The 119,450-nt window shown below is 41.4% G+C and overlaps 8 protein-coding genes across 12 annotated transcripts; 5 read left to right on the top strand and 3 right to left on the bottom strand.

Moving 5' to 3' along the window:
- Positions 1 to 7,657: 7,657 nt before the first annotated feature.
- On the top strand, positions 7,658 to 21,473 carry atat1 (alpha tubulin acetyltransferase 1). 2 transcript variants are annotated; one of them, XM_080441393.1, is made up of 12 exons: positions 7,658 to 8,009; positions 8,579 to 8,639; positions 8,944 to 9,035; positions 9,609 to 9,666; positions 9,984 to 10,097; positions 12,227 to 12,328; positions 13,355 to 13,400; positions 15,538 to 15,612; positions 17,244 to 17,475; positions 19,111 to 19,214; positions 19,373 to 19,433; positions 19,638 to 21,473. In XM_080441393.1, exons 1-12 carry the CDS (start codon positions 7,918 to 7,920, stop codon positions 19,945 to 19,947), a joined length of 1,347 nt encoding a protein of 448 aa, XP_080297519.1. In that variant the 5' UTR covers positions 7,658 to 7,917; the 3' UTR covers positions 19,948 to 21,473. The 2 variants fall into 2 exon arrangements, with proteins under 2 accessions (XP_080297519.1, XP_080297520.1); XM_080441394.1 differs by lacking the exon at positions 19,373 to 19,433 and adding an exon at positions 13,996 to 14,041.
- Positions 21,474 to 24,903: 3,430 nt separating this feature from the next.
- Positions 24,904 to 25,824, bottom strand: LOC308095563 (regulator of G-protein signaling 1; the record flags this gene model as incomplete). Its single annotated transcript, XM_080442618.1, has 2 exons — positions 24,904 to 25,074; positions 25,624 to 25,824. The coding sequence occupies 2 exons, from the start codon at positions 25,822 to 25,824 to the stop codon at positions 24,904 to 24,906; spliced, it is 372 nt and encodes a 123-aa protein (XP_080298744.1).
- A 1,586-nt stretch (positions 25,825 to 27,410) lies between these two features.
- Positions 27,411 to 52,841, top strand: bag6l (BCL2 associated athanogene 6, like). 4 transcript variants are annotated; one of them, XM_080442902.1, is made up of 26 exons: positions 27,411 to 27,554; positions 32,531 to 32,615; positions 33,356 to 33,473; positions 33,886 to 34,112; positions 34,621 to 34,692; positions 34,806 to 34,928; positions 35,021 to 35,223; positions 35,649 to 35,781; positions 35,892 to 36,095; positions 36,552 to 36,765; positions 39,533 to 39,595; positions 39,927 to 40,237; positions 41,230 to 41,352; positions 42,275 to 42,353; positions 42,600 to 42,931; positions 43,641 to 43,887; positions 44,262 to 44,431; positions 44,961 to 45,014; positions 45,129 to 45,231; positions 47,747 to 47,871; positions 48,735 to 48,869; positions 49,115 to 49,171; positions 49,988 to 50,140; positions 50,807 to 50,914; positions 51,273 to 51,419; positions 51,988 to 52,841. In XM_080442902.1, the coding sequence occupies exons 1-26, from the start codon at positions 27,478 to 27,480 to the stop codon at positions 52,084 to 52,086; spliced, it is 3,762 nt and encodes a 1,253-aa protein (XP_080299028.1). In that variant the 5' UTR covers positions 27,411 to 27,477; the 3' UTR covers positions 52,087 to 52,841. The 4 variants fall into 4 exon arrangements, with proteins under 4 accessions (XP_080299028.1, XP_080299027.1, XP_080299029.1 ...); XM_080442901.1 differs by having other exon boundaries at positions 49,988 to 50,194; XM_080442903.1 differs by lacking the exon at positions 27,411 to 27,554 and adding an exon at positions 31,928 to 32,061 and having other exon boundaries at positions 49,988 to 50,194.
- Positions 52,842 to 52,995: 154 nt separating this feature from the next.
- Positions 52,996 to 57,935, bottom strand: cUnh6orf136 (chromosome Un C6orf136 homolog). Its single transcript, XM_080442292.1, has 7 exons — positions 57,774 to 57,935; positions 56,763 to 56,993; positions 55,855 to 56,547; positions 55,641 to 55,729; positions 55,271 to 55,471; positions 55,048 to 55,117; positions 52,996 to 54,907 (listed from the first exon to the last, which is right to left on the bottom strand). Exons 2-7 carry the CDS (start codon positions 56,859 to 56,861, stop codon positions 54,764 to 54,766), a joined length of 1,296 nt encoding a protein of 431 aa, XP_080298418.1. The 5' UTR covers positions 56,862 to 56,993; positions 57,774 to 57,935; the 3' UTR covers positions 52,996 to 54,763.
- A 7,366-nt stretch (positions 57,936 to 65,301) lies between these two features.
- Positions 65,302 to 82,975, top strand: abcf1 (ATP-binding cassette, sub-family F (GCN20), member 1). Its single transcript, XM_080442978.1, has 26 exons — positions 65,302 to 65,513; positions 66,209 to 66,249; positions 66,346 to 66,423; positions 66,924 to 67,053; positions 67,643 to 67,677; positions 67,763 to 67,840; positions 68,371 to 68,430; positions 69,316 to 69,450; positions 70,155 to 70,238; positions 70,344 to 70,439; positions 72,111 to 72,233; positions 72,675 to 72,775; positions 73,970 to 74,055; positions 74,144 to 74,283; positions 74,902 to 75,050; positions 75,311 to 75,394; positions 76,318 to 76,442; positions 77,069 to 77,181; positions 79,508 to 79,682; positions 79,830 to 79,904; positions 80,170 to 80,240; positions 80,836 to 80,868; positions 81,588 to 81,756; positions 81,843 to 81,907; positions 82,235 to 82,307; positions 82,430 to 82,975. Exons 1-26 carry the CDS (start codon positions 65,450 to 65,452, stop codon positions 82,600 to 82,602), a joined length of 2,556 nt encoding a protein of 851 aa, XP_080299104.1. The 5' UTR covers positions 65,302 to 65,449; the 3' UTR covers positions 82,603 to 82,975.
- Positions 82,970 to 85,249, bottom strand: mrps18b (mitochondrial ribosomal protein S18B). Its single transcript, XM_080442979.1, has 7 exons — positions 85,138 to 85,249; positions 84,624 to 84,792; positions 84,118 to 84,215; positions 83,959 to 84,027; positions 83,631 to 83,697; positions 83,459 to 83,518; positions 82,970 to 83,304 (listed from the first exon to the last, which is right to left on the bottom strand). The coding sequence occupies exons 1-7, from the start codon at positions 85,216 to 85,218 to the stop codon at positions 83,108 to 83,110; spliced, it is 741 nt and encodes a 246-aa protein (XP_080299105.1). The 5' UTR covers positions 85,219 to 85,249; the 3' UTR covers positions 82,970 to 83,107.
- Positions 85,250 to 86,088: 839 nt separating this feature from the next.
- ppp1r10 (protein phosphatase 1, regulatory subunit 10) lies at positions 86,089 to 98,334 on the top strand. The gene is made up of 18 exons (XM_080441333.1): positions 86,089 to 86,783; positions 90,496 to 90,604; positions 90,740 to 90,826; positions 91,332 to 91,467; positions 91,583 to 91,634; positions 91,883 to 91,975; positions 92,195 to 92,317; positions 92,445 to 92,550; positions 92,797 to 92,900; positions 93,020 to 93,144; positions 93,355 to 93,532; positions 93,637 to 93,780; positions 94,069 to 94,315; positions 94,431 to 94,506; positions 94,898 to 95,152; positions 95,523 to 95,640; positions 96,103 to 96,501; positions 97,802 to 98,334. Exons 2-18 carry the CDS (start codon positions 90,498 to 90,500, stop codon positions 97,969 to 97,971), a joined length of 2,520 nt encoding a protein of 839 aa, XP_080297459.1. The 5' UTR covers positions 86,089 to 86,783; positions 90,496 to 90,497; the 3' UTR covers positions 97,972 to 98,334.
- Positions 98,335 to 104,557: 6,223 nt separating this feature from the next.
- On the top strand, positions 104,558 to 108,274 carry agr2 (anterior gradient 2). Its single transcript, XM_080443143.1, has 8 exons — positions 104,558 to 104,687; positions 105,132 to 105,265; positions 105,380 to 105,443; positions 105,978 to 106,030; positions 106,684 to 106,760; positions 107,544 to 107,607; positions 107,833 to 107,916; positions 108,022 to 108,274. Exons 2-8 carry the CDS (start codon positions 105,145 to 105,147, stop codon positions 108,069 to 108,071), a joined length of 513 nt encoding a protein of 170 aa, XP_080299269.1. The 5' UTR covers positions 104,558 to 104,687; positions 105,132 to 105,144; the 3' UTR covers positions 108,072 to 108,274.
- The last annotated feature ends 11,176 nt before the right edge of the window (positions 108,275 to 119,450 follow it).

Here is a 119,450-nt window from a genome sequence, read left to right as displayed (position 1 = left end):
ATAGTATGAGTGAGTGGAGAGTTGTTGACAAAGGAGATGACCTTGTGAGGGCTGTCGCTCGTGAGAAAAAACACTGTTTTCATAGTTCAGGTCATTCAGGTCAGTTCATTCAGTACAATCTCTCTTTCTCTCTCTCTCTTATGTACCTACAGTAACGTATTATCCTTTCATCTTTGTAGGTATTCTAATGGTCTGTCCACACCGAGCATGATTACTATATGGTTTTAAAAATCATTACTCTCTCAAGTGTGTCCATACCACAACTACAGTATAACAACAATCTCAGTGTGGGTGCTCATATAATTATCATTATACAGCTATAGGCATTGTGCACATAATAAGCAGTGACCCATCCCAAAAACATGCACTAATAATTACAGGAGAAGTAAACAATACAAATATAATGCCTGATTTCACTGACTATAGTCGATCTACAAGCTCGAAATCAGGCTTAATGTGGTGCACCGGTGGGTGCCATATGTTGACTATGTGGTCTAATCAATGGTATTAGCCATATGTTGACTATGTTGACTATGCCATATGTTGACTATGTGGTCTAATCAATGGTATTAGGTGCTATTGATTCATCATCAGTTCACAATTCATAATGATTACTGTATTGTTATAATTACAAATTATCTCATTTTATTATGTGTTGGAAATGTAGAATGTTAAAGGACTGAAATAGATGCAAGCAAAGTGAAATGATTATTATCTCATTTCCTTCCGGTTGTAAACATTTTTTGAGTGCAAGAGACATTGGGCTGTACAGTGTGAATATTATTTGACAATTAAGACTAATTTATTCATCATGCACAGTAAGACACCTATAGATGGCATAAAAATAATACATTAAATTAATTATGTAGATGACTGCAGTGAAGATGAGTTGCAGTGAATCACTCTGTATTGATGGAAAAGTACAGTATCTATGCACTTAGTTAGTTACTAGTGTTTGTTAACAGACACTTTACATGAGTCAGCATCTTGAAGGAGGTGTAGGCTAATTAGGCCAATATTAGGATTCAGAATTATTACTCAGCATGTCACTGTGCATGACAGACAAATAGATTTGGTTAGAATTAGGGGTTAAGACAATGGCAAAAGATGATCATTTAAAACATTATCCCACTCCCATGAGCTGTAATGTGACTTCTAATGTCATCATGAGTTGCAAAGTGACTTCTTGTGTCACCCACGGTGGAAAGAGGAACATCTTCCTACATTTTGTCCCTACTTACACCTAGTAATTTGCTATTCTTTTCATCAAATATTTACCCTAATATGGAGTTCCACACAGCTCCAGACTGGCTTCCAAGTACTGACCTTGCACAGTGAAGCCACGCCATTATTACAATGTTACTTGTTTTTATTGTTAATTATCTTGGTTTGGTTTTGTACTCTTACTCATCTTACCTCCGGTGTTTAATTCTCACTGCTGTTGTTGCTATGCTATAGTGCTTTCTTAGGTTTATCATTTTAGCATCCTTTTGTATGTGGTTTTAAACACCCCACTTTCATAGTACACTGACTCCAATCTATGCTCATTCTCTGACATTTTAACCGTCCACATCACTCTCTGTCTCAAAAATAAATAAATAAAAGTAAATAAAAGCATACAGTATGTATAATCACCCAAGAATCTAACCCACTTCTTGAGTTGCTATAGTCGCTGCCATATTTAACTATCTTTCTGCTAGTGCTGATTCAGAGTGTTAGTTGCGTTGTCGGGCACTTTGGTTGTTGCCCATTTTCCCAATTGTTAGGTTATCTATAGGGAGTCAGGGACAATTTTGATAAGCTTATAAAAATCCCATTATTTTGTGTTGACCTTTAGAAACTTCTCACTGAAATTGATAGAAGATAAGAGACCGAGACGGTTAATCAGAGCAGAAGAGCAAAAACTAAATAATCCTTATACAAGATAGATGAGCTGAATAATATGGCAGAACAGAAGGCTTATTTGAACCCTTCCACAGTCTAGTAGGGGTTAAACGCTACTAAGTCAGTTTTATTGTTTTAATCTTACACCATTTTATAGAAGGTAACCTCAATGTGCTTCAAATTAAAAGTCAACAACAACCAACAAAAATATAGTCTCAAAGCAACAATTTTGGACCAGTATTAAAAATAACTAATACGTTTTATGACTATCTGACAGACACTTCATTGTCTTCGCCAGGCCCAGGCTGTGTGTGTGTGTGTGTGTGTGTGTGTGTGTGTGTGTGTGTGTGTGTGTGTGTGTGTGTGTGTGTGTGTGTGTGTGTGTGTGTGTGTGTGTGTGTGTGTGTGTGTGTGTGTGTGTGTGTGTGTGTGTGCTAATCTCCGGCACCGTTGGACCGATCGGCACGAAAGTGTGCACGCACACTCCCTGGAGGCCAGAGCTGAACCCCTGCCCAAATTCTCCACATCAACCTTATCATTTTCCATCCTGATTGGCTAAGATTGGCGTCCAAAGTTTGCAGGACTGGCTTGTTTTGTACAAAATGCCTCAAATCATGAACTTTTCACATTGGCACATTTTCCACACTTTTTCAATATTTTTTGAAAATAGCAGATCTACAAACTCACAACGCGTTGCATCACAACTATGAGCTTGTACATCAGCTATTTTCAAATAGCCTGTAAATGAGGTGAAAGTGATTAAACTGATTTTGATGCCATATTGGCTATTTTTTCTGGGGACGCCTGGAACCCCCTCAAGGATCCCTGGTGGCCCACTTTGAGAACCACTGCATTAAGGATGACAAAAATGCCAAGAGGTTATGTACTTTAAAATTACCTTGCTTATAGTGTATTGTGAGAACCACAGGAAAGCCCTGCCTGAATAAACTCAGACTGCTGCATAAAACATAAACATGCACGTACTCATTATAAAAATACAAATATAGTAGAGAAAAAAGAAAAGGTAACTACTTCAAATGGAATTGCATAATTGGGTCATGTCAGTTATGGTTAAAATGTCTTGCAACAACGTCCTTATGTTATTTGGGAGTGTACATTTTACGTGTGTTGGTTAGTGGTGTGGGGGCACAGATGCTCTCTTTGGACCATCCCTGGTAAAAATCAACAAATTCCCCACTGGTTTTGCGGTTCAAACAGTAATATCGAAATATGCCATCTACTCTTCCAATGAAGGCTGGAGCCCCCACTTGCCCTTTAATGGAATGTAGCAGTTCATCATTCACAGGGTTTGATTCAGATCTATTCCAATCACATTCGAGAGGTGACAGAGGAAATGGAACTGATAGTGATGAGATGTGTGGGGAGGTGGGCATCATCTGAAGGAGAGAATGAAAGAGAGGGGTTTTTATTCTGTGTGACTGATTCAGTAATGATGTGAGAGGTCGTTAAAGAGCAATCCATGGGGAGGTCCCATCTTTTCCCCTATATGGGTTTGACTTAATTTTCACTTCTTCTACCTGAAGAGAAAACCCTTCTCTCCACATCGCCGGTCAGCTAACTGTAGTCAACAATGTACATGTGTACAATGTGTGTGTGTGTGTGTGTGTGTGTGTGTGTGTGTGTGTGTGTGTGTGTGTGTGTGTGTGTGTGTGTGTGTGTGTGTGTGTGCGTGTGCGTGCGTGCGTGCGTGCGTGCGTGCGTGCGTGCGTGCGTGCGTGCGTGCGTGCGTGCGTGCGTGCGTGCGTGCGTGCGTGCGTGCGTATAATATATATATATGTATATGTGTATACATATAGTACATATACATGTACATATACATATACATATACATATACATATACATATACATATACATATACATATACATATACATATACATATACATATCATATACATATACATATACACATATACATATACATATACATATACATATACATATACATATACAGAGAGAGAGGGGGGGCTGTTGAATGTAAATAAGGAAGAACAAGTGAAACAGACCGACTGAACCCACCACTCTCTGTCTAATGAGGAAATGAAATAAAATGAAAACGATTACGTACATGGCAGAGAGGCATGTGGGCTGCTTTTTACAAAATATTTTAATATCACATGCTCTCGAGAAGAAGTGAAAGTATCTGTGTGCAGCACTGTGTTGAGAATATGGCAGTACCAATATCTGTCTAAATCTATCAGTATTGGAGGGAGTTCATAGTTTTTCAGCAAAGACTGATGGAGAAAGGAGGAATAGAGAAGAGGGGGCCTGCATGGAGAGAAAAAGAAATACCTAGAGGAAACTCAGGGCCCCATGTGACTAATATGAAACCAACTTGAGGTTTCCTGCCTACGCGTGTGACATCTTCTGAAGTAAACCATTTTCATATTTGTTTGCACTTGTGGTTATCCTTGCAACACACAAATGAGTGGGCTTGCTGTTATCATACTATGATTCAGATAGTATCATCAAAGTTGTGTGGTACTGTAGGTAGGAATGGTGCTAGTGTTACCTGAGTCTTTGATGTATAGACCAGAGGCAGTGGGGGGCTAAAAGGGGGGTTTCATTCAAGAGAAAATGAAAACAACCCCAATAGTGTGTGTGGAAATAAACATCTTGCCGTTTGAGAACATGGATGGTCATGGGTGACAACTCTGCTTGCAGTGCCACCATGTGGTCCAGCTGGTAACTGGTGGACATTCCAGCTACCAACCCAAGCTTGCAATGACTAGGCTAGGCCTATCTAGTAGCGTTCCCATTCATGTCATCAAGTTCCAGCTTGTTCCTATGGTGTAATGAAGGTCTTCAGCTGGTAGGTGCAGGATGTAGTTTGATTGCTAAAGATGAACATTTTAAACTGATACTGTCAACAAGATGATAATCAGCAGCGTGGCGTGTTGACAGATGGATGACAGTTTTTCTATGAGTATTGGGATAGATGGGTCAAGTGGTTCTTTGTCCTTTTATGAAATGGTACACATACTTTAAGACACTGGTTTTCAACGTGGGGTCAGGGGAACTGTATGGGTCAATTTGGTTCAATTTGTGTAGGTGTGTAAATCAGTGTTAAATTAACTCAGAAGATGTACAGCGTAGAAGAGTGGGGGTCTGTAGCCTAATGCTTATCAAACTTGGGGTCCTGAAATCAAAAAGGTTGAGAATCATTGCCAGACAGACATTACACATGACATCTAACAGATGACATGACAGTGTCCCAACGCCAATGGCAACAAGGCAGGTGTTGCAAAATCGTGAAATATTCCACTTTGGCGACATACAGCTTTTGTATTAGAGAATGGAAAACTGATAACGCTTGTCAAGAATGAGAAAGCAGGCCTTGCAGGTTGTTCTATCTATACATTCAAGCTGCCCCTCCCCCCAGCTGGCCATGGCCATTTTGTAAGGCTACTTCTTGGCCTCAATCACAAAACCCATCTAACCCCTGCTCATTTTGCTAGGATTGGATGGCTTAGGGTTGAGGACAGAGTACAGCAACTTGCTATAGGCCTGGTCTTCAAGATACACCACAACATTGGGATCCCCCTGTATTTGTCAAAATACTTCCAAAATGTTAATGAAGTCCATGATCATAACACCACACCTAACCCTAACCCTAACACCAGAGGCAGCTCCACAAATCATGTTCAACCCAGATTTGGCTCAACAAAGGGAATGAACTCGTTCTCATGCTATTTATCAAAAATGTGGAATGCCCTACCAAAAGGAGTAAAGGAGTGTAAAACCCTACTCACTTTCAAATCTGCCCTAAAGATACACCTTCAGGAGGCTGCAATTCAAAAATGGCCCCTGTCCAAGTCCTAACCTACCCCATGTCCTAACCTAACCTACCCCGCCCCCCCCTCTCTCTTTCTTCTTTTGTACATATTTTTCACTCTTCATACCAGTAACCTGTAAACTGATTGTATGACATTCTGTATAGTAGTGTGTATATCTGTCTGTCTCTTATATGTCATCATGATTTGTGTGCATGGGGTTCTCATCTTAAACAAGCTCAGTGCTTAATGAGATTTCCAGTTTAGTAGACCTTGTATTGTGAATTTGTACTTCCATGTACTGTTATGTACTGTCATGTACTGTTCTCATGTCTTACTAAATAAAGTACATCAATCAATCAATCAATCAATCAATCAATCAATCAATCAATCAATCAATCAATCAATCAATCAATCAATCAATCAATCAATCAATCAATCAATCAATCAATCAATCAATCAATCAATCAATCAATCAATCAATGGTTCTTCCAGTTGGATCAAGGTGGTCATCAGCTAACCGCTGGCTTGGACCATCTCCAAACCAGCTTTACCAGCTGGAGTGAACCAGTGGTGGACAATAACGTTGTATAATTACTTGAGTAGTGGTAAATGGCTTGCTGTTTGATTAGATCAGTGGTTCTCTCTCAACCTTTTCAGGATGCGCCCCCCCAAAATAATCATATTTGAACTGGGGACCCCGCACCCTGATAACTGATAAGCACTTGGAATGTAGGAGTTGAGGCATTCCATTTTCGGTTCCACAGATAAATATCGTGAAAATAGCAGATCTACAAGCTCACAATGCCTCGCAACGCTATTGATCGGCTATTTAAAAAAATATTTGACAATTTGGCCAATGTTTGACCAGTTTTTATAGTGGTTTGTTGATTACTTTTGATGCAATAATGGTATTTTTCTTTTCTTTTTTTAGATATTCAAAAGGTCTTAAAAGTCCTTAAATTGTCTCTTCACTGTCACCTGGGAACCCCCCCCCCCAAAAAAAAATCATGTGGGGACAGGTTGAGAACCACTGGATTAGATGGTCATGGGTGACAAGTGACAAGTGTGCACGCAGCGCCACCATGTGGACAAGCTTGTAGTTGGTGCTTCTTTAATTTAAAAGTAGAATTTTTTGGCCCAATAATAAGATTGACCAAAATGCCCCAACGAAATGTTTACACCCGTCATGTGATCTTCTACGAGTATTCAATTAGTAAACCTTTAGAACGTGTCTCTTTATCTTGGGGTTTGTTGCTAAGGGCGGACTGTTTACCTAGCAACGCTGTAAATCACAGCTTCGATGCGCTTTACCGTAAAACACGATCGAAGTGTACACAATAAAAAATAAAAGCTAAATAAACTGTACATTAGAGTCTAGGCCAACACAACCATTTATATCTATGTGTTAGAATTTAGTTATTTGGGTGTTAAAACCAGGTTAAAACCAATTCAACCAGGGCTATATGAGACGCATTAATTTGGCGTCGCGTGTATTGGACGTATTTCGGTTGAGGTTGTCGGGGTAGTGGCAGTGTTGCCATGACCGCTTATTATAAGCGACTTTGGGCTTCTTTTTCTGTAAAGCTTGTAAATATTGGTACTAGTTGCGGGTTGCGTTTTTTTTTGGCTTGTTTCTAATGTTTAGTTGCTTGTTTCATGTGGTTCAAACCAGTTGTTCTCAAACATTTCATGGCAAGGACCCCAAATATGTATTTGGCCACGGCCGCCCCCCCCCCCCATCTGTGCCAGGGAACCCCATACAAGATTTGTGTTGTTAAAATGTTTCTAAAAATATTCCCACTTTTTTTTTGGGGGGGGGGGGGGGTAGATCGGCTGTTTTGAAATAGCTGATGCATATACGTTTAAACTTAAGTGCTCGTCGTGTGGCCTGTAGTCGATCATTTTGGGCTTGTTTTCCTAGACCTGGTTGCTTAATCCTCTCGCAAAATCTGGCAACCGTGAGTAGTGGCTGTGTGAACAGACACAATGGAGCTGCAGTGAGTGACACAATGGAATCAGCCGGTGCCTGGCTCTCTGCATCCCGAACTGAAGCGTTCATTTAAGTGCCAGTAATATAATTATACCAATGCAAAGTTTCAATAGTATTTTCCCAGGTTGCTCGGAGGCTGTTTTTGCAAAGAAATCGAGCCTCGGCTGCTAAACGATCAGCCACGATAAGCACCTGCAGGAGGATCTCTACTATTCTGCTGAGGTTGGCTGCTCTATTCATTCAACACTATGGAATTCCCTTTTGACATAAACCATCTTTTCTCCGAGAGGATCTCCGTTTTGGACCAGGAGTTAGTTTCAGGTCGAAGATGCATAGGAAGGTAGGTTCCAGTGTAACCATTGTTGCCTTCACTGTTGCCAGATTGTGTGAGAGTAATAAGCACCCAGGTCTATGAAAACAAGCCCAAAAGAATCGACAGCTTTGGCCACATGAGCACTTTAACTTTGCATCAGCTATTGAAAATAGCCGATCTCGGCTATTTTCAAAAGCTCTTGAAATACAATGTGGAATATTTTGGAAACATTCTAACAACACAAATGCTAGGCTTAGGCACAAAACATTTATGAAAATATTTGAGAACCACTGGTTTAAAAAATAATTAAAGCATTTGGATGCAAGCCTAAATAAGCAAGTACACGTTAGAAACCAGCCCCCCAAAAAAACGCAACCTGCAACTACACATTTTTACAAGCAACTTTACAGAAAAAGAAGCCCAAAGCCGCTTATAATAAGCGGACATGGCAACACTGATTGTTGCCTTGTGTAACGGGACAGCCTTTCAACGACACACACCCTTGTACGGTACCTGACGTCATGTATTAAAGCCCAGTCATCAATCATCATCATAATAATCCTTACTGTATTAAAGTGACATCTCTCCTTTTTTAGGCCTGATCTGCAAGTCCAAATCGCCACTGTTATTGATGAACTTGGGAAAGCCTCAGCTAAGGTGCAACTATTTCTCTCTTCTGTGTGTGTGTGTGCGTGTGTGTGTGTGTGTGTGTGTGTGTGTGTGTGTGTGGGGGGGGGGGGGGGGTTATACTTGCACGTTTTCAAATTGATGAATAATCAATTTAAACTTAGGATGCACTTTAATAGAATAAACATATGATATAGATGAGGCTAGTTACCATTTGCCCTAGGCCTCTGTGCCTGCATGCTTTTGCCTAGGAGGCGAACTGCTGTATTACGGCTGTGCAGCTGTTATTTACACTGAAATAACGCCTTTAATTGTGGCTAATTGCCTTCCACAGGCCCAGCAGTTGCCAGCACCAATAACAACTGCCTCCAAGCTGCAGTCCAACAGGCACCATCTCTATCTATTCAAGGATGGAGAGCGCCATGGGTATGTCATACACATACTGTAAAGGGCCATTGGCACTGAGCTCTATAACTATAAAAAAATATAGTTTAAAAAAGCGTTCTATGTCAAGTGGATGGCAGAGTTCACACCAACTATAAAAGAAATACAATGGTGAACGATATAATTATAGTTATCGTTATAGTTATAGTGCTCAGTGTGAACGGCCCTTTACTGTACACCCAGCCACCCAGCCATACTTGTTTCTGTAAGGTTATTTCCAGCTTGTTTTGAGATCAACAGTACTGTATTACAACAAGTTGCATATAGGCAACATGATTAGGTGTAAATATGCCTGATTTAGCATAGAGCTCATTTCCATCCATGGTCCCTAAATTATAACGGATGGAGGCGGAGCCCATGTTCACAGATTATGTCGTAAGGATGTAGTTCAAATTAAATAAAACACAAAACTAGGTTAATGAGTCACTTGTGACCCTTTGTGTCACTGGCTTCGCCCACATTTCCATTGACTACGAAAGCTATTCAAAGCTTAGTATTACTAATTCTTCTGTCCTGCACCCACTCAACACCTCACCCCTTCTCTCCCACATACAGAGGACGTGGGGCTGCGGTGGGATTTCTCAAGGTTGGCTACAAGAAACTATTTCTGCTCGTAAGTTTCCACGCATTTCCTTCCATATGTTGAGTATGTCTGTCTTTGTGGTTAGACGATTGGCAATCCTGGCAATCCTAGCATTTCCTAACAACTACTTACCTAATTTATACTTGACTTGCGTGACTAAAATAAACTGATTTCAGATATTAAATAACTGATTTTAAGTATGAATTAGCCCTTCCAAGACCATGTGTCATGGCATATGGTCGTATACACCATACTGTATCTATGCTGGTTATTCGTCTGTCAGTAATGACTTACTGCACTTGACCCCTGTAGTAAACGCAATCCTTTTTGTTGCAATTGCTCCTCAGGACCAGCGGGGGGCACACATAGAGGCTGAGCCGCTGTGTATTTTGGATTTCTACATCTCTGAGAACTTGCAGCGACATGGCTACGGGCTTGAACTCTTTGAATTCATGTTGCAGGTGAGACACACCTAGCCCATGGGTAAACCGTAGGAACCACATTGCATGTCATGGAATGTGCCTGAAGGGATCTTTTTGTTGATCTTGGCAGTGATGCTTACTGAAGACAAAACAATGTGGTAAAATAACAGATCCTTGTAATGAACCATGTTTACAAATGCAAGTCAGCCCCCCTGATGATGTCACAGTACTCCTGTGAGCTACAGTATTCCACCTGGCAACCGTGAGCCATTCCACCTGGCAACCATTTATGTTACGTCTTTATAAAGCTTAGAGACTAGATTGTTAAGAAATGTTTTTATTGATACATAAAGCGGACATTGTACCAGCAGCCTTTTAGATAATAATACAAATGATAACCTTTATTTGTGTAGCCCCTTTCAAGAAAAGTGTCACAAAGTGCTTGACAGAAGAATACACAACACAAAGATAAGAAAAACTATGCATAACAATAACGGAAGCAAGAAATAAAGAAATACATTAAAACTAAGAGGGCTGGGGGTTGAAAGCAGCTTTATAAAGGTGAGTTTTCAGAAGGGATTTAAAACAGGGCACAGACTCAACAAGCCTTATCTCCTCGGGTAGGGCATTCCAAAGTGTTGGAGCTCTGATTGCAAAAGCACGGTCACCTTTTGTTTTCAAGCGGCACTTTGGAATGACAAACACAAACAGTGCAGATGGTACCTGCACAGAATTCTCATTGGCGTGAACCGATCAATTAAATAATCGATTAGTCGATCTACAGAAAATTCAAATTGTACTTTATTAATACTCTACCATACAGAATGTTTATAATGTTTTATACATTAAAATAATTTCCAGATTGACGCTTTTAATTTAATACAATACGAATCCGGTTGTAATGTTGGCTGTAGACCATATGTGTGTGTCAGGCGATGCTTACCCATAAAATGCATCATGGGAAATGTACAGTAGGAGCATAAAGAAAAGCTGAAACAGAACAGAACAGTGTCAATATGTAATGTATTGTTAATATTGTTTCTATAGACTATGATAATCAACAACAATTAACTGAAATTCACATCAACAGCATGACAGTGTCACTTTAAGTAATCATTTGAATCCTATATACTTCATTGACCAGGGTCCCCCAGTGGTCTTATCATTGGCCCCCTCCTTTTTCCCCCTCTACACCAAATCTGTCAAAAATAGCCGATCTACAATCTCACAATGCATTGCAGTGTGCTTTAGAAATGGTACATTTATATAGCTCCTTTATCCAAAAGCAGTTTACGGGGGCACGGAGGGTAGTTAATACCCTCACAAAAACATGTAGTTATCCTGGTCGCTATACCGCCTCCCCGATGACAGCCGGGGTGCCTGATGGAGGGTAAGGGAACTGGTTGGAATAACATGTTCCTTCCACGCGCTACGTCCTACCGGGGAAACTCCCCCCTGTCAGGTGACAAGAAGGACAGTTGGCTCTCATGCATTGAAGGAGACATGAGCTCGGCCCTGGGCTCCCTAGGCTGGTGGGGGGAGTGTAGCACCCAGGATCACTTAGAAAATTGGCACTGGGGGAAAAAAAGGGTTACAAAATTGTGGGATAAAAAATTAAGTTAAAAAAAAAAAAACACTTTACATTATGTGCATTACATTCACCCATTCACACACATATTCACACACCGATGGTGGAGGAAACCATGCAAGGCACCAACCTGCTCTTGGGGAGCACTTAAGGGTCTTGCTCAATAATACTTCGACACTAACTCAGGGAGCCAGGGATTGAACCTGAGCAAACAAAAACAACAGATTCATGTTGGTAATAGCCATAGTATTTTTTTTCATACATCCAAAGGTACTGGTCAAATAGTTGAATACTAATAGTTGAAACCTTTTAATCGTCACTAATGTTACTGAGAAGCTTGTTAGCACGTGCAATGCTTGGTTTGCTCCTTTTTTCCCTCTACACCAAATATCTTAGCATTGGGAGCTTGTAGATCTGCTATGTTCACCGTATGTTTGCCCCAGGAATGGGGACACTAGTAGGTACCTTATCTTTTTATGGGAGCAATTATAAACTTTATATCAATATACTAAAGTAGTATATTATGTACACACTACTGTATGTGCTATATATTTATATGTGATATTTCTTCCTTATCTAGCACAAGCATTTGCAACCTGTGTTGATGGCTTACGACAGGCCCTCCCCGAAATTCCTGTTTTTCCTGGCAAAGCATTATTGCCTGACAGAAAGTGTCCCTCAGGTACGATATGCTGCCTCATTATTTCCCTCTGAGCTTACAGCCTATGAAGTCGAAGCTTCACAACTACAGATTTTGTGACTACTGTATGTCTGAACCATCTACCTAGCCTCGGGAGACAAATGAAAATGACATTGTATTGTTCATTTATCTGATGCGGTCATCTCCCTTTTTTGTCTCTGTTACTCATGTTGAGACTGCTGGATATATTTAGATTCTTCTGTCTTTAACTTTGTTCTCAGTCTTGGCAGGTTTCTTATTATGTTAAAGTCATTATTTTAAGTATACAGTAGTTGTGAAGTACTTGTGATTGGAAATGGGTCTATGATTTTAAAATCTTTTTTTAATGATTTGTACTTTATTGTCTTTTGTAGACAAACATACAGAGAATTTACTTCAGCATTGATGCAAGCATATTTTTAGACAAGACATACAATAAACATCACAAAAACATTCTTATTCAAATAGCGACATTACTGACCATTATAACGAGACAAGACATAACATACACATAATACAAATAAACAAACCGTGAAAACATAAGGACATCAACAAAAGGAAAAATACAGTGCACAGAAGCCTACCGCCCGCAGTCTACCTCAGCCCTACCCCAGACAAATCTAACCCAAGTCACTATATGGTTATTGAAGCTCACAGTGAGCCGGAGTATGATTTTAAAATCTATAGTTCTGAATATATGTTACAGTATATTGAGTGTCAGGATAATGTAAGCCCCATTTAAAAAATAGTAAAAGTAGCCAATCTGCAAGCCTGATGCAGGATGTCTCTGGCCGTCCTTAAAGTTCCCTCTCTAAGTGAAATAACCTCTAAAGCCTGAGTCATCCTTCTGGGTTCTGGAGGTTAATGGCTTTGTTCAACCTGAATACATTTTTCTCATGCTACTTTCCCATGCGGACGTGATCATTTATCAAAGCTGTCATGATGCCAAGTGATGGAACCGATTATTCCTTTCTTTCTTTCTTTTTTTGTCCTTTCTTAAATGTCATATCTCGTCTCTTTTCTCTCCAGGTCAACAACTTTGTAGTGTTTGATGGCTTCTTCCTTAACAGATCAGGTAACTTCTCGGCAGTGTCTCGTCTGGTGCTTTGCTTTGTTTTGTTTTGAGGTCTGTGGTGGTAACATGAGTGTGTAAAAGCCAGGACGTGGGTGTGCATTCCCTCTTAATGCCTTCTTCACGTCATTCCCAATGTGGAGTGGGTGGCCTGCGGCCCTTAGAAACGTGAAAACATTACTTCCTCATTGCCTGCTGAGATTCTCCCAATCCATTCACTGTGGTTAGCTGCTATTCCCATTCTTATCTCACGGAGGAGGCGTTTAGCATGCCAAGCCCAAATCCTACTGCTTTACCTTTGATCTGACTGTAAAATTCACTCACTGCCAAAAAGAAGCTCACATTTTTTGCACTTATGAAAACCATGTTGTGCATGATTATGCAGTTTTAGATAAAGATGTACAGGATTCTTGTCTTTCAGTACCACAACGAACCAATTTTGTCAACTAATTGTGTCATGTGTCTAATCTGGAAATAAATTCTGATCCTTCTTTTTAACCATAAAGATCCACACATTGTAGAGAAACTTTAAGTGTGGAAAGAGCTCTGTGCTGTTATTCCAGTTCCAAACGCCTTGTGTTTCACTAAACTCTCTCAGGCTCGCCTCCCTCTCCTCTGACGGATCAGGGAATGTACGGATTTTTGTAAGGACTTTTAAATCTCTTTCTTTTCTGATACCCCTCTTCCCCTGCCACCCCCTGCTCCCAAGCATCCAACTTCCTGTATTGTTTCTCTTGTCTCTCTCTGTTTAGATATCAGGGCCACCTGTTTTATCTCATGCTGTTTCACTCCCTATTCTTCCTGTCATTATTTGGCGATAATCTCCTCAGCCCCTGCCTCCCCATCACTGCTTGTTCCTCTCCCAGCTGGGTCCAGTATGTGTCACTATATATCATGTATCTATAGTGACACACACAGTACTGGACCCATTGCACCCCGGGGACCCAGGTGTCAGGTTGCCATGGCTACTTCAGATAGCCCCAGCCCCTAACAACCTCTCACCAGTAGGAATAAAGCTGCTTGATGCTTGTCCCTCTGAAGTTTTGCAGTGTTTGTCGCTTTGTTGTAATGGAGCCAACATCACTTTTAAAGCAGAATTCACACATGGTGTTCCTATAACCATAGACTGCCAAGTAATAATTAAACATGAGCAACTGTTTCCCCAAATCTAGAAACCAGGGGCTGCTTAACGGTGCATCTGAGAGACCATCCAGTATCTTATGCTCCTGTAATCCAGGGAGTAACGTAGGGGACTCGTACAATGTTTGTTTGAGCCTTTACTCCCAAATGAGCTTTATTTCCTGAAAAGCAAAAGGACAACAGCAGAATAAACACCCTTTCTCCCCGTAAAAACATGATTATTATTTATTTATCTTTATTATTATTATTAGTTGTAGTAGTAGTAGTAGTAGTAGTATTTATTTCCCTTCTGTGTAGTGTAACAATGAGAATGTACACTTAAATTACATCTTACTTAAATCATCATTGTATGCTTATTTTAAGGGAATTGAAAAGTTTTAAGATGGCAGTCAAAGTATATTACACTGATTAGCTAAAAATATAATAGACACATGAGCTTAACTCTATCATGTCAGAAAATGGGTCCCTAACCAGGGCACTATTCAGCAGTACAGCTTTAGTAAGTGTCTCTTGTTACCATTGAAAGTCTTGGGTCTATGGATTAAAGTTTGGGGCTAAAGCCTGATTTATACTTAATATATACTTAGTTGCGTGCCAGTGTTGCGCATCACAAATAACAGATCTACAAGCTCACAACGTGTCATGGTGCGACTCGAGCTTGCCGATCGGCTATTTTCCATGCACGACACGATACACAACCAATTATGAATCAGCCTTAACTGTCCAAGATGTTAGGAATAACAAATGAATCCTCTTTTACGATACAGTTTCCCTTAACCGCTACCTACCATATATTGCTACCTGTTAACCTTGATTATTTTACAAGGGCGGTTGGGGACATAATATTTATGTGACTTGCTTTTATGATCATATTATGTCAATATTATCGTATTGACAGAAGCTGGAGCTTAAGGGGAGGGGTGAGATCCTCCAACCTTCCGCTAGATCCCATCGTTCATGTTTGGTTTTATCTCCATGGTGACTGTCCTCTCTTCCACAGTGGCACAGTTGAGAAAGGCTCCCCCAAAAAAGTGGGACGGAGAGATCAAACCGTACTCGCTAATGGAGAGAGAGGGTGAGACATGCACACATATTGAAACCGAATAGATTTTGGTTCTTGCGTAATAAAAATGTTTTCTTGGGTTACACAATCCAGACTTTGTTGAAAGGTCCTTGCTGTGTTTTTTTTTTTTTGGCCTGATGCAATATCATTAGTTTGACAAGATGTCCCACTTCTTCATCACTGCTATTTTCAGCCCGGTGCTGCAGGGCTTTTTGGTACAAAGGGACCAATACTTGCACATTGGCACGCCTAAATCTAAAACACCCATTATTACTTTTATTAGCTGCAGCTGCATTGCTTACATCATAGTCTACTACAGTATAAGATCAGCCTGGCATGTTTCTACCCTTATGTAGTTTTTAACCTGTGCAGGAAAACAAATTTCAAGATTGGCCTAGGGTACCTTTTTGGTGTAGCTTTGAAAATACAATGTTTTGACAACTGCTGAATGTATCAGTCCTGTTTCTTTCTGTGCAGGATTCATATTGAGAGTTTCTCAGCAAGGTTCTAGTTTTGTGTGAAATGATGGCTGCAGGCATAACTACAATGGTTTGCTCAGTAGAACGCAAATCTCCACCAGGAGGCATTCCCTAATAACTCTCCATCATCCTCCACTTATGACAGCTTGGACTGAGTTGAATGTGCGCAGACATTCTCGTAATTTGGGGGTTTTGGGGTACGCTTTGCTTTCACTTATATACAGTATATCTCAGCTAACTCCAAAATGTTCATTTTTCAGGAAATGAAAAAAGTTAGGAGAGTTAGGAGGTTTTGTTCATCATTGATAAGAACAGCTGAATGGACCTCCAAGCTCACAATGAGGTTGGAGGTCAAAAGGGGGTGGAGCCTGGATTCAGCAAAACCAACTAATTCCAGTTTAGCAGAAAGTTCGAGGATCCAATGGAGTTTAGCTGGTTTTGTCAGAAGCACTTTTTAATGCTTTTCATTGGTTCAATATTTTTTTTACCAACACACAGACGTAAAGGGTGTTCAATGGCCCTGATGTAAAGAAAAAAATGCTAAAGCGTCAAAATGGAGTTAGCTGGTTTCTGCCGGACAGCAACGATATGTTGCTGTTAATCTAACGTCAGCTTGCACAGGTGAACTTCCGTGTCTGCTGTGCAATTGGCTAGTTCCACTAGCCAATTATCATAATCCAGAGTGACGGGAGCATTGTAATTTGCTAGTTGGTAGTGGGATGCTTATCCCATAGCCTGGAGGGATGATTGCGCTATTAGATAAAGAAAAGACATACTAGCTGTCGTTAACTGATTTGAAAAATATTTGGCCTGCTGTCAGTGTGCACAAGAAACTGATGATGCTTATCAGCCTAGTACAGTATGTAAATACATGCACACACACACACACACACACACACACACACACACACACACACACACACACACACACACACACACACACACACACACACACACACACACACACACGCGCACACACACACAGGTAAAAAAAAGAAATCTCCTGGTTAATGACAGTTTTGTGTCTCTGCAATAGGTCTTTGAATAAAATAACATAATATGTTTTTTTAGATCGTTAAACTCTTAAGAATGCAGTCGCACAGCTTGACCCTGGAATTGAACTTTCACTAACCCTCGACTGTGTTCTTTTGTTCTCCTCCCCAGTTGTGCGCGAGGAGCAGAGGGTTCGTCCCTGGCCGTTTGTTCGCCCCGCGCCTCCCCCCCTCTCTCCCCAACGGGCGGCATCCTCCCAGTGCTCGCGCTCCCTCAGCGTGGGGTCGTCCCCCAGCAGGGAGCCCCAGCGCCCCGCCATGCCCTCAGCTCCTGCCCCTGGGGGCTACACGGGCCAGACCCCCCATCACCCACTCATCGACAACTGCAGGGCAAGACGCACCAGGTGAGGAAGAACAGGTTGGACCTTTTACAGGGAGTGAGTATAGGGACGTTTTGTGCATGGCAGCGTCTCTAAAGTGTTTATGGCGCTGTTCCACAGCATGGTAACGGCTCGAATCTACTCAAATGTTTTCGATTTCAAGTTGGCAAAAATTACACAGTGCTTTTTTGGTATCTGTATCAGCTAAGGCAATACCAAAAGGTGATGTGAGAACACTGCAGGCTACTGATTAGTCGGAGAGAATCGTCACTAAACGTAATTGTGTCATAACTGACCTATACTGCTTGGAAGCTCCCAAATACTGTTAACAAACTTTGAAAATGTAAAATTAATCAATATTGAACAATTGCATGCTATTTATCGCCTAAGGTGTCAGAAACAGTTTTTGTTGGAATGGGTACAGGTGAAACAGAGATGTTTCCAGAAATCTATATCTTTAACTTTGGCATTGTTTAGCACTGTCCCATGCTAAGGTTTGGATGTCGCTATGACAACCAGCTACACTGAGGCGTTCCTATTTGCAGTGGAAAAAGGAAGTAAAGCGACTAAAGAGTGCAGTAGAAAAGTGACTGTAGTCTCTGTATGAGTGCCAGTTCCGCAGGGCTTGGCAGTGGGTCGCCACATTCCTCCTGTTAGTTAGTTATTGTTCACTGTGTACAAAGAGCTGGCCCTCAGCTGCTCTCTCTGATCTCAGCTTCCCTCACCGTCTTGCTGCTACCTGATTGTTGTGAATGACTGCCTGCCTTTCTCTGTGGACTTTCTAAACACTTTTCTTTCTTTCTCTTGTCTCTATCCCTGCCCTCCGCTGTGTCTGATCCCATTGGAAACATCTGTCATGCTTTTGCCTATTTTATTATTATTTTGTCCACTTTCATACATTCAACTTGCTCATTCTCTCACATTTTAATCCCTCTTCTCGATGTTCAATAGTTCCCTTAATCGATCTCAGCATAGCTTCCAATGACCAGACTCTGACCTCCAGTGTTGCCTCTTCCTTTAAAGGAATTACTATGTTTCTTAGCTTGATAGATCACCAGATCTCTGTCAGAGAGTCTGGTGTGCCACTGTGGACTAAATGGACACATTGGACAGACAGAAAGAGAGAAGGAAAGACCATATCAGTCTCCTTTTTAGATGTTTTTAAAACCTCGTTATATCTGCCAAACAGAGGGAATATGCAATGGCTGGATCTTATCTGCTTGCCTTTTTTCAGAATGCATTAAACAGTCTCCCACAAAACTGCATATACGAAGTTGCCTTTTTATTGATGTCATATTGTTGACATACTGAGAAGTTTGTATTATATCAATTCAATAAACCTGTGCAAACATATAGTGGTAATTCAAGGCCGATGGAAGATAAGGTTTCTATGTCAGGTTCCTTGTTAATATCCTTTTATTTTTTTTACCATTTTAAAATACTTATAATAATTTTATAATACTTTATTTTCTTCTGTTTGCTAATTATGATTTATTTGTTTGTTTTTCATTTTGAATTCTCTTCCTGTTCTACACTCCACTTCCTTTGTCCTGTCCTCTACATTCTACACTCCCATCCTCTGTATTTGGTTCCTCTATCTATGCCCTGTGTTCTTGGGTCTCCCTTGTCTCTTGCTTGCCTCTTCGACTCTTCTGGTAGCCAACAGGGCCTGGTTGCTGGAGGCAACCTTTACAGTCGTCACTTCAACTGCAGAGATTTTGGGCTCCTTCTGGGACGACAGGAGAGCACCTTCACACTCCCGGGTGAGTGGCTGCCTACCATAGAGCCCAATGCTAACGCTGTTAAATGCACCGTAGTCACCGTCACCACAGAACGACGAAGGTCATACAGCACGCCCAGACACCACGGGTTGCAGCATTCCCACCTTTCCTTATCTGTTAGCACTGTGTGCCTTTCTCAGGTTTGAGACCAGTGTTGACTGACACAGGGAGACAGACACACGCACTGGGACAAACAGACAGGTTTGCCATTTTTCACGCACAAAGAGGTTATTTACCCTCCTGCAGACAGTGATTGTTTATTGTCAGGTAGGATTGTGTGTGTGTGTGTGTGTGTGTGTGTGTGTGTGTGCGTGTGCGTGCATGCATGCACTGGTTTTCTTTTGCCACTTGACCTTCATATCATCTACCTCTTAATTCATCTTCCCACTATTCTTGTCTGTCCAGGTCCCTGCCCCTCTCTCTCCCACCGCTGTGCACGTCCAAGAAAGATGCACTCTGCAGCCAGACCCCCATAGCAGCCAGAGAAACCGCCCTTTGTGATGCAGACGCTGAAGGCTGCAGTGCTGAGAGGTTCACGCAAGAGCAGGGCAGGCAGCCATGCTCCGCGGTAGACATGCAGGTCGATCGCAAAGCCGCGTTCGAGACAGGGAGTGACGGAAACACGAGAGGGTGGTCGTGGACCTTGGGAGAGAGTCGTTACACAGCACACTGGGTCAAACAGAAGCAGGAATACAGGAGCACCCGGCCCTGGTGATAGTTATTGAAGTCCCCCAGGGCTGAGTCCTGAGCCCCCTTTACTCCCTGTACACCCACGACTGCGTAGCCATGCACAGCTCCAACTCTGTGATTAAGTTGGCTGACAACGTGACAATGATGGGCCTGATCACCGCCAACGACGACACAGCCTACAGGAGAGAGGTCAACAACCTGACACAATGGAGAACAAACTCTCAGTGTCGACAAGACCAAGGATCCCATCTCCGTCAACGGATCTGCTTTATTGAGAAGTCAGCCGCTTCAAATTCCTCTGCGTCCACATCACAGAGGACCACACATGTGGTTGACTTCAGGCGGCTGAAGAAGTTTGGCATAAGGCCCAAAATCCTACGGGCCTTCTACAGAGGCACCACTGAGACCGTTCTGACCGGACGCATCTGAGCCTAGCATGGTAACTGCACTGCTCTCATTTGCAAAGCGCTGCAGAGGGAGGTATGGACAGCCCTGAGCATTAAGGGATGTGAGCTCCCCTCCATTCAGGATATATACACTGGACAATGTGTCAGTAAAGCATGTAGGATTATTGAAGACCCTAGTCACCCCAGTCATGGACTGTTTCAGCTGCTTATATTCACACACATTCAAAGGAGGCTGTGTATACACAATTACACTCAAAATACAAATAATCAAATTATCACATACGCACATTTATTATGGCAGGACCGACACACACAGCACCTTACACACGGCACATATTATCATATTATTTAACACATCCCACACACACAGGCACCTGACATTTTATATTTATAACTGCACACATACTGTATTAATAATAATAATCGTGTAACAATACGCAGCAGGAAGAGGTTGGTGGAAGGAGTAGCATGGATGCACAAACATTAATCCCAGACAGGCAAAAACTGCAGCACCACACTGGACAATGGCCAGGGGCTTTTATTCAAAACAAACTGAAACAAACTTGTTGTCACAAAACAATATTGGAGCTACTGACAGGCTATTTCCTAACTAGGCCGGGCTGCTATCCAGCTTACTGGACTGAACAAATCACTGTTGGCAAACCTAATATTTTGACTCCTGTATGGGATGTAATAAATACAATCTAGGAGGGATTGGAATAAAAAGGAGGGCTGCAGTGGTTACATAAAAGTAGAACAAGCCATACAGACATTCTGTCCAACTCAGTCCCCTTCTGCAGAGTGTCATTAGCTGTCCTTGCTTGTAGACGAGTCGAGTCAGCAAACTGGCGACAGTGCAGTGGGGGTGTAATTGTGGGCTAGAGGAGAATGATGGGAATGTAGAAGTGAATGGCCATTAGGCTGTTAATGACACTGGCTTGAAAAGGCCTTTATCTGCCATATACATGTACTGTACTGTACTGTAAGGAACTATTTACGCAAGGGAAGGAAAGGCCAGGGCTTTGCAAGAATTTCCTGTAGACATGAGTTTACATTGCAAGCCATTCTTTTGTTATTACTACTGCATTTTTGTGTTAATTTTGCATTTACATATTTTATATACCTATTAAAGCATTGTGCTGTACTTTTGAATCTTGTGTGTTGTTAGTATCCATCATGTCTGTCTCTGTTACTCAATAGGCAATATAAATAATAGCTTTTCACTGATTGCTTCCGAAACATAGTTATGCAGATAACCATCAACCCCACAAAACATTGGCCAACTGGAACATTCCCCAGTGTTGAAGTGCACTTCCTGGAGATCTTTGGTTTTGTTTACCAGAGAATTATCTGATTCCTCTGCTTGGAGCTGCATAGATCAGCTGGACTCATTTTCTCCTTCTACAATATTGAGCATAGTGCAAAATGACAAAGCTTTGGGGTTGGTAATTTAACTTTATACTTAGTTGACCAGACTAGTCCCCCAGGGCTTTATATTAGATCCTCTCCTGTTTTGCGATCCATTGAATATCTTCGCCGAAAATAGCTTATTTACAAACCCACAACGCGTTGTAGATCTGCTATTTTTGCCAAATGCTTACCCCAGAATGGGAACGCTAGAGTTCATGTGGTTAAGAAAAGTAGTACGTCTGTGTGCTACTGGCAATGTGCACAAGAAATTTGGCGTGATCAGTCCAGCTGTTTGCAATATTAGTTCCGACACTGACACAGACAGACCCTCTGCTAGACTGCTGCAGAGCCACGCGATAAGAATGAACCACACCATCTTTATAAATACTTCACCTATAAGAACAAACATACTTCACAAGAACAATGTTGGTGTACCGAAGAGATTGACTTAAAACATGTTTATATACTGTATATAGATTTTCAATGTTTAATCATTTATGCCCTATAAAAAAAATTACATTCTTTCAGAAATGGCAGATCTACAAGCTCATCGTGTCACATTGGAAAATCTCCGGCCTACAATGACATGCCCAAAATAGGGAGGCCAGGTTGAAAGTGGTTTAAGGACACATACATACTGTTCGGACAACCCTCATTCTCGTATATTAAAAGGTCAGTTTGCTTAAGAGACTGTAATATTAATAAAAGTACATAAGGACTGTGATTCACAATGTACCAATATCAGCCTCTGTCACATTGCCTGATGAAAGCGGTCGAATACAACAGTGAGCTATTGAGGCACCATGATGACTGACTGCAGAGCTGTAGTAGTGTTAGTCCTCCAGCGGTGGTCCATGATTCAAACCACACATAGTCCATCTGGCTCCATTCCCCCCAAGACACACTTTACTGTCGTATCCCAGCAACCCCATCTATATATAGGAGATCAATACCGCCTTGAGCTGAATGGTCGCCATTTAAGCTGTGGATCCATTGTCTATACATGTTAGTGGCCTATAAGGCTCTGAGCCTTTATTGCTGAAAATGAATTCCCACAATGTCCTGCCAAATTCACTACTACAACGCTGTTGGTCAACCAATGGTCCACATGGCATTATTACAGGTGGTCCTAGGGAAAATGTATAGATAAATAAAATAGAATATATACAAGTAAGGCAGTGGTGTGTTCTTCCGTGTTGCACTATATACGTAGTGTGACCTGCAGAAAACTTTCGTAGCCAAGCGTAGCCATCCAAACCGTCCGAGAAAGCGTATCTGATACGCAGGAGGAGCAAGAATATAAACTTCAGTTCAAATAGCCTTTTTCATGTGATAATGTGGCATCTGAGGTGAAGGCTTGTGTGTGACTATTGTCTTGAGGTGATAATGACCACTCGCCGTTGGAGTATTGAAGTAATTCAGACATTAACTACTTAACAATAGAGCGTTATTTCCTTCGGCGACCACGCGGCACGCGCACGCTTACAAACATGCAGATGTGCACATGCCGTGCGTGTGGGAGGGAATAATTATAGTATGCCCTCCAAAAACGTGACATGGTTGTAGGTGCCAAACAGGTTGGTCTGAGTACTGCTGATCTACTGGGATTTTCACGCATAACCATCTCTAGTATACGGTTTACAAAGAATGGTGTGAAAAGGAGAAAATATCTAGTGATTAGCAGTTCTGTGGTAAAAAATGATGTCATGCCAGAGGTCAGAGGAAAATGGCCAGAGTGTTTTGAGCTGACGGAAAGGCAACAGTAACTCAAATAACCACTGGTTACAATAGAGGTATGCAGAAGGGCATCTCTGAACACACAACCGGTCCAACCTTAAGGCAGAAGGGCTACAGTAGCAACCTGCCCGTTTTGGCAGCAATAACCATGCCACATTCAATTGAGTTGCTGCCATTTGATTGGCGTATTAGAAATGTGCATTAACTTGCAGTTGGAGGTGTGTGTGTGTGTGTGTAAAGAATCTAAATTGTTTAGATCATTTTGAACTACTAGGCTTATTGTGGGAAAGAAAGCTCGAATTGAAATATTGTCTTGATATATTAGGCCTACTTTGTTGTGTGCATTGTCACACACTGAGAATAGCTGATCTACAAGAACACAAGATTCATTGTGAGCTTGTAGAACTGCTATTTTCGGTGCATGACACTGGCACGCAACTAAATATAAATCTGGCTTCAAAATTTTAAATATGAATAAATTACTCAAATAGAAATGACTGTTATGCGTTCATATAAACGTGAGGTGGTCCTTGAGCAAAATATGCTAGTGGTCCAGAGCTTAAGAACCAGAACCACTGCACCACAGCAACCACAGACTCGGATAGAAAATAAACATATTTTATTTTCATGTCTTCATATAACATAACATTTTCAAACCAACAAACAACTAAACAAACACAAAAACTGAGGAACCACTTTTATATTAGTCTCCGTTTCTATTCGACGCCACGCCCCATGAGGGTGTTTATGTATTATAAAATCGACATTCAGCATTTCTGTTACTCAGCATACTCATAAGAATGTCAGAATAAATCACTGAAACTACTGGCTTAGTTTTGTCCTCCCAGCACAAAGTAATTTGGTGTCCACACTTTTGTTTCAGGCAGATTAGAAATGCAACTTCCCCAGACCCATTCGTTTCTACCTATCAAAGTGAATTTCCTTGAATTTCTCACCTTTGCTGTATAAGTAACCAGCTTAAGTACTTTGACCTTTTCATTACAGTGCTCCTTCTTGCTTAACTTGTTTTTCCTTTCCGTCAGTTTCCGTTGAGTTTCCTTTCCGAAACTCCACACGTGCTCGCTGGACCGTGGGGAATTTAACTGCGTACAGGGAGGCCACAACGATGACGATGTTTAATGATTAAAACAAGACATCTGCATAGTTTCATGGGTCACTTAAGCTGAGGGAAAGTAAAAAAGAAAAAATGCTTCCACTGACTTTTCACTGCAGCTTAAACCTCAACTAGAAGCCGCTAGTTTGTCTAAATTGTCTAAATCAGTGCCTTCCTTCAAAGTGTTATCTAGGAGCAACAGATCTGCTCCAAATATTTTGCTATATAAAACACTGATCTCTGCCAACCTATTGACAACACTTTAGCCTGTAGTCAACGTCCATGTTACGTTTAAATAATTTATATACGAGTTCTACTCTGCCTCTTGAAGCAAAGAGAGGTAGATGTTGGACTGAAGGAATCTGGGATAACAGTCTGTGTCCAGGAGGGAGTAGATGCGTTTCTGTGCATGAGACAGGGAGGTGTGAGACGGGGCCTTCAACAGTTGTAATGTCAGGTCTCTGTTCTTGCTGTCCAGGTTCACCTAGATGATAACGCAAAACAAGAAAAGGTTCAGTAAGAAAAGTGATCTCTCAATGCAAAGAATAATTATTTAATAAATGCAAGCCGTTGGGAATGAAGACGAAATGGCACTACTCAAACCTTTCACGAAAGGAAATGCGTTTATAAAGAACGAAGTAGGGGTGCAACAGTTAATCGAACTAAACGATTTAATGGATTATAAAGAATGAAATAAAAAAAATTCCCCCAATTTGTTTTCCAAAAATACCGAAAATAGCCCAGCTCACAAATCATCACACTGTGTGACACATTGTGAGCTTGTAAAGATATTTTTGGTATTTGTGTGTGACACCGTTGTACGACAAAGAACAAAATAGGGCTTGTGTGGTTAATCAGACTAATATTGATTTAGTCGATTATAAAAAAATCTATCCGAATTTGTTCATGTAATTTCGTTATATATTTCGTCAAAAAGTAATCGATAGAATAATCGCAACAAAAATAATTGATAGTTGCAGCACTACAAGAAAGCATGGCGGTGACGGTTGAAAAAGTAATAATGGGCTCGCACCTCCCGTGAGGAGCCTGGCTGGATGTAGGTATTGATGATGTCCTTGGCCCTTCTCTGCAGACTGAAGTTGTTGGATGAGTTCCTGTACTGCTCACAGGCCAGATAGAACTGCAGGTTCTCCTCGCTGAACTCAGAGCGCAGGAATGCTCCGAACACTGACACACCCGCTGAGACAGGGTGGGGGTGGAGAGGGGAGAGCATAAGTGGGGTGTTCCCAAGCGAATGATGTGTGAGTAATTAGGCTGTGAGAAGGGAGGACACGGAGCCCCACAGGGCTAATAAGTACAGACAAATAACACTGTGTACACCAGTGTTTCACAACGGCTTTTGTAGCGGGACTTCATTGGATATTGATTATACATATCATAGTATATATCCAGTATATATGTAAACCAACATATTTCTCTATAAAAGTTGTTCTTTGTCCGCAATCCTGTAAGAATATTTTATGAGCCACGTTTGGGTTCTGACCCTCTCGTTGAGAAACTGCGGCTGTATGATGGCTATTCTGTCTAGATACAAACTAGTCTACTTCCTTCTGTTTTACAACTGCACCCTAAATATCTGTCACTTCTTGTTTTTGCAAGTGGGGGATTGGGACATATTTACTTTGTTGGGACATATTTACTTTGTGTAAACAGGGGGGGGGGGTAATGTGGAAGGCCCAACATTGCATGCAGACACCATGGTTACAACATCTAGTTCACATTTGATTACTGTACACTAGATGGATGGGGACTCTGGGGAAACTTGCACTGCACATACACATGTTACAAAGTAATTCATAGATATCTTGTTTTTGTTAAATCACAAATTAATACAGTGAGTCATACAAACAATCAATTCCTGAGCCTTAATAAATATACATTCTCTAAGCCCAACTGAGCTGGTTAAGTTAAGCAGAAGAACCATACAACATACAGTTAACATGTAGTCAAAAATAAAGATTTAAGTCTCTGACTATTTATGTGCTGGTAATGAAGAAGCATTTGTACCAAAAATGCACTGTCCATTTCTTCCACCACTTATTCTCAACTAAAACATTACTGAACAACGGGTTACATTCCAAATGACCCAGGGAGTTCCATGCTCAGTAAAACTACTACACAGCTTCAGCTTTGAAAGTCACTAATTCCCAAGTACAGGTTAACACAAAACATAATTTATAAAAGAGTAGACTCTCCTCCAAAGATAATATGCATATAAATAATATATAAAAATAAAAATTATATAAAAGAAAAACTGCCTTTCTGATTTAAAAAGTAACAAATCAAATCAATGAAATTTGAACTGCAGTATGACGTCATTTCATGCAACAGATGAATGTGGTACAATGTTGACGAATTCAAAGAAAAACAAAGTCTTTCTGCCCTCTTTGTCTGATCAGTACACTTGCTTGGGAACCCAAATCCTACAACACTTAACACTTGTCAAACTATAGGACAGCATCAGGAGATAGGGAATGTATGTTTCCCATACATGGAGCACTCTGTTTTTAGAGTCAAGCTTTTATATCTTTTTGTAAACACTGTGTCTTTTAAAAGTGTTCTAATTTTAGAGGCAGTGAGACAGGAATAGTCACACTATCCTCTACAATAGTTGCGTTCCATAAAGGAGTCAGTGTTTACGGTATGTTCTATTTATAGAATTGGCTGAGGTCAGAACTGTCAAGCTTTTAGCTTTTACTGCATAGCACACAGAAACCAATGACGTCTGATGAATTAGTCCGTCATGCTGACATCACAGCAGAAACATGTGAGACTGAAAAGAGCTAAACTCACTACGACTTGCCAGGAGGGAGTTGAGTGATTCGGCCCAGGTCTCCAGCTCTTCCCGGCTGAACTTGCCTTTACCATGTCCAACCTGACTCCATTGGCGCATAAACTGCAGACGAGATCTCCTCTCTTTTGCACTGTGGAGGAACATGAGAGGTGAGGAGGAAGAGGTGACATAAATGTAGAGAAAGAGAGAAGAAAGTGATAGTGAGATAAGATAAAAGTTATGTAATCTATTTTTTGTCCACACATCAATGCAACAGGTTATCCACATTTACATCTTTTCTAAAAAGCAGTTTGTACCCTAATTGCGGTGTAATAGGACCTCTGGTATTGCAATCAATAATGACCTGCTAAGATTAAAGAGTTATTTCTTTGGTCAATTCAGCATAGTGTAGTAGGGGTTGCTCATGATAATTACCTGTCTTTCTGTTCTGCATTGAATAAATTTGAGTTTGACGAATGTGGGCTCTGAAACAAAAAGAAAAAAGAAAATACATTATGGAACACCACTCCCCTCCTGTTGGCTCTCAAAAACCCAGTAAAGCCATAATTTCCATAACGCCATGATGGCAGAATTTGAGTAAGCACAATACTTCCCATTACAAAGCACACTTAGGCAGGTTTAACGGGTACACACCAAAGAAATTATAAACTTCACAATGAGCATTTACAGTACCTGCCCAAACAGGCTCTTGAGGTGCAGTTTGGCCGATGACAGCTTGGCTTTAGCGTTGTGACGGTGATACGAACTGAAGGAAAAGGGGCTGGCAGGGGAGGATGGTGAGGAGGGTGGAGGGTGGTCTTCCCTCTCCAAACTCTCGGTGCTGCTTTTGGACGCGGGGGCCAACTGGCCGTCACTGTAGGCTCGGCACCCTTCACTGATGGCACCCACGCCCAGGTGGTTGTCATCCCGGTTGCTGAGCTCCGTGAAGTTCTCCACACTGGCGCTGAGCTCCCGGGTCAGCTCTGTCTTGCACGGGCTCGGCCCCGTTTCCAGGATGGCAGGACTCTGAGGAAGGGTGGGCGACCTGGCATAGGCTGCCTCGTCCCCCTCTAGGTGGGGGGTATAGGTGCCCGACTCCCTATTCCTATTACATGCTGGGTCCTTCAGCGCCACCTTCTTCCATGGGAGAAAGTCCAGATCCAGTAAGGACCCTTCAGAGCTGAATCTTCGCATGGTAGCTACCTCCACAGAGTGCCAAGTGAGGGGGTGCTTGAGGGGACCCGAGGGGTGAAATTTGCAGACTGAAAGGGAAAGAGGCAAGAGAATGATGGAGAGCTGCATGCAATGCAACACAACCTATGAGTCAGATCATAGGGGGTGGGATGGGGAGGTGAAGTTTGGCAATTAGAAGGGAAAAAAGAATGTAGGCTACTCCTTCCAATTATTGGATTTGACACAATTCCTGTTTATGTAAATTATGTGTTTATTCTGTGCCGATTACAATTGCCTATATCAACCATGCTCTATATAGCCTACACGAGAACAGGGACGAAAACCAATCAAACAAATAGTAAGAACACAATATATAAGTCTAATATGTCTTATATTATAAGACATGGAGAAAGGCCGCCATCTCTAGCATTATATGATCGGATTCGGAGAAAACGTTCATTATATTATCTAAAATAAAATAAAACTAAATTATTACCTCCAGTCCTCCACCCCTCTGATCACTTGGCCAAGTTCACGTTCATTATTTCGAGTCCAACAACAGGTCCATGAAGTACTTCAAGTCCATGGACGTCTTCTAGGTTTAGTTTAGAACCGAGAAACGGTGTTTTCGCGTGATTACAATCCCAAGTCCAACTTTAAGGGCGCTCCACAGTCCACACTCCAGCTATTTATAAGTTTGTTCCTAGAAGAAGCTCACACTGAGACGCAATAATCTATGATCCCACATAAACACATATTAATAAGCTCTCGGATTTTTGCGTTGCATCAGGACAGTTTCACACACAGTTTTGCGTTTTGAATGAGGCACAAATTACACACACACACATACATACATACACACACACACACACACACATCAACACACACACTCCTCCTCTGGCTGTTCTGTTGCCACACCTACTACGACTCCGTCTCAACTTGCCTATGATGTCAAGGAAAGGGAAGGCACGGCACAGGCAGAGTGTCTGACTGACGCCTGGCATGAACCACACACACCAGTGGTGCAAAGTAACTAAGTACATTTACTCAAGTACTGTACTTGAGTACAGTTTTGAGGTGTTTTTTTTACTTTGCTGGAGTATTTCCAAATGTCAGTAATTTTACTACTCCGCTACATCAGAGGCAAATATTGTACTTTTTTTACTCCACTACAAATATTTGACATCTTTAGTTACTAGTTTTGCAGATTTCGATTATCATCACAAAACATAGGGGAGATTGGGGTCAAAAGTAACACATACATTTTCCTTCATGATTGACAGAATACACTTGAAATATACTAGTCATCTTTTGTTATAAAAAATATATAAATATGTGCCCTAATTAATAAGCTTTCACTAGTATATACTAAAATAATATTACTTTTAATGCACAAAGTCAGAGTGTTACAATTGCCCCCGTGACGGGGGAATCTCCCCCCGTGACAGAGTATTTCTACATTGCGGTATTGATACTTTTACATAAGTAAAACATTTGTACTTTTTCCACCACTGCACTGTATGTAGGCTACTGCATGTATGGTGGTTATTCATTCGCTTCATTTTAGGTGTGTCCTCCTGGAAAAGGCGCTCCAACCTATTTTAAGAACTCTGTTGGGAAATATATGGAGCCTAACCCGTTTTATATGAAGGAAGAGAGAACTTCCAAAAGCTCTCTGCTTCAAATTCATACTACGTCTAAAATAATATAATATAATATAATATAATATAATATAATATAATATAATATAATATAATATAATATAATATAATAAATATTATTATGATTATTATAATTATAATTATTATAATACATTGAATATCAAATGTATTATATTATTGTAATACAATGTTGTATGCATTGTGTATATTCATTTTATATACAGCTTTGCGGTTTTATTATTTCCACTTTAGTTTAAAACAATTCTAGTTTTCATATTAGGCTATGCATGATTGTGTTTGAAAATTCATATTATATAGAATATATCAACAGGTATAATTTTTCAACGTTTTGAACACCAAAACACATTACATTTCAGAAGTGACAATCAGAGATATTGACAACCATACAAGCGCTCAGGCACTTGATATGGACGTGCCGAGACCAGTGTTGCCAGATTCTGTGAGAGAAATAAGCAACAAGGTCTAGGAAAAAAAACCAAAATAAGCAACTAGGGCACTGGGCCATTATGAGCACTTTAAACCTTTTTTTTTATTGAATACTTTATTAACAGCTTGCAAAAAAATCACAAAAAGTGCAATTTAATACAAATACAATGCTAAAAGGATTGAACCCAAGAAAGCACTATGGCTTGTTTCCATTGGGGTCCCAATTTCTGGTGATAGGTTTTGATTGATTGATTGATTGAATATTTTATTAGGCAAAAAAAAAGTAAAACAGCACAGTTACATTTAAAATACTTTGTCTAACAGGTCCGTTCATAAGTTTGAATTTTTTTATTGCAGTCAGTCACCCGTAAGTGCAGTTTTGAAGGAGAGTAAGGATTCACACTTTTTTATGACATATATATGACACATCATTTTATGACACATTTTGGTAGCATAGCAGTAGAATGAATTTAGCCCCTTGTTTGAGCCAAATCTGGGTTGAACGTGATTTGTGGAGCTCCCTCTGGTGTTGTGTTTAATGTTTTTGAAGTAGTTTGACAGGTACATGGGTGTCTTTGTGGTGAGGTGGCCTGATCTTGTAGACCAGGCCCATTGCAAGTTGCTCTACTCTGTCCTCTACCCTGAGCCATCCTAGCAAAATGAGCAGGGGTTTGTTTTAAGGCCTTTGTGGTACATTGAGGTGCATGCATTGCCATACTGACATTGGATGAGTGCTCCTGCTAGAGTCCTCAATGTATTCCTACTGACCAGTGAGGAGATCCTGTACAAAAAGTTTTTGGGGGCTTTTTATGCCTTTATTTATGAGAGGGATAGGGAAAGTAGGCTGACAGGAAATGGGGAGAGAGATGGGGGGTGACACGCAGAAAAGGTCATCGGCATTGCAGCCTAGGGTGCCTGGGCCGTGGCGTGCCGAGTTCAGAGCTAAGGGTTTTTTCAACCTGCAATTTGTCCTTGCCCGAGACCAGGAGAGTCATCAGGAACAAATTGCAGTCACAAGCTGTTTATAGGGACACATTTGGGGGTCCATGACATGAAAATATTTGAGAACCACTAGTTAAAATAATTTAAAAGATGTTAAGCAAGCCCAAATAAGCAATTAGACTTTAGAAACAAGCCCAAAAAACACAACCAATATTTACAAGCAACTTCACAGAAATATAAGCCCAAAGTCGCTTACAGTAAGCGGACATGGCAACACTGGCCGAGCCTTGTACGTCAGACGGGTCTTTTTAGAAACGACCAGCGGGGTCGCACTTTTACGGGAAAATTATTTAGCTTGCTAAGCTAACGTGTGAAGAACTACACATCGTTAGACAGTCGACAAACGACGAATTTATTACAACAAATCAAACTGCTTTGATGATAGATATACTAGGTAACAAGAAACACCACAGTCTGAGTGTTCTTTTTTACATTGGACCTTAAACAGACAGCCGTCTCCTTCGGGAGATTAACCTTAGCTGGTTAGCCTAGCCTAGCCAGCCTCCTAGCTAATTAGGATTAGCCAACGTTAGCCGGCCGGCTAACAACAATAACAACCAAACCGTCGCAGTAAAACCTCTGCTCAAGTGAGATCAACCGTTACCTGGATTATTACTACATTTAATTGTGGTAGATTGAATGATATTTGTGACAAATATCAAGTATCAAGTCAAAACCACAAAGGAAATGGTGACAAATATTGTGTCACCCTTTCCTCTGTGGTTTTGATTTGATACTTGATACTTTTTGGTTGTGAGTGAGTGGAACAGATTGCCTGGCTTTTCCTGCGGTAACGTTGACAGCTATAGTTCATTGAAGTAAAACACGTAATAAATTGCACTTTTTTTTTTTTTTTACTGCAGAAACATGGCGGAGCCTGGTACCATGATTGAGGTCACTGTCAAGACACTGGATTCTCAAAGTAGGACCTACAAAGTCAGAGGCGAGGTAATGGTCTTTCATACTTTACACACCAGTTCATCCTCAGCCCTTTCATTTCATGGACCCCCAATTTGATATGCATTATTAGGCCAGGGACCTAGATTATTATTATTTTTTATATCTGTGGAACACCTATCTTTATCTAAGTGTTAGCAGATACGATTTGGTGGTCTGTCGTTTGTTTAAAAAATATTTTTGCTATATCTATTTACTATAGGAGATAAGTCAATTCTCCAGTTGTTTTTGGGGAATTTTTCACAGTACATTTGCACATAATATATGTGAAATTTGTTCTCAAACGTTACCAATTCTACCCATGTATAATGATACTGTTGTGACTTGTTTTAAACTGCCAGTAAAGTATTCTATCTATCTACCCATTCTACCCATTAGGAGCAGTTGTGTTTATTAGCTTATCAGTCAACTCATTTAGCTGGGGACCGCTTATAAACCCCTCAAAGACCCCTGGGGGTCCCTGCCCCACGTTGAGAACCACTGCTTTACACAGTAAAATCCTCAGTGTCAATTATAACTGGAAATGGAACCAAAAGTACCTGTATGTTTCGGTCCATTTGTACACTCTACAAATGGATAAATTAACAGTGAGGGTTTAACTGGGTACTTATGAGGCATTGCAGAGAGAACCTCATAATCATTGCACGTCTCCTTTCCTCATTCATGTATTTGACAATTTGTGATGTTGCTGTCTGAAGGTATTTGAGTGTGTCTATGCGTTTCGCCCTCAGCTAACTGTGAAAGAGTTCAAGGAACACATTGCCACATCTGTTGAGATCCCAGTGGAGAAGCAGAGGCTCATCTACCAGGGCAGAGTATTGCAAGATGAGAAGACATTGACCGAGTACAGTGAGTAAAATAAGTGTATTTTCTACCCAGTTAAACAATAGCTATGTAGTATGCATCATACTATGTGATATACAGTCTGTTTATTCTATAATGTAATGTAATGACTAATGCTAGAACAAAACAAACCCAGTGGTTATGGTCACTAATGCCTTCCAAACTCAGGCAACATCTTAAGCAATTTTAAAGGCCAAATAGGATTTTTAAAATAAAACAGGATCTGTTGGAGATGGATGGAATATGAATATTAGCCAGAGAAGCAAGTTATTTTAAGATTGGTTTATCATCTGAAAGTTTTAATTAGAATTGTGTTTATGCTTTGGAAATGGTCGGCAGTAATCAAGTATTCCTGATTTGTAGTCAGTAGGCTAAAAGATGCACAAAAAAATGGTGGTCCTTTTAATTTGTCTGTCAGATGTGGATGGGAAAGTAATTCACCTGGTGGAGCGAGCACCGCCCCAGACCAACCTGACTGGCTCTGGAAGTGGAGGGGTGTCTTCAGGGGGGGCGGAGGGTGGACCTAGCACCAGCCACGCATCCACAGCCCCCCCAGGAGGACCACATGACCGCAATGGGAACAGCTATGTAATGCTTGGTACCTTCAACCTCCCTGTCAACATTATGGATCCTTCGGAGATACAGGTAACAAACTCACAATGTCACTATTTTTACTGTGTATTTGATTGAGAACCTCTTATTCTACCCGGATAATAGTGGTTATGTTGGAAAACCACCACATTTTACTAATCATACATCTACTTTCTTATTGCCGCTGGAAAAAATAACATGGAAAATAGGTGAAACCATCATGACCATTGTGCATTGTTTGTAGTTGTTAGTGTTTGTAAACTTGACAGGAAGTTTTATGACGTTCTTTAATCATATTCTAATGTCTATAGCCCTGTTGGGACAGGATTAATGTACCTCTGTGGAAATTACACAGCAGATTACCTACTGTTTTTTTGGCCAGCTCAGGGGTCTGGTAAATATTTTATGCTGCCCTCTCAGACATTATTCGGTTAACTAATCTCATCCAAATAGGGCTATTGAGAGATGTTAATGTTAGTACCAATAATGTAGCATTGCCTGCCAAAACATTTAGCTAGTCCCAGAAAATTTAAGAGCTTATCATTGTGATTCTTCTCTACAGATGCAAGTTCAGCAGATGATGGCAGGGGTTGGCAACTCGGGAAGGAATGCCAGAGTCAGCACCAGTACTGGGGTAATGAAAGACTCTTTGCCAAGTAGATCCATCTGTCACATTATTTGCTGCCCATTTCTGCATTTTCAGTCCTTAATCCTTTTGTCAACCTTTTGAAAATGGTTTGTTTGCAGAGCAATGGCTCACTGGATGTGCACATCAACATGGACCAATCACTGCAGAGTGAGCCAAGGATGAGACTGCAGCTGGCGGAGAACTTGCTGAGAGATGCTAGATCTTTGATCGACAGACTGGAGGTGAGCCGTCTGCCAAAAATGAAGTTACCCAGAGACTCAACAGTGATTGTGTGCGTTGTATGAAGAGCGATGCTTTTGACCCTGTGTTTCAGGGTCAGTCCAGTGATGCCACTGCTCAACCGGAGCCGGAGACGTCTCAGCCTTCCTCCTCCTCCTCTTCCTCCACTGCAGGAGCAACAGGAGCTGCAGCTTCACAGCCCATGGACACCACCCCTCCAGCACCAGCACCGCCTCCCGCTCCTTCTTCCTCTACCTCCTCCACCCAAACGGAGGGACCGCCTCACTCTGGTCCCAAGTAATATATACCATATACCGGTATACCACCATATCGTTGCTATCGGGCAGAAACCTTGTATTTCCGTATTTCACGTTTGTTCATACATGAATATCCTACTTAACTTCGTCCTACAAGATATTCACTCTTTTTTAAAAGCTTTGAAAGTGTTTAAGTCTGTCTGCTCGTTTTAGAAATGTTTAACCAATGAAAAGTATTCAAAATATCTTGTGACTAAACGACTACATTTGATCCATTGGAACACAGGCTCTTTTTTTTCTGTTTCCTGAAAATGGAACGGTTTTGGACATGCATGGTTTCTGCCTGACAGCGACAATATCATATACCATTCCATCATATACCATACCATCCCCTGGAGGGAAACAAACCAAGCGGGTCTCCTTGTTTTAAAAGTTTTCTCCCGTTTACTTTGTTTGCCTTTTCAGTCATCATCCAAGCCCGGCGGAGTTTGTGGAGGTTCTGTCTGAAGTGAGGCGGGTGGAGGAGAAACTGCGTCCCTTCATTGAGAGAACACATTCAATCCTGGGCGCAGCCACTTCAGCAGACTACAACAACAATGTGGGTACATAAAATGTGTAAAATATATTTCTATATCTATAATACACATACAACTAACACCAGTGACTGAGGAGAGAATGTCTAACAATCCTGTTTGTTTGTATTTCCAGAACCAGGAAAGAGAAGAGGACCAGCGTGTTCTGAACATGGTTGGGGATGCCCTGCGTCTACTGGGCAACACCTTGGTGGCCCTGGGCGACCTGCGTTGTAACCTCGCTGCTACTCCTCCCCGACACCTCCATGTGGTGCGACCAATGTCCCACTACACTTCCCCTGTCCTGCTGCAGGCTGGGCTGCCACACATGCCCATTCCAGTACGTTGACTTTGCCATGATGATGGTCATTTCATTTTTCCTGCCCATATGAAATATTGTTTTTACATCATAGGAAATAAACATGCCGGTTGCTGTAAAGCAGTGGATTTTTAATTTGGGCAAGTCAAAATCTCAAGGCATAGCGAAATAGCCCATCATGCGTGAGCTTGTAGATCTGCTATTTGTGGAAAATAAATAGTTATGAACTAAAAATATGGACGCCAGGTTGAAAGTGGTTGTAATATGTTTTAGGGTATAGAATTTGTATTGAGAAATGTGTGCATAAAATACTGATATAGTAAATGTAACTCTTTGTATAGTTGTATACTGTATATTCTATTGCAATAATAATGTGTGGTTGTTTGAAAATCCCACAGCACACCTGAACTTGTGGCTCACCACACTGTTTGGGAACCATTACTGTAAAGCATTGATTGATGTGAGTTTTTCCGACAGATAAACCTAGGGACCACAGTTACCATGACGTCCAATGGGAGACAGGCGGCTGAAGGCCAAGCCCAACCCTCTGCGACTACTGGCCAAACAGACCAGCCGGCGCCCTCTCAGCCCAACGGTGCCAATCACCAGCCCGGACAAGGAGGTCCACGAGTCATCAGAATCACCCATCAAACCATGGAGCCTGTGGTTATGATGCAAATGAACATTGACGGTTGGTGTCCTCAAACCTTTTCATGTCAAGGACCCCCAAATGTATATGTCTTTGGCTACGGAACCCCATCCCATCTGAAAATATTTTGTGCTGGGGACCCCCTTACAAGATTTGTGTTGTTAACACATCGGGTGCCAAACACGGTCTGAACCGTGTTTGCGCAGAGTAGCGGTCCGGTGCCGAACACGGTCCAGACCGTGAAATATGTCTTTTTGTTTTTTTCGTTTTTCTCCACACGGGCGGGGCTAGAGCAGCTCTGGGAGTACCCATTGTGATCTTGAGAAGGATAGGCCAGATAGATCACCGGAAAAACAAAAACATGGCTGCCATCCACTTCCTGTCTATTTCCTTCTTTAAAACACCTATATCTCCGAATCTGTTTCCGGTGGGGAAAACCGGTCATGCGCGATGCGCGATCCCCCCCCATTGTAACTCGCGAGTGAAATGTTATCGTTCCAGGCTGTAGCCAGGGTCATCGCGCAACATGAATGGATGTTTTTTTTTTACATGGATTTGCTCCTCGTGGAGTCTAGAGCTTTAAACAGCAAAGCGCAGTCAATGGGGAGACTGCTGGCACCCAACGTAAGTTGTTATGAAAAAATGCTGGCACCCAATGTGTTAAAATGTTTTAAAAAATGATGTTTTGAAAAATCGACAAGCTCACAGAAAAAAAGAATACCCGCAATCCCTCCCACCCTTACTGTTCAGTGACATAACATAACAAAGTGAAATATTGCAATGGAAAACAAAAGGACACTTGTAAAGAGTAAAGAATTAAAAGAAGACGATAGTAGACAGTCGACCACACTAATGGTGTTGTGTCCATCAAGCATTACTATTCAAGTAACGAACGAGGGGCAGCCAAACCGTGTCAAATTGTCTCTTTATTTTTTAAGGAGTACCTTATTCTTTCGAGGTGAAGTGTACTAGTTAGGGTTGTGTAAAAGTGACCAAAATGAAATTCTATTACTATAATTCTATTAATAACGATTATTCGAATATTTGACCTATTTTTATTTAAATGTTTTGGGGGGGATTTGTTTGTGTGAAATTGTTCTGGGGATTGTTCTGGGGATTTGTTTAGTTTTTTTCATTTGTGAAGGAGGCCGATGCGCACCTCAAGGGTTGGCGACAGGTGCGTAAGTCAAAAATGCGCAATTTGGGAGGAGATCTCTGATGGTTAAACCAAAAAATAGGACCTGCACACCGTCTGAATCTTGCAAAAAAAAAAATAGCTCTTTATTCGACGTTTCGGTCGTTAGACCTTCATCAGGACAGACAATTTAGTTTTTTCATCAAATGACCATCCTAGGTTACAATAACAGCATAGAGCCAGTAGAGGGTGCTTTTCCGCAGGTTCGTGGCTTTACTTTTTGTGTTGATATCCTCATTGGAGAATCTTAGATCGCCTCATATAAGAACTGTGTTCCAAAAATAAACACACCACCCTGGTGATTTTACTCGTATGGATATGAAGCATCGACTGAATGTTTACCTTATTTCACAGGTAAACATTTACTCAAAGAGTAACACAATATAAACACTAGAAACGAGTCAAACAACCCCAAGACTACATTTCCCATGAACGCGGCTGCTGTAGGGACAGTGATTTCAGACCCAGTTAAACAAGTAGTAGTTCTAAAGACTTTTAAGGCAGAATTAATTCCATTTTCGCTAGAAACAGGCTGTATCAAATATGAATGAATATCATAAACGATGCAGAGCCACCCCCCTGACAAAAACGCCAGGGTGGTGTGTTTATGGGGATTTCAACACAAAAAATAAAGCCACGAACCTGTGAAACAGCCCTCTAGTGGCAGTGACGTCAGACTTCGGTGCTCTGGCCTATAAACTGGTTTTCAGAAATAAACAGACGGTAGCATGTGCATCTTTTACATTATTGTAACTAAACCATTAAAGATGTGGTGAAATGAAAAATATGTTTTTCACACTTTTAGGTCATAATGAGGACAAAAATAAATAAATGTTTGTGTATTTTTATAAAGTCCCTAAAATTCGATTTTTAATTACATCCTGTAAACGCAAAATAGAGAATAAATTAATATTACACCCATACTAGGTATCCTCTAAAATGTAGTTACTGTGGGCAGGGTTTGGATGACAATATAGTCTTTGCAACAGAATTAAAAAATAATAACAAATAAGTAAATAAAATATTTATTTAATATTCGATTTTTTATCATAAAAACTATTATTCGATTATTCTGACCCATCCCTAGTACTAGTCATTTCATTGAGCCACTGTTTAAATGTAGGAGCCTCCTTCTTTTTCAAATTTGTCAAAATATATATTTTTTAGCTGTGATCAGACCATATGAGAGAAGTTGCTCCCTTCAACATAGAAATGGAGTCTGACATTCCCAGTATAATTAGAACAGGATCGAGATCAATATATATGAGTACTCACAATATCGAAGAATGTCTCAAATATCTTATTCCAATATATCTCTATCCGAGGACAAAGAGCGAAACCGTAGAGAAGATTTGCCTCTATTGCATTACATTTGTCACAATGCGAAGTGATATCTGTCTGGTCTTATATTTTGGAGAAAGAATGGTTAAACTGATTAAGATGCTAACTAATTTGGCTGGGGGCCCCCTGGAACCCCCTCAAGGACTTCACTTTGAGAACCATTGTCGTAAACATATTAGCAGTCCCAGCTAAGAGTTAATCATTCTGGAGTCAGTTTTGTTTATCCATGATCCAGATAACTTTCTGACCACCTGCTGATGTTGTGTTCCACAGGCGAGTCGGCCGGTGGGTCACAGATTCCAGGTCAGCCAAATGCTGGCAGTTCTGGGCCACCTGGTGAGTGCTACCATATAAGATTACATTTTCCCGAAAGATATTCTACATTAACAGATCTCACCATCGTAACTTTCAGCCTCGGTCCGTTTCTAACAGTCCACATGTTGTGAGATTTAGTGTTTTGAATCATCTCCTACTTAAGGGATCCTTTTGACATAAATGATGTATTTTTGATTGAGAAAGGTGTTGTGACATTTGAGTTGAAAATACTTCACTCATGTTAATAAAATAAAAAGCTGTGGAGCTTTACTTGAAAGTACATTTGAAATGTACATTTGTCAAGGGTACGAAGTATGACAAGGTGTAAGATTCAACGTGTCTCGTGTTTTAGGTGCCACGCCCATCCAGATCCCCGGACTCCCTCCTGAGTTCATGCAGGCCATTGTGCACCAGATCTCCCACCAGGCCGCTGCCATGGCTGCTGCCGCCTCTGTCGGGGGGCATCCAGGCCAAATGCCACCCGGCCCTGCCAACAATGCAGACGGGACTGCTCCCTCACACCCTCCTCACCCTCCCCAGGCCAGGGTTGTCATCACCAGACCTTCCTTCTCCCCACATATCCCCCAGCCCGTTGGCACCAGAGGACCCACCATCAACCTCAGGGCAGCGGTACCTCCCACTGCTGGGCAGCAGCCAGGACAGGTACAGCATGCAGGGGGTTTATATGTCCTGAAAGAGTGCTGTTTGTGGTTTTGTAATTCCATGCCTTTTTAAAAGGGTGGTTAAAATTCAGTCTCATAGGTCTTGGGTGCACTGAATCCCTAGTGAGGAATCCATCACATAACACTTTCCCTTTCATATTCCACTCGCTTATTTCACTTAAAAAATCTTATATTTGATACAAGATTATTATATTGTAACTGTAACTTTTTTTGGGGGGGGGGGTACTCAAAGGGAAGGAGTGATGCATGCCTACTAGGGAGTGTTGAACAGTTAAACACGGTTAATAGCATGACATTATGTTTACACAAATTTAATTTGCAGCAATTGTATCACATTCTACTGTATGTAGCGCAGCTGAATTGACGTCAACAGTAGGAGTGAATGAAACAGTCTCATTCCAGACAGACAAGACGAGGTTAATACAGCGTCCAAATAAATTAAACGGTCATCTGTCTTTCTGGAAATGTTTTCCACAGCCGTGTGGTTTGCTAGATGTCCTCTTTATCAGCTACGGGTTCAGATCAAAACGGTTTGTTAGTTTATTTTAAAAGACAAGTCATTAAGTCAAGTCAATTTTTTTTCTAGGTTGCAGGACTTGCACGTTGAGCTGTGGAACACGTTGAGCTGTCACTACAGTGGCGTAATGAGAGCATGTCGGGGCACATCAAAGCAGTGCGCATCCCACATTGGAATGAACCGCATCTAGAACCAATTAATGTGGCAATGGTCACTTTGAAAAACAACTAGCGTGTAACACTTCTAGAGTCTTGTTTGAGTTACAATTATATACAGTATTTTAATAATTTATATTATTTATGAGTTCATAATTTGTCCTAAACGGGTAATAATTTTTTTTTTCTTTAAACGGTTAACCGTTTAAACGTCCCGTCCCTAATGCCTGCTCAAAGTGAAAGAGTGATGCAATGATGCATGCTCCCTCGCACCCAGCTCACCCTCCTCACCCTCCCCAGGCCAGGGTTGTCATCACCAGACCTTCCTTCTCCCCACACATGCCCCCACCTGTTGGCATCAGAGGACCCACCATCAACCTCAGGGCAGCGGTACCTCCCACTGCTGGGCAGCAGCCAGGACAGGTACAGCATGCAGGGGGTCCGGTCTACAGGTCCTGAAAGAGTGGTGTTGGTGGTTTTGTAATTCCATGGTGGCTTCTAAAAAGGTGGTAAAATTCCGTCTCTGAGGTCTTTTTGTGCACTGAATCCCTAGTGAGGAATCCATCACATACCACTTTCCCTTACATATTCCACTCATTTATTTCACTTCTAAATTCTTCTAAGATTTGGGGTGTCCTCTCTTGGTAGAAGGTTGGCTACACTGTGTCATTATAACATCATAGACTTTCTTCCATAGACTTCTTCAAAGCAAAAGATTGATGCAAGTAAATCATCTGTCAATGAAAGCTGGTCTTATGGTTTACTTTAAGAATTAAGGATTTGGGGCGCCCGCTGGCCTAGCGGGCCAGGTGCGTATCACATAGGCTCTGATGCCTGATGGCGTGTTGCAGGTTTGCGTCCCGTTTCCGACGACCTTTGCTGCGCGTCACTCCCTGTCTCTCTCTCCCTGTTTCCTGTCATTCTCTTCTATACTATCAATAAAGGCAGAAAAGACAAAAGAAAAAGAAAAAAAATGAATGAATGATTTCACCAATTCAGCCTTAAAACACAGTGTAGCCAGTAGCCTTTTACCCAGATAGGACAGACCCCCAGACCCCTCTAGTGGGTCTGTAGTTTACCTGGTCATGTGTCATTCTCACCTTTTTCACCCCTTTTGCACCCCCGTTTGCATGCCTGCGTAAAAGGTCGTAACCACTTTCTTCCACCTGGCGTCCCTATTTTGGGCATTTTCAAAAATAAATATTGTGAAAATAGCACATCTACATGTTCATAACATGTCATGAGCTTGTAGATTGGATATTGGCTTGTGGATTGTACGCTATTCGTCGTACAACGTAGTACAAGGCTATGCCCTTCATGTAGTATTATTTCTTGTCTTCCCCAGGGCACACCTCTGGCCCCCTCCCCTCTCACCCAGATGATCAGCGGTCTGGTTGGACAGCTCCTGATGCCTGGGCAGCCAGGTGACTCATCTTTAAAATTTAACATAGACCAGTGACTTTTTTAATTTCAAAGACACACAATTTGATATGCATTTGGCCACGGACCCCAATTCGCACTGGGACCCTGTCCTCGCGAATCTTGAACCTGTCTCTTGATTCACTCTCATTCAACGCTAGGACCCCTAATGGTGGGGTCCCCTAACCCCACATTGAGAACCTGCCATAGATGATGGAAACCTGACTTTTTCTCGTTTTAAACATCTACAGGTGATCCAACATCCACATCTTCTTCATCCCAATCCTTCTCCTTCTCTACTTCCTCTTCATCTGACTCCTCCTTCCCCTCCACCACCAACCCATCGCCAACCCCCGCCTCCTCAACCAACACCTCCGGACAGACATCCACCCACACCACCAGCACCACCTCTGTGGGACAGCCAGCAGAGGGGGGCCCTGAAGGGAACTTAGCCCAGCTACTGGGCTCCCTGCTGGGGGGAGTGTCGGGGTCAGGGGGTGGTAGCTCTGGAGCAGCACCTTCCATCACCGTGACTGTGCCTGGGGTTCCTGGCTTCTTCCAAGGCATGCACGACTTCATGCAGGTGAGCACTAATGTCCACTGGAGGTGCACACACTCTAAATGTGTGCAAATACACAGAATTCCTTCTAGAAATGTCCTTTTACCAGGTCATGGAATTGTATGCAAAGCAAATCTGTTTGTATAGCACATGTTATGGATGTATTGTGCATTATTGAACAAAACAAAATAGAAACAAATCTTTCACTCAAGGTTTATATTTAAATATGCCTCAATGCAATCAATGGCCATTTACATTAAAACATCGGAACTCATCACGATTTCATTCATAAAGGCAGTCGAAAGTGCTATACATAAACGAAGAAAGACATATAGGATACAAATAATTATGGAAACTAAATCAAGATCAAAGTGCAAATTATTGTTGTCCTGGAATTCTGGAGTAATCAATAATTGATGAGGCAAATGGAGTCGGAGACACTTATTTCAAGGTGGCGGTTGTGCTTTAATACATGATATCGTGGGAACACCAGGATCATACCATAATTATACTCAAGATAAGGGAGAAGCTGCTTGTGTCATAAGATCCATGGTGTAGTACCCAAAACAATAGATGCCAGGGTTGAGCTAGTCTGCTTGACTTTTATAATATACAGAGAGAGTCAATATAATCTCAAGAGAAAAGGTGAACATCATAACAATGAAAGATTAATTCTACCACAATTCTTCCTCAGTAGTCGTAACATTTGTTTGATTGCAATCCTGATCAACAGCCTCCGCCGGCCGCTGGCACGCAGGTCCCACCTCAGAGCACTGGCCCCTCTCCTGCCCCCCAGGCCCCCGCCGGAGGGGGAGACACCCTGAGTCCAGAGCTGTTCACAGGCATCGTTCAGGGTGTGCTGTCCACCATGATGGGCTCTCTGGGCGCTCAGCAGGGGAACAGCGAGAGCATCGCCCAGTTCATCCAGAGGCTGTCCCAGACCAGCAACCTGTTCACTCCAGGGTCCGGAGACGCTGTTGGTGAGTCAAGCTGGTTCATACGTTGTTGTATGATGGTGTTTTGCACAGAAAATGGCAGATCTAAAAGCTCACAACGTATCACTCGCAAGGTGCCACGTTGTGAGCTTGTAGATTGAACATTTTCGGTCTGCTGTAGCTCAGGCTTTATTGTAATATAAATGATAATAATCTAGAGCAGCAAACTGAGGCAGGAGACTGTGATGCTATCCTGGATTACACTGCAGTCCTGATTTAGTTTCAGACGGTTTTCATCTTGAAGGTGTACAGTTTATAGATATGGGTTCAGACTTGTAGATTAAAATGATCAGAAGAGAAGGATAATACAAACAGGGTTGTCAGCAGTTTAATGGCAGGATCATGTGTCTCCCTATCAGGGTTCTTTGGGGATCTGCTGTCTCTGGTGTGTCAGAGCTTCTCCATGGTGGACATGGTTCTGTTGCTCCATGGGAACGCACAGCCACTGAGCCGCATCCAGCCCCAGCTCACCGAGTTCTTCACAGAGCATTACCTCCAGGGCCGCGAGCCCACCGATGCCAACATTGCTGTGAGTTAGTGCTCTACTGCCACCTGCTGGTGATGACCAACTCTGAACTGCAGCCAATTTAACCACTAAAACCCTTTTGAGTGCCCCAGGGGTCTTTACTAGGCCCCCTCCTTTTCTAACACCAAACACTTTCTCTACTCCAAATCCTTTAGCCAAAAATTGCTGATATGCAAGCCCACAAAGCGTCGCAAATCAATGTGTGTTGTGAGCATGTAGATAAGCTATTTACACCGAATGTTTGCCTATTATGACATGCTCAGAATAGGGACGCTAGGGTTTAAGTGGTTAGTTCCTTGGGGCGCCAAATAGCTGAGTGGTTGGTGCGCGTAACCACATAGGCTCTAATGCCTGACAGTGAGTCAATGGTTCAATTCCTGGGCCGGGCTTACCATTTGCTGCATGTCACTTCCCTGCTCTCTTATGTCTCCTGTCTATCTCCACTTTCGCTATCATTAAAGGCTCATAAAAAGGCTAATACAAAATAAATGGTTCTTTGACTGTTATACTAAATGAACTGTTATCTTCACAGACGGCAGCCGAAGACCTCATCAACGGTCTGGAGGAGTACATAGCCGAGAGCTTCGTAAGAGCTAGCTCATTCATTAATTTATTCACACACCCACACTGCCAAGAAATATGTTAATTATGCACTATGAATTGATAATATATTAATACCCATGTGCGTTGTTGTTTTTAGGCCACAGTTACAGTGCGAGAAGGAGTGGACATTATTCAGACCAACATGTCCTTCCTCAGACAGCAGTTCACTCGAATGGCTACACACATCCTGCGCTGTAATGGTAAATATTCACCTACTGTATTCACTTCTATAATCTGTGTTATGGTGAAGGGCTTTAAAAATCAAGAGAATCGCACATTTAACAGCATCTTTTCCCTCCTAGTAGAGCACTGTGACTTGGCACAGACAGGTGATCACAGGGAATCACATATTGTGGGACCCTTTCAGCAGTTCTCAATCGTTGGTTGGTGCCTTGTATGGTTTCCTCTGCCATCGGTGTGAATGTGTGTGTGAATGGGTGAATGTAATGCACAATCTATGTAAAGTGCTTTGGATAAAAGCGCTATATAAATGCACCATTTACCATGTGCATGCATAGTGCCTCCTCCCAACAGTAAAACACAGACTGTTGAACCTGAGGCGGCTTCCCACACAGAGACTGTTCAGAATTCATGGGGATCGGGCTTAGGTTCATATATTGTTCCAGGTCATGTAAATTATGCTGCGGATCTGTGTGTATATAATATTACGTCGATTATTATTGGGTGCACGGTACCGAACGTGCATTGATGTGCTGGCTGGAGTTTGCAATAGCTTTAAAATGGGCCTTTGTAGAGGCTTGTTTTGCCACTGCAACAGGCTGTTTATACATACACATACTAGATGTGAAGGCCGCTAATCAGAACACTATGTCACGCAAAGCTTGGCCAATCAAATCTGGATCTTACATTTGTGACGCACCTCAAGGCAATTTTAATATTGCAACACATACCACCTTTGCCATTTTCTGCCCATGGTGTGACCAGGAGGGTACTGGGCGTCCTTAAACTAGTGAAAAGGGAGGGTACCTGGTATTGTTACTTCCACAAACGCATTCACATCGTGGACATAGTGGTGTGTGCTGCATAGAGCACCAAAGTCTGATGTCACTGCCATTAGAGGGCGCTGTTTCACGGGTTCGTGGCTTTATTTTTTGTGTTGAAATCCCCATTTGGGAATCTTAGATCCCGTCATATAAGAACTGTGTTCCAAACATAAACACACCACCCTGGCGTTTTTGTCAGGGGGGTGGCTCTGCATCGTTTATGATATTCATTCATATTTGATACAGCCTGTTTCTGGCGAAAATGGAATTAATTCTGCCTTAAGTCTTCTACTTCCGGGTCTGAAATCACTGTCCCTACAGCAGCCGCGTTCATGGGAAATGTAGTCTTTGGGTTGTTTGACTCGTTTCTAGTGTTTATATTGTGTTACTCTTTGGGTAAATGTGTACATTTACACCTTCGGTCGATGCTTCATATCCATATGAGTAAAATCGCCAGGGTGGTGTGTTTATTTTTGGAACACAGTTCTTATATGAAGCCATCTAAGATTCCCCAATGAGGATATCAACACAAAAAGTAAAGCCACGAACCTGCGGAAAAGCACCCTCTACTGGCAGTGACGTCAGGACTTCAGTGCTCTATTATCGTTGTGTTGTACAAACTACAGGAGTAAAGATTAAAAACTTAAGATAAAATCAAACCAATCCAATATTCTCCCATTATAGTTTAATACTGGATCACAAAAGTCTCTGACTATCTCACATTAAATGGCTGTTGTGATGGGAAAGCGCTCGTAAAAATAAATGAATGAATAAATAATTATAGATCGAAAAATCAAAAATTTTATAATGAAGGGCTTGGATCGGTTGAATCCTTGCCCAAATTTGAAGATGACTGATGTTGAATAAATTAAAGCTGAGTGCGTGCGCTATAGATGCGCGGGTGGGCTTTTTTGTCACTAGCACTCGTCATCGGTAGTTTTAACAACTTAACTAAATCACTCCCACGCTATACTTTTATTCCTCCCTCTGTTTCTCTCTCACTTTAGCTGCCTTTTCCACTGTGTTGTTATTTAGGTTATTTAGAAGTGTGTGTGTGTGTGTGTGTGTATGTGTAGTAGGCGGCTAATTTGTGCCTGATAGAAAATTACGTAATATTAAAATACTACAAACACGCGCACGCCGAGATTTCATGCTTTTTATAAGCTATAATAGGCCTGTAGATGGATGTCATTAATTTATTACCCGCATTATTTCATCCGAGGTTTATCCAATATGAATTAATAATTATATTTGATTGACCCAAATCCACCCAAACTGCGGTTATCTGTGGCAACTGTGGCTAAAACCGTGATCTGCGCATCTCTAGCGTGCACCTTGATTGTCATTTTGACCACATCAATGCCTCACTACAAAGTGTAGAAAATTAGATGCAGTATGGGAAACAAATCATCAATGATGATGTCAGAGATCCACATGGGATTCGCGTTATTACACCCTGTCTTGTTACTTTGTAGTCATAGGTAAGGTAACCTCCAAGTGGGTCATGAGAGCTGCTATTTCCAAGACGAGTGCTCATAGGAGATGTGCAGACAGTGGGTATCAGTCTCTGTAGGTTCCAAAGCTCAAACGCACGCAGCTCTCAGTCTCCACTCAACGTTATGTCCCACCTCCCTGTTCCGTTTCACTTGTGTATATACTTCATGATACAGCAGTTAGATACTCGCTCTGTGTGTTTGGTCCTTTGCTGTAGATCACACTTTTGGCCCCCGTCTACTCCTGCTGTGCACCCAGGGCCTGTTTGAGTGTCTGGCCCTCAATCTCTACTGCCTGGGAGGAGAGCAGAGAGCCCTGACCGCTGTCATCAACCACCGCATTGTTAGTATGAACAATGTAGATATGCAGTACTGTACTGTATATCGTCGCTGTCGGGTGGGAAACAAAAAAACTTTAATTTTCAGGAAATGGAAAAAAAACCTGCTCCAATCGATCCAGTGTAGTTATTATTGAGTCACAAGCTCTTGCTAGTACCCACAGACACACTTCACTACTTTTATTTTCATTTTAAAAAGAGTTCAAAGATAGCAAAAAGAACAGATGTTTACAAGATGCTTTACAAGATGTACAAGCTCAGAGCTTTTCGCTACTTTTTCGTGACACTACAACGAAGGAGGGCATTAAGTTGCCCAAAAAATCATAAAAAGTTGAAATATGGAGATTCTTTGTGCACAAGGTTTGTGCATGTTTAGTCTGAAGTGCAGTCCCCCTTGTACAAGAGAGATTCTCCCCTGTATGAGTAGTAGATGTTACATTTAAATTGGGGGTTCATCTGGGATCCGGTTTGTCAGAGTAGCCCAGCTTATATCTCCTTTGCACAATCATATTTGAGTTACTATCGTTACCTTTGCTTTAATCATTTAACATTAACGTCGCAATCGTTTTTGCAGAGGAGAATTAGTAAGAACCCACCATTGCCATCTTGATAAAGATGATATAACATTGCAACCCCAGACACAGCAAGATAGAGGGATTTTCCTTCAAACTGTGGCATTTTCACCTGACGGAAGCCAGCTATCTATGTGGAAGTGTTGCCACACTCTTTAAACCATATCATTGGTCTTATATTTGTCCTCTAGCCACTAGCTTTAAGACTAATTTATACTTTATGGCATGACTATTTTGAACAATGTTGCTTGATTTGCACTTTGTATGAAATCTTCCTGTTATTATAATGTTTACAGAGGAGGATGTCTGCAGAAGTCAACCCTAGCCTTGTGAACTGGCTGACCAGCATGATGTCCATGAGGCTCCATGTCATACTGGAGCACAATCCTGTAACTGAAGACCAGATCCAGCACTACGTCATCCATACACAAGTAATAACACACATCAAGCTTTACCTCCATTGTAAAGTTTGTTCCCAACCCCAGTTGGTACCTGTTGCGTCAGCCCGTCTAGACCTCTAATCAGGTCCCAGATGGAGGTCTAGATTGTCAGTTGAATGCAGATATAAAACTAGCAGTGGCTAGTGGCCAGGGGTCTTGTAAAGGCCAACTGGTCTACAACTGTTCAGATTGTTACTTGTTATAGTAATCGGATCCTTTTTGTTTTCATGTGTCAGAGTGACTCCGCTGAGGCTCAGACTGACCAACAGCAGTCAGAGAGTCAGAATGTGGAGGTGAGTGTCTACATCATTGCTCACCTGTCCCTAAACGCCATGGTTTTATCATTAATCAAAGTCCCTGTTGAATGACGCACACAAATATCTTATCTTATATCTTAGCTTATATTGTGTTTATTTATAACAGTTTATTTTGAGAAAATCAGCCCAGGCCTCTTGTTAGCCTTAGGAAATGCAAGTCGACATGGTCTGAAATGACACGCATGCACACAAACACTTTCCTTTTAACATCAGTGCCTGAGCACTGTGTTTAGGTCCTATCCTTAGTATGCGCACATCTTTATCATAACTGAAGTGATAAGCACGCCGTTGCCGCATGATTGGACTCTGGGACAACAACAGTCGATTATTCTATGAATTCCTAGATAGAAAGAAGCAAAGTTCATACATTTCAAAAGAAAACATGAATTTAACAGCTTCTTTATCTCACTTCCCATGCTTTGTCATTACATAGCTGCTGAACTTCCTCTGAAATGGCGTTGGTCTATTTGGTTAGCAATGCTGCAATTTTGTAGGTCATAACAATGTACACTTTTGAAACACAAGATAAATACTGATGTTATTGTTGACACTAAAGCCTGAAGTATAATGAATTTTCTACTGTATATTGCGAAATGTTTTAATTGTTGGCATGCTTACATGTAGGCTTTAGAAAGAAATTAGCCATCAATCTGAAGCACATAAACAAAACATAAACCTACCTCGACAACTTTATGTAATGATTCATCGCTGTCGCTCTCCGTCTCTCTGTACACCTGGACACCCCCCCCCCCCCCCTCCCTCCCTCCCTCCCTCCCTCCACATGCATCTAAGATGGAGGAGAGTTTGTCCCCTGCCCCAGCCACCACAGCAGAGGAGGTCATGGCCTCGTCTGGGGACAGCTGCGAGGTTGGAGCGTCACCTGGAGAGACCACGCCCTCCCGTAGAGCGTCGTCAGGGGAGACACGAGGCCCCGTGCCGTCAACAGTAAGGGAAGAGTCAGGAGCTGAAGTGGAACCTTGGGCGGCCGCTGTGCCACCTGTAAGATTTAGTGGTCTTTGTTGTCTTAAATTAAGCTAATGCCTAATTTATATTCCGGCACACAACGGTGTTGCTTGCCGTCAAGAACTGATCTTCAAGCTAACGACGCGTCGCATGCCCCCATTCCCTTTAGGTAACTCAAATATTCCCACTTTTTCTGGGAATAATTCACCTTTTATTGTGCAACACGGAAACCATAACACAGTTTAACGGCACTGTCAGGCATAAACCTTGTATATCCATATATCATCTTTTTATGTTTTTTCATAATATTAATGTCCTATTTTTTACTTTGTCGTATGACGGTGTCAGGCAAAAGTAGTTAAGTCAGCTGGCTACTTTTTAAACTTTTTGTAAATGTTTGAGTATTTTTACTCAAAATAGGGAAGCCAGGTTGAAAGTGGTTAAATCGGTCTGTGGGTTTTATAAAGATATATATATATATAACCAATAAAAAGTATTAATAAGGCCTTGTGACTAAATAATAACTACATTGGATCCTTTGAAACACAGGTTATTTTTTCCCCATTTCCTGAAGTAACTGTTTTGGACATTCCGTTCCGCCCGACAGCGACAATATAATATAACCATGACTCATTTGGTCTCTGGTAGGAATGGGTTCCCATCATCAGACATGACATGCTGTCTCAGAGAAAGATCAAGGCGCAGCCACCTCTCTCCGATGCCTACCTGCATGGCATGCCAGCCAAGAGGAGGAAGGTAAGTTTTTTGGTGCATAAAGGCCCTAAAGCTCAGTTTTAGCTCTAGAGAGGTTCTGCTTAATGCATTCAGAGAATTCTACTACCACAGAATATACTAAGCGTGGGGTGGCTCAGCCAGTTAGTGCACTAGCCGTATGGCGTACGCTCCTTGTAAATCACGAGAACCCGAGTTCGAATCCAACTCAGTTATTGCATGTCTTTCCTCAGTCATTCTACGCTTCTAAAGGAATATAGAATAAAATGCTGGAAAAATGTCTGACAATGAGCCAAATTTGAAATGATTCCTTCAGTATCGCTAAATTTAAAGACATAATGATTATTGACAGAGCGTATGATTGTGTTTTCCTCTCTGCTAGACTGCCCAGGGGGACGGGCCACACCTGTCTCTGTCAGACGCTGTAAGTAGGGCTGCTCGGACTGCGGGTGTCAGGCCAGTCACAGAGCCAGACAGCCTACAGGTGGAACTAGAGACGCCAGAACTGCAGGAAGCCTACACAGAACAAGTAAGAAATCATTTGTCTCCGGCATGCCGCAAGGTGTGTGTGTGTGTATGTGTGTGTGTGGGGATAATCTCACAAACAGCTGCAGCAGCACCAAAATCTCTTGTAGACGCTGCCACTAGGCCAAATTAGTTTTGTTTTCACGTTTTATATTTTTTTAAATAATTTAACACATCACCCGTCAAGGTATTAAACATCGTTTGTTATCCCCTTTCCAGCGTAATTACCTTAATCCGATGATATTTGAAACGCTGTAGAAGCGACATTGTGTACAAAAAAAATAAAATAATGTGGACTATTTAATAGAACGACTTTATGCGTGTATGGCAGGAAATGAGTTCATATTGCATTTTTTATGGAAATCAAGGTAGTCAAATTGGGCTGAAACCTTGCCTAAATATAGAGCTAGGCATAGAGTAGATGACTGACATCATGGCCTGGCAGAGAGATGTGCTCCACTACGCGCTCACAAGGGTCCATCTTGTTTTCCAACTGTTCAGTCACTATTGCAATAGTAGAGCGCCTCTGTTGGGTCTTTAACCTGTTTCCTTCGTTTCCTCCCTGCCATTAGGTGAAGAGTGACATAAAAGAGAAAGTGAGGGACGACCCCAACTATAGCTCGCAACGTTTCCCCAACACACATCGCGCTTTCTCCATAGAGGACTCCTAATCCCCCCCAGCTCATCAGACACGTCCGCTATCCACTCACCTCATTCTGTAACATTCCCTTTCAGTCTCTGAGAGACCTCCGAGAAATGGATGGCAGAACTGACGAGTTAGTCGTTGAAATATTAATCACTGAATTTGAGAAAGTGTCAAACCTGTCACCAGCGGGAAACATCTATACTTTTGTTGTGCTACGGTGTCGACAGAAATAGCTTATCTACAAGCTTGACTGTATGTCGGCTATTTTCAGTGCGCAACACCATTGTACGATGGAGCATAAATTAAGCATTAGTATGAAGGCTTTAGCGATTCTAATGTCACAAACTGTATTATATATATGTACGTGTACGCTCAACTGTAAATTAGCACAACTTGTACAATGTAATGTGATGTAATCGTCACAGCTCTTTGTTAGACTGAATAAACGGATGTTGCTGATCATGGCTAGGATTTTTTTATTTTTTTATTTTTTAGCCGTTTCATGCTTAGAAGTCATGATGCACAGATCATCATTTGTTCCATGTCAATTTTAGGATGTTGTCTTTGTCAGATTTTTCCCATGTCTACTTACAGGATACCTCAGTGATGTGGTGTTTTTACCATAAAAGTTGAAATACAATAACATGGTATAATCAAGAGCATGATAGTGTGACAGTGTGCTGTTTATGCCATTGTCCGCAAGCACAGCTGCAGTTTCTAGAATTACTTGCAAAAATGTGAATGCTTAATCTGTGCTCTGGAATAAACATTACTTCTACAAAAATGTTCCCTTTGGATTGCCATCTTTATTTAATTGCATACCTTTTGTTTTGTACCTTGTATCAATAAAAACAATTGAGGGATAGAAATGAAGGTATTCTTAAACATTTGAGTGAAGAAAATAAACTAAATCAAACATGACGAGCGCACTTGATCAGTGTTACCCACTAGTTAATTTTATTCACACAAGTTTGAGTTACTGCAGACATCTGAAACTAGCAACAGTACCAAACAAGGCCTCCTATAGAGATATTAACCAATAACTATATACCATGGCATATTTAGAATGTGCTACAGCAATGTGGCATGCTTTATTGCCTAGTTTGGAAAAAAAAAAAGCACAAAGTATTCACACGCAGACCGATGGTACTGTTGTGAAACAATGATAATGGCACAGTGAAAGCATGAGTTTTATAGTGACAAGCACTGTAAATTTTAACAGTACTCATTTAGGACTTAACAACCCAAATGTACAATTAACTCTTCTAATTTTGCATCAAATTACAAATGTCATCCCAACCAATTGTATTCCCATATTTCTGTAGCCTGAACCCTGAGTCTTTCAAATCTTGTCAATGCCTTTACTTGTGGATGACAGGGGCTGTGACCCCTCCTGCGTCCCCCCTCCCCCCTCCCTGCCGAGGTCAAGCCTGGGCTGCAGCTGTCTTCTGCCTGCAGTCTGCGGTCAAATACAGAGAATGTAACACACCAGCATATGATAGATATTTTTCCAGAATATACATTTCAAAATAAATGCTTGCGTATAGACGGAGCCACACAGCATGCACTCACATTTAACACCCAGTAGCTTTCGAGACAGAAATGTTGGTTTGCGTTTAACCCCTACATGCTGCACAGGGGAAAGACTATTTCAGACAAGGCCTACATTCACGCAGTTATACAGTAGTGTTTTCACATGAATCCTGACCTGTCCTAGATGTGGACACTATGGTTCACTGTCAGTGGTTGTATCGTTGCATTGCACGATGCAAAGCTACCCTACAGGATTTCCAGAAACCGCAGCATTCATTTAGCAGCTTTTTCTCCCATGGTGACTGCGCACAATAATTTGCCACGGATGAGTTAACCCAAAAACAAAACATTGTTTTTTGAATGTTGTGAAACAAATATTTCTTGTTATCTACCGCAATAACTGAAATACGTAATTTTCTCATAAGCTTCAGTCTATATGGTATGAACACAGTTCTCAGATAAGCTTCGGTCTACATAGTAGGAATGAACACAGTTCTAGTTATTAATGTGCGCAGAATGTAGGTCCAGAGAGCAGTCCAGCATCACCTGTACATTTGTCAAATTGCAGGCAGTAGGCCCATTTACTATGGTCATAAATTGCATAACATAGCTGCTGCTTTTTTCGTCTGCGAAGGAACTCAAGTTGGACAGGTGTGGAATTGAATGTACATTTTGCTGCTGTCACAAAAGCATTGCAATTCCAAAAAAAAAATATTTCTCATACATTGAATTGAAAGTGTCCATGGACATTTATGTCTCATGGCCACTGAGCCCATGAAACATGTTAAAATCCACATTAAATTTCCACAATAAACAATAAATTACACTCCTTCCTTACTTTCTCCTTAAGAACAAAAAAAAAAAACCTTTTGAAGATACTGTAAGTGCTTTTCATCTGGCAACAGATATTTCCTTTGTATATTTATTTGCAAAGCAGACATACAGGTGGGTGTGGGGATAATTATTCAAGTTTTCAGAAGCTAAACATTTACTGCAGTTCTCCCATTCTAAACGTTGACACCTTTATCCAACACAGCAACTTGAGTGAATTTCACGTTCCAACTTTCTGTGATCTCTCTTTATTTCTCTTGTGTTCATCTTATTTTATGTTCCGCTGTTCTTTGGACATAGACCAGCCAAACTTTGTCTTGGCTCCACCCTCTCTCTGGTCAGTTTCTGCCCTGTCGGAGTGAAGACAAGAGGAGAGGCAACAAGTTGAGGGCAGGCCGGTGTTCATGCACCCCGAGGGCCACCAAGACCCCTGTTAGCAGTGTGGTCACCCTGGGCAAAACCGGAGGCTGAACCTGCATCACCTATAAGAAATGACAAATTGCGAGACTGTGAAACCAATTAAAATGAAACAGGTTATAGTGACACAGAACACAATCCAATATATCAACCATTCAATTGTCACTGGATATTTGACAGTACCACCCAAGAGTTAGCACCTTACCTTTTCAACTTTATGACAATGTATGAGTCCGTCATGCCCGATGTAAAAGGTAGAGAGTGCATCGTATGTCCTGTGATAGAAAATGTTGTGGTTTGATTATGAACTCTTGTGCTGCAAAATCATGTTGCATCCAAAACGTTATCGCAATGTATAGATTAGAAAGCTACTCTATGTAATAGCATAACACCGTCTTATTACTGGTGTGTTACAGCTGCAGTTTTACCTATAGAGGTGAGATTTGTCCTTTCTGTAGAAACGCAACAGAAGGGTGTGGCACGGCAGGCCTTTGATCCTCCAGCGAGCTTTCACCGTCCCATCCTCCATGTGTTTAGTCAGCTTCAGAACCTCCAACCGAGCCTCTGCATAGTAACAGAGACACAACAACCGCCAGACGGACAGCATCAGCTGGTACATCACACGGCCTCTAGAACCAGCCAAAGGACAGACGTGTTAATTTAGAATCACATTCAGAATTCGTATCAATCATCAACGAGAAATAAGTATGACTATGCTACAAGTGATTGATGACAGATAATGATGACAGCTTCTAAAGCCTAATTTAAATAGGAGTTAAGAAAGAAACGTGTATATACCTGGTCTTGGTATTGATAAGCCCGTTAACGAATTCCACATCATTGGAGTACATGGAGTAATCGTGGCTCTTCAAAAAGAAATTAGGAAGCTGCAACACAGATGGTCAAAATTAATGCCACAATGATAAAGTGACAGCCTGAGGATATAGGCCGTCGTCAAAACATGCCTCTTATGTCTTACTGTAGATTCTAAAGAAATTAGAATTACGCTTACCTCCATCCTTAGCCTTTCATATATCAAGTCCAGTTTCTCCTCTTCTTCACTCTCCATTTTGTTATGGTCACCCTCGGCTCTCTCTGCATGGCTACACAGCGAGGTAGACAGCAACAGAGACAGGTCCATGGGTTTGTTTTCAAGTCCAATAATATGTTGAGATATGATCCCACAACCAGGCGGAGGTTCTGTCCCCGGGCAGTGAAAGCAATAGAAACTGGAGCCGTACATGAAAGGTGCCGGGCACCCTTCTGCTTCGAAAAGGCTTCTGAAAGACCCATGTTCTCTCGCCACAATGTCACTATCATTTCCTCCCAGACGGTCCACTTTTATCCCGACGCTGATGTCGTCCTCTCTGCAGCCGTCCACAGTAGTCAGTGGGAAGAGGAATTCCATGGGTTTATTGGCCCCCGGAGCGAGGAGCTCTCCTAGTTTGGTTTGGCCAAACAGCGGGATCTCCACCAGAGTGTGCTGGCCGTCAGACTCCCCGGGTCGCACCAGCACACACACACTGAGTGACTCCTCCCAATCCTCCTCACAGAAACTCGCTTTCTGCGGCTGACTTGCATGGTGAAAGGGGTGTGAAAGGGCAGGCTGCTTTACACTTTGATACCTCAAGCTGTTAGGGGGGACCAGGGCCCACGTCGCGTTGCTCAGAGGTCGGGTCTGTCCAAGCCACTGGCAATCAACTGCCTAAGTTTAATCAAAAAGAAAGGAATGGGGAAAATTTACTGTACAGTACTGAAATTAAAGGTGATGGTCCTGTGAAGCCTCCAGCCTACCATATTGTGCCATGGAGTATAAATTATAGCCCCACCTGTGACCTCACCCATCGCTGTAGCATGTCTGGGGCTAATATGATGGGTGAGGTCACAGACGGGGCTAATATAAAGTAAGCAGAACATTACCTGTGCGAGAATCCATCTCTGCTGTTTGAGGGGTTGAATGCTGCCGTGGCTCCGGACATATCCCACCCAGAATGCTATTCCACCTCTGCACACAGCCATTCACGTCAGGGGCAGGGACAACCCCAGTCACCAATTAACCATCACCAACCTGACAGATAACTGCTTGCTGTCGTTATTGTATTTGTTTCGGCAAAACCCCAACACAAGTTAGAATGCACACTATCCAAGCACCTGGGAGGGAGAAGAGGAGAAAAATGACATGCTTAATCGTATTGACGCTGACTCTGTTATCTATTTCTAAGTCTTTATCCACCAAGAATCAAATCAGTATTTAATTTTTTACATAAGTGTTCATTGGACTACTAATATTTGTGACCAGCTCTCTTGTTGACCTTGTACTCCTCCTCATGTTCCTATTACTAGAGCCAGAAACTATGCCAACAGCACATGACATGAAGAACGTGAGGGTGACCAGCCCACAGGCTCATAATGAGACTCACAGACATCTCACATGGCGAACCAAAACAGTTCACACTCACATCAACTGCTTTTCTATCCAAACTGGAATCTCCCAAGTTAAATTGTGTGGAATACAGATGCTGCTGTTCCAGCTTGAAATGAAAGGAGACGATCAGACTTTGCACTGCAGCATTCACACGTCGCGATTTGACAGGGAACAAGAATGGTGGACGAGATAAACGCTTAATTTGCAAAGTAACGTCAATGTAACGCCAGAATATATATCGATACAGTTAGATAGGGTGATCAGACAGACTGCCTCCGTCGGTGTATTAAATGAAAACGCCTGACTCATTGCCCTTAAAAAAAAGAAAAACTCGCCGCAGAATCGCTACATTCGCAGATTCTGGATAGGTTCTATTATGACAGTTAAGGAATAGTTAACAGTGTCCAAAAACGTCGCCTTTACTTGCTATATAACTAATCAGCTAGCGCTAGCTAGTAGCTTGTGGTTTAACCAGCCACTGGTTAGGATATAATATGTAACATTACCTTTCACAAGCTAAATGTAGGCGATTCCTCCAGAGTGCACAGTCCTCGTACAGAGATCCTTGATGCGTTGAGGTTAATGAACAGCATACACACACTTAGTTAACTTACACAAATGTCATTCCATCCCCAGATGTCCTTGCCTCTCCTATACCAGCGTGTGTCAGCTGCGCGCTACTGAGAAAGATGACACTTCCTGTTGTGGACTTCAAAATAAAACACGGTTGGCAAATGTTGAAAAATCAAATGATCAGAATGTATTATGAGCGTGATGTTAGAGGTGTATAAAAACTCAACATCACTCAGCCATAACCATAATAAGGAGTTACCAATGCAACTACGCCCAAATATGGAGTGTGTTGTTGTCTAACCCAAATGTGTCATCATGGCATCAGCAAACCAATCAGTCAGCTCCATATATGGGCATATACTGAATACTGATGACATCATGGATCTCATATATGGGCATAGGGTATAGGGACATGGACTGACAGATACAGAGATCTCCATGTACGGGCATAAAAGGAACTCTCCATATATGGCCATAAAAGGGACATGGACTGACAGATACAGAGATCTCCATAAATGTGTAGCCAGTTAGAGTTGAGCCTCAGGGGCCACCGTAGGACAGCTGCACTGTCACTTCCTCATTGGCAATCAGTGTGAGTATTTAAAGGCCCTGCAGTCTACCAAACATGGGCTGCTGGGTGCCTGCTGCCTGACTGCCATCGCGTGGGTTTTTCACTACAACAATTACTGTAACAAGGCTTTCACTCACTTTCACGTCATATGGGTATTTGCTGGGTTGCCATACTTACCCACTGAATATTGGTACTCCATATATGGAGCCATCCGACATAAAACCTATCTAAGTCTGACATCACAAACTCCATATTTGGGCGTGGTTGTCTGCCGTGGGACCAGAAGTGGTTGATCGAGTCTCTGTCAGACTCCACCATCTACATGGTGTACTACACAGTGGCTCACCTCCTGCAGGGTGGCATGCTCAACAGACAGGGGCCCTCACTGCTGGCATCAGGCCAGAGCAGATGACCAGAGAGGTGTGGGACTTTATCGTCTCCGACGGGTTCCTATTCTGGGTCACGAAGAAGAGGGCAAGCTGCCCGTCTCAGACAAGTCTGTGTTCAGCATCAACCTGGAAGACAAGAGGGTCACCATGACTGATAACGGCCTCACCGTGGAAATTGGAGACTCCCTGGTTTACTTTCTCCAGTAGAGCAACACATCACTCTGTGCCACCCAGCAGAAGCACATGTCAACAAGACAAGACGGAGGCGGTTTATGTGATTTATTTTAAGGGTGATTTATACTTAGAAACTGGACTGGCAGGAACAAGTCATTGGACTAGCTTTGAGCAAGGCAAGACCATCCATCCATCTTCAACCGCTTATCCAAAGTCTTATCCTGCTGCTCCGATTCTCCGGCTGATCTCCTTCTCCGTCCTCCCCTCACTCGTGAACAAGACCCAGAGATACTTAAACTCCTTCACCTGGGGCAAAGCCTCATTCCCTACCCGGACTGCACAATCCATCGGTTTCCTGCTGAGAACCATGGCCTCAGATTTGGAGATGCTGATTTTCATCCCAGCCGCCGCACACTCGACTATGAACCGATCCAGTGCAAGCTGAAGGTCCCGGACCGATGGTGCCATCAGGACCACATCATCCGCAAAAAGCAGTGACGCAACCCTTAGCTCACCGAACCGTATACCCTCTCCGCCACAACTTCGCCTCGAGATCCTGTCCATGAATATCACAAACAGGATAGGTGACAACCCCGAGACCAACCCAACGAAGACCAACCTCCACTGGAAAATAATCCGACTTACTACCGAGCACACAGACACAGCTCTCGCTTTGGGCGTACAGAGATTGGATGGCCCTCAACAAGGTCCCCCTCACTCCATATTCCCGCAGCACCTCCCACCTCCTTTCCAGTACCTTGGCGTAAACTTTCCCAGGGAGGCTGAGTAATGTGATACCTCTGTAATTGGCATGCACCCTCTGGTCCCCCTTTTTGAAAAGTGGGACCACCGCCCCAGTCTGCCACTCCCTCGGCACTGTCCCAGACTTCCACGCGATGTTGAAAAGACGTATCAACCAAGACAGCCCCTCAACACCCAGAGCCTTCAGCATTTCTGGACGAATCTCATCAACCCCCGGAGCTTTGCCACTGCGGAGTTGTTTAACTACCTCAGTGACTTCCTTCCGGGAGATTGACGCAAGGCAAGACAAAAATGCTAAACACAGGGGGACACAAAAACTAACAGACTTAACTGATTGAGAGACACAGAGACATACATGCAGGTAAGCACAAAGACAAGCAGACAGGCATAAGGTGAGACAAACCAAGAGACAAACAAACTAACTGACAGACAGGCAGACAGACAAGCGTACAAACAGGCGGTCTGACATAACAGGTGGTTAAACAGGATAGAAGGGAGAGTTGAGGACTGGGGAGTAGCCAGGCACACAAGCTGGCATACACGCTAGCAGACATACAGATAGGGAGACAGGCAGACAAACAATTAGGCAGGACAGGGTACCTATAGGTGGGCTAGCAGACGGGGCAAAGTGAGAGCTAGCAACCTTAGTAACAGGGGGACTTACAAATGGAGGAACAGCGGTGCTAGTTACCTGGGAAACTGAAGGACAGGGCTATGAATAGGGATATACAAACTGGGCTAGCACGGGGGCTAGGAACAGATTGTGGGTCGGGGAAAGGGACCGAACTCTGGAGTGCGCCCGATGACAGTTCTGAATGTTCAGGAGGGGTGTCAGCAAAGAAAACCGACCAGGCTTCAGACAGGCTGTCGGCTGACGAGGACGCAGAAGACACAGGCAGGCCGTCCACAAAGACGGCAGACGAGGGCTCTGGCAGGTTATCAGCTGATGAGGAGCCTCTGGCGCTGAGCCTCTGTGCCGCTGAGCTGCGGCGGCGGGGGCTCTGTGGCGCTGAGCTGCGTCGCTGGCCGGTGACAGCGCCTTGGCGTCGCTGGGCGGCAAGGACTCCTGGACTCACTGGAGCAGGCTGGTCGCTAGCCAACTGGAGGCTAGTAGGCCGGAGGCTAGCTGACTGGAACACAGGCTGGGAAGCAGGCTCAGTAGGCCAAAGGTGGTTGCTGGATAGCAAGTCTTTCAACATGGTGGTCAGTTGCCTTGCTGTTCCATCCACCAGACTGGCTAGGTTTGGTCTCATCTTCATAAAACAAAAAAGTTATTTTAAGGTTCCTGCTCCAAAACACAGGTGGTGTTCTTAACGGCATATACATAACTATTAATTGCAAGCAGGTCGTCGTCTATCTCCTGGAGTTTTGCTTGGTCGATGTTTGGTCAGATTATACTGTCACGGTGCGTGTCAGGTGAGGACCCAGAAGCAGAACAAGGCAGGCAGGCAGGTTAAGTCAAGTATGTATTAACATACAACAGGCTTACAGCAGGACGTACACTGGCGGGAACACACAAAATAAAGGGTGTGCATCATATAGACATGGGTGACGGACAATATGAAGAAAGATTTGGTTGTCAAAGTCATGTGACCAAAAAGTTTTTGAATTTCTTAGATTTCAGAAATTCATGAAACATTGCTTTTGAAGGGAAATTGACAGAATAAAGGGTGTGCATCATATAGGCATGGCTGACAGACAATATGAACAAAGATTTGGTTGTCAAAGCATCGTGACCTAAAAGTTATTGCATTTCTTAGAATTCAGAAATGAATGAAAAATTGTTTTTAAGGAAACTTCTTCAAAATAAAGGGTACAGTGCATCGTGTAGGCATGGGTGACGGAAAATGTGAACGAAGATTTGGTTGTCAAGGTCATGTGACCTAAAAGTTATTGAATTTCTTAGATTTCAGAAATTAATGAAAAATATTTTTGGAAGGATTTTTTTTCAAAATAAAGGCTGTGCATCGTGTAGGCATGGGCAAAGAACATTATGATGCATTTTGGTCTGCCCAGGTGCTTTTGTCAAAGAGATATTGTATTTTGTAAAAATTGCAATCCTTAATTTATTGATAGTCCCTAAAATATCGAATATCCAACTGGGTGAATATCCAACCTGAAACCAACTTCACCACGGTTCACGTGCGTTCGGAAATAAGCACCGGGAGCGCACTCACGTAATTAGTTTGTATTGGCCAGTGCGCTCAGTGCTATATATCCGAACGCACGTATTAGTTCTGAGCGCACTGTGTTAAAATGCATTGATTTGAAATATAGCCTACTTGTACATGGACCTGTGAGGTTTGAAATACATATGCAAAATCCCATAGCCCATTTAACACTCATCATCAGTGTCCCTACTTTTTTTCCCCTGCCAGCCCGAATATTTTGGTGTTTTATTTTAGATGCCAATTTGATCCACTTCCGGACCGTTTCTGTAGTCAACATATGGCTAACTCGACGGAACTCCTGCCCTGCCCACACATGCGTCACGCAAGTCCAGCGTGACGTAAGAACGTTTCCAGAAAGAATAATCACCCACATATCGACTTGCGGGTTTGGGAACATGATAAAACATTAGGCTATCACCAGTTTTTGGAAAATTTGAATTTAATAAACATTGTGGTTTAATATTTCTATTGTTCAATGCGTGCGTGACAGGGAAGGAAAAGTGTTGCACTGCAACAATTTGAGGATGGCATTCAGTGAGTTTGTGCGAAGTGCAGTCACACCGAAATTGATAACATATCGAATACAGTTACTACTTCAGTGTTGGCACTTGGCAGTTTTGCAATTTCATCAACTTCATCAATTGCCTTATCGTGAGCGGCATGATATGATCGTCCTACCTAGCTATTAATATGAATATCTTTAGAATTGTCATTTAATAGTGATTGTATCAGGTTAATTGAAGGTTGGCACTGAGGAAATTATTATTATTTCATTTCAACAAAAAAAAAATAGTTTGCTTGCTTGCTAATTTATTCATTTATTTTCAAATGCAACAACAATATTCCATCACATCCAATGTTGTGGCCTGAGTGTACAATAAATCAACCAGTTAATGTCTGGGCCACTGTAAAAACATCACAAGCCAGAAAACGATTCCTTTTCCTCCAGCTGTCCCTGTACAGTGTCCACCTTGCAGGAGTGTGCAGCTCCTCTGCTTTGCAAGGTCGGCCGGTGTCCCTCTTGAGCTGGTCTATGTAGTCCTTCTTACCAGTGCCCTGTTTGGACTCTTATATAGTGTAGGCGGGCAGTTGCAAGCTGAGGGTGACGAACACAGTGCTTTTAGATGATGCCCAGTCAATCTTCTCTGTCAATCTTGGCAGAGGTCGATGTTCTGCACATGGTCTTGCCACGATACAAAAAAGGTCCTTAAACAGCATATGGGTATAGTAGCTATCCAGTGACTTCTCAGCCTTGGTTGTGACTCAGGAGCATCCTCATTTCAGAGATGTAAGGTGGGACTAACTTAATCGTGAAGAAGACCAGTGACCATTTGAGTCTTGGGCTGAGGGTCTTCGTTTACACCAAAAACAAAGGGGTTCCACCGTGCCTCAAGCAAAATTCAGGCTGGTCCGGTGCATCTCAGGAGCGGGACTGGTACAGTATGTGTAGAAGAAGGAAGGCACTGGAGCAAACTCGTTTCAATGTCAATACATCTTCATCAGGTCAGTCCTTCGTCTACACTTTCCTGACCTCATCTGGTCATGAGACATAGGCACCAAGATACACATCAGAAACACATGACACCTTTATGTGTTTCCGGTTCAAATCTGCTGTCGAGCCAATCAAACAAAGCTATTGGAATATAAGCAGGAACACGAAACAGGTATGCCACCTTCGGGTTATCTGGGACTACAGTTAAGCCTATGGACACTCAGTCCAAGGTGGAGAGAGTGTTCAAAGACTTAGAGGTCAAGCATGGGTCCTTCACACAGGGGGACTATGTCAAGGTGAAGAGGTCGCTGAAGGATGGAAGGAGCTGTGGAGAAGACAGAGGTATTCCTTGGTTGTTGCTTGACCTCACAAACAGTACGAGAAGGGGGAACTTCTTCCTTCAACCTGATGGCGCTCAACCGAACCCGTCCAGTTCTCAAACCTCTCCTAAGAACAGAGCAGAATGGGTTCCATGAGAAGAGGGCTGCTGCAGGTCAAATCATCACATTGTAAAGAATCATAGAAGGGGTCAAAAACAAGAACCTTCCTGTGGCCCGTCACTGTCTTCAGCAAGGCTTTTGATTACCAGAGAAGCTTGTGAAAACAGTGCTGCATCCTACGGACACAACCACAGGGTCACCACGCCCAGTGGTACCACTGACTGATCTGTTGAAACATTTAAAAAGAATAAAGAAATCTTCTGATTTGCTAACCTGCCAGACTCGAGAATAGTTTGTCTGACTCTTCAGTCCCCACTCCTTTGACTTTATTTATTTATAAGGCCTTGTGTGGTAAACTTCCTTTATATCTATCCTCACTTTTGGAACGAAAGGTTACTGGACATTCAACATGCTCACAAACACACATTAGATATACCAGTCCACGTAAGAGCAGAAAGACTGCTTTTATGTATTAGGCCTGCTCCACACAAATGGAACAAACCTCAGGACTCTCTGAAACTGGTGCGATTGATTGATTGATTGATTGATTGATTGATTGATTGATTGATTGATTGATTGATTGATTGATTGATTGATTGATTGATTGATTGATTGATTGATTGATTTATTGATGTACTTTATTTAGTAAGACATGAGAACATCAGTACATGGAAGTACAAATTCACAATACAAGGTCTACTAAACTGGGAGACTCATTAAGCACTGAGCTTGTTTAAGATGAGATCCCCATGCACACAAATCATGATGACATATAAGAGACAGACAGATATACACACTACTATACAGAATGTATAGTAGTGGATTGGTCTCAATAGAGACATTTAGGGTGCTTCTTGAGGACACACTACGTAGTGACTGCACCTGTTTCATGTAACACTATGTTTATTTGCATCTGTGACATTGTAATGTGATTCAAATGATTGTTATTGTTTCTCATTAGGCCTATATGTATTTTATATGTTGTTATCAGGGCGTCCTTGAAAAAGAGAGCTTGCTCTCAATGGGCTTCCCTGAATAAATAAAGGAAAAAGAAAGAGAAATATACAAATTGTTATACAGAAGAACTTGTCACCAGCATCCTTTTTACGTTCTTCCACTGGAGGCAGGGAAAAAAAAATGTTGACACTTGCTGAAACCACTTCGCTTTCATCAGCCGTGGAGGGTGAGCTGCGAGGCCATTTTAATATTCATAGATCCAGAATTCCCAATGAGCAAGAAAGAGTAAATTTTACTTTTATGTGGGAAAACCATGTTAAACAACATTAATCACAGCAGAGCAGAATATTTTTTACATACGGGTACCGGGGTACGTGTCTGGACTCTGGAGGGGTCTTTAAATGTGTGCAAAACTGCGACCTCTGGAGTCAGAATACAACTTGACAAGTCACCAATTTCGGTGTAACACGAGCCAATGAAAGTCGGTGATGGCAACGCGTCATCATCGAACTGGGAAGTAAAGGCCGCATGTCATATGTGTGTGTTAGTAGCCGGCGGCTGCAGCTAAACTTCTCTGTCACTGTCAGAAAACTGAATATTTTAAAGACATTTTAAGACAAAGTTACAGAACCTCACAAATCAAAGCAACAGAAATGCCCAAGAAAGCGAAAGAAGAGGCAGAACGGGACGGTGATCAAGCCGCCCCAGCAGCAGCAGGTAACGTCAAATAACGGCCACTATGTTAAAAGCTAGGAGAGCTAACTAGCTAATATAGCCGTCATCTGCTGGAATGATGACTAGCAATCTAGTGGTTGAGTTATCCACATAACAATGACTACCATTGAGAAACAAGCAGCCCAACAACGCAAATGTATAACGAAAAACCACAGTCTCGCGATTTGTCTCTTTAATTTGAAAGGGATGCAATGTCATTGTATTCACTTGTCTGGCACAATTTCGTGTGAACACAGTGAAATTAGTTTAATACAGTGGTTCTCAAAGTGGATTCCAGGGACTCTCTGGGTTCCTTTAGGGGGGTCTAAATTGACCCTCGCAAGTTTGTAACGGGTCCATTTGGTTCCATTTGTATACTGTCAGAGTTAAGGGGAGACTTTGAAATGTAAAAGTTTGAGAACCAATGGTTTAATAGTTTGTATCTTGTAGCTGTCTAGCTGTGAGTCATTTATGTTTATATTGGAGGCTCCAATATCACTGGCTCTAACTGCTCCAATTTGGAGCAGAGAGCCAGTGATATGTTTTTTAGAGTGACATAAAGCATAGGCATACGCAGGCCACTTTTGTGAGTTTGCTAACATTATCTATAAGGGAGGGTAAGTGCTATAGGCTGATCTTGAGACATTGACTATCATCTTTCTTCCCATGGTGAACCATCTTCTCCCCCATCTGTGAAGCTGTGAAGAAGGGAAAGAAAGATAAAAAGGGCAAAAAGAGCGTAAGTGCACTTACTCCACTCAATGTATACGTTGTTGACTGATTTAAATGTGATACATTTTTGTGACACTTTGCCTGTTCACTGTATGTAATCCAGTTTTTTGAGGAGCTTGCCACAGATGTCAAAGTTGAAAAGGCGGAGGAGGCACCTGTGAAGGACGCACAGGGAAAACAGGTAACCTTCACTTTTAATTGGTAGAATATGCTATAATATTGTGTATTTTCAACATGACTGTCTAATCTTTTACACCATAGGCTACTGAAAAAATACTATTGTGCCTTCTTAAGGTTATTGGGTGGTCATTGGGTGTAATGTCACAAAACAAATGTAATGGGACGTTAATAACACAGTCTCCCCAGCCAAATCCCCCTTTTGTCTAGCACAGTGATTCTCAACCTTTTTTATTTCAAGGACCACCAGTTTTATATGCAAATGTAGTGACAAGGCTGTGGGCTGATTTGATCTTTGAATATTTTAAGTGTTAATTTAAATCTGAGAATGTACAGATGGGCCTAAATATCAATAATTTAGCTGGGTCTCCCTAGAACCCCCTCAAGGACCTGTGGAGTCCCCACTGTTCTAACACCTGTTCCAGGTTTCTGTGAAGACGACAATTGTAGCTCAAGTGCACCCTGCCTTGTTAAGTTTGTTTTTAAAATTGTTGTTCTTCTCAGCCTCAAAAAAAGAAGAAAGACCGCCGGAAAGGGAGAGGTGGTGGGGGAGATGACGAGGAAGATGCAGACATTATGGAGAAGCTGAAAAAGCTGTCAGTGCAAGCCAGTGATGAAGATGACGAGGATTCTGGTAAACACACTGCAGAATTTTGTGCCCTTTAGAGATGTGACGGTGTCATTATTTTTACTTCTGGTTTTCCCTAGTGAGTTTCTCCGCATTTGATTAGAAATTGCATGTCAAGCTTTAGCAACACTATGGCGAACGTGAGGACTTGCAGATTCATTCAAAGTGCGTGTGTCAGTGGGGATAATCAGATGTCACTTTTAGCCAAATACCATTTTAAAAGGAGATTAAGATTTGGAACTTCTCGCTCAAAATGCATTGTCAAAAATGGTCCATGGTGTCTCTGGAATCAATGCACAGTATATCATTACAGGTTAGCACTGGAAAACATGAAACGGCTGACAAATGCAAAAAATACTGGAGACTGGCATTCAGGCCATTTAACCACATGAACCACATGAACGTCCCTATTGTGGGGTGAACATTCAGGGAAAATAGCAGATCTATAAGCTCACAACACGTAAAAAAAACTAGAGGATCTAGTATAGAACCCTTGGGGACCCTGATCAACTAAGTATATACGGTTTAAGTCGTCAATTTCTTTTGTAAAATTACAAACGTCAATGACGGCAAGCCTCTCCTTTTTCCCCCACAGCAATTGTCCCCAGTAAAGGTGGCAAGAACAATAAGGTTAGTTAAGAATATTTTTTTATGTGATTGTTTGAAGAGTTTTGCTCTGGTGTTCTGCATGGTAAGCATCTTTGTATCTTCTCAGGGTGGGAACATCTTCGCTGCTCTGGGTCAGAGTGATGAGGAAGGTTCTTTTGATGAAGATGATCGACCACCAAAAATGGTACTGTGCTTTTTTTTGTGTGTAGTTATACAGTGGAAATGTTTATTGAAGCATGTTCTACCTTGTTGTCTGTTGTCTTGTGCTAAAAATGTAAAATATTTGCAGCCATTGTCCGCCCCACTATTGGGGGCGACAGAACGTTTAGACATTGTTCAGGCCTGCTTTGTTTGACTGCAACAATGGTGCGAGTGCAGAAAAAGCAGTTGTTGAGTTTTGGTTTGCTTTTGTGTTGGCCTATTTGTAATGTCTTTTTACCTGACTTATTAACAGGTCGGTCAGGAGAATGTAATTAATTTTTCTTTTAGCTATACTATCCTTTGGCTATTGGTCTGTACTGTTCTGTTCTTTGCTCTGAGTGTAGATATTTGGAATTTGTAAAAATACACAAATGAACCAGCTCAGAAGGTCATTTTACTCTCAGATTGATGCTTTAAGTTTAAACATCTGTTCTTTGTAAGCTGAGCGGTTCTTTACTGAAAATACTGATTGGTATATCTCTGACTGTACGTGTCTGTGCGTCTTTGATACAGGAGGTTGAGAAGGTGTCTAAAGGCAAGAAAAAAGCTAAATCTAAGCCTATGAAGGTGCAGGTGGGTTCTGGACAAGGGTCTGTATCTGTACTATCCATCACCCTCCAATCCATCTTTGTTTATGTCCTGTTATACCTTACATTCCTCTTCCTCATTGTTTCCATGTAGTGGGACTTGATGGTGGAAGGCAACATTACACATCATCTTCATTTTTCACTGGCATCAATGTACCCTTTTGTATTTCTCATCTTCAGCCCCGATTGGATGGGATTAGCTTCCAGAACTTTCTCTCATGTATAATTACTAATACAGGCCATCTGTTGTCTCACAACTGTACCTATTTGGATGGGATTTGTATCTCGCCAGTATAACAGTGGGAGTGGCTAGTCTTTGATCATAGATCAGGCATCAGATGTCGGTCAAAAGCAATTTTGTGAAGAAAATGTCTTTAAATCACACAGGTTTCAATCTTGTTATCAAGTTATCATATCACTCATAAGTCCTGATGAAGGTCTGAACAGGCCGAAACGTTGACGAGCAACTTCACCAGTGTGCAGACTATTCTTGTTTTATGATACTATGTTTGTCTTGCACCTGGGCCACGGATGTGCGTGCACTACCTTTTTCAAAGTTATCAGAGTACCCCTGAGCTTGCTGAAACCGAGCTAGGGCGTAATAAACACAGACATGGCTGATCTGGAAATGGTTAATATCGTTGGGTATGTCTGTACACAAAATTACCTAACCTCCCCTGGACAAACTCATCCCATCCAAACAGGGATTTTGTTCATCACACTCCGCACCCTTCCTCGGCACAAGAACTCTTCAACTAACACCGTTGCAGCACTAACCCACTGTGGATGCAGTCTGTCTTGAGACTGGGGTGTTTGTCATCTTAGCAAAACAAACTGTTCACACTTACTTATTTTTACATTACATTATCAGTTTGCATCTGACGAAGATGAGGATGAAATGGAGAAGGAAGACGAAAAGAAAGTTGAGGATAAACCCAAGAAGACAGAACCCAAACCAGAACCCAAACCGGAACCCAAACCGTCCAAGGTCCAGACACAGCAGAAGGCAAGTTGAGAACAAGTCCGATGCAGGCACCAGTGATACGGACCACTTTGTACCGCTCAGTGGTCGATTTAACCACTTAGACCTATACTATATATATATACACACACACACACACATACATATATATATATATACACACACACACAGCTTGTAGATCTGCTGTTTTCTCCATCCAATTGTGACATAACTATGGCTCATGTGGTTAAAGGAAAGCCATCATGCTGTTGACAACATGTTTTGTTTGTTGATGATTTTCATAGTATTTTGTCCATTATGTGTTCCAACAATTCCTATTATGCATTTTGTGTTGAAGCACTGGCCTAACCACGCTCATATATTCTAATAGTTGCCATTGCATCCTTCTGATTCATATTATCTTATTTCAAGATCACTATTTTGTAGGGTTTTCCCTGAATGTATTCAGATATACTATTTACACAGTGAAACTGTATATAAACACAGTGAACAATGACAAAGTCATGGCCACCATGTTAACGGCAAAAAAAAACCCTGGAAGCAAGGCTTGTACTTTTTGGATTGTTTGCCAGGAGCATAAGTGGCAGACACTTGAGCACACTTTTGACATCATTTCAGACACAGAACACTGCTCAGTGTCATGGTTGCGAACAGAGAATTAGCACCAAAGCAAATGTGCTGTATAGCGGTAATGAAAATGTTTTTAATTTCATACATTTCCCATGTAGAAGGGAAAACCGGCTCCTCCTCCACGCAGCGAAGATGAGGAGGAGGAGGAGGAAGAGGAGAGTGATGGGGATGACACCATGATGGTATGTTTTCTCCTCGGAAGCTTGGTGCTGATCTTTGCATTTATTGGGGTCTGGTGTGTTTTTCTTTTCTTCACATTTTCCAATTTGTGTGGTTCAACCCATCAGTGTGCTGAAGACGTCATAGCAGAGCAGGCCAAGAAGGAGGATGATGACCCATTTGCAAACCTTAGCAAGAAGGAGAAAAAGAAGAAAAAGAAAATGGTAATTGGGGAGCGCTCTGGTTGATGACTGGATATGGCGTTGACCACGTAATTACAGCATTCTCGGTTCGATTCTAACTGGACACCTGAGTTGCACCTCTTTCCCTCTCTCTCTCTTCCCTCAGGTTCTTGTCTACACTATCCTATTTAGACTTCAAGATTCCTTCAGATTCGTTTTTAGGACTTAAAATATCTAGTTATATGGAATATTAGATCAATACAAGTCTTGCTCTTAAACAAGCAAGTTGTGGATGCATGCCGCACCTGGTTTTGTTGTACCCGTTGTACTCTTTATGCCCATATATGGAGATCTCTGTATCTGTCTGCCTTTGTCCCTTTTATACCCATATATGGAGATCCCTGATGTCATCAGTATATTACTATATACAGTATGCCTATATATATATATATATATATATATATATATATATATATATATATATATATATATATATATATATATATATATATATATATATATCTCTATCCATATATATATGGGCATATCTGTCGGATCAACGATGCAAGTTGGGAAAGCATGCCCCACCTGGTTATGCAATATCAGTTGTCAGAGTACCTGATGTGCCGTCTGTGCCCCTTTTATGCCCATATATGGAGATCTCTGCATCTGTCTGTGTTCCTGTTATGCCCATATATGGAGATACCTGATTCCATCAGTATATACCCATATATGGGCATATTGGTTGGATCAGCGGTTCTGGACAACTGGATGTCCATATATGCCTATATATGGGCATATCAGTGGTTCTGGACAACCGCCTATCTGAACAACTCGACGCTGGGGACAGCACTCCCTCCAGTCCTCGTCGCCGATGCGCACGCCGAGTTTGAAGTCGCTTAACCATATATGGGCATAGCGGTCGGAATGGCGGTTCTGGACAGACGGATCTCCATATATGCCTAAGTATGGGCATAGCGGTCAGATCAGCGGTTCTGGACATCCGCCTATCCGACCAACTCAACGCTGTGCACTCAACTCCCTCCGGTCATCGGTGATGTGAATGCTGAGTTTGAAATCGGTCAGTTGGACGGTTCTCGAGATACGTGAATAACAGACAGGCATGCGTACAAAGATTTTGTGCATTTATTGTAAGATGATCATAACGTAGCAGATGGCTTAAAGAAGTGTGACCTTGAGCTTGCTCACACTGCAAGAGCCGATGTGGTCCAGGCGTCAGGATAATCTTACACGGCCTAGGATTTGCCTCATGATCAATTTGGGGAACGTTTGGGGAAAGCCAAATTGGCCTGATTCAGGGAGGCTAAAATCCTACATTGAGGCGAGCTGTAGAACGTATCTGTTCTCCATTGCCTAAAGATGAATAAATTGTCTTCAAGCAACATTTTCTTGAGCTGTTTCATTGATAATGATTTGAACATTAGTTCTGTGGACACCAGATACAGAAACCACATTTGGCAGGATACATAATAAGTAAAGATCATGTTGATGTAAAAGGCCAAATATTCTGTACTGAAACCCTTCACTTATGTAAACCATGGCCATCATTAAATTACACATAGACCCTTTCCAGTGATGTCAAAAGCAATGCCTTATGAAAGCACTTGCTGTCTGTGTCTGATGGAACACTGCCCAGCTTATTATTTCAGTCTGCTTGCTATGGGTCTGACCATGTATTGTGAATAATTACAGATGGATTATGAGAAGCAGGTTGCCAGTATGCGTGCCCAGAATGCAATAGAAGGAGACTTCTCTGTGTCCCAGGCTGAGTTGTCCTCCAGACAGGCCATGCTGGAGAATGCCTCTGACATCAAGGTGAGCTGCCATCACAATAAAAACTACTTTTTAAACCACTATTTCTGCATCAAATACCCCACCAAAAATAGTAAAAACAAGAAACAAAAAAAATCCTGTTACAAATCAACTACAATCATAATGATTAAGTCCTTGCTGATCAGTAGTCGTCCTACTGTCAACACCAACTGTTGGCATTATGATAATGTCTTCCAAAACATAGCCAAAAACAATTGTGTGCTTCTGTGTATTTTTCGGTGAAATGCTGGCGTCAAACATGTTTCACTTTCATGTCATTTCACGGAGGAATACACGGTAGACATCGGGTATTTTTTGCCATACTATATAATTGATCTATCACATCAGAACAATTTATGTTGAAAATTGGCAAAGGTTCCTCTTTAAACTGTGTCTTCAAAGCTCTGATGTAACTCTTGACCCCCCCCCCCCCCCCCCCCCCAGCTGGAGAGGTTCAGCATATCAGCTCACGGAAAGGAACTCTTCATCAACGCTGACCTTCTGATCGTGGCGGGCAGACGATATGGCTTGGTTGGACCAAATGGGTAAATTCTCTCATTCAAGACACTGTCTAGAATTCCCTTTTATTAGAAGGATAAACTCCTTGAGCTGAACCATCTCATTTTCAAGGGGGTCCTTCACACAAATGTACAGAAAATACGCTACATAAAACAACAAGGGCTGACCCAAATAGTTTGAAGCTTTGTTTGATGGCACAGGATTAAAACTTTTTTTCAATATATATATATTTTTAAATATCTATTTTATTTTGAGCACCAGCTTTCGGCCCGCGTGCCTTACCTTGCGCCTCAAGTCAGAGCATGTGAGCAGAGCTGGATGATTTTTAACGTAGCGGTGAGCGGGTTTATAAAAAGGTAGGCACGCAACACTGCAACAGAAGTGCACAGCGCATGTCCCTGATCAAGATTTCATTCAAATTTCTCCGTAATCCACACAAGTATGCTTATACATACTTTGTAAGTTAAAGGGATATTTCACTTTCAAATAAAATAAACATTTAAAAAATATATTAAAAATAAATGAAAAAGTAATGGAAAAATCACGGCCCCCTCACGCATTAGAGTGTCCTACTAATGTGTGAGGGGGCCGTGATTTTGCCATAACTTTTTTCATTTTTTAAAAATATTTATTTTTAATGTTTATTTTATTTGAAAGTGAAATATCCCTTTAAGTTATCACCAGCCGATCAGAGGATACGATTTGAAACGAAAGTGACGGGTTTTGGCTGAACGAACCACACTCGTTTTGCGAGTCAATTAACCCACAGGATTTAATATTGTCCGTCTTATTAAAAAATACAATGCCTACATAAAGGAAACCTGGATGGCATCTTTTGCAACATAGTAGGCCTAGCTGTCCATCTAGGCTCATGGAGACGCATTTGTGCGAAAAGAGAGCGTGACAACAGCCCCCTGAAGTGTGGCATTACCCCCCCACTCCACTCTGCTCGCATGCTCTGCCTCAAGTGCAACGTCATACGTTTTATGACCGTATAAAACGCATTACCGGGGGGCTCATTATTAACCCCTCCCCCCCGGGCCCCGTCGTCGAAGCTTCGAATGTGGATCGTTTTAAGGCCCAGAAGCTTCGACTATTTATTTTTTATCGAAGGTCAGCCCTAAAAACAACACCACAACTTTAAATAAATATTTGACCTAATTATCAGTAACAAACGGCTCTGACCCTATTCTCTACTCTGTCTCTCTCTGTTCTATCAGCAAAGGAAAGACCACATTACTGATACACATTGCCAAAAGAGCACTAAGTATTCCCCCCAACATTGACGTGCTGCTGTGTGAACAAGGTAAGAATTAACTCTACTAGAATGAACTCTTCTCTCTCTCGTGTTTCATCCTCTGTTCACTGTCATCCTGTGTGTCTCCTCCTGTCAGAGGTGCAGGCGGACGACACCCCTGCCGTCCAGGCGGTGCTGAAAGCAGACACCCGTCGCTTGAAGCTCCTGGAAGAGGAGAGATCACTACAGGCCCTGCTGGAGAAGGGAGAGGACAGTGTGGCAGAGAGACTAGATAAGGTGAGACACATTGTCACGTTTATTTATTCCACGTTCCCGTGGTCATCAAAAACCTGGAAAGTAGTTTTTCAGGCCAGAGGAAATATATTGGAAAAACAATATATATGTTCAATGAGGTTTGGAAATTACAATGGAATAGAATGTCATGGGGGGGGGGGGGGGGGGGGTTTAATTATCAAAATAATACGTACATTATTGTACATATACTCCAGTGGCCATGGAGGTTTCACTGTATGTGTGCTTCAAAGCACATGCCTTATCAGGTGAAATTTAAATGTCCCCTGATTAGGAATGTCTTGGTAATAAATAACCTTTTCATTGTTTTTGTCTGCTTACAAGTTTTATTTTTCCTTATTGGGTCATTAGGGTTGATAGGGTGGATTGGACAGATGGGAACTTTTTTGACGGTATTAATTTACTATAAGTCCAACCATATTCACACAGCCGCAATTTTTGCTTTTATGTCACAAATGGGTGGCCACCCTGAATGTGACATAAGAGAGAAATGGTCACTTTGTGAATGAGGGAAATTGCAGAGGTGTGTGTTTTACTCTGTTCTATTTATCATCACAAGTTCTCTTTGAATCTGGACATGGCTCACTCTGTTGTCTTTTCCAGGTCTATGAGGAGCTGAGGGCCATTGGAGCTGCAGCCGCAGAGGCTAAAGCACGTCGAATCTTGGCTGGTCTCTCTTTCACTCCTGAGATGCAGAACAGAGCCACCAAGAAGTTCTCAGGAGGTTGGAGAATGAGAGTGTCCCTCGCCAGGTACGCTGTCTGTCATACACTGAAATGAAGTCTGTGGTAATGCTGTTAATCACTTATTATAAGCCCTATTTCATACTTCCTTTTTACAACTGTGTCACATAAGTAGCTAGACTGGCCATTCTACAACATTTTAGAAAGTTTTCGAAAAATGTTACGTTTCGAAAATATGTTTTGCCTATAGGGACACCAGGTTGAAATGGTTTAATAACTTGTGTTGTTGGCTTATATAACACAGTTCAGACACCTGTTTTCCTTCTCAGGGCTCTGTTCATGGAGCCCACACTCCTGATGCTGGATGAGCCCACCAACCACCTGGACCTGAACGCCGTCATCTGGCTTAACAAGTACAGTGCAGCTTTCTCATTTACTGTAGAGCTACATGATGCCAGTTTATAAAAGCGAATGCTAGAGGCAAGATAATGTTGCGTGCTTTTTTACGCTGTGGCTCTATAGGAGACAGAGCTGTCTAGAAGAGGGTCTGTCTGTGTTTCTATGTGTCTGGGGATAGTCTCGCAAACCACTGGACCAATCAGCACCACATTTCTTGTGCACCCTGTCAGTAGGCCAAGGAATTGTTTGTTTTTACCAATTTTGTATTATTTTCTTTTAGAAATATTGATCTTTCATTTTAAAATGTAAGTGCAAGACAATTGGACTGAAACCTTGCCCAAACATGGAGTCATATGTCATAGATTATGTCATACTGTTGATGAATTATATCATAGACTGGCCATGTGAAGTCTGAGTCTGTGAAGTTATTAAACCCCATCTTTTCGTCTTTTCAACCTCGGAATAGATCATCTGACTACTAATCTAAATTGATTAATTTAGACATTATTGTGGTTATCAAACAATGAATGCCCTAGATTCTGTCATTTAGCATTTTTTTGGAGACCCTTGAGACCATTAGTCCGCAGTTCGTAGGTGAATAAGGCAATAGTTGTTAATCTGATTTCCAAAACCTCTGTAAGCAAACTCTTTGCTTACAAAGAAACATTTAGTTTGTTTGGTTATGTGAATAAATGTAAAGAACACAATTTAGTTTGTTATGGCTATTGCATGTCTGAAAAGCCATAAGACATTACAGTATTTATAAGCAAGACCTGACTTTCGCATAAAAACCCGGATTATTGCCATAATCAGAGTAATGCTATGCATGTAAATGCTTCAATCAATTTATTTCCATAACCTCATGATTCACAGAGATGGTAATAGTGTGCTTGTAAATGCATTTATTGTTTTTTTTTATCCTCTACTCTATTTAAAGCTACCTTCAAGGCTGGAAGAAGACTCTCCTCATCGTTTCCCACGACCAGAGTTTCCTGGACGATGTTTGTACAGACATCATGCACTTGGACTACCAGAAACTGTTCTATTACAGGGGCAACTACCGTACGTACACATTTACAGCTTCACATACAAAACATGTCGCTGTGTCCTCATCTAAAGAATATGATACCCCTTAGACTCACATCATTGCTACATTCACCATATAGAAGACGTACAGAGGAATATGACTTAACTCAACCACATTAACCCTGTCATCCCTATTTTGGGCATATCATGGTATATGGCATTTCATAGTAGAGTTCTCAACGGGCCTGAAAATTAAGGTCCGGCCTTAACTGGGCCGGCCCGAACGGTTAACATAATGTTTGGCCCAAAAACCCGATTTTTTTTTTTTTCATGGAACCCCCCCGAGGCTCGGCCCGGCCCGACTAATTCGCATACATTTTTGGCCCGGCCTGGCCGGAAAATGTCGGTTCGGGTAGAATTTGAGAACTCTTATTTCATACCCAGACAATAATGGGATTCTCGAGAAATCAAAATTCAATGTATGAGCTTTAACAACAGAGAAAACCAGTGCTAACAAACCTACGCCTACTTGATAAAGTTTCTGAATTGTTTCCACCCAGTTTTAGCCCATTCACTGAATTTAGATTCAGACATAAGAGTAGGCGGAGATCTCTGATCTTCTGACAAAGCGAGACTAAATTAATTTCTTTCCTTTCCAAAAGTTACATTTAAGAAGATGTACGTGCAGAAACAGAAGGAGCTTCAGAAGCAGTATGACAAGCAGGAGAAGAAGCTGAAGGACCTGAAGGCTGGTGGCAAGTCGACCAAACAGGCTGTGAGTAGAGCTTTCTTCATTCACGCCTCATGTTACTAGGAGACTAGCCATATCCCGTGGACACACCCAGCTGGCTGTTGGTTGTCTCATATTTTCTTGTGGCTAGCACAAGCTAACCGTATTGGCTATCATAATGAACCAGTTGGACTGTCTGTAATGTTAACCAATGAGGGATGAGGAGAGAAGCGTGTGTCGTTTTCCTATCCGATCGTGGTAACTGCCCTTAGTCACTGCATATTGTGCTTAAGTGTCATTCCAAGAGAATAGCACTGGCCGGCTTTCCTCCGTGGTGGAAAATGGTGTTCGCGCTGGCACTGCCTGGGGGGGGAGGGGGGGATTTTACGATTCTGTCCCTATCGATACATAACTCGAACGATGCTGAGTCGGTTCTAGTGGACTTTGCAACGTTCGGCACGGTCACTCGCTCACCTGCGGCTCGCTCGGCGGTGCCTTTTGTTGAGACATAACCTTAATCCTTATAAAATAATTAGCGATTAGATAAATAAACTACGGCGGGTGAGGGATTCGATACCAAGGCGCTGGGATTGGAAGCCTAATGCTCAACGTTGCACGCCACGGAACCATTTGGTAATGCAAGAGTTTGGGAGTTATTTAAAGCGGTCCGCTCATGTGAGACACAGTTTTGCGTGCGTCACAGAAGGGGGCGTTGCCAAGTTTCTACGATCGGGTAGGAATTAGGAAAACGACACACGCAGGAGAGAAGTCCACAAGATGTTTTCAGACTAGTAGCATATTGGGTTTTTTCTCAACAAAATAACTACTGGACATTATAACTAGCTACCTGCTGACAAACAAGCCTTTTGTTATATCTGGTATCCAGGAAAACCCAAAACATAGCAAAATTCTAAATGGACCTACTTGCACGTACTTTAATCTTTTCCTGACAGTCATGGCAATTTCTCTCCCAAGATTTTAAGCACATGGAGTTGTCTGTTTTTATAGGCTTTTAACTAGTTTATAACAATGCAGGTAACGACTGATCTCCTCGCACAACCTTTCTTGAAACAGACTCATTAGGAATGCACATTCCTAATGAGATATTTGTGAGACACTTTGGTTGCAGTATAATTTTTATAAAAGACATTTTGAAGAAGTTTGAAAAGAATTTCGTGAATGGTCATTTCTTATCACCTAAAGTCAAAATTGAAATTGAAATGTCAGTTTTAGATTTTTAAAATAAAGTACAGTACACCTGAATAGTGAGCTACTTGGTTTGATACTCAAATCACTGATCTGTTTCTACAGAGAGGTGTTCTAATGAAACGCATCATCTCCACTGATGGGTCTCCACTGATTAGTTTTGATTGCTAGACAGACTATTCTCATGTGATCCCCCTCCTTCCCCAGTCACTATGTAAAACAACCCCATTGCTTTTACATTTTTTTTATAGGCTGCTAATTAGAATAAAAATACAAGCATAGACTGAGTCAATCATTGTTATGATAAATGCACTACATCGCAATGTGTGAACTTGTAGATCGGCTATATGACATGTCCATTTAGGGACGCCAGGTTGAAAGTGCTAACAGGTTATGTACCCCATTGATATGCAGCTATGTCCATTCGTGTTAATTTGCACTGCGCCACTCCCTTCTGATTCGTAGGGTTTCTCTTTCAAAGCACCAAGCCTGAGTGTGATAGTTTTTTGAGTGCAAGAAACTAGGATACCAGGTAAACAATGAACCTGGCATTGTCATTATCATATGAATGGAATAGAATGCATTTCATCATGTCCGAGCCATTAAAGAAAAGTAGGTAAAGCACTGATGTCATGTGGTCAGGTTTCACGTACTGAAACTGACATCATATGCATGGAATGAATATCATTATCATGGCTGAATATCCCACAACAATAGTACAAGGAACATGGACAGTAGTTACAACACTTGCGTTCAGGTGAATGAGGGAAGTGAATTGTCTTGTCAAGGTGCCATGTTGGTTCTCTCTCCCTCTCTCTTCTCTCTCTTAAATAATGATAATTGAAATGCTGTACATTGTTCTGTGCATATTCAATACAAGGAGAATTTTCGTTTGTATAACATAACTTTTCACTGAATGAAGAATCCAACGAAATAAAAAAATGGTTGAATTTAAGAAAATCGGAGGCCAACATACAAACTATATAAAAAAATCTGGGTAAAAACTCACACAGTGGCAAATAACAGATTTTGACGCTTCTAGTGTAGATACTGAGGATTTTGCTATATGGTTTGAAACGCTCACTGTTATTATTGTGAGAGTGAAACTGTCTCATACAGTCTGTGCAACACTCAACGCCATTTTGTTGTGTTATTTTGCCCTTAGGAGAAGCAGACAAAGGACGCACTCACCAGAAAACAGGCAAAAGGCAAAAAGAAAGGAGTTATGGAAGAGGAGAGCCAGGACAGCCAGGAGCTCCTGAAGAGACCCAAAGAATACACCGTCAAGTTCACCTTCCCTGATCCACCTCTGCTCTCTCCCCCCATCTTGGGACTACATTGTAAGCGCTTTCTGAAATCAGTTTTTCCTCCTTTGTGTCAATCAATCAATCAAATCAATCACATATGCATCAATACCTTTTTGTAAGACTTTGTGTGTGTGGGTATGCGCGCATACATCAACTCTGCTATGCTTATCCCTAATACAGGTGTTGACTTCGGCTATGAGGGACAAAAGCCCCTTTTTAAGAATGTGGACTTTGGAATTGACATGGAGTCCAGGAGTAAGTAAATCACTTTCATTTGAGCCATTAAAGCGCAATTTAGCCCATTTCTAAGGACATGAAAATCGGATAAAATAACTTTGAGATGTCCCATTTTTACATGTCCTCCTCACAATAGAATGATAGGTAAAATAGATAAAATATTGGCAAAGTTTCCCTTTAACCACATTAACACATTTTTTGTTATTTGTCATACAAGAACATTTCAGATGTGGCTTGTCTCACCCCTAACTTTTTATTCTCTGCCACATGATCCCATCCACAGTTTGCATAGTTGGACCCAATGGCGTTGGAAAAAGTACCCTATTACTGCTGCTCACTGGAAAACTTAACCCAGTAAGTGTAGAAATTCCTTGTTTTGCCTCGATGTACTTTTTTTTTGTCACTGGAAGTTTTATTCACTTTTTTGTTACATACATACAAACAGACCACATAAAAAAAGTCAAGAAAAACAAAAGAGAAAAAGAACAAAGCAAAAACAGTCTCAAGCGGTGTGTTAGTTTCTCCATGACATATATTTTCTCTGTTAGCTCTTCCCATTGACCCTGAGTTGGAGGTTCTACCTCACCCCATTTCCTCGTGATGGCTTTCTTCCCTGCTGCCAATAAAATGTTGTCCAAATATCTGTCCTCCGTTTGGATCTTCCCCTCCACTAAGTTACATAAATACAATACTTTACACTCCATTGGTACATCATATCCCAATATCTCTTGGATTGTTGATATGACATTTCCAAACACGCATCATGTGCATGGTCCACATTTGCCTCTCCACACTCTCTCCAACATTGTATCTGCTAAACTGTTTCCTCTTCATTTTTGGCGTTATAAAGAACCTGGTCAGATTTTTCCGAGAACTCCCTCCATATCCGTGAATTGGTGCATTTCGATGTACATTCTTGTGAGTAAACTGAACTCATATCATCTTTCAGGGCAAAGGTGAAATGAGGAAGAATCATCGGCTGGTGAGTTAAACCTTTCCTGATTTGAGAAAAAAATCCTAAAATACCCTTTAATATACTTGTAACTGAACATTTTCACTGACTCTGTTGTATGGCCAGGTAATGTTAGGTTGTGTACCATTATTTTAGGTGGTTTACCATTGATTTATCAGACTAGAGCAATGCCCGGTTCAGGGCATGGTCACCGTTCAGCACGTGTGCCAGTTGGGAGAGTGCTGATTCTGGAGAACCGCTCATCCGATCAACTTTACATTCGCTGCTGCTCTCACTTGACTCCTCAGAAATAGACCCACCAAGTGTTGTCGATTGAATGGACAGCCCGACATATGCAAAGACAGACACAGACATGTATAGATGGATGAAGATATTAAATATATATCCTATATTAAAATTCCCTAAGGGTAGACTTGCAAGGTGCACCGTTACTCCAATCCGCACCAAACTTGGCACAAACACTGTTCAGGGGTCTGGCATTCTGTGCTGCTTTATTTTATATCCCATGGGTCTGAAATAAAAAATATTATATATTGATATGAGGCCAAATATGTTACCTGTAGGTTTAATTCAGTGAAATACTGTATCTGTGATAGGCTGGTCTGCTTTTTGTTTTTCTAATATCTTATCTAGGCTTTTAATATATACGGTATACAATAGGTATCATTCCAAATTGAACAGAGGTATACCCACTGATTGGTAAATGTCTGTGTGCCCTACCCCTGTAGAAAGTGGGCTTCTTCAACCAGCAGTATGCAGACCAGTTGAACATGGATGAAGCACCCACTGAGTATCTTCAGAGGAACTTCAACCTGCCCTATCAGGACAGCAGGAAGTGCCTGGGTCGCTTTGGCCTGGAGAGCCACGCACACACCATTCAGATATCCAAACTCTCAGGTAAGAACAAAGGAAAGATGATTATGAATTTCACGCCTTTGAATTGGTGTTTGGCCATCTTGGTAACATCTCAATTTCTTCAACAGGAGGACAGAAGGCGCGCGTAGTATTTGCTGAGCTTGCTTGCCGCCAACCTGATGTACTGATCTTGGTAAGTGACTTATACGTCTTGGGGTGAAATATTTGATGAATCAACTAAATTAATTGCATTCGATTTTAGCAGTCAAATAACAGGCTTAGTAATGTATCATGTAAATATTTCTAATATGTACTATTTACAATATAACCATTTAAACCCTCTATTCTTAGTAAACTTGACCGGGGTCAACTTGTGATGACCATCATTTCAGATCTTGATTAATGTACCAAAAATGTCTTGATTAACTTACCTTCATTTTATGGTCTAAATGGATGAATTGAGTAAGTCATTAGTTGCAGCCCTAGAATGATTGACACATTTTCTTTCTTCATCTATCAGGATGAACCCACTAACAACCTGGATATTGAGTCGATTGATGCCTTATCAGAAGCCATCAATGAGTACAAAGGAGGTATGTACAGTTATTTAACAATAATATACACAATATGAACATGACAGTAAGGCTATATACTGAAATGATTTACTGCTTGGACGATAAGTAATTTTATGTCAATGGTCTCCACCTTTCTACAGCGGTTATCATTGTGAGTCACGATGCCAGGCTTATCACTGAGACTCGGTGTGTGATGTATGTGGTCGAGGACCAGGCGGTCAATCAGATTGATGGCGACTTTGAGGACTACAAGCGGGAGGTGTTGGAGGCGCTAGGAGAGAGCCTTGTCCACAAGGTCAAGGACAAGGAGTGACCTCAGAGAGAGGGCCTATATCAAAACCCAATGCAACCTGTCACACAAAAGCAAGGCCATGCATCGTCTCAGTGCTGGTGTTCTCCTGGACTATGTGCTTCCTACTTGCTATCTGGATGGGTAATGGCATGTACGGCTAAGCTACTGTGGAATGACTTTGTGTAATGGAATTGTGTAATGGAATTGAATGAGGAAACAAGTTAGTCACCATAAACCCTACTGAGAGGAAATCGCATACATTAACAGCGACTCTCCATATATATGTAGAAATAATGCTTGAATTAACATGGACTACCCATAACATCTGGATAAATGGTCTATGATCAAGTCCTGCAAAAGCCAAAACAATAAAAATAAAGAATTTTTCATCATATTGCTGTTTATTGTAAATTCCTTTGGAATACAGAACAGGTAAAGTATGTGGGAGAAACACCTGGAAAATCACTTTCACACTATTAAACTGGTACGGTGCCTAACTATACAGTAACATCAATATGAAGAATTGTTATTTTTTAAGATAAGCCTTGTACATCTTCTTTACTTTGACCAGTTCAGTCTCTTCTGGCTCGATGGTGCCATACCATTTATACCAGGGTTCACCAGAGTTAAGGCATGGGGGAGGTGGTGTGGACCCCACAGCATGGTGGTTATTGGAGTAGTCTTCTGTGAATTCCACATTGGGAATCTCAAAGGGCAGAAAGCCTGGAAGAGGAACATTAAAGGCTATCAATCGAGGTAGTAAAAATATAATGCAGCAGCCAACATACACCACTGTTAAGATACTGTATACTTATACCAAGATAATACAAAGACCTGAGCATGACAATAGACAGGCACTGTGTGTAATACGACATACCATGGTCTCGTGCTTTGTTAACCTCCACATTTAGTCTCTTCTGTTGTTGCATACACACACCTAGAGAAAGGAAGAGAAACAAAATGAATGAAATGTTTGATTGTTCTGCATCAATCCTTGCTCTCATAGCATCCTATATTTGTGCTAAAATTCATTTAAAAAGTTGCCGTACCTGTTTGAGTGGGGTCATACACCATCCCAGTGTATGGACTTATGAACTGCTCCAACAGCTTAACATTCTGTGGATGAGGAATATGTTTGGTTGGCCGACTATTTTAACGGAAGGAAAGCCATAAAGTGTACACAGACTCATTGCACTGTGATTTCCTCTTCATTTAACATTGACCTAATGCCCCATTTTCAAAAATAGTTTTGAGGGAATTTTGGAAATTACTTGGAACTTTTGCCGATAATGATATGCCAAAAATAGGGACCCCCTGGTTAAAAACAATTGTGACACCAAAAGAACATGGATTGCAATAATTGGGATATTAACAGACCTGATGGTGGAAGATGATGTTTGGATCCCTGCAAATTGGACATGCGTTCCCGCAGATTCTGCCTCCTCTCTAAACAAGATGACAGAAGAATTGACTAAAGTCATGTTCAGCCGATATAACACATACAATATATGTTGAATCAAAACAATGTATTCTTACAATGCACTTCTTGCGTGTCTTCTGTGGGGGGATACCTCCTTTGTGGTTTCTCCTATAGCCAGTCCACACCGGACTGGTTCCATAGCGCTCAATGTATTCTGCGTAACAGAATGGGGGTCATTAGTAAGGCAACAAGATAATTGATTTAAGAAACTTGATCTGTGACATGCGCATACATGAATGTGCAGTGAAATGGTGGGGAATGGTGTTGAAGACTCAAGATCTCCATATATGGGCAAAAAAGGACACAGGCAGATACAGAGATCTCCATATATGGTGGGCATATATATATACTGATGACATCAGGGATCTCTATATATGGGCATGAAAGGGACAAGGACTGACAGATAGAGATCCCCATATAAAGGCATAAAGGGGACACAGGCAAATACAGATATTCATATATGGGCATGAAAGGGACAAGGACAGACAGATACAGAGATCTCCATATATGAGCATAAAAGGAACACAGAAACATGTGGGTTTATTCTTTTCCTTGCCTATACCTTCGCTCTCCAGGTAGTCCCAGGGTCTGTCTTTGTAGCGGACCACAACCTCAGCATCTCCATCCTCCTTGGCTGGTGCTGCTGCTGTACACAGTGAGTGGCTTGGCAGCACAAATGGAGCTCCAGTCCTGGTCCATAATAACCTGACGGGTAGCTTCTGTAGACGGGACTGACAGGAAAGACATCAAGTCAATAAAACTTGATTTACCTGAGTTTCTTTGTGCTACGGTAATAAGCATTTGTTATTTTCATCAAAAGCTTTCCCCACAATAACAGAAACGACATTAGGGACTCCGGTTACCCATATGGGGTTTAAGTGGTTAAACACATTCATTCATCATTGTATTTGTTTATGTTTAGAATAACCTACGTTGGGATTGCTGAATAAATGGAATAGCATACATGTTGTTTTTGTGTTCTAATCTTGTACAAATATAAAGTCACTAGCACAAAATAAAACACACGAACAAAAGCAGAAGACAAGTTTAAGTAACAAAACGGATGATCTCGATACCTCGTTATGCTGAACCGAGTGTAAAATCTGAGGAGATATTCGAGATAAAATCCTCCCGATGCATCGTATGGACGCCGCCATGTTTTCTGAAAATTTCTGTGACGTGAGTGAGGGGTTGAAGGTGAAACCCGAAACATAAATACTTCGTCGTTCTATGGTGTGTCGTAACATTGCGTCACCAAGAGGCTATCGGTGTCCCTAAAATAATAATATATATTTTTTGAATAAAGTGTCCTTAAAATAGCAGATCTACAAGCTCACAACGCGTCTCATCGCGACGTGTTAGTGATCTGTAGGCCTGCTATTTCCCCCGCATGATACTGTGTTTGATTGATTGAATACTTAGCAGTGTGCAAAAAAAAACACAGGAAAGTACAGTTCAATACAAGGTCTGCCAAGAGGATTTTAAAGCCAAGAGAGCCTTCCATTGGGGTCCTTTGTACTCATTTCATTGAAACAAACAAATTGTACCATTAGTATAAAAGCGTTGCAAATAAATAAATATACGGTTTCTGTTTTGACTAACTCATATTAATGGCATGGTTATTGCAAATTATGTTTGGTTGAATTGGTTCGCATTTTCTTATACAAGTTGAAATCACGTTATGGTGTAATTGTATTGTTTTTATTTCTGTGTACCTGTCTTTCCATGTTTCGTGTTTGTTTGTTTTTAGAATGTTTTATAACATTTTAGTATGTTTTAGGACCAATAGTATGCAATAACATTTTAACTCAATTCGCTAAATCAAATTAGACAAATGCCATAAACTAGTAACTACTATGAAGGCATGGCTGCAGGGCAGGCCCAGGCCCAGAATCACTGGGCAGCCATTTTGAATAAATAACATAAACTAAAATGTATACATGATACCATCTCTACAACACAGAAAATTTGACTAAATTCTAAGGACATCATAATAATCTCCCTAATTTTAAAGAGATATGTTACTTTGAATGTGTAATTTAGCAACAGTTCGTAATTATAAGTCGAAGAGGCAGGCGTCCGCCATTATGCCCTTGACAAGGCCGCTGAATGTCAGCGCGTGACTAGAGACGCCATCTTGTCGCCAGCAAAAAAACGGTCAGAGTGACGTCAAAAACGTCACGGGTATAAGAGCCAAGTCCCTCCCCGCGGAGCTCATTCCTGGATTTGTTCAGAGGTGAGTAGCGTCAGAAAGTCATCAAGGCTGTTTTTCATCAAAATATCGCGTATTTAGTATAAAAAGTAGCGTTTCTTCGACCACAAAACCTTCAAATACCCAGATAACGGACAAAGACCGAGGAAAAGAGTGAGATAACGTAAACTTAATGTGCTTTCTTTTGTGTTGTGCTCTTTTCGCAGGTCAGACATTGTCTTGCTGAAGACAGACTGAGGGCGTCGAGGACTTTGAACAACCTTTTACTCAAATTCAATATTTTTTCTTCACGTAACGGACATTTGATTACTATTTTTGCAACTCCAGTTTGTTCCTGAAGGAAAAGCTAGCGTTTAGCTGCCACAACTACCCCGCCCATAAAGCAGTTTTTCATTATCTATAAAACCATGAAGGTTAACGATATAAAACTGATGAAATAAGAGCTATATAAGTGGCTGTAAAGCACACTATAATAGTCCAGAGACGCTGAAGGATCTATAAATACAAATAGTAAGTTGATTTTGAAGCTAAATTTAACCCGACATTAATCAAATGAACTAGCCGTAGGCTTGGAGGAGGTAAGCTAGCTAGGCTAATCAGGCTACTGTTTATTTGGCAACATTAAAAAGTATGTAAAATACATAAGTAGATCAAGTTAGATTAATGAGCTCACACAGGAAAGTGGACGGAGATCCAATAACGCTCCGTTTCTTTGTGTGTGAGACGGGATTTGACGAGAGTTAAGGCACCCGATATATAAGTGGTAAACGTTAAATTTGTAAAGTAAACAATAAGCAATCTATTCATAAAGATTGCCCTTTAGCCTTAGGAAATGTCTGTTTGCTTATGAAGTTGGATTTTCTGTCTGCCAGGTATGTGATCATGCTCAATTATGGGCTGGGCTCCTTGGAACGAACGAACACAACCCACCGCAATCTATACATAAAGATTGCTCTATTTTAGTCTGCCGATTTGTGGATCTTGTTTGTTTTGTCTCTAAACGATGAAGCACCACTGTGTGTCTATTTCCGATGATGTCGATAATGATAGACGCAGGGTAAAATCTGTGTTTCAAGCCAACATGAGATGATGAACTCGGCAATCTGCGGATAAAGATTGCAGGATGATGGTGGCTCGAGGGAAGGAACGAAGCGGTTCTTTCCAAGTTACAATCAGTCGGGACCGATGACAACAGATAACCATGGATCAGTTGCTTTGCACCTTTGGGTCCGTTGAGAGCAACAGTCAGCACAGCAGGGGCAACAGTGTGTCTGCCTTTTTGTCCGGTCTCGGAAACGACAGTTTGGAGTAGAGATAGTTTAAAGAAAGCACCGTCTGTCCGGGTGACAGCCTTGTGCGTTTGTTCCCCGCCGAGGAGGGGGAAGTGAACCAGGACTTGGTTTTTCTGTAGAAGCCAGCGTAGCCGGTTTTTACCTTTCGTGTGATGAGAGCAGTTGGTTCTTTTGTACTGAGGCTGAGAGGAAGGTTGGGGATTGAACTGGTTAACTGACTCACGAGGGCGGGGCTTTAGATGTTTTTTCCAGATCACGAGCGCCCCTTTCTACCCGCCCCCTCCCTTGTGACGGAGATGAATTGTTCGCAGCGGGGCGACTAGCAGCCGTTCAATGACAGATGTCACAACTTGACCGCAGGCCTTTTATTATTATATTTAACTGAGTATAGCCGCAAGAGTACATTTGGTTACATTTGTACGCTCACTGAGTTACAAATGGATAGATTAACACCGACGATTTTACTATGTAGGCTCAGTCAACTGCCCCTTATATCAATGGTTCTCAAACTTTAATATTTCAAGGTCTCCCCTTAATTCTGACAGTATAACGGGTTCATTTGGTGCTATTTGCATACTGTCAAGAGTAAGACTTGTAAGGGTCCATTTAGACCTCCCTAAAGGGACCCCGAGAGTTCCTGGAATCCACTTTGAGAACCACTGCCTTATATAACAGAATGTCACTTGATCCACTTTGTGTCATTTCTCCCCAGTGACAGGCTAATGACTTTGCCTTGGTGTCTAATTGTGACAAGAGACATTATTGGATTACAGGCACATCTTATTTAGTAGACTTATGCAAATAAATTAGTTGAACAGAGTAGCCTAACATTGAAGGGGGATTAAGGTGTATTATTATCCACAATTATATATATAATTTATATTATGCAATAACACCAATTTGTTTCACTGTAGGCACAACACATCTAATTGTTTTTCTTCCAATGAACTAGGGGCCCAGACGATGCTAAATATTGTCCGTATGTATATTATGTATAACAATTGTGACATTTACAGGAATTGAGTTATTTGCAGTGTTGAGGAGGTCTGAGGCAATATAAAACTTCTACTACTACTACTACAGTTATGCGGGTAAGACCAAACTGATTCCTCACAGTATAACACTAGGAATTTACATTAGCCTACATTAATAATCCAAATATTAAATGCATACACATTCATATTAAACCTAGTTGAAATCTTGAATTATGTAGTCTGTAATCTGCACTGAAAGAGGATGCATGCATGCCATGCAATTAAAACCCCAAACGTATTGTATCAAGCGGAAAGCAGAGATGAAACATAAAATAACACAAAGATCAGTAGATTTAGACAGTCCTAAACAAACTAAAGAAGTAAAAGGGTGGTCTGTGCACTTTGTCATTTTTGGGATCCCTTTGGACCTTCTTTGGACGGTGTGGGCTGACCTGAGGTAGACTTCTACTGATAAGACAAACCATCCACTGTGATGACCAGTTAAGATGTGCATTACATTAAGAGATGGAATCTTTTGTCATAAAAACATACTGTCCATTTTCATTTGGTTTTGCATAACAACCATTAATGTGTACTCCATTGCTTTGTTGTGTTGTGTAATATAGAGGGGGCTCATCATGGCTGTCAGTTTGTGTTTTGACAAACTAACCTGCAGGGGGCAGTAAATATCAAATTGTTCCCTGTGGTTGAGAACTGACAATTGCCATGGATGTCCTGAACAGACTGTACCCAAGCAAGGAATATATTGCAGTCTAATAATCACTGGAAATTACTATATTCATATTTTGATTTGAATATATTTGTTATACATTTCATATGTCTGCAATGTGTGTGTATATATATATTAAGAAAAAATATTTATTAAAGTAAATACAGTTCTATAATCATCACAATATACAATTACAATCATTAGCATTTGTAATTTGTTTGTCACTTACTTCCACTAAGTATTTAAATATAAGATTAATTGTAATTTAAGGGGGGATATTTTTGTGATGTCTTCATGAGTTTTCTGTTAAAAAAGAAAAGAAAGAAGAAACTTCCTCATTCCAGCTCTTAGAAATGTATTACTGTGAAATTCTGTTCCTGTTTCTCTTCCTCTAATCTTTTCCTGCCCCCTCATTGCTTCCTTTTAATTTCATATATTTATTAATGGTAAAAGACCGACATATTTGTTTGTTTGCATTTTGTTATGCACATTGACTCCTAAATAAAATACAGTCCTTTGTTATTAATGAATGTATTACTTTTGCAATGTCCGTATATAAACAGCTGATTGAATATCTTGCTCACTGCATCACTCCTGCGTTGTTGATTAAGCACTGAGCAAGAACAGAATGTTGCCCCAGCCCCCACACACTGAAGTGTCTGTGGCATGGCTCTGTGAGCTCAAGAGAGGGGAGGAATACCAGCAGTGTGTGTGGCGGGGGAGGTTTCACTGTCTTGGCCCTCTCAACCACATCCCTGCTGAGGTGATGGCAGTTGGCCTGCTGAGACAGGGCAAATATTTGAAGTGAGAGACTGCACACGCAGCTCCTGAAACAAGCTTGACGTACCAGTACTGAAGCAACAAAGTTTTGGTGGCTTGCTGGGTTTGCCACAGGCTATGCGCTCTTTGATTTGGTGTTTTGTTGACACGGTGCACGTCTCTGGTGTTGTAGACACAGAGTCTATTTCCGTGTGTTTGATATTGAATTGAATTGTCTGAGGCCAGTTCTGTGTGACCTCACATAGTAGTTCTCATTAAAATGGCTCAGAGTGGAATCTAGGTGGTGTTCGTTCCAGGGTTCTCGGTCCTATTTGACAGACAGTCTTTCTGATGCATATGACACAAATTAATGCCCATCTCCAGATGAAAAATGTACTTGTTAGTATGTGCATTTCCAGCCTGTTGATATGATTTTATGCTAAATGTCCAAGGTGTGTTTATTTCAGCAATGACAATGGGCCCAGTGGATCCCAGAGAGATATTGAAGGGAGTGGAGGCACTTCTAGGGAAAGATGGAGAGCTCCGCAGCCTGGAGGGAGTCCCCAAAGTGTTCAGGTAAGGAGCAGACATTTGGCATGCCGCTCTGTTTAACTGTTCAGCATTCAATAGCCTATGTTTCCCAGAAGCTGACTGGTATAATTATTGTATTATGCTTATATTAATGTGTATACAATTGATTTCTTTATGCAGTTTAATGAAAGCCTCCACCAAGATGGCTAGCAGATGCATGTACCTGAACATCCTACTACAGACTAAATCTCACGACATTCTCAACAGGTAAGCTTGAGTGTACATTATCATTATTAGCCGTGTAGAGATTGCTGCACTAAATGTCTTTCTGTTTTACGTTGATCTAAAAATTGCAGCTGTTGATGATTGAATTTCAGAATGAATTTGCTTTATCGAGTGCTCTAATGAGAACAGGCAGCAGTGCACAGTTACACAATATAAATCCTGCTCTGATCTGTTTTCATCATTATAGTCCTTCATACACATACAGGCATAACGCACAACAAATGGAGTAGTCTTCACTCATTAAGTGAAATTACTTTGGCTATACTCTTGGCATCCATTTAAGGTTTTGTGGCCCCTCCATTGAACTTTCATATTCGTTGAACATGCTCAATTTACAAGGAAGCATCTGTGGTCATCTTGACATTGTATGCTGCACAAACAAGTTTAGACGGGTACACATTTACATACAGTGTTTACATACATGTATGGGATGAACACACAGGACTTTGTTTCGTGAGGTTATAGTTCTCTCTTTTCTTCCATCCAGGTTTATCCGTGTGGGAGGCTACAAACTGCTAAACTCGTGGCTGACCTATGCCAAAACCACAAACAACACGCCTTTACTGCAACTGATCCTGCTCACCTTGCAGAAGCTGCCTCTCAAGGTGGACCACCTCAAGCAGGTACTGCACTCGTACCAGTCTGCATGCCTCACGCTTGCCATGCTGTCTATGATTGTATGATTTCTTCTCTTGAGGAGTTCACATTTTCTAAAGCTTGTCCTTTTTCCAATTTTAGAACAACACAGCCAAGCTGGTGAAGCATTTGAGTAAGAGTGGAGAGACAGATGGTGAGTTTCTGTCACAACCAATGTACAGTATATACTGCATGCACCTTGATTTAGTCCCAACTGTTGACTTGCTGTTTATGTCCAGCAAGCACTAAACATACTCTCAGCTCTGCATGCACACGGCAGCATTTTGTTCCCGTTGTAAAAATCAAAGAAAAACAAGGCAATGCTATGACATAGCTTTTGGACATGCAGGTGCTCTATGTGGTTTTAATTCTCTAACCTTTTCCCCTGTGTTTCTCCCTCAGAGTTGAGGAAGTTGTCATCTTTGCTGGTAGAGGGCTGGATGGCAATCATCCGCTCGCAATCATCCGGCGCCAACATCGCAAACTCGCCTGCAGGTAACAGTGGCTGCAGTTTCAGTCCATTTTTCCTTGTCACATGCCCCCCAACACACACACACACACACACACACACACACACACACACACACACACACACACACACACACACACACACACACACACACACACACACACACAAGCAGTGTCCCTTGAACAGCAAATATAGCTGCCCGATTGCATCCAGATTTGTAACTCTGTCACTCTTGTGTTTCTCAGATAAGAAAAAGAAAGATGGTAGCAAAGCGCCCATGCGAGGTCTGGAAAAGTCTGGTGACGATGACAAGAAGAAGGAGAAGCCCAAAGCTCATGCACCCAGCCATGCAAAGATCCGCTCTATAGGTAAACCTGCCTTAAAGAAAAGAAAAGAAAAAATCCTGACTTGCTTGACTAACTATCTGGCCTTTAAGTCTGTATTTTAAAATGTTGAATGAAAATTTCAAACTGTGGTGTTTTGTGCCCTCTACAGGGTTAGAAATGGATACACCCACCCCTGCCCCCGCCAAGAAGAACCCCACTCCTCCACAGCTTGGCGACAAGTACAACATCAAGCCTGCTGTACTTAAGAGGCCCAGGTATATTGTTCTCTCAAAAGTTTCTAAACTCCCTCCAGCACCACACAATTTGAATTCTAATGGTCCTTTTTTTTAAAGTCCATCCTTACACACTTTTACACTTGAAAATATACATTTTTATGAACATTCAGAACTTTGCAGTGTGTCGGCTGTGGGCATTGGGAGTTAATAGCTTGTTTGCTTATGTGCTGGCCTCAGGTGGTCGAGAATGGTACTGATACTTGTTGTGTGTTCTTTGGTCAACAGCTCCAATCCTCCAGATGCTCCGCCGGTTGAGAAAAAATACAAACCTCTAAACATGCCATCCAACTCTGCCAAAGAAATTAAAGTGAAGATCATTCCAGCCCAACGTAAGTGAATTAATAATCAATAACGATGAGATTACTGTGTGTATTGTGATTAATAGATACAGGTGATATTATCCTTTCATCATGACTAACCTGTCCCCTCTCATCTGTCTTCGATGCAGCGATGGAGTGTACTGACTTCTTAAATGCTCTCAACTCTGCACCGGTGCCTGGTATCAAGATCAAAAAGAAGAAAAATGCTACTAGTCCCACCAGCACAAAGGCTGTTTCCCCCACAACTAACAAGGTAATAGAAACGGACGATTAAAACGGAAACACAAGGAATTATAGATACGTTATTTCAAGAGAGAACAGAAAGAAAGAAGCTACGTTCAAGCTCAATGAACTGTTATTTGTTTTGTTTCCCGCTGTGCTCACTTTGGCTTGGAGTCTAGACATCTATGGGGGTATCTAACCAACAGATGGTCTCTTTTGCTTCCCCATCTCTTTTCCCCAGGCCAGTCCATTTGACAGCAAGCCAATTAGCTACCCATCACCACCAACATCATCATCGTCTGCCAAGCCTTCATCTCCAGAGGCCGCTGCTGTGTCCACCACCCCGCCTCATGAGACCCAGGAACTGGAACAACCTGGGACACCTGTTCCTATGGAGGAGACTGAGGCTGCCGACAGCGGTATGAATGCACCGACAGACGTTCTACATCATGTAACACATGAGTGGACTCTACAACTTATTAATCAAGGCTTTATTCAACCCTTTTTCCTTCTTCTTTTCTAGGTGAGAAGCCCAATGCACTGGCAGAACCACGTGGTGAGGACGAAAGCTTGACTAAGAAAGGCAAAAAGAAGAAGAGTGTACGCTGGGCAGAGGAAGAAACGCTTAAAGAGTACTTCTACTTTGACTTAGATGAAACGGAAAGAGGTGAGGGGTTCTACTGTTACACTGTTGCTGTGTTTTTAGTTAACTTCTATTTTATCAGGAAGTAAAATGTATTTGGCAAGAGAAGCATGGCCAAATTTACATTTTAGACAGTTTACATTTCTGTCTAATAAAGTATTCAATCAGTCAAAAGAACACAAATAACTACTGTACATGACATGAAACAGAAAAACAAGGCAAAATGATCCAGTAAAAAACTATAGTTAAGAGTGCTAGAGATGTTTCCGTTTTGTTCCTTTTAATCATGTCTGTCTTTCTTTGTCTCAACAGTTAATGTCAACAAGGTCAAGGACTTTGGCGAGGCCGCCAAGCGTGAACTGATGATGGACAGGCAGACGTTTGAGATGGCCCGGCGGCTGTCTCACGACACCATGGAGGAGAGGGTCCCCTTTACGCCCCCTCGGCCCCTAACGCTCACTGGTAGCCTGATCATCAATGGGGCCAACAGCACGGAGAAGCTCACGCAGAGGGACCGGGAGATGGGCATTCTCCAGGAGATCTTCCTCAGCAAAGACAGGTAGATCAATGACAACTATGTCATTTAATTTATTTGCTTATTCATTTTAAACTTAGATGTTTCAAATTTGTTGAAGTTTGAGAACTCAACTGTTGTATGTATGTGTGTGTTCCAGTGTACCTGACAGCCCACATGAACCTGACCCAGAGCCTTATGAACCTATGCCACCCCGGCTCATTCCCCTGGATGAGGTAACATACTTACCTTAACTAACACTCATGCCTAGGTTCACCATGTTGTCCCGCACCGAAGATGGCAGATCTACAAGCTCACAATGTGTCCGACACGTTGTGAGCTTTTGTAGATCTGCTATTTTCGGCATGGGACAACATCATACGACTACGTATAAATCAGGCTTCTCTATTTTCTCATTCTCTTCTCATGCTCTCTCTCTTCTTCTTCTCTTTTTCTTTTCACATTCACCATCTCTCATCGTCAATTTCTCTGCACCCTCTCTCTTCTTCCTCACCATCTGTCTCTCTTCCTCACACGCGCTCACTCTCTCACATTCTTTTATTTGACCTCTTACTACTGTCTTTTAGCCTAGCATGCTAACTCCTCTATGTTCTCACGGTGCGTCAGGACTCCAGCATGGCGGACGACAGCTACATGGAGCCGATGGACACCACAACGCAGCAGAGCGCCAACATGGCTCAGAACGAGGGATCCAAGCTACCCCCTGTCCTGGCCAACCTCATGGGCAATCTGGGCAGCAGTGGACTCCTAGGCAGCAGCGGCCTCCTAGGCAGTCTGGGCGGCAGCCCTCAAGCCACGGGCGCAGGTGGCAACCCTGTAGCGCCCACCGTGAATGTACAGGAACTGCTCTCCTCTATCATGGTAAAAACAAAAGAATGCATCTCTATTTATGTTGCATATTTTGTTTCTATGGCGTTATATTAGTTGGTTTAGATCAGTGGTTCCCAACCCGGGTTCACCACAGGACCACTGGTCCTGCTGCTGTTTTTTCACCCTACCAGGAGTCAGGACGTTAACTATATACACCTGGTGTCTTTGTAATTGTAGCTGTCTAATCAGACTGAGGACTGTTAGACCTGGTAGGATGGAAAACCAGCAGTACCAGTTGTCCTAAGGTGGACCGGGGTCGTGAACCACTGGTTTAGGTGTACCCGTGTGAACTGAATAATTAGTAATAAATACATGATGATGTACTGTATTTAGTAACTCTTTGTGTGTCTGTCCCTTTAAGGGTGCTCAGGGCAACCAGTCTACGGAGGACCTCATCAAACAGCCTGACTTCTCTGATAAGATCAAACAGCTACTGGGCTCCCTGCAACAGACCCAGAATCAGAATGGACCACCACCAGGTAAAACGCTGCAGCAAGATCACCTTCATCTCATCAATGTCTCTCGTCTCAGGTCCTTTAACCACTTGAACCCCAGCATCCCTATTCTGGGGGGAACATTCGCCCCCAAAATAGTTCAGCACCACAGTGCCCCCTACTGACTGGTTCATGTGTCATTCACCCAGTGGAACTGGCAGTCAAATATTGTGAAACGGTGGTTCTCAAAGTGAGGTCCAAGGACCCTCAGGGTTCCTTGGCAGGGTTCTAAAAGGACCCTTACAGGCCTGTAACTCTTACGGGTCCATTTGGTTCCGTTTGGTTTGTTCACTCTGTTGTTATGGGGCTCCTTGAAATTATTTTTACATTTTGAGAACCACTGTTGATTTACAAAATAATATGCTGTGCCAGATATTATCGCTGTTTCCACTCCTCTGTGGACAATGAAGAAGTTTTATTTAATTTTTTTTATTCTTTCTTTCTCAGCGGTCCCAGGTGGTCTGTTGGGTCACGGTCCACAGATGAACAGCATGAACAATATGAACATGAACATGCAGATGCCCATGAACGGCTACCCCCCCAACAACAACCCCCCCGGAGGAGGACCACCGCCCCGCTTCAGCCACCCCCCACCCCCGCACAACCATGGGCCCCCCTTCAACGGCGGCGGCCCTGGCGGCCCTCGCATGATGGGCCCCCCGCCGGGCCAGGGCCGTGGCGGAGACAACGGAAACTACTGGGGCGACGACTCCATGCGGGGAGGTGGGGGGCCGCACCGCGGAGGAGGAGGTCACTTCCACCGCGGCGGAGGACGGGGGCGAGGAGGAGGAGAAGGCTTCAGGGGGCGAGGACGGGGCGGACCCAGAGGAGCACACAACATGAACGGTACGTTAACTCTGAGATCTTTAGTCTTTTGATTTGTCGTTAGACATAAACGGGTTTAAAAGCTGCAATCCGTAACTTTTATGTTGGATTTCATTATAATGCCAGGCCTCTAAGAAGGGAATGCCTGCTCGCTCGGCCAGGAAAGATATTGCACTTACGAGCTTCAGGCAGACTTGCTTGTCAATGAATAGGCGTTATACCCGGCACCAGGGTCTAAATATGTCAGTGGAAGAGTAGGGAGATACATTGTATTAACTCTACCGTACTGATTGGTTCAAATACAATTTCATTCATAAAATAAGTTCTGGATTGCAGCTTCAAAATATTATTATTATTATTATTAGTTTTATTCTCTGTTGTTGTCTGTACATGTTTTTGTATTTCTACATTTTGTCTGGACCCCCAGTTTGTTCACTAGGTGGGGCTGCTTAGCTAACAGGGTTTTGGCCCTTTCTGCATGTCGTTAAAGTTTGAAGTATTCATGTTATTGTTTTGTTGTATTTTGTGCAAATAAAAAGAAATGAATAAAAGACGGTTCTTTCATGTTTTAAGTCATAATTTCCTGACTCACTCACTCAGTCACTCCAATACGCCAATATTATTGCTGCATTATATCTGCATCAGATCAGATGTTATCAGGGCAGGGCTGAATTCAGATGGCATATGTGAAAACAGGAGTTGTCTTTTAACTACATGAACCCTAGCGTCCCTATTCTGGGAATGTCATAAGAGGCAAACATTTGTCAGAAAATATATCTACAAACTCACATTTGAGGCACGTTGTGGTCTTGTAAAAGATATTGAGTGTAGAGCGAAACGAGGAAGGAGGCCTAGTATAGAGCCCTAGGGGACCCTGGTCAATTAATTATATGATGCGTAGCCTGCAAGCTAGTTCAGGCAAATACACCCAAGAGGTTTACACGCATGTGCAGCACTATGTGGGCGATGTACTGTATGTGACATGTCAAGCAGCTGACAAAATTGGTGGTCTACTTGAGCTCACCTTATTCATTGTACTTGCTGTCAGTGCTGCCACTGAATGTTGTTTGCGCTAAGGGTTCTGTTTTCCCCTGGGGGTGTTTGTTATAGATGTATATCTCCCTGCTCTTAAATGGTTGTTTTCTAATGTGCTGAGCAGGGAGTAATGTATAGCTGAGCCTGAACGGCAAGATCAAATCTAATATTCACATTTGTATTTACATTTTAGGAATGAAATGTTCTCAAGCTATTCATGTTCTCAATCTATTCGTGAGTTATCTGACTGAAATAAAGTGGTTAACTCTGCCCTCTTGTTCCTCAGATATGTCAAAGAGGCCTGTGTGTCGTCACTTCATGATGAAAGGGAACTGTCGATACGAGAGCAACTGTGCTTTCTACCACCCCGGCGTGAACGGCCCCCCACTGCCCCCCAACCACCCTGCCAACAACCAACAATACAACTCTCAATACGACTCTCAATACGATCACTAGAGGGAGCAGTTCCACTGATAGACTGGCTCCTCCATACTATAAATGAACCTTGAGCAGAGTCATGACTTCTTTCTAACGGCAACACTACCTACAATACAATGTATTGGGACTTCTCTGAAGACACGTGGGTACAAAGAGCAGGACGAAGGCCTTCTTAACGAGTTCTTTCCCGTCACAGCTGCAAGGCAACATGACTACCATATGATTCCCTGAAACAAGCTCTGCTTGCTCTGCTACGTCGATCCTTCTATCATGGACAGAAGATGCATTTAAATGTAGGGCCATGATAACTGGTGATCAATGTGTTCCTATACTTTTTATTGGTGCTCATGTTTTAACTGTCCATTAGAACGTTCCACTCTTGACCATTAATTTTATTTTTCTGCAAGTGGCTGCTCATCTGCCCTATATCCTCCGCACTGTACCTTTTGCCTCGACTAGGGCCCATCGCTTTCCACACCACTAATATAGTCGAAAACTTTAATCAAACATACCATAGGGATATGTCTGAATTAAGACCGTTTACACTGGAATGAAATGAAGCAGTGTGACGTCTCTTCCAGACTGATTCTAGTTTCCTCTGAAATGGAGGCCATTGCACTGGTGTTTCAACTGTGGTTCCTTTTATTTTTCAACTCGCGTCAGTAGAAGATGTGGTTTCATTTCATTGTCCAGTCCACACGCTTGTATTTGTGGCTAAATGGCAACCAGATCAAAGAGGGACGGGACAAAAGTGAATGTCGTATTTTACCAAATAAGCCCGTCTTTGGATGTTGCTTGCAAGTTTCTTTTGCCATTTTGGTTTGGTTGTAATTTCTTATTTGATGATTGTTCTTGCCCCCCCCCCTTCTTTCTGTTTCTTCCACATTTTCTCACAGAGGTGTGGGATGTTTTCAGTCATGTCGTTTTCAGTCATGTCATGATCGTACCTGATTGAGTGGTGTTTTAATCAAACCTTCAGAACAATTTGGGAAGCACTTTAGAAAGATGAGGGCCAACTTGAAGCTGCCTCCTACCATGTGTCCTGCCTGCTGCTTTTTTCCTGTGCTACAAATGTAGCTTTGATTTACTATGGCTAGGCCCCCCCCCCCTAGAGAACAAACAGAATATAGTATTGAAAACTGTTGTTTCAGTAACACTTTACATGTGTGTTCTACTGAACTGATAAAAGGCCAAGTGCATTCTTCATTAAGTGACCGGTACTGAATGTTGAGAGCTTTTTTTTACTTCAGTCCATTAATGGCTAGAATAAGCAACGGAGAACTGAACATTTTGTTTGAAGACTTTTATCAAGCCCTGTATTCATTGTAAATGAGAGCCCCCCCCCCCCCCTCTCTGTGCTAGCTTTAGCAGCTTGTATACGATTACCAACTACTTGAAGCAGGCGCCGCTGCATTATGACAATCCTGACAGTCATATTGCTATGACGTCCTGTGAAGTGCTTCTTTGTCATGCTTTAATTTATACGAAAATAGCAGATCTACTAGCTCACAAGGTTGTGACCTGGTAGATAGGCTATTTTCGTTGTGCGACACTGTCGTACAACGAAGTATAAATTGGGCTTCAGCCTTCTGTCACCTCGTCCTTGCTCACGTCTATATTCAACTGGTTCTGTGTAGTAATATGTGATAATTCATCAGTGTTAAAAGAAGTCCAGTTCAAAAGGAAGGATCAACTTTATTCTGTGGGTCAGTTATATTTAAACGTTTTCTATGAAAACAATGACCTTTGTGTCTCTTGTGGGACTGTAGTGTGTATATTTCGTTTTTGACCCCCCCTTCCCCCCACCCCATGAGTTTTTGTTTTGATACAAAGTTGATAATATTGATCTCTTTTAAGATGGGGTCACTTTTTTTTTCTTTTTTATGTTTTGTTTGTATAAAATGTCTGTATTGATGTGTTTGTGCATTCATACACATTCATATTATCAGTATAAGTATTTTGTACAACAATATTGAATAAATGTCTGAAAATTATTTTCTGTGTTATTGTGGAGTACTTGAAACCTACATTCAGCTTGAAATTAATGACGATTATATGTATATTTTTAAATGATAACAGTGTTTAACAAGACAACGCAGAACAAAAGAAACGAGTACAACTCAGGCATGTTATAAGTGGACACTGCTCATAAAGACAGGACTAAGTTGATAATATAGAAAATTGCACATAAGTGGTACAAAGAAATTAAGTGTAAGTTAATTTAACAAAATGGTCTAAAGGAGACCCTGGTAGGGAGTGAAAGTGGAACCAATGACGTCTTGTGAAACCTGGTCACTGTTTTAAATTAATATTTAATTAATTTTAATAGTGAATTGATGAGCTATTTAACCCATTTCCTACGTAATGCATTATTGTCCCAGTTCAAGCCGGGTTGTTTGCTCACTCAGCCAATAGTATTACGTCTTTTACAACCTGCATTAGATCCGTGTTATCAGGGCAGGGCTGATGCAGATGGCATATGGGAAAACAGGTGTGAACAGGAGTGGTCTTTAACCCTGCCCTCTTGTTCAAATATTGACCCGGTTCTGTGACAATATAGAGTGAAAGGTAGTGAGAGAAGTTGATGCATGGGTTAAGGACACCTCAGCACTACCCTGCTCCAACATCCGTGTTACAGCTCATTCAGTTAACGTTCTGTTACTATGCAAGTAAAACCATGAGTAAAAATGTTCATTTTTACATTCAGTTATACTGAGTGTCTGGTCCTTGTCTCTTACAAAAGAGGTTCTTAATTTCAATTAGTATCAGAGTCACAAAAATAGTACAAAATAGGAATTATTTCAGAAAAGTATTTCAAATACAGATAAGACACAAAATAAATGCAGTGCAAACATGTAAAACTAAACTAAAATCAGCTTTGTTTTCCTTTTTCCCCCTTTCCATATTGCAAATTAGGGTAGCAAATTATGATAATTCAAGTACTGCAAATTATTGCTAATTCACTGCCACAAGGCTCCTAATAGTTAGGATGGGTTAAAATGTTGAGTACAAATACAAAAAATAATAATACAAGGAAACAGTTTGCGATCCTATAATGCAATTAGTAGTTTTGTTATTGGTGTTTGTTTACACTTACAATTTGACCTGGGGCTAAGTTGAAGTTAGATAATTTGTGGTCATGACAACCCTGTCAAAAGTTGTCAGGCAAAATGTCCAGGCTACAAAGAATCATGATGACATCACAGTGTCAATAAGGAAGGACCCCTGTCTTCAAGCCTGAGTTCCTGTTAGGTAAGATTCTGCATCCTAGTTCAGTTACAAACCACCCTACAATAAGGAGAAAGGGGAGTCCAATGTTGCAAAGTAGAATAGGAGATGAACAGTGTTTTGAACATTTGTTTGTTTTGTTTTAAAGCTCCAAAAGGAGTTAGAACTGCATGTAAATGGACCAATTCATTCTTTCTGAGGCATACTAACTGTCCTGGAGGCCCTGTCAAGATTGAATCAGGAACAAAGCATTCATTGATTCTGAGCGGCTCACATTACCTCTGGTGCAGGAGAGTGGAACATTGCTGAGAAAAATCAAGATAGAACTCAGGTTGGGCTTTAGGTGAGACAGTGGTATGCTTCAAACCCAATGTTAGGATGTGGCCTTTTAAAGTCATTTTAAGCTATTTGCCCTATGATTACCATATAGGTTCAAACTAAATTAACCACTTTAAACTTGGTGTCCCTTTTTTGGACATGTCATGATATTGATAATAATAAAAAAAAGGTAAAATAAATACAGAAAATGGCATCTAATAAGCTCACAATGCATCGCGATGCAACTTGTTGTCAGCTTGTAGATTTTCACTATTCGTCACACAACAAAGTATATCGGGCTTTATTCATGCCTTTGTGTTTCATTATAATCAGAGATAGCTGTGAACTCAACAGAAGTAAAGCAGTCGAGTCAATACACCAAACCCACATTCATTCCATGCAGCAGTGTTAATCACATAATCAGTAAGCAAACTGAATGAATACAGATCAAACAAAGAGAAATATAATTCTCATACTCTAGTCATGGAGAGAACCCAACCTCACTTTCATTATAGCGCTTCAACATCTTGTTCAAGTAACTTTCTGGAAATAGGCCTTTCAAGATCCACTAATTATAGCCCAAAATTTTGAAAGCAATATTTCAATTGTTTTAATCTATATTAATACAGTCAAACAAATTGATCCTGACCATCGGAATCACAGACAGTTTATTCACTTCAAGTAAATATATATTTATACGAATTTTACTTAACAGCAGTCCAGGTAACAACACACATGGTCATGGTCACATTAATGTAGACAAAAAAATGTCGAAAGACAAGATCCAAGGCGAGGCAAGGTTTTTTTTGTATAGCACAGTTAAACATTCAACTCAAAGTGCTTTACTTAAAACATTAAGTGCATTAAAACAAATTGCAAAAGAAACACATTATGAAGGGAGATTTAAAAACAATTAAAATAGACATTAAAGAGTTACTGTAAAGGTAGGGTAAGTGATATATTTTGGTTAAAACAAAAAGTGTTTTGTTAAAAGGTTAAAGCACTATATTCTGATAGTATTGCTATAGAGTGTATAGTTCAATCACAGGCTTGCTCCAGCTCTTTAATAAACAGAAAATAAATTTTCAGGTAGGTGACAACATTTCAGCCAACCAGGAGAGAGTACCCATTTATCAACTTTTTTTCAAATTTTTATAGTGTTCCAGTTTCAAATTTGTTTGCTAATTTCTTTGTGTCATCACTTCCAATTTCAGTTGTTTAATCTGTATTCGGACTGAGTTCTCTATCCTGATTGGATAACATTGGTTTATCCGACCTGAAATGCATTTTGTGTTTAAAAATCATCCTTAACCCTTAAATTTAACCCTTAATTCTTTCAATGTACAAAATGTATTTTGCATTTGATGGCCTTCCTGCCCCTGGCATTTGGCCTTTGTGCCCTCAAAAAATGGACAACACCAAAGGCCAAGTGGCCTTGCTCCTAAAATGATGAAATTCCAGGCTTGCCTGTTACTGAACAAACATTATCAATGAGTACTATCAGAATATAGAGCTTTTTAACACGTATTTTGTTTCAAATATATTTATTGTGAATAACAGGATAAAAGACATACAGTCATAATCCAAACAATTATGAGGTGCTGCCCTATTTCCTTTTCCCCAAAATATACCCAAAATAATCAGATACAATGAGATAGTAACTTATTTTATCCAAGTAAATCAATTACCCTACCTTTAAAAGACAAGATCGGGGACAAAAGTAACACTTTTTGCATTTCCCTTCATAATTCACAGACTACTTGAAATATCCTAGTCATCTTTTGCTATAAGAAACATATATATGTTCCCTAATTAATAATACAATTTTTAAGCTTTCACTAATAAGGACAAGACTAAGATATCAATTTGAATGCAATGAGTCACAGTGTTACAATTGCCCCCGTGATGGGGGCAGTTGTAACACTGTAAAAATAAGTCATATTAACCAACTTATCTCAAATAAAAGCACATCACTAAGTAATATGTATTTTTTATAATTACATTTTTTTACTTACGAATGTTTTATATACATAATTACAATTCTTTTGTATTTCTATTCGAATTATTTTAATTTTTTTAATGTTTTTTCAAATGTATGTCTATTTTTTATTTAAATGTATTTTTACTTTGAAATGTAGTGACATTTAGTGAAATATGTTCATTTACTAACATAAAAATATGTAATCCCAGACAAAAGATCTGCTTGCATTGAAAACACATTGTTACAATTGACACTGTGTTACAATTGCCCCCGATGGGGCAACCATGATAAAATCCCATATTCTAGCTAGAAACACCTATACTAGCATAGGCTACTGACGTTAATTTGTGACCAATAACATTGAGATACAAGTCATCTAAGTTTAAATTAGCTGACATCTTATCTTTAGACAGCAGAAGGAAAATGCCGTACACTCAAAAAAATTCGTTTACACCTCAAAATCAGTTTTTTGTTGAAAACTTTCCATAGGCAGAGAGAGGACCCTACTGAGCATGTGCACAAGAAGTCTCACCCCTCTAGCTTATTTCTAATTAGAATTATTGAGTGTGTTACTTTTGTCCCCATTCTCCCCTACAGTCATAATCCAAACAATTATGAGGTGCTGCCCTATTTCCTTTTCCCCAAAATACACACAAAATAATCATATACAATGAAATATTAACTTATTATTATTACCCTACCTTTAACAAAAACAGAAAACAAGAACATGCTAAAAAAAGACAAAAGACCCCCCACCAATCCCCATTGAATCGATCTGTTTGTAGAAATGTCGGATTTGGCGTTAGCCAATCATAGAAAGACCGATCATCCAACTGTAACGATGACGATTGTCCCTGGCTGTCGGCCAATTTACTATCACAATCACTGTATTACGCCTTCTTAACATAACCCCGCAAGTTTACACAAAAATATGAATAAACCTTTCATTTGCTCTACCCTCTAACTTTCTACATCCATAATACATCAACTTATAAAAAGAAACGGGCACACATTCTGTGTCTACAATGAAGCAAAGGAAGGGATGCAATAGTTTCCTCAGGCATTCCAGCAAAGAGGAGAGAGGGGGGGAGAGGGGGGGGGGTGTCAGGTAAGCAGGTATATAAATGAGAAGCAGGTGAGAGTGAAGTGACACAGCAGGTCCCGGAGCTGCAGTCGAACACAAACACAAAGGTTTCAGTCAGTGCAGGTAAGACAATCTGGCCATTTAATCCTAAAAAGGCTGCATTATTCTCCACTTCTCTCTCTTCCCTGTCTGATTCTGCTGCTGCTGATAGGATTTTCTTTGGTTTGTATGTGTGTGTGTGTGGGGGGAAAAGATCATTGTGATTAAATGTAACTTGTTTTAATGATTTTTTACCACTTGAACCCCAGCATGCCTATTCTGGGGGGGACATTCGCCCCAAAATGGCAGATCTACAAGTGAGCTTGTAGATTGGCTATTTCTGGCGAAGAGATTTGTTGTACACGGAAAAAAGTGGTCCAAGTACAGAGCAAACTCGGGTCCAGTTTACTAAGTCTAGAGTTATTTGAGTGATTATTGTTTACTGTGATATAGGCTACGTACTGTAGGTCTGTCACGGGTACAGTTGTGTGACTTGCTCTTCTAACAATTTCAATGTAAAATTTCCAGGAAGTTTGTCACCATGATCAAAGCACTACTGTCTGTTCTCCTGGTCCTGGCGGCTGTGACCTCGTCCTCTCTGGGAAAGCCGGGGAAATACATCCCGAAGGGCGGCAAGAGGCTGCCACAGACTCTCTCCAGAGGTGGGTGACAAAATAACAGCAACATTGTAGACTGGATGGTCTCATCATGGCACTGCAATTCAGAACCAACTTGGAACTGAGGAGATCACTAATATTTGCTGTCCACCTCTGCAGGCTGGGGTGACCAGCTGATCTGGGCTCAGACCTACGAGGAGGCTCTGTACTGGGCCCGGTCCAAGTAAGTGAAATAGCCTTTTGTTTGTCAAACGATAAATCCATGAAATGGTACTGAAGTATACAATGTAGTACAATACATGAGTTACAGACACTTAAAGGAGTAGTTCACGCAAAAGTAGTTCATCCTAAGCTAATAATTTGATGACCGGCGGTCTCTCCGGTAGGAAGAGTCTACTTTGAGTCTCCTGCCGGATACATAAGCATCTTTCCGCCGGTAATCAAATTATTGGCTTAGGAATGCGACAAGAACAAAACAATCTCCATGAAATCAATGCTTCATGGGGTGTGTAATTGATAGAAAATAAGTAATTGTTTGGGTGAACTACTCCTTTAAGGATTTACTTACCCTTAGGGTCTGTTTGCTCCATTTGCACACTCTCAGAGTTAAATTAACACAGAGGATTTTACTGTGCATTGCTTAACACACGTGCATGTTACCCCCAGGTCATCCAGTTGGTGGTTCTTTAAATTCAGTGCACTGTGAAATTATTACCATTGTGTTCATTTATTTATTTGTATTATTTGCTTACTCTAGGAACAAGCCCCTGATGGTAATCTTCCACCTTGAGGACTGCCCACACAGTGCTGGTGAGTAATATTAATAATAATGATAATAAACCACCCGTGGTGGAAAGTAACTAAGTACATTTACTCAAGTACTGTAAAGGTTTGAGGTACTTTACTATATCCCTTTACTTGAGTATTTCAAAAACATTTTCTTAACGTTTTTACTCCACTACAATTATTTGACAGCTTAATCACTTGTTATGTTGCAGATTTTGATTATTAATACAAAACATACATTGACTGATAAATAATGATGCATTATCATATAGGTTAAAGTAATTAAACTCAGCCCCACCTTTACCAGCCGAAACATTAAAGTGAATACTTTTGTACTTAAAATAAAACTTTTAATATAGACAGGACGTTTACTTTGTAACAGAGTAGTTCTACCTTGTGATATTGGTACATTTACTTCAATCACTCGATCAGTGTGGATTTCATCTTGTAACAAGCCTGATGAACGTAGTGCTAATCTACGAGTGCAAAAAAACCTGTTTGAATAACCGTGGCGTGTTCATGTTTAAATAGTAAACATTTGGGTGCACCGTTTAGTTTAGCAAACAATCTACATCCTGGTGATGTAGGCGAGCCCAGATAATGCTGCATACCTTCATCTGAATGGAAATGACACGACTGAATTGTATGTATAATACTTCGTTTTTCTCCTTACACAGCGATGAAAAAGGTTGTCTCTGATGACGTCGACATGCAGAGATTGCTTGATGAAGACTTCATCGTGATCAATCTCGTGGTATGTTACATGACTTATTGATTAGTGCATTGTTTTACTATAGAATGACGTGACTGTAATTCCAGTGGCCTAGGAGCAGGACACTTAGTTACTGAATGTCGTTGCTGTCAGGTGGAAACCTCACACTGTATGTCCAAAACTGTTACTTTTCAGGATTCAAACTTAAAAAAATGCTTAAATAGCAGATCTGCAAGCTCAACACAGTTAAAATATGGAGATAAGAGGTTTCTTCCCGACAGCAACAATATTTTGGCACTGAATACTAAAGGAGAATACTATGTCATCACCACTAAATCTCTAATGCCATGCAATGTAGTGCAGATCATCCCCACAGGAGATGGTGTGGTTAAGATAGCTGAAATCAGACCATTCTTTTTCCAAGATGCTTTCAAAACAGAGAATCTGACTATAATTTAAAACTCAACTGGATACTGGTACTGGCATCATAGATCAGTGGTTCTTAAACATTTTAATGTCAAGAACACCCAAATTGACATGTTTGGCTGCAAACCACCATATGAAAGGAGTTTCTGCTAGGGACCTCCCTACGAGAAGATTTGACAGTTGTCAACATCTTTCAAAAATAGTAGATCTATAACTATTTCTTGAAATAAAATAGTTCCTCATTTTGCTGGAGACCCCTTGGAACCCCATCAAGGACCCCTGGGGGTCGCCGGACCCCACTTTTCCACTGCTAGAGAACCTGAAACATTCATGAAACTTATGTTGATTTAATTGTTTGTTTCTGAATTATTCTAATATTTCCCTCCCCCTCACTCACAGTATGAAACCACAGACAAACATCTCTCTCCTGATGGACAGTATGTTCCCAGAATCCTGTTTGTTGGTAAGTGACCAGCGAAAACATTCATATAATTCATAATAATTGCCAATAAGGATTACAGCTTCATAAATCTCTCTTGACCACTTTTAACCTGGCGTCCCCATTTTCTCAAAAACTTAAAATCTTCAGATTTTTTTATTTGTGTTTTATTTTAACAAATGTCAAGACATTTCAACAATTTTAAGACATTTCATTATCATCCCTCATCCGGTCTTAATCTCTACCCAGATCCCACCATGACAGTGAGAGCTGACATCACAGGTCGCTATTCCAATCGCATGTATGCCTATGAGCCAAGCGACATCAAAATCTGTAAGTACTAAGAGTAAAATAGACTTAAATATCACGTATCACATTCATTGTGCATCTTGGTAGTAGTGGATTGAGTATTCATTTTCCTTTGTTTTCTACCTTCAGTGCACGAAAACATGGTGAAAGCTAAGAAGCTTTTGAAGAGTGAGTTGTAAGCACTGCGAGGGGACCTAATGACAGAGAGACCATTGTCATGATGTGGTCACTACAGTTTACACATGTGAAACCAAGCACTGGAAAGTTCCTGTCTTTAAGTACACATGACGCTATCTTCTTTCAATTCAATATCTGCTTATTGTCTGAGTGTATTGCTGTACAGCCACAATGTCTTTTTTTAAACATAAATTAAACTGTTCATGGATGATGGACTTTTGTTTTTGCTTGAACATTTATTTCCACAATGAAAATAAACTCAAAACAGTGCTGAAGACAAAAGGCACCAACAATGCATCACACTATGTCATCACTAATACTATGTCATAAAAAGTGCACAATACCATGTCATAAAAAAGGCTTCATGTTATACTGTCATCAAAAATGCTTCAGCTTCAACTTCAGTTCAAGTTTATTGTCACATCACAAGCTTACACCAGGTATAAAAGAGTCGGTGACATTCTTTTGTTACATTCTAAATTAATAATGAGAGTGAAATTAAGAGGAAGAATATCAAATGGTGTGATGTGACAGTGTTTTACAGTCTCTTGTGCAAATAAAGAACACATAACACATAAAATATGCATACAATGTATTGGAAATGGAAAGTATCTACAGTCATATTCCCTGAAGTGGTCAATGAGAGCATAAGACTGACATGGCCATCTAGTGGCTGCATTGAATATCAGAACAGGTTGACCATATTTTATATTTCACTGTTTGATGGTGTCAGACGAAATATGCAGCAGGTATTCCAGAGACTGATAGACAAAGTAGTTATATGGGTGAAAATGTACAGACATGTGCAACAGAGATGTACCTGTTCAGCAGCCTGGGGCCTATTACACGAAAGGAGAATTAAATAAGCCTGGATTTAAGTCAAATCCAGGTTTGACAAAGTCTGGTCCGTACAGCCTGGTTTATTCCGTTCCATGAACGCCAAGCCAGGCTGAAAAGGAGCGACTTTGAGAATCCTTGAACTTGACCAATCATGGAGCCCAAAACCAGAGCAGCGCTCTTCTCTGTGGCTGAACAGCAGCACTGCAGCAGCTCATGGAACAGTGGCGTTCCCAGGAATTACATTTAGGGCCTTGAGTCTTGAGTCCCAAGACTCAAGAGTCAAGACCCAAAAGAGTCTTGAGTCAAGACCGAGGATCCCGGGGAGACATCAAATTTCTCTTTTAGGTCTTGAGTCTTGGGATTTAAGATCCAAGAGAGAAATTTGATGTCTCCCCGGGATCCTCGGTCTTGACTCGAGACCCAAAAGAGAAATTTGATGTCTCCCCGGAATCATACGAGGAAGTAAAATGTATAATAAGCAAGAAAGGAAACATGGCCGCAATAAATAGATCCAGGGAGAAAGCGTGGCAAAGTATTGCTGACAAATTAAATGCACAAGTCGTCCAAAAATATATACAATTTATATATATAGTCCATAAATATATAATTCTGTTAGGCTTAAACATGAGGAGTTTAAGTGAATATCGCCTACTAATCTACAATGCTATTATATGCGCCATGCATGCAATGTTGAGATTACATGGAATCCATCTCTAATCGGGAATGGAAGAAATGTTGTCTTTGTCAGTCAACTCACCTTTCACAATTTAGATGGAAAGTGAAAAGTGCTCATTGGGAGCTTTGAACCCAGAACCTTTGGATTATACGTCCCTGATTCACCTATTGAGCCACGCAGACACCATGGGAGATGTAATTGGTAAGTTAACTCACCTTTCACAATTTAGATGGAAAGTGAAAAATGTTCTTTGGGAGTTTTGAACCCAGAATATTCAGATTATGAACCCCTGATTTATCATTTGAGCCATGGTTTGTACTCCTGACTCATGTGCCATGCTAGCATCCAACATGCAATTGAGAATGTAATGAATGATTAACTGAGAATGTAATACTTCACCCACCTTTGAGAATTTAGACGGAGATTGAATCTTTTCCTTCTGGAGTTTTGGTCCTTAAACTTTCTGTTTATAGACCGCCGAAGTCTGACGTCATTTACACATCCTTTGTTTGTCTACCTGGTTCGCAGTTTTCCACCCCCGTTCTGAATCCCATAGACGTATTTAATATCGCGTCAAATAAGAACTGTGTTCCAAAAATAAACTAATGACCCCGGCGGTTTGACTCTTATGGATATGAAGCATCAACTGACGGTGAGAAAACGCTAATGTTACTTCCGCCGAATTAGTTACATTTTCGCCAGAAACAGACTGTATCAAATATAAGTGACTGACTATCATAAACGATACAGAACCTCCTCCCTGACAATAACGCCGGGACAGTGTGTTTATTTTTGGACCACAATTCTTATATGAGACGATTCTAAGATGACCCAATGTTATTCTCCATAGAGAAATTACTTCCGCAAACCTGGGGATGAACGAGTTACGTCAGGACTTCGGTGGTCTATAAACCCTTGATTCATCATTTGAGCCATGGTTTGTACTCCTGACTCACATGGCATGGCATTGAGAATGTAATAATTAACTAAGAATGTTAACCCACCTTTTTGAATTTAGATGGATAGTGAAAAAGTTCTTTAGGAGTTTTGAACCTTTAACCAACGGTTTATAAATCACTGATTTATCTCACATGCTAGCTGGCATGGAAGATGCAAAAGAGAATTAATACTTCACCCATCTTGGAGAATTTAGATGGAGTTTTGACCCTTAAACTTTCTGTTTATAAACCACTGATTTAACGTTTGAGCCACACTGGCATTGAAGATGCAACCGAGAATGTAATATTTAACCCACCTTTTAGAATTTAGATAGAGCGATGATAATGTTCTTCATGAGGTTTGATCCCTGAACCTTTTATTTATAAAACCCTGAATAATACCTCCAGCCACACTAACATGGAAAACTCAGTAAGAATGCAATACCAACCTCTTCGATTTTAGATTGAGAGTGAAAAAGCATATTAAGGCGTTTCAGAGCCTAAACCTTCAGCTTATAAATCTCTGGTATATCTCCTGAGCCACACTGATATGGAAGATGCAACTCTATTTAATGACTATAAGATATGACAATAACGGATTTGTATTTTGATGACATTAAACATCCCTCTGTTTGCTCTCAATGAAAGAGTACATCTGGGTGCAGAGAAAAATGTTCCAACAGATCTGTTTTTTAACAATAACTGTTGTGTTTTCTTGTTGTGTTCCTTGTTTCTTAGTTATACTTGGTGTTTTACAATACAGTTGTGTTCCTTTACATATTTTAGAAATATATCTTCTTAGTTCAGGTTTTAATTTACACTTGTGTACCTTTTGTTTTGTAGTGATGTCTGAGTGTTTCCTGTTTGCTGCTACCTGTCTTGTCTCACCCTGTCATTTGCAAATGTTGTTCACCTGTGTCTTGTTTAGCCCTAGCCAATCGTGTGTTTATTGTCCGTACATATGCACCTGTGTCTCCAATTTGTTCTTGTTTGCCCTTCACTGCCAGTCTGTTTGTTGTATGTATTTGTCTGTGAGTATCTTAGTGTTTGATCTAGTCTCCTTGATTCGGTGTATGTAGGCTATCTTCTTGTGCTTTTACAAGTGAAACTTGCAAGTGCCTTCTTAGTCCTTCTCGTGCTCCTTGTGTTCCCTGGTTTTTGTCATAATAAAAAAAAAGAAAACTCCTTGTATCTGAACTAGTCTGCCTTGGTCTTTCTGTCCTGCGCTCCCTCCTGACTCGCATAGTGACAGCAGTCTTCATTACTTTTGGAGTCTCTCATTCTCCCCTCGGCTTGTTTGTCTTTTGGTTTGCATCCATCATCCAACTCCTTACTTCTAAGACATTTTAATTTCAATGACCCCCATATCTCTGAGAGTGTACAAAAGGACCATTAGGGGTCGATTTGGTTCCATTTTGTACACTCTCGGGAGTTACAGAAATGTAAGGGGACATTTAGAACCCCCTGAAGAAACCACTTTGAAAACCACTGCTTTACACACATCCACTACAGATTCTGCAGACTAACTCACTCATAAACAATTAGTTAATTAGCCTTTGTCTTTATATTCATAATCAATTCTGTGTTTAAGTGTATTGCTCTTATTTTGTTTGAACTCTGAGCCAGGTTCACACATTAAAACTGATAGTTTTGGTCTTCTGAAATTGATAAATGACAATAACGAATATGTGTTTTGCTAACATTAAACATCCCTCTGTTTGCTCTCAAACCATCCGTTGGATATTTTTTTTCCAACAGATGGTTTTTAAGAACTTTTAACAATAGCCTAAAACTCAAAAAAAGTTGTGTCATAATGAACCCTGATCATCAGTGAATCTAGTAGATTCAGTCATTCTGTCAGGGGGAGAGGTGTTTGCTGTAGACTTTCAACTTTTGACCTGCCACCTCTCCCTTAAACTTCAAATATTACCTCGAGTTTCTGATTAGTGTGAAAAGCCTGGTGGCGCAAGAGAAAAGGAGAGGCCTCGCATGTGGAAGGTTGGGGGTTTGAATCTTGGTCCTGGTAAATCTCTATCTTTGCTCTTTTTAAGGCGAGGAGCATGGAATCAGCCCGCCTGCCTACTCAAGCCCTCTTTTAGCTCCGGTAGGAGGGGGAGGAGCATGGGTAAAGACCACCTCCAGTGGGAGGAGCTTAATAAATGTACATACCTTTAAGCAAAGCAATTATTGTTGTATGTAATAGACATTATTAGTATTATAGCAGACTTATGTTATTGTTTTGACCACTGTTTTATGTTTTTTTATTGAGACACATTGAAGTTTTGTATTGATTGTTGTTTTGGTTGTTTGAGATATTTTGTATTAGTTGTTGGAGTTGTCTTTTGTATTAGGTGAGCTTTGAACCCCAAACCTTTGGTTTGTAAACCCCTGATTCATCTATTGAGCCACGCTGGCATAGGAGATGTAATCGGGAATGTCATAGTTAATTCACCTTTTACAATTTAGATGGAAAGTGAAAAATGCTCTTTAGGAGCTTTGATCCCAGAACCTTTGGTGTATAAACCCCTGATTTATCATTTGAGCCATGCTAACATGGAAGGTGCAATCGGGAATGTCATAGTTAACTCACCTTTCACAATTTAGGTGGAAAGTGAAAAATGCTCTGTGGAAGCTTTGAACCCAGAACCTTTGGCTTATAAACCCCTGATTAATCTATTGAGCCACGCAGACATAGGAGATGTCATCGGGAATGTAATAGTTAACTCACCATTCACAATTTAGATGGAAAGTGAAAAATGCTCTTTGGGAGCTTTGAACCCAGAATATTCAGATTATGAACCCCTGATTTATCATTTGAGCCATGGTTTGTGCTCCTGACTCATGTGCCATGCTAGCATGCAACATGCAATTGAGAATGTAATGAATAACTGAGAATGTAATACTTCACCCACCTTTGAGAATTTAGACAAACTTGATTCACAATTTAAAAGATTTCTTCTTGTAAAACTTTAGCTGGACATGGTGCTTCCGTGCCTTCTATGGGGCTTTAGATGGCACTTCGGCTTCCCTGTCCTCTATGGTGCTTCCTATGGTGCTAGTGTGTGTGTGTGAGAGAGAGAAGGGGGGGGGGGGGCATGTGCGTTTTGTCTGATGAATGTGCCTTTGGCTAACATCCTGGAAGGGTGGAGCCAAATGGTTAGCTGAAAAGTTAGAGTTTTTTTTCTTCTCCTGAGTCATGGGGTTGCTAGGTTACTGACCCTAGCTAATACAATTGTCCTTCATAATGAGATCCTAGCCTCGCAAAAAAAAGAAAGTCTTTGTGCTCTGTGATTTCAGCCTGATAAATATCTACAAGCTCACAGCGGATCACATTGCCATACAACACTGTGTTACGACAGTGTATCAATTAAATATACATTGTCCTGGGCCGTAGCATGATGGTCCAGGCACCCTAGGCTGCAATACCAGCCTGACACCGTGTCGCGGGTTCGACTCCCATTCCCTACGACCTTTGCTGCGTGTCCCTATCCCTCTCTAAATAAAGGCATAAAAAGCCTCCAAAAAATCGATATATACATACATTGTCCCTATTCATTTTTAGGATAACAAAGTAAAGAAACAAAAGGTGCTTGGGTGGCACAGTAGTAAAATACCTGTGCCCACCAACTGCTTTGTCGAGGGTATACAAACACAATTGGCCCATGTTCGGAGTGGGGAAGTGATGGTCCATTGTGGAACCTTGGGCCGTCAACCTTTACTTTATAGAGTGCAGTCAGAAGACAGGCCTTGATAGCCACAGCGTTGATATACTGAATGTAATAGATAAGAACTTCAGAATTCTCCAGGCGCTCAACCGAACGCTTGTTTGCATGCAGACTTAGATGTGGAGCGAATTGCCTTCGTGATATATCAGGTCGTATTGTTTTAATATCATTAATTTGCTGTTCTTTTATTCACATAGTATAGAGGGAATCTCCCTTGTTTGTCAATAAAGATGCCTTGCGCATGTAAAAGGTAATTTCTGTGTATGTCGTCTATAAACTGGACTTTAGGGTTTATTGAACCAAGAGTGACAGGTCTGTCACGGCACATCAGCTGGTGACCCCGACCGTGACCCTGTCCAGTCCAGACGACCGCTGGATCCATAAGATCCAAATAACAATTCGCCCATACACTATGTGCTACAATTCCTTGGGGCCCCAGGAAGGGTACACGCGGTGCTATATGTGAATTGTATTATATCAAATTTAGGTCAATTATTAAAGACAATGTGTAAATATGATTGCATACATGTGAAGTCACCACTGAACAGCAGATTGAATGACCTTTGTGTTTAATACTTAGGCTCTGTACTTCCTATACCCCATGATGTCCTGTTAGCGTGGCTGGGTGGACCGAGTTGATCCTCCCAGCAACTGTCTCTGTATATGTTTATGAGACCACCGGAGACACCCCGACGTTTTTTTACACGGATGTTTAACTATCAGCTGTTACTATCAGTTATTTGTCTTTATTTATATATATATATTCATGTCAAGGCCTCCAGAATAACCCACGATTCAACTTGGGTGTTCGAGCAATACATGGCTATATATATAAATATATGGATTTATTCTTGTTGTACCTCGAAATACCACTTTTTCACGCTTTGGTTTTCGGTGCGGGTGAATTTATCTAATATTAGTTTTACACTAGATGTAGGGGGTTTGTCTGTGTGCCTGCATGAATATATCCGTACAATTGTCATAATGTACGAATAGTTTACTGAGACACTACACTGTTTCTCTGTATTCTATGGTCCTATAGTTTACTGAGACACTACACTGTTTCTCTGTATTCTGTGGTCCTATAGTTTACTGAGACACTACACTGTTTCTCTGTATTCTGTGGTCCTATAGTTTACTGAGACACTACACTGTTTCTCTGTATTCTGTGGTCCTATAGTTTACTGAGACACTACACTGTTTCTCTGTGTTCTGTGGTCCTATAGGTTACTGATAGACCACACTGTCTCAGTGTACTTTATGATCCTATGGTTTACTGAGACACTACACTGTCTCTCTGTATTCTATGATCCAACAGTTTACTGAGACAATACAATAAGTGGCCTTTACTAGGATCTCTAAACCGCAAACCACGCAGGGTACATGGGAGAAGATAGCGTGTAGCCTAAGTTGTGTACGTTATGTGTCGTTATGTGTTATTATGTGAAAGCTGGGACTGCGGCTAAGAAAATACTACAGGTTATATTATGTGAAAGCTGGGACTGCGGCTAAGAAAATACTACAGGTTATATTATGTGAAAGCTGGGACTGCGGCTAAGAAAATACTACAGGTTATTATGTGAAAGCTGGGACTGCGGCTAAGAAAATACTACAGGTTATATTATGTGAAAGCTGGGACTGCGGCTAAGAAAATACTACAGGTTATATTATGTGAAAGCTGGGACTGCGGCTAAGAAAATACTACAGGTTATATTATGTGAAAGCTGGGACTGCGGCTAAGAAAATACTACAGGTTATATTATGTGAAAGCTGGGACTGCGGCTAAGAAAATACTACAGGTTATATTATGTGAAAGCTGGGACTGCGGCTAAGAAAATACTACAGGTTATATTATGTGAAAGCTGAGACTGCGGCTAAGAAAATACTACAGGTTATATTATGTTTAAGCTGAGACTGCCACTAAGGGGCGACCCCAAAACTACTACAGGTTACATGCACGTTATGTTTAGCTCCAGCATCCGAGCGAGGTGACGTGAACGGCTGGCTCTGCAGCCTAGGGTTGCCCCCTAATTAGTACTACAGTGTGTCATATGTGTCTTTATATGTATGTTATATGTACGTCATCCGAATGAATGAAGGCCTCTGTAAGTCCTGTCTGTTTGTTTGTTGTTGTTTTTTTTAAGGAGCATCCACTAGTCTACACCTTAGTGGAGACTATTCTTCCTGAGGTCCAGGTTTGTGCTTAAGTACAGTCTTGAGGTATTGTTACTTTAAAAAGCCCTTACAGCTATCTGTATTTTTACATTTTACATTTTGCATACATCTCAGAGGCAGACAGTGTGCTTCTGCCCCTGCAAAACACCTTGAGAACGTTGGTAACTGTTTACTTTGAAGTGGTAGATAATTGCTGCAGAACCACTTCAGCCCTGCATACAGCTCAGCCATTTGGAAATTGCCGATCTACAAGCTCACAAGCTATTTCATCTCAAGCACTTCGTGCTTGTGGATCTGCTATTTTCAAAAGGAAACTTGTGCATGTTAAATCTAAGAAATTGTGAATGGGGACAGGCTGCCTATTAAACACTTCTCACGTTGGTGTCTCACTCCACTCCGATACCATTTTTTGTTTTTGGTACTTTGACCCAAGTACATGTCAGTGGATAGTGTAATCTGCTCCGTAAGCATTTTGTTTAGAGATTTTGTCCTGCTTAGGAATTTAAACAAGGAAGATAACCGCCTGCACGGGGTTCAGTGGTGGAAGCCAAGGTCACGAAGTACATTTACTCAAGTGTTCTACTTGAGTACATTTTGAGGGTCCCATTTTGTATCTCACTAGAGTAGTTCCAGTTTTCAATACTTTTACTTCTACTTAAGTGTACATTTCAGAAGCCGACATTGTACATTTACTCCAGTATGATTACTGGAAACCGTGGCTGTTTAGGCTAGCTCAATAGTGACTCATTGTGCAAGTAGATCTGTTATTTTTGTTAAAGTTATGAACAGTCTGAAATTAAGTGATTAAACCTGTAAATTAGAAAAATGGAGTCAGTTATTTAAAATAAATAAATAATAATAATAAGAGGAAAAAAAAAAAAAAAAAAAAAAAAAAAAAAGAGAAGCGAGGTCAGAGGTGAAGTGAGAGAATTTACGTTCAAATAAATTAGTTACTTAAGTGTCTGCAGAATATAAAGAAAACAGTAGCTTGCATACGAAATATTCAAATTAATCTGTATTTATAGGTATGGGGCAACTATATTGTGTAATTATATTTTCGCTGTACAAAAAGTCAGTGTTTACTTTCATAGGAGGACCAGCCAGCAGAAGTGATTCTAGACAAACAAGACTAAATATAAAACTACGCCAATTTGACCAGTAATAAGATAGTAGAGTTTTTAGTTTAAAATAAATACATATATATATAATAAGTGTAATAATAATAATAATAATAATAATAATTTTAAGAATGTAAGCAAATGACAGAAAGCCCAAAAGCTTCTAAGTATTGATACCCTACTTAGGCATTGAATGAACACCTCATCATTTCTTTCCGTGCCAGGGCCAGTAGTCTCTCTTGGTGGCGAGACACATTCTGGAGTCCAGATAGTGCAAACATTAGTTGTGATAGACCAAACAAGTGACAGTGCATGCAATGGAAGGCCAGGACACTTCAATGGAGATAATTTAGAATGAGAAATACATATTAGGCGTGGTGCACGATAGTGAGTGTGCCACTTACACTGTTATCAAAAGAGAAATTAACTTATGGTCTCACATACACTGTATCTGCAATTATTTTACACTATCATTACATATATGTATTGTATATATCTTTTTTTTAAAAACTACTATCTCAGACTTTAGAAGTGGGTTTGTTTCACATTCGGGGACTGCAACAATGTTTGGTGGACGGTCATTTTCGTTCTATGAACTGGAAACATGCACTTGAAGTGCATTGAATGAAAACTGAAAGAGACATGTGAAAGACCACGATATAATGCAGTTTGATCGACATGCTGATGCAGAGGGGCACCAACATTGCAAACTGCAGTGTTCACGAGACTCACTTCCGGTGACGAGGTTAGGGGGTAGGCTCCCCAATCCCTTGTCATCAACAGGCGGCAGCGGGGTCGCAAGGCTCCCAGAGCACGTTAAAAACGAAGTATAGTGCTGGGGGAGAGACTGAAGGCCCCCGTGTTCTGTCAAGGATGAATCAACATCCTAGCTGTGTCTCCGTCTAGTCGGTGTGCCGACTGCCGCTCTCTCCTAGGGTTGGCAGCACATGGTGCGTGGATGACAGTCCACACCTAACCGGACGGGAGCGCGTGACTCACCGGTTACAGGCAAGGCGGGTGAAAACGGTTAATATTCTGGTTCCCGTAGCCAAGCGGGGCCAGGACAAGACCGTCGGTTTCCTGCCTGGGGCGCCAACCACGCCTACGGGTAAGGGATCGCTATCGACTGGGTCACCCGCCGGTCGGATCGCAAAAAGCATTAATTCCATGGCGTGCTCCCTGACAGGAGGCGGGTGTGGTCGCTGCGTTCGGCTCAATGTACAGTCAGGCCATCACAAGCTGAAAGCGACCGCCGGAGTGCTACAGTTACTAAGCGAGTGATGCTCCTGTGATCGGTGGGCTTTGAAAAGAAGACGCCGGGAAGCAGGAGACTTGAACTCTCTATCCAGGGTGACCTGGGTGTAGACCTCAAGTGGAAAGGGGTCTAGCCTGGGACTGCGCCCCGGTGGGGAGGTTCGAAAGACTTAAGTGACCTATGGCGACCAGAGAGCAAGCCTTGGGAAAGCTTGCATGACTTTTTACAAACTTTTATCTGTTACAGACACTGGAACTACTATGCCATGGGGAAGGACACACTTTCGAAGCAAGGAGTGGAATATATGAAGCAAGGTTGACTTACTGCTAATCGTTGTTGTTGGGGCCTCGACATGTGTAAACAAATACATTTTCTATCGCTCTAGGTAGGACACAATACATTTTTACAAAAAACAGACACTAGAGAAGTGTGAAACATGATACTTATTAGACATACAGTACACGTTTTGACACATAAGAGTTGCACTAATACATTATAAGTGAACCTTGATTCTGCATAGATTGAAGCTTCAAAAGATAAAATAATAATAGTGCCCCACTAGTAAATTAATATTACATCTTATGTGTAGTGCCATCGTAGACTAACATAATTGAAAATAGTGGACAAAAACTAAATTGACGTGATAAGCTGGTG

This window comes from Gymnoscopelus braueri, assembly GCF_963280865.1.
Source record: "Gymnoscopelus braueri genome assembly, chromosome: 11".
Taxonomy (NCBI): Eukaryota; Metazoa; Chordata; class Actinopteri; order Myctophiformes; family Myctophidae; genus Gymnoscopelus; species Gymnoscopelus braueri.
The sequence above is the reverse complement of the archived record's forward strand: the minus strand, read 5'-3'. Positions and strand labels throughout refer to the sequence as shown.

Coding starts and splice junctions, on each gene's coding strand:
- atat1 (XM_080441393.1), top strand. CDS start 7,918: ATGGAATTCCCTTTTGACATAAACCATCTTTTCTCCGAGAGGATCTCC. Junction 8,640..8,943: donor TTGGGAAAGCCTCAGCTAAG/GTGCAACTATTT, acceptor TGCCTTCCACAG/GCCCAGCAGTTGCCAGCACC. Junction 13,401..15,537: donor CTTCTTCCTTAACAGATCAG/GTAACTTCTCGG, acceptor TCTCTTCCACAG/TGGCACAGTTGAGAAAGGCT.
- bag6l (XM_080442901.1), top strand. CDS start 27,478: ATGTCCAACCTGACTCCATTGGCGCATAAACTGCAGACGAGATCTCCT. Junction 36,766..39,532: donor GATGCAAATGAACATTGACG/GTTGGTGTCCTC, acceptor TGTGTTCCACAG/GCGAGTCGGCCGGTGGGTCA. Junction 48,870..49,114: donor ACTACGTCATCCATACACAA/GTAATAACACAC, acceptor TTCATGTGTCAG/AGTGACTCCGCTGAGGCTCA.
- cUnh6orf136 (XM_080442292.1), bottom strand. CDS start 56,861: ATGGCTGTGTGCAGAGGTGGAATAGCATTCTGGGTGGGATATGTCCGG. Junction 56,548..56,762: donor AGAGATGGATTCTCGCACAG/GTAATGTTCTGC, acceptor GATTAAACTTAG/GCAGTTGATTGCCAGTGGCT. Junction 55,472..55,640: donor CTTATCAATACCAAGACCAG/GTATATACACGT, acceptor GGCTGGTTCTAG/AGGCCGTGTGATGTACCAGC.
- abcf1 (XM_080442978.1), top strand. CDS start 65,450: ATGCCCAAGAAAGCGAAAGAAGAGGCAGAACGGGACGGTGATCAAGCC. Junction 79,905..80,169: donor AATTGACATGGAGTCCAGGA/GTAAGTAAATCA, acceptor TCCCATCCACAG/TTTGCATAGTTGGACCCAAT. Junction 81,908..82,234: donor AACCTGATGTACTGATCTTG/GTAAGTGACTTA, acceptor TTCATCTATCAG/GATGAACCCACTAACAACCT.
- mrps18b (XM_080442979.1), bottom strand. CDS start 85,218: ATGGCGGCGTCCATACGATGCATCGGGAGGATTTTATCTCGAATATCT. Junction 84,793..85,137: donor ACTCGGTTCAGCATAACGAG/GTATCGAGATCA, acceptor CTTTCCTGTCAG/TCCCGTCTACAGAAGCTACC. Junction 84,028..84,117: donor AGACACGCAAGAAGTGCATT/GTAAGAATACAT, acceptor CATCTTGTTTAG/AGAGGAGGCAGAATCTGCGG.
- ppp1r10 (XM_080441333.1), top strand. CDS start 90,498: ATGACAATGGGCCCAGTGGATCCCAGAGAGATATTGAAGGGAGTGGAG. Junction 90,605..90,739: donor GGAGTCCCCAAAGTGTTCAG/GTAAGGAGCAGA, acceptor TTCTTTATGCAG/TTTAATGAAAGCCTCCACCA. Junction 91,468..91,582: donor AGGTGGACCACCTCAAGCAG/GTACTGCACTCG, acceptor TTCCAATTTTAG/AACAACACAGCCAAGCTGGT.
- agr2 (XM_080443143.1), top strand. CDS start 105,145: ATGATCAAAGCACTACTGTCTGTTCTCCTGGTCCTGGCGGCTGTGACC. Junction 106,031..106,683: donor GGACTGCCCACACAGTGCTG/GTGAGTAATATT, acceptor CTCCTTACACAG/CGATGAAAAAGGTTGTCTCT. Junction 106,761..107,543: donor TCATCGTGATCAATCTCGTG/GTATGTTACATG, acceptor CCTCACTCACAG/TATGAAACCACAGACAAACA.